Consider the following 144179-nt stretch of genomic DNA (forward strand, 5'->3'; position numbering starts at 1 on the left):
GGCTCCCTTCAAGCCCCCTCTTGGGTGCCTCCCAGTATCCCCAGGCCCCTCTCTCCCGAGCACCGCAGATGTAATGTCAGTTATTTTGGTTGGGCTTGGTGAAAGTTGAAAGCTGTTTCCCTGTGCCATAAACTCCCCAGAGGCATGGGGCACAGCTGCTTCCGTCCAGCCTTGTCTGAGGTCCACCTGCAGTGGCCGTTCCTGGAGGGCAGTGGGGTCACAGAGCCAGCACCAGTGTCTCTACCCTTCTTCAGAGCTCCACAGGTAGAAATTCCTTCTTCCTGTAGATTATCAACCTCCACAGACGACTTTTTTTCTTCTTCTTTTCCTTAAGTGGAGAACTTTCACCTCTTCACTTAAAGGAAACACTTTGCAGCCTCTCTTCGGCAAACGACACCTGCCCATCCCCATCGTCACTGGCTGTTAGACTTTGGGGCCATTAGTGAGTTTAATAAAGGTTGTTTGAACACAGGGCTTGTGATCCCATGACAGCCCATCTGATAGCAGAGACAGATATTCAGAAAGACAAACCACATTTATATAACTTTTATTATGGTATAATATTCTACTGTAATGTTATTATAAGATAAATTTCATAATATTAGAAATGGCTATACTACCATGCCATTATAAAGTTATAATATTATTTATTTTATTATTGTTATTAAGTTCTCTGTGCCTAATTTGGAAATTAAGCATCATGGGTATGTATGTAGTAGAAAAAAAATCACAGTGTGTATATAGGGCTTGGGAGTGTCTGTGGTTTTAGGTACCCACCGGGGGTCTTGGAATGGGTCCCCTGTGGGTAAAGGGGGGACTGGTGGATGGCTCTTGTACCTATCTAGTACCTGTCACAGTGCTCGGCAAATAACATGGGAGATCCAGGCAGTGCCTGGAGACATGCAATGAGAAGATAGGGCGTCTCCTCCCCCTTTCCGACGCTCCCTCACTGTAAGCCTGTGGTGTGTTTGCTGAGCCAAGAGCAGCGTGGTCCCTGCTGTGTACTCGATGACATTGTGCGTCTCACATTAGCAAGCTTTATGTCTTTACCCGCAGGAAGGGAAGGGCTCCGTGCACCAGACAGGGTCAGACTGCCTTATTCCAAAGATTTGTCTTAAGGGTAATAAAAGAATTTGTTTAGAAAAATGTCCTCAATTCATCTTGTCTTTAAAAAAAAAAAAAAAAAAGTAAGAAGAGAGTGAGAGAGAAAGCAGCACTGGGTCAGCCTCTGCATATGTGAACGTTGATGAGGACTTGAGCTCGCATCTCCGGCCCTGGGAAGGAACCAGAGCCGGGCCTGCAGGGGCTGGAAGACAGCTCGCAGAAGAATTGCATTCATTTCAGAAGCGGGAAAGCTGTGCGGAATCTAGTAAAAGCATATTTCACTCTATCTTCTCCGCCTCTGAAAACCTCGCGAATACAAGTGGGTGATCAAATGTGCAAATAAGTATTGGTGACTAATGATGTTCTCAGGGGACATTTAATTGAAAAAGGAGCGAGTCTGGGTCGCGTGGCCTCCATCGGATGTTTGCGGCGTCTGGACGAAGTAGCGTGAACGTTTCAAAGTCCTTTGACATAGCTGGTATTTAAAGAATAGCAATTGGCTAGCGTTTGTGGCTCTGTATGTGGACTATTTTGGCGCCCGTCCTCCGGTATCCATTCTGAAAGATTTATAATCCTTTTGGGAGTGTGGTCAGTGACAAGAGTAGAACTAAATCCTGAAATGTGGAAAAACTAACTTTCCCTAATATAAAACCATCCTGAAAAAAAAGAAAAATCCCTCAAGCCTGTGACTATGTTTCCAGATTTTCAGAAAAAGCTGGTGATATACAGAAAGTTTTCTTCTATGAGGGTCTAACGGATAATGACAGAAGTGAATTGTCAGACCCATGACCTCAAAGTTGACCTGGAGCATATAATTCAAAGACAGACTCTTACCTGTTGGGCATCTGCTGCAAATTAAGCAGTATTCAAAAGAAAAAAGTGTCATTGATTATAGTGTACATACATAGTGGAATGAAGCTCACAAGATAGAAATGTTCTAGAAGAGAAGAATGGAGATGACTTGAATAGGAAGCAAAGATTAGGTCGAATCTGCAAGCAGAGAAAATATTCCCATGCAAGAAGAGCAGGGAGAAGTTTCCTGACCCTGCACACCTGCAAACTCCAGGCAGCGGTGTTCCTGAGGAAACAGGGCTGGAGGGGAGGCCCCGGGCAGGCAGGCATGAGGAAGGACCACTCCTCCTCCAGCGGCCTGTGGCTTCTATTGCTTTCCTGCGCTTCCCCGTGAAGCTCTTGGTTTGAGGTCTCAGATCGCTAATGAAGGAACCCGGCTTCCTGGATCCTTTTAACCATTTAAGTTGAGAACAAAGAGCCCTGTTGAATGAGTTGTGTTTGCCTCCATTTTCCTTCTGTGTCTGATTTCACTTCCTTTCACTGATAACAGTCAGCATGGAGATGATCATTCGCAAAATAGCTGCCTTTCGTTTTTCTAAAACAGAAATGCAAAGTGCTGGTGTGTGGGAGCCTCCTGTCCCCAAAGAAGGGAGTTTATGTAATGAAGACAAAGGATTTGTTGCATTTCAAAACCAACTGGTGACATTTCTCTTGATAGCAAGGGAGAAGGAGCTGCTGGAAGCTGTCAGAAGGGGACTTGAGTATTTTAAACGCCAGCGAAGGCTGTTGCCACTCTAAACGTAATCTCAAATACGGAGGACAGGGGGCTGAGAGTGGCCCTCAGACAGATGGGAAGTGGACACTCACCAGCATCACCACAGGACGTTCAGAGCACTGCCAGGAATGGAGGAGGACTTCCTTAAAAGGGGGGGGGGGGGGCTGAGCTCTCCACCTCTCCGTCTTCACTTCTGGATGTGTTCCCTGTAGCAGTCTTGTTTTAGCTTCTGGTTTTCAAAGCAATAGAGTGTATGCAATTCACAAGAGGTCTCAGGCTCGTGTGTGTGCGTGTGTGTGTGTGTATGATAGGAGGAAGCGAAGGTTTGGCAGCTTGTGTAAAATTTTCCCTTTCCTGTGTTAAGGCTGTTACATACTACCTGGTTTATATGTAACAAAAGCCCATATATTTAAAATTCTGTATTTCTATACAAGCAAACTATGAAAGATATTTGTGTAAATATAAATTTCAGATACATAGTTTCATAAACCTAATAGATCATACACATACATTGCTGATTGCCTATAGAATATTTTTATATAAACTTTTTATAAGATATAAACTTATACCTAGCATGTTTTATACATTATATATGATTTATATAAAAATGGCCTGTGTGTATATTAATTTATATATTTGATCTTGTACGTATATAAAATAGATAATGGCAAATTGAAATGATTAGCAAATGAAAACAAGCATAATTTGAAGGTCTCTTCCCTTAAAAAAAGAGGGAACCATTTGGGCTCTCGGTGCTGTGATTTGACGCAGGAATCAGAGGGCGTCTTTCACGAGCACCTTTTACAGAAACCGTTTAGTCCTAGCTCCAATGGCCATGTTACTTTTGTGTCTTGTGAACTTGGTCCGTTCCGTGCTCGTGCCAGAACTCAGCTGCGGCAAGTGCCAGCGGCGGGAGCTGGACTGTGCTCTGAGCTCTCCCCTCTCTGCTCTCCGGAGGGTTTTCAGAACCCATCCGGACCCATGGATGGTGCTTGAGAGTTCCTGCGGTGAACTCTGAGTGTCACTTCCTGCCAGGTCTGGCTCACTGATCAATCATTCAGTGTGTCTCAACCTTTATTTATTTATTTATCTTTTCTTGCGTCTTGAAGGATGCTCCATGTTGGACCAGCATCTCGCTGTCAGCATCCAGCATCCCTTCCCTTCTGCGCCCCACTGTCCTGGCCATCTCCAGGTTGTACTGGACATGCCAGCTCCTCGCAGCCCTCACTCTAGGGTCTCACCTGGATTTCTATACCACATGGTTTCTTTTAATCCTGGTTCTTTCTCTGCTCCCACACCCTGACAATCAACACCTTAAAACTTGAGCGTCTTCATGGCCGGCGCCGTGGCTCAACAGGCTAATCCTCTGCCTAGCGGCGCCGGCACACTGGGTTCTAGTCCTGGTCGGTCGGGGCGCTGGTTCTGTCCCGGTTGCCCCTCTTCCAGGCCAGCTCTCTGCTGTGGCCAGGGAGTGCAGTGGAGGATGGCCCAAGTGCTTGGGCCCTGCACCCCATGGGAGACCAGGAAAAGCACCTGGCTCCTGCCTTCGGATCAGCGCAATGTGCCGGCCGTAGCGTGCTGGCCACGGCGGCCATTGGAGGGTGAACCAACAGCAAAAGGTAGACCTTTCTCTCTGTCTCTCTCTCTCTCTCACTGTCCACTCTGCCTGTCAAAAATTAAAAAACAAAAAACAAAACAAAACAAAAAAACTTGAGTGTCTTCAAAAGCCATCAGGATCTTAGGCAGGGCTGCAGCAGAGGCTCCAGCCCGTGTCCTTGCATCCAGCCCCGTGCTGCTGACCTCGAAGCAGCATCAGCTCCTGCAGGTGGAGGGCTCGGCTCCAAGACAGCCCTGCCCTCTGCCTGAGATGCCAGGCGCAAGCTCCAGGCCATTTCATCTGCGCTTCTGGTATCAACGTTCCGAATTTAATTTACTGGAGCGGCTGCCAGCCAGCAGCCAGCTCCTTAGTACACACAAGACATTATCCTTTGGAAGATGGTGAGGCTTTTAGGTTTTGTATGCCAGGAAACTGGGTGAAGATCCCATACATATTGCACCGTGTAAGAATAATTCCCAGGCATCCTCTACCTTACCAACACCCCCTCACCATAGAAACTTCCATTCCTCACCACCCTCCCGAGCCTCACCCCTTGCCTATCCTTAGTGTCCTGATCCTGTCTGACCTCCAGGCCCTTTAAGAGACCGCCTGGAAATGCCGACTCGTACCAGGAATGTTTTATGAAGGCTGCATGGCTTTCCCGTGCTTCAGCTCTGCACAATTCATTGAACAAGTTATAGCCCACTCAGAGAATTTAAAACGATGGAGCGTGCTGCGTACAGGGAGATGCGTTTCCTAGCGTCTCCTAGCTGGGCTTCCTAACCGTTTCATACATTTCTGCAGACATGTGGTCTTAATGTTACCTTCCCCCAGCCTTGCATCTTCACAGGGAGGAAATCAGACAACTACGATGATGGTGCTGTCGTCCATGCGAGATTTCAACCTATTCCAGGAGACCTGCCCGTTGGCCATCAGAGCTGTGGGAGGCCTCGAAGTGTTAATCAATTTACTCGACATGGATGAACCAAGTGTAAGGTGAGTGAGTGGCTGTGTCCCTGTGTTACAGCAATAGGTATCTTAGTTTCTATTCCAAGCTCTATTGGTCCCCCGGAGGTAAGAATTCAGAGAGGCATAAACACAGCACACAAGTGAGAGTAGGCGTCATTTCAAAACAAGAGCGTGTAATGTGTTTTACTATGAAACTTAAAAACACTAGTAGTCGAACAATACACTATACCTTGTGTGGTTGTGTGAATGCAGCCTGTTGAAATCCTTGCTTAGTATATAATTAGTTGATCTTCAGTATATGAAGGTAATTGAAAATGAAACTCGATAAAGGGCAGGATGGGAGAGGGAGAGGGGAGGGCCACGGGAGGGAGGGAGGTTGGGGGGGGGGGAAGCCACAACAATACAAAAGTTGCACTCTGTAAATTCACATTTATGAAATCAAAAGAAAAAAAAAAAACAAGAGAGTGAACGTACACACACAGAGAGATTCCTGTCCTGAGTGGGCCAGGGAGCTGCCCGTGAGGAGACAGCATGGGCAGAGGCCAGGGAAAGACCCTAAAGCAAGGGGCAGCTGCCCACAAGGCAGGAATAAGACACTCCCCCACGTAGCAGTCACCTCTGTGAGGTAGTGAGTAATTAAATATGCCAACGACGGGGAGTCCGGGTGGGATGGAGTGTGCACGAGTGTTTCTGGGAGTTTCATGCTGTCTCTGCATAGAGTTTAACTTGCACAGTGGCCTTAATGGCGACTTCTCCTTCCTGGTGTAGGAGAAACAGATGCCTCCTGGGAAAGTGGGTGTATGGATTGACAGGTAGGTGGCCTCACAATGTGGGCTCTCAGAAACTGTGAGAAAAAATCTTCCAGCTCAACTCTTCCTACCTAATCTCGCTGCCTGCCTTGCCCCTTACCCACCGAGGACGTGGAGTTTGTTTCCTGCCGTGTGGGGGCTCTCAGCTCTAGGAGTCAGTCCTTCCTGGCCGCCTGGGCCTTGCCTTTGTCCGCGGTGACTGCTGGGAGCCAGCCTGCTGCTTCTGTCTGCTGCACCGTCTGCTGGCTTCTCTCCTCCCATGTCCACGAAGGGGTTTCCTCCCTATTCCGGCAGTTTGTCGGGCTTCTTGAAGAGTGAACGTTCCTTTCCATGAATGAAGGAAAATAGGGAGGATGTGTGTAACCCCTCGGGATGGAAACTATTTCTTAACAAAACTTAATTGGGGAAGGATTTTAGGTAGACTTGGAATTTTTAAAAACATAGCACCGGTTATGTCTTAAGTACTCACTCATATATAACTTTTTTTTCCCCCTCGCGTAGATTGGCTCATTAAAAATCCTGAAGGAAATCAGTCATAATCCTCAAATCAGACGTAATATTGTTGACCTTGGGGGCTTACCAGTTATGGTTAATATTCTCGATTCTCCACACAAGATCCTGAGGTGTTTGGCAGCCAAGACCATTGCAAATATTGCCAAATTCAGGTGAGCCCGGCGGGTGGTGAGAGAACACGGAGGTATCACCAAGTTGGTGATGCCTCCTGCCCCTTCCCACCTCTCCAGACCCCTCTTTGGATCACGCGTCCCTAGAAATTACTTTTGTATGTTTCTGTTAACGAGTGGCCCCAAAGCACGTTCAACCTCATCTCTCAAAAACGATGGATAATGTTGACGGGACTGTGATTGCCACCTACGGCATTTGTGTGCAGGTGTGGTGGTGAAAAGCAGTCTGGTGGCCCATGGCCTCTTATGTGGACACTCAGCTGTGAGGACTCCCCCAGGAAGACTGAGCTGTGGGCACTGCCCTTGTTTTATTGTTGATGAGGAAGCAGAGAGCTGAACACAGCCCCGATGGTAGCAAACTGTGATCAGTGGTAGAGTTGCTGTCGATCCATAATTGACACCTAGAGTCAGCCGTCACTGCTGAGGGTTCCAGGTATATGAGGGTGCTTCCAAACCTTCATGGAAAAAAATGTAATTAAAAGATAATGGGAATTTCTTGTGAATTTCTGGGAAACCGTCTTTAATGGCAAGGAATGAAATGCATGATATTTGACATTACACAAAAACAGAACAGGACGGAAAACCATTGACATCTAGGAGCCTAACTTTGGAAGATCTACCTATCAGAATTGATTAAAAAATGCAAACAAGTACACAAAATAGTTCATAGGGGTTTTCTCTGAAGTGGCTACTGATTGTCCTTCTTTTCCCCACATTTGCCAGTTGGTCTTCTATGAGTACATCTCACATAGATACTCAGAAAAAAATGATTGTTTCATTCTATGACTGCCAGCCAAAGGAAAAAAACAGCATTCTGCTCTCCACCCTTGGCATGTCAGGAAAGACCTTAAAGAGCAAATGCAATGTAGAAATGTGTTTTCATCTTACCTAGTCACGATCAACGGACTCATGTCTCCTCATCTGCTTGTATCTCGCCAGATTGTCTCCTTCTGCACTCTACATTCCTGAACACAAGGGGCATATCTGTAGATTTGGTTTTTCAAATTGAAAGACAGAGAGATGCACACACACAGCTCCTTTCCACTGGTTCAATCCTCAAAGGCCCAGGAGCTGAGAATTCAATCCAAGTCTCCCATATGGTTGGCAAGGACTGAACCACTTGAGCCATCACCAGTTGCCTCCCAGGGCGTGCATTGGTAGGAAACTCTAATAGGGAGTGGAGCTGGAACTTGAACCCAGACACTCTTTTTTTTTCCGTTTTAATCTCTAATTTTGATTCTTTATTTTTTTTAACTTTTATTTAATGAATATAAATTTCCAATGTACAGCTTATGGATTACAATGGCTTCCCCCTCCTATAACTTCCCTCCCACCCGCAACCCTCCCCTCTCCTGCTCTCTCTCCCCTTCTATTCACATCAAGATTCATTTTCAATTCTCTTAATATATACTAAATTGATCTTCTGTATATAAAGTAAAGATTTCAACAGTTTGCACCCACATAGAAACACAAAGTGAAACATACTGTTTGAGTACTAGTTATAGCATTAAATCACAATGTACAGCACATTAAGGACAGAGATCCCACATGAGGAGCAAGTGCACAGTGACTCCTGTTGTTGACCCAACAAATTGGCACTCTAGTTTATGGTGCCAGTAACCACCATACGCTCTCGTCATGAGTTGCCAAGGTTATAGAAGCCTTCCAAGTTCGCCGACTCTGATCATATTTAGACAAGGTCATAAAAGACAGGGTGAGGATAGTAACCAATGTTCCTAAGAGTGGCGTTAACCAGGTCTGAACAATTATACAGCATTAAGTGGGGAAGAGGACCATCAGTACACACAGGTTAGGAGTAGAGCCATTGGTGGTAGAGTAGAGGTTATGATTATAAAGGAATGAGGCCCAAGTGAGCTAGACAGGGTCTAGAACAAAGGACAGAGTCATTACTAGAGGAGCTAAGAAAGGTGCTGTCTAAGCTACAATTAAGTTTTCTGATTGAGAGGCAAATAGAACCTGATAGAAGGGGCCTGGTAATAATCTGGTGGGCTTTAGGCCTTGTAGGTTAAGAGGCCCAGACCTATCTATCTCTTCACATGGGGTACATCCTAAGGGAGTTGTGAACCTCCTGGGGGAAGGCACTCTGTTGACTTTCATTACTTAGCTGGCCTGGGAGGAGAGCTGGCCAGGTAAAGGCAGGTGGCATCTCTAACAAGAAATTCACAGTTCTGCCTGCAATGTTGCTGACCCTGCTTGGCCGTCCCCTCAGCTGCAGTGGTCACTTTGGAAGCTGGGCTGAGTGAAGGGTTTTTCAGCTTAGAGCCAATAAGATCTGTGGCTCTGACCTGGGCATCCTTCGACTCCAGGGCAGGTCCATTTCCAGTGATCCAACTTTTGGCAGAGCTGCCAGGGCTCTTCACAAGCTGACTTCTGCTGAAGCCCAGGCTTACCACATTGAAAGCCACTGCAGTGGACTGGCCTGTTGGGTCTCCTTGAGGGCAGATCACTGCACAGAACAGCCATTAATAGGCCTGCCACCCATTGCTTCTGATGCCCAGGCACTCTTAACATGGGATACTGGCATCCGGCCAGGGTCTTAACCACTACAGCATTGCCTGCCCCAAGGCACGTTCTTAATTCATCATAGTCTTCCACAGCACCTGGCCCAGTACTTTATACATAAAGGGTTAATGACTGTTGGATTGACATGGATTTTAATGTGAATGTGTATCTGAGAAATGTGTAATTATTACTATTATCACCATTAATCAGCTAAAGTAATGAAACCACCATGTGGTAGCCTGATGTGACTTTCCACTGAAAATACACCCATTCAATTATAAGAATGAACCATGGCCAGCGCCGTGGCTCACTAGGCTAATCCTCCGCCTTGCGGCGCCGGCACACTGGGTTCTAGTCCCGGTCGGGGCGCTGGTTCTGTCCCGGTTGCCCCTCTTCCAGGCCAGCTCTCTGCTGTGGCCAGGGAGTGCAGTGGAGGATGGCCCAAGTGCTTGGGCCCTGCACCCCATGGGAGACCAGGAGAAGCACCTGGCTCCTGCCTTCGGATCAGTGCAATGTGCCGGCCGTAGCGTGCTGGCCACGGTGGCCATTGGAGGGTGAACCAACAGCAAAAGGAAGACCTTTCTCTCTGTCTCTCTCTCTCTCTCACTGTCCACTCTGCCTGTCAAAAAATTTAAAAAAAAAAATGAACCATGTCACCTAAAACTGAAATACGATTTTATGTTTGGGCACCTAGAATGAGTGGGTCTTCAGAGAGTTCATGGATAATGCATCTAATGAAAACTAGGCATGAATTTCAAGAAATTTTGGAACAAAATAAAGCATATCTAATTCCATTTCCAAAGAACTTTCTGACGTAGCCTCATCTGTAAGTTTTTGCACTTACCTAATTAAGCTAATGACCCACATTTTAATAGAATTTTCAATGATAGCCAAATTAGGGCCAAGGAAAGACCAACGTAGCAGACTTGTAATTGCTGGGTTGCGAACACGCTGGGGAGGGACCATGTCTAGCTTGAAAAGAATGAGACTCCTAACTTACGCAGATCTTTAAATCTCAACATCATAAGGTAATGGTACTTAGAGAGTGGAAACTTAATAGAGTTAACTTGTCTGGAAGGTGCGGCTCCGAGAGGTCCTTAGGCAGCTAGAGGTGTGCCCTCGGACAGCAGTTCTTACAAAGGGAGGTGCTTTTAAACTCCTGAGCTGGGCCCAGCAACTCCCTCTACTTCTGTCCCGCCCCGTGATCCTCTGCACATGCTCCTGCAGTGCCACCTTCCAGCCTCACCAGATGACTGAACCAACGGGGCCTGCCCAGTCTTGGACTATGAACCTCCTAGACTGAGAGCTGCAGTAAAACTCCTTCCTTCCTAAGGAACTTGTCTTAGGTATTTCATTGTAGTGATGGAGAGTGATGGAAACTAACTGACCACATCAAGATGGGAGATCCAGTTTCCCGTTACTAGGCACAGGTCAGGGAGTAGGTGACCTAAAGCAGAAATCTCCAGCTAAAATGAGAGTAAAGGAGAGGACTCAATCCAGAGGTGGCCAGGTGTACTCTGAGAGCGAGGGCAGTGAGGTCAGAGTCAGAGCAAGGCAGGAAGACACCGGGCACAGTGCACACCCATAGTGTCAGTACCATGGCCTGCTTCTGTGCTTCTCATAGGCATTCCAGTGGAGAACGTTCCAGATATTTCCCGAGTGGCTGTGTGTGTGTGTGCACACCAGATACAGAACTGAGGGATGGGAATAGAAATAAATGTATGCTCTTGCCACAGTGAGTTCACAGCCTACCGGTAGTGTGGAGGGCAGGGGCAGGGAGAGTCTGGTCAAAGCTCAGGAATTCGGCTGAAGCCATTCCTGGCATTGGTGGAGGAGCACGGCAGGGGAGGGGAGCAGGTTGATTCTCCCACGAGGAGGGAAAGGCTGGGGAGAGCAGACTTGCTTTGCTGAGTGTTGGAAGCTGAATGGGTTTTTGTTAGGCAGGGAAAAACATTGGAGGAAGATTAAGCTACATGTGTGTAGACTCAGAGCTGGGAAACAAGTTGAGGCTTTGTCGAGGCTTCCAGTGGCTCAGGGTGGCCGTGCCCAGAGAGAGGATGGAGGGCCACAGTGCTCTCACACAGGGCCCTATCCAGTGAGATCAAGGGAGCTCAAGAGTTTGCATTTTGTGTGGACAATGAGAGAGTAACTGTAGTACACAGGTACTTTACGTCTGTCTACCCTGTGCTCATCCCATTGTCTTAGACTTACTTTCCCACATTACATTCAGTACTTTTGTTCCAATCATCCCTTGGGCCATAACACATGAAGCCCATCCCACCCAACCCTTCTCCCAGGAATTCAGTGTTGAGATCCAAAGAATCTACTTAGTTTGGGCTGCTCCTTTCCATAGTTGGTATTTGTGAACACGACTATGTGTGTGGTCAGTATCCGCGGAATTTGGCCTGCAGAGAAGAGCAGAGTGGACATGCAAGGATGACAGCTTCTATGTCCCCAGATGAACACAGAGGATTCCCCCCAACACCTGACCCCCGATGACTGACAGCCTCCTCTTGGGGTTCCACTCGCACTCTGGGTAGGTGGCCTCACTTTCCTCATGGGGTAACCCGATGTAGCACTGTGTCTTTAGAGTAAAGTTTCCGTCCCTTTAGGTGTTTGGGGACTTGAGTTTTCACAAAGGAAGCAGCTAGAAGTTGTACCCTGCGGTTTGACTGATTTTGGTAGCTCATGTGGAAGGCTGTGTCCTCCAAAGAGGAGCTATGATTTTAAGGGAGGATGGGGCTCTCAGTTATCATTAGAAAGTTCTAATGTTTTTTTTTTTTTTTTGACAGGCAGAGTGGACAGTGAGAGAGAGAGAGAGAGAGAGAAAGGTCTTCCTTTGCTGTTGGTTCACCCTCCAATGGCCGCTGCGGCTGGCGCGCTGCGGCCGGCGCACCGCGCTGATCCGATGGCAGGAGCCAGGTGCCTATCCTGGTCTCCTATGGGGTGCAGGGCCCAAGCACTTGGGCCATCCTCCACTGCACTCCCGGGCCACAGCAGAGAGCTGGCCTGAAAGAGGGGCAACCGGACAGAATCCGGTTTTCCGACCGGGACTAGAACCCGGTGTGCCGGCACTGCAGGTGGAGGATTAGCCTATTGAGCTTCGGTGCCGGCCAAAAGTTCTAATGGTTTTAGGGAGCCTAATTTCCTGAGGCACTTGGGCCGAGGATACGGTTTACAAATATTATTACTGTAAATATTAGAGCCATATTTAAAAAATTACAGGTGCTATCTTGGTGGGAAGGAAATGGAAAAGCTCCCAAATCCAGAGGGAATGTGTTTTGAAGGGTTTTGTTTGTTTCTGTGTCTCTGTTGACTGCTAGGTAGTGTGGAAGAATCAACTTAAAGTATTAGCATTTAACAATTTTTTAAAGATTTATTTATTTATATGAAAGCAGAGTTACAGGGAGAGAGGGAGAGACAGACAGACACACACACACACACACACAGAAGGATCTTCCATCTGCTGGTTCACTCCCCAAATGGCCACAGTGGCCAGAAATGGGCCAGGCTGAAGCCAGCAGCGAGGAACTCCATTCACGTCTCTCATGTGGGTGGCAGGGGCCCAAGAACTTGGGCCATCTTCTGCTGCTGTCCCAGGCATGCTAGCAGGGAGCTGGATCGGAAGTGGAGCAACCGGGACACAAGCCAGCACCAGATGGGCTGCCGGTGTCTTGCACCACTGTGCCACAATGCCAGCCCCAAGTGTGACCATTTTTGATCGGGGTGAGCTCAGTAGCAATGCAGTGGCTATGAAGGATGCATTTGGTTTTGTTTGAGTAAGAGTTACGCCAATAAAGAAGCCATTCGGAAAGCAGGGGGCATTCCCCTGTTGGCTCAGCGGCTGAAGACATCACATGAAAGTGTGCTCATTCCACTGGAGGGAACGTTGCAGGAATGTGCATCAGAGGTACTCACATCACTTCTATGTCCCTTTGTTTACTTGCCTTGATGTTCCTTAGTCAAAAAAAACAAGAATTTTTAAGGTTATGGCAGGTGCTAACAATTTTGTCTTCAAGAAGTCAGTGTTGGGCCGGCGCCGCGGCTCACTAGGCTAATCCTCCGCCTTGCGGCGCCAGCACACCGGGTTCTAGTCCTGGTCCGGGTGCCGGATTCTGTCCCGGTTGCCTCTCTTCCAGGCCAGCTCTCTGCTGTGGCCAGGGAGTGCAGTGGAGGATGGCCCAAGTGTTTGGGCTCTGCACCCCATGGGAGACCAGGATAAGCACCTGGCTCCTGCCATCGGAACAGCGCGGTGTGCCGGCCACAGCGCGCTACCGCGGCGGCCATTGGAGGGTGAACCAACGGCAAAAGGAAGACCTTTCTCTCTGTCTCTCTCTCACTGTCCACTCTGCCTGTCAAAATAAAAAAAAAAAAAAAAAAAAAGAAATACAAACTTAACAGTAAAAAGTTGGCTACAGCACCTGGCTCCTGGCTTCGGATCAGCGCAGCGTGCCGGCCGTAGCGGCCATTTGGGGGATGAACCAACGGAAGGAAGACCTTTCTGTCTCTCTCACTGTCTAACTCTGCCTGTCCAAAAAAAAAAAAAAAAAGCGATCCTTATGAAATCAATGATTTTGTAAAACTCTCAGCTTTTTTTTTAGTAGTTTATGCTTCTGCTTTTGAAAAAGTGATAAATTGTGGAGCCAAGATGGCGGAAGAGTGAGAGCGCGCACCAGCAGTCCGGGACAAGATAGTTTAACAAAAGTGGAGTTACTGTACCCCCAGGAAGAGACTCAGAAAAAAAAAAAAAACTGCAGAGGAAACTCTTCCGGATCTCATGGATGTGACACAGAAAACCTACGGGGAGAGCAAGGTGGCCCACTGCTGCACCGAGCCGCGCCGCGGGACCGGAGCTGCGAGAGAGGAGCTGCAGGAGCGGGGAACCCAGCCAGCCCAGCCAAAGAAGCCCAGCCGCAGAATTTGAGCCCCGGCGCTGGAAGGAGAGGTAACCCCAGACATAGGCCGGGAAGGTTAGAGCATGGTCTGAAGTCACACGGGGGAGAAAGTGTACCAGGCTGATTGGAGGAGAGAAAAAAAAAAGCAAATAAATAGGTGGAACCGGCAGGCAGGGTCACTAGCCTCTCTCGACACTCACCTTACAAAGAGCAGGCACCATTTTACATATGTAAAACAAACTCCGTGACCTAGGCAACCCGGTGAGCTGTGTGGAATTTCTTCCCAACTGAGTCTTTAAAAAAAAAAAAAAGAGAGAGAGAGAGCAAGAGAGCAAGCCAGAGAACAATCTGGGTGAGTCACTTTGGGTGCACTCTTAACCCTGAAGAACCAAACAGAGCTCTTTGGCCACACAGCAAAGCCTCTAAGGATCCATCAAAAGCAGGCAGTCCACATACTATAGTGTCATAGTATAATGAGATAAAACACCACAGCGAAGGAAACAAAGAACACCTCCAAGATGCCAAACAAATGTAGAAACCAAGGTAACAAGAGCAAGGAAGACACTATGATGCCCCCAAATGAAAAACACACCCCAATTCAAGATTATGAAGATGATGAGATCGAAGAAATGCAAGAAGCGGATCTCAAAAAATTGGTAAGATCATTAAGAAGCTCTCAAAAACAAATTCTTGAACTACAGAAATCCTTGATGGACAAGACAGAAAATCTCTCTCACGAAAATGAAATATTAAGGAGGAATCAAAATGAAATGAAACAACTGGTAGAACAAGAAACTGTGATAGTGACGAGAAACCATAATGAAATGAAGAATTCAATAGATCAAATGACAAACACATTAGAGAGCCTTAAAAACAGAATGGATGAAGCAGAAGAAAAGAATATCGGACTTAGAAGACAGAGAATAGGAAAGGAAACAGGCAAACCAAAGAAAAGAAGAAGAAATCAGAAATCTAAAAAATACTGTCAGGAATCTACAGGATACTATTAAGAAACCTAACATTTGGGTCATAGGAGTTCCTGAAGGCATGGAGAGGGAGAAAGGATTAGAAGGCCTTTTTAGTGAGATACTAGCAGAAAATTTCCCAGGTTTGGAGAAGGACAGAGACATCTTAGTACAGGAAGCTCATAGAACCCCTAATAAACATGACCAAAAGAGATCATCACCACGACACATTGTTATTAAACTCACCACAGTGAAACATAAAGAAAAGATCTTAAAATGTGCAAGAGAGAAACGTCAGACCACTCTCAGGGGATCCCCAATTAGACTCACAGCAGACTTCTCATCAGAAACCCTGCAAGCGAGGAGGGAATGGCGAGATATAGCCCAGGTACTAAGAGAGAAAAACTGCCAGCCCAGAATATTATATCCTGCAAAGCTCTCATTTGTGAATGAAAGTGAAAGAGAGACCTTTCACAGCAAACAGAAACTGAAAGAATTTGTCACCACCCGTCCAGCCCTGCAAAAGATGCTTAAAGATGTGTTACACACAGAAACACGGTCATCAATATGAAAGAAGGTAAAGGAAGGAAACCTCACAGCAAAAGATCACAGGAAACCCAAAAATGGTAGGGCAAAGTTACTACTTATCGATAGTCACATTAAACGTTAAAGGCCTGAACAATCCAGTTAAAAGACACTGATTGGCTGATTGGGTTAAGGAACAAAACCCATCTATTTGCTGCTTACAAGAAACACATCTTTCTAACAAAGATACACACAGACTGAAAGTGAAAGGCTGGAAAAAGATATACCATGCCAACAGAAATGAAAAAAGAGCGGGCGTAGCTATCTTAATATCAGATAACATAAATTTTACCACAAAAACTATTAGGAGAGACAAAGAGGGGCACTATATAATGATTAAGGGATCCATTCAACAGGAAGATATAACGATTATCAATGTATATGCACCTAATTACAGGACACCGGTTTATTTAAAAGACTTGTTAAGGGAATTAAAGGGAGACTTAGACCCCAATACAGTAGTACTGGGGGACTTCAATACTCCACTCTCAGAGCTAGACAGATCAACAGGACAGAAGATCAACAAGGAGACAGTAGATTTAAATGACACTATAGCTCAAATGGATCTAACAGATATCTACAGAACTTTTCATCCTACACAGAAAGCTTTTACATTCTTCTCAGCAGTCCATGGAACCTTCTCTAGGATTGACCACATACTAGGCCATAAAGCAAGTCTCAGCAAATTCAAAAGAATTAGAATCATACCATGCAGCTTCTCAGACCACAAAGGAATGAAGTTGGAAATTAGCAACTCGGGAATCCCTAGATCACGTGCAAACACATGGAGACTGAATAACATGCTCCTGAATGAACAATGGGTCATAGAAGAAATTAAAAGAGAAATCAAAAATTTTCTGGAAGTAAATGAGGATAACAGCACATCATACCAAACCTATGGGATACAGCAAAAGCAGTGTTAAGAGGAAAGTTTATATCAATAGGTTCCTACATCAAGAAATTGGAAAGGCACCAAATAGATGAGCTTTCAGATCATCTCAAGGATCTAGAAAATCAGCAGCAAATCATACCCAAAGCTAGTAGGAGAAGAGAAATAATTAAAATTAGAGAAGAAATCAACAGGATTGAATAAAAAAAAATGACAAAAAATCAGCCAAACGAGGAGCTGGTTTTTTGAAAAAAATAAACAAAATTGACACCCCATTGGCCCAACTAACTAAAAAAAGAAGAGAAAAGACCCAAATCAATATAATCAGAGATGAAAAAGGAAACGTAACAACAGACACCACAGAAATAAAAAGAATCATCAGAAATTACTACAAGGGCTTATTTGCCAGCAAACAGGGAAATCTATCAGAAATGGATAGATTCCTGGACACATACAACCTACCTAAATTGAACCAGGAAGACATAGAAAACCTAAACAGACCCATAACTGAGACAGAAATTGAAACAGCAATAAAGGCCCTCCCAACAAAGAAAAGCCCAGGACCAGATGGATTCACTGCTGAATTCTATCAGACATTTAAAGAAGAATTAACTGCAATTCTCCTCAAACTATTCAGAGCAATTGAAAAAGAGGGAATCCTCCCAAATTCTTTCTATGAAGCCAGCATCACCTTAATTCCTAAGCCAGAAAAAGATGCAGCATTGAAAGAGAATTACAGACCAATATCCCTGATGAACATAGATGCAAAAATCCTCAATAAAATTCTGGCGAATAGAATGCAACATCAAATTAGAAAGATTACCCACCCAGACCAAGTGGGATTTATCCCTGGTATGCAGGGATGGTTCAGTGTTCGCAAAACAATCAACGTGATACACCACATTAACAGACTGCAGAAGAAAAACCATATGATTCTCTCAATGGACGCAGAGAAAGCATTTGATAAAATTCAACACCCTTTCATGATGAAAACCCTAAGCAAACTGGGTATAGAAGGAACATTCCTCAATACAATCAAAGCAATTTATGAAAAACCCACGGCCAGTATCCTATTGAATGGGGAAAAGTTAGAAGCATTTCCACTGAGATCTGGTACCAGACAGGGATGACCACTCTCACCACTGCTCTTCAATATAGTTCTGGAAGTCTTAGCCAGAGCTATTAGGCAAGAAAAAGAAATTAAAGGGATACAAATTGGGAAGGACGAACTCAAACTATCCCTCTTTGCAGATGATATGATTCTTTATTTAGGGGACCCAAAGAACTCTACTAAGAGACTATTGGAACTCATAGAAGAGTTTGGCAAAGTAGCAGGATATAAAATCAATGCACAAAAATCAACAGCCTTTGTATACACAGGCAATGCCACGGCTGAGGAAGAACTTCTAAGATCAATCCCATTCACAATAGCTACAAGAACAATCAAATACCTTGGAATAAACTTAACCAAGGACATTAAAAATCTGTACGATGAAAATTACAAAACCTTACAGAAAGAGATAGAAGAGGATACCAAAAAATGGAAAAATCTTCCATGCTCATGGATTGGAAGAATCACCATCATCAAAATGTCCATTCTCCCAAAAGCAATTTACAGATTAAATGCAATACCAATCAAAATACCAAAGGCATTCTTCTCAGATCTGGAAAAAATGATGCTGAAATTCATATGGAGACACAGGAGACCTCAAATAGCTAAAGCAATCTTGTACAACAAAAACAAAGCCGGAGGCATCACAATACCAGATCTCAGGACATACTACAGGGCAGTAGTTATCAAAACAGCATGGTACTGGTACAGAAACAGATGGATAGACCAATGGAACAGAATAGAAACACCAGAAATCAACCCAAATATCTACAGCCAACTCATATTTGATCAAAGATCCAAAACCAGTCCCTGGAGTAAAGACAGTCTATTCAATAAATGGTGCTGGGAAAACTGGATTTCCACGTGCAGAATCACGAAGCAAGATCCCTACCTTTCACCTTACACAAAAATTCATTCAACATGGATTAAAGACTTAAATCTACGACCCAACACCATCAAATTATTAGAGAGCATTGGAGAAACCCTGCAAGATATAGGTACTGGCAAAGACTTCTTGGAAAATACCCCAGGAGCACAGGCAGTCAAAGCCAAAATTAACTATTGGGATTGCATCAAATTGAGAAGTTTCTGTACTTCAAAAGGAACAATCAGGAAAGTGAATAGGAAACCGACAGAATGGGAAAAAATATTTGCAAACTATGCAACAGATAAAGGGTTGATAACCAGAATCTACAAAGAAATCAAGAAAATCCACAACATCAAAACAAACAACCCACTTAAGAGATGGGCCAAAGACCTCAACAGACATCTTTCCAAAGAGGAAATCCAAATGGCCAACAGACACATGAAAAAATGTTCAAGATCACTAGCAATCAGAGAAATGCAAATCAAAACCACAATGAGGTTTCACCTCACCCCGGTTAGAATGGCTCACATCCAGAAATCTACCAACAATAGATGCTGGAGAGGATGTGGGGAAAAAGGGACACTAACCCACTGTTGGTGGGAATGCAAACTGGTTAAGCCACTATGGAAGTCAGTCTGGAGATTCCTCAGAAACCTGAATATAACCCTACCATTCAACCCAGCCATCCCACTCCTTGGAATTTACCCAAAGGAAATTAAATTGGCAAACAAAAAAGCCATCTGCACATTAATGTTTATTACAGCTCTATTCACAGTAGCTAAGACCTGGAACAAACCCAAATGCCCATCAACAGTAGACTGGATAAAGAAATTATGGGACGTGTACTCCATAGAATACTATACAGCAGTAAGAAACAATGAAACCCGGTCATTTGCAACAAGATGGAGGAATCTGGAAAACATCATGCTAAGTGAATTAAGCCAGTCCCAAAGAGACAAATATTTGTTTTCCCTGATCGGTGACAACTAACTGAGCACCAAAGGGGAAACCTGTGGAAGTGAAATGGACACTATGAGAAACAGTGACTTGATCAGATCTTGTGCTGACTGTTGATGTACAATGTAATACTTTATATCCATCTTAGTATTTTTTTTTTGTTCTAGTACTGTTGCTTGAATTCTGTAATTAACACACAATTATTCTTAGGTGTTTAAATCTTAACTGAAAAGTGATCCTGGTTAAATATAAGAATGAGAAAAAGAGAGGGAGGAGATGTACAATTGGGGACATGCAAAATCGGACTTGCCCCAAATGATGGAGTTAGAATTGTGCCAGGGGATTCCAATACAATCCCATCAAGGTGGCATGTACCAATGCCATCTCACTAGTCCAAGTGATCAATTTCAGCTCACAATTGATGGCTCTGATAGATTTAAGAGTCAAAGGAATCACACAAACAAGACTAGTGTCTGCTAATACTAACTGATAAAACCAAAAAGGGAGAGAAGGATCCAACAGGGGAAGGGGGAGACACAGCAGACTCATAGAATGGCAGATGTCCTAAGTAGCACTCTGGCCTCAGAATCAGCCCTTAAGGCATTTGGATCTGACTGAAGAGCCTATGAGAGTATTTTAGGCATGGAAAGCCAAGACACTCTGGAAAAAAAAAAGAAGAAGAAGAAGACCTAAATGAAGGATCTCAGCGAGTGTGATCCCAGTGGAAAGAACAGGGCCATCAAGGTAGGAGGTACCTTTCTCTGAAGCGGGGAGAGAACTTCCACTTTGACTATGACCCTGTTGGAATAAGATCAAAGTTGGCGAACCCTAAAGGCTTCCATAGCCTCGGCAACCCATGACTAGAGCCTAGGGAGATTACTGACGCCATAAACAAGAGTGTTAAATTGTTAAATCAACATCAAGAGTCACTGTGTACTTACGTCCCATATGGGATCTGTCCTTAATGGGTTGTCCAATGTGAAGTAATGATACAGCTAGTACTGAAACAGTATTTTTACACTTTGTGTTTCTGTGTGGGTGCAAACTGATGAAATCTTTACTTAGTATATACTTAATTGATCTTCTGTATATAAAGTTAATTGAAAATGAAAAAAAAACTTGGTGTTAAATTGGAAATTACATAGAAAATCAATTTTTAAAAATAGTATCATGTAGGATCTCTGTCATTAATGTGCTGTACACTGTTATTTAATGCTATAACTAGTACTCAAACAGTATTTTTTCACTTTGTGTTGCTGTGTGAGGGCAAACTGTTGAAATCTTTATATATACTAAACTGATCTTCTGTATATAAAGAGAATTGAAAATGAATCTTGATGTGAATGGAAGGGGAGAGGGAGCGGGAAAGTGGAGGGTTGTGGGTGGAAGGGAAGTTATGGGGGGGAAGCCATTGTAATCCATAAGCTGTACTTTGGAAATTTATATTCATTAAATAAAAGATAAAAAAGTGTTAAATTATTATATATTATTTATATATTTATATATATTATAGTTATACCCCTCCCAAGTTTTTAAGACAATAGGTACCCTGATAAATAAGTTTATGAAAAAGTAAATTTATTCATGCTGAATTTTCCTTTGTTGACTTTTATTGTCTATTTGATACGTACAGAATTCATCTGGAGGTAATTTGGCCTTTAAGTATATAAAATCACACCAACATTGCAAAACAGCCATTAACACTTGTGTTCTGGGGAACATAATTTTCTAATAAAACACTATACAATTTCAAACATCTAAAAATATTCAAGGAAAAACCTCCAGAAGTATCTATGATGCATTTTCCATACCTCAGGATCTCTACTTTCCTTTTTTTTTCTTAAATTTCTTTTTAACTTTTACTTTGAAATAGCATTAGACTTACTGAAAATTTGCAAAAACAGAGAAATTACAGAGAACAGAGAGTTCCCACACACTCTTCACATCCTACACAGCTATAGTAAAATTATAGAAACCTTCCATTGTTCAAGTCCAAGTTTTTGACTTGGAATAGCGTTTTAAAGTTTTCTTCCTGTGGGTTTTGTTCATTTTTGTTCTGCTCATTCCTAAGTATTTAATCTTTGCTGATGGTGTCAGTGGGATTTTTATTTCCTGCAGTTACATCTTTCAACTGTTTGTCCTGTGAACATTATTGAATTTTTTATGTCAATTCTATTATCTTGCTAGCTTTTGGAATCTCAATTTTTATTAAATTTTTAAAACTTATATAAAGGGAGCAAATTTCGTGAATTCCATATATACAGTTCTTAAAACATGATACATCCCACCCTACCCTCCCTCTCTCCCTGGAGTCTCTTAGTGAGTTCGTTTTGGTTTGTTCTCCATGAGAAGACCATATAATGCCCACAAAATCCTTTGCCAAGGCAACAATAGGTGGGAGTCAAAATTCACTAGATCAATAGCAGGTTGATTTCTAAGCTGATGATTTTGTATGGCCTGTGAATGATGTTATCAATATCCAGATTGCCCTTGGCAGAAACAAGGTTCCCCACACCGGACTGGAAGTGGGTGCAAAACTATGTCCCACTGACCAAGTCTTGTTTCTGCAAATAAAGTTTTGTTGGAGCATAGTCGCATGCATGCATTTATTTATGTATGTAGCTTTTGTGCTACAGTGGCAGAATTGAGTGGCTATGAAAGGATGCACAAAAACAAATACTATCTCAGTCTTTATAGAAAAGTCGGCTGAAACTCTGCATGAGGGGCATTTTAGAGAGAGTTGCATCCCTGTATAAACCCGTATTCTTTGAGTGGATTTTTCTTGTCGGGTTTCATTAGGTCATTCCCCAGCCCTGCAGCGGTGAATAGCAGGGGAGATAGTGAGCCTCTTTGCCTTGCTCTGGATTTTGGCAGAAATACCTTGAGTATTTCCTAGTGCTGTAAAGTAAGCGCTTTAAGTCTTTCGTACATCTGCACTGTCCTACGTAGTGGGTCAAGCAGAACTTGGCTCTCCAAACTCACGCAAGATGTTTCAGCTCCCACATCTTGGTGTTAAAGGACGATGGAGTAAGGGTGGAGACAGCAGGTCTGGTGGGCATCTTCAGGGTGTAGGGTGCTTGACCTCAACAGGTAGTTCTCACAGGAAGACCGGTTATTTAGGCCACGTTTGACCCAGCATCTCTCTCTGTCTCTGCTTCCCTGTGCTCATTCCTCTGCCTGCTCCCTCACGGCCAGCCTCCTCCAGACACAGTCCCATCTAGAACCATAAATTTCCCAACTGTGAATCAGAAGGAGCATGCGAAGCTGACTAATCCATCTTATTAAAAAGAAAAAACTCCCAATTTTTATTTCCAAAAGTGTTTTTATTTTTAATCAGAAATATGTGTTGACTTTTTCTCAAAGGCTTTTTTTTTTTTTTTTTTTTTTTTTTTTTTTTTTTTTTTTTTAGCTTTTCTGGAAGTCATGCTCCATCTGGTATCTGTTCATATGGCAAATGAATGCATTTCTAGTAGCTGGCACCCCGGCTCACTAGGCTAATCTTCCACTTGTGGCGCCAGCACCCCGGGTTCTAGTCCCAGTCGGGGTACCGGATTCTGTCCTGGTTGCTCCTCTTCCAGGCCAGCTCTCTGCTGTGGCCCAAGAAGGCAGTGGAGGATGGCCCAAGTCCTTGGGCCCTGTACCCCATGGAAGACCAGGAGGAAGTACCTGGCCCCTGGCTTCGGATCAGCGCGGTGCGCCAGCCACAGTGGCCATTGGAGGGTGAACTAACGGAAAAGGAAGACCTTTCTCTCTGTCTCTCTCTCTCTCACTGTCTAACTCTGCCTGTCAAAAAAAAAAAAAAAGAATGCATTTTTAAACCTGTTTTTTCAACCCTGTTTTTTCTCATGCCATGGAAAACTATATTTACCACTGTGTTATTTAATGTTGTATAGCAATATGCATTAATGATACTGTTCTGCGTTTTTTAAATTGTCTATCAAATCTAGGCATCAGTGTTGTGCTTGATTCACAAAAGAATCAGACGTTTTCTTCCATGTTCAGTCGCCTGGACTGATTTGTTGAGCCCTGGGACAATCTGAGCTTTGAAGATGTGGTAGAAGTCTCGGCACTCACGCAGGCCCACTTGTCTGTGGTTAGCTCTTGAGCAGCTGTCTCTAGTTCTTCCTTGGAATGTGGTCTACCTATGCTTTCTGCCTGCATGTGGTCCGGATTTTCAACCTATGTTTCCTTAGTGAAGAAATTCTCAGTTTTGTTTAGGTTCTCAAATTTATTTGAACAGCAATAGGCAAAGTAGATTCCCACAATTTTTAAATTTTGCCTTTTTCAATGATTATCTTTCCCTTGTCATTCTGACCAAGTTAGCTAGTATAATTTATCTATTTTGATTTTTCCCCCTGGAAAATGTAATTTTAGTAATTAGGTGCAGTGTTGTTTACCTAGTAGATTTCTCTCTTTCTCCCCCCCCCAAAGATTTCTTTATTTATTTACTTGAAAAGCAGAGCATCAGAGAAAGAGAGAGATGCAGAGAGAAAGAGATTTTTCATACTGCTGATTCACTCCCCAAATACTTGGCTGCAACAGCCAGGGCTGGATCAGGCTAAAGCTAGGAGTCAGGAACTCCATCCAGGTCTCCCGTGTGTGTGGCAGGGGCCTTCTGTAGAATTCTCAGGCATATTAGCAGGAAGCCATATCTAAAGCTGAGCAGCTAGGAGTTGAATTGGCACTCTGATATGGGATGCTGGCACCCTAAGCTGTGGCTTAAATGGCTGTGCCACAATGCTGGTTTCAACCTTATAAACTTCTGCTTTTATCTTTATTACTTTCTTTTGTAACTATTTTTCCATTTTTTTCAGTGAGTTATTTAACTCCTTTTTAAAAAACCATCGAAGTAGTTTTTGCTATGATCTTCCTTTGACATGGACTTAAATGTACACTGTAGATTCTGATAGGCGACCTTTCATCATCAGATTTTAGAAGTTTCTTAATTTCATTTTACAGTTCCATTTCAGCTCAGGAGGGTTGTTGTTTTGTTTCATTCCATTTTAAAGACAGAGATAGAGAAATCTTGCAAAACTGTGTTTCACCCCCCTGCCCGTAAATGTCTACAACAGCTGGGGCTAGGCCAGGCTAGAGCCGGAAGCCTGATACTCCCACAACAGTAGCAAGGACTCAAGTATTTGAGCTGTCACCTGCTGTCTCCCAGGACACCCAGCAGGAAGCTTGGTCCAGAAGCCAAGGAGCCAAGAACGGGAACCCCAGTGTGGAATGCAGACTTTCTCAAACCATGGCTTAGGCATCTGGGCCAATTGCTTGCCCTTCCCACCCTGCCAAGGAGTTTTTTGATAGAGTTCCAAAAGGATTTTGTGTGTTTATTTTTTGTTAGCTATTTCCTTTATATCTGTTATACTGGGTTTCGGTCTGAGTGTGCTGATTATTTTATTGCTACTTTTGTAGCACTCCCTGATGTTTTCTCTCTGATCTACTAGAAGCTGAATGTTTGTGAATGTTCTGTAGGTGGTTGGGGTGAAGATACACTTCTTCCCTCGTAACAGAGTGTAGAGTGCATAGATACACATCTTCAGACTTACTGTGTTAGACCATCTCTCCCTACGTAATTTTGGGTGGTAGATCTGTCTTACACGAAAAATAGTATACTAAAATCTCTTAGTAGTGTTTCTGTCTGTGTCATCTTACATCTCTTGTGTGTTTTGTTTTGCTTTGCTTCTTAAACCAGGCGCTATATTATTGGATACCTAAATGTTTCTAATGGTTGTGAATTCTGGTTTTTAATAACCATTTACTTGACTTTGTCATGTTGAGTGCAGCCTGGCTTGCTTTCTGCTTGTGTGGTATCAGAATCTTTTCCCTGGCCTTCTTACTGCTTCTGTTGGCCGGGTTTATGGTGTTCTGCTTCTTTATTTTGTTTTTCTAAATCCCTTTGTTTAGGCATGAGCTTTTCCACAGTATATAGAGGGGCCCTACACTGTGTACCAAATTAAGCATAGTTTTTGCTTTAATAAGTGAGTTGAAACCATTCACATTTATTGATAAGACTAAAATACTTGTCCTGATGTTTAAAAATTGCTTCCATTTGTTATAATTGCTATAGATTTGTAGTCTTTGTTCTTTAAATATTTTATTGTTATTTAGAATGGTTTGTTTATTGTTCTAGTGGTTTTTCTCATATCTAAATTTTTCTAATGATCTCATTGTCATTTTTCTTATTTAATTATTCCCTATTCAGTTTCATTGTTTTTATTGACTTTTTTTTAAAAGACTCACTTATTTGAAAGGCAGAGTTACAGAGAGGCAGAGGCAGAGAGAGAGAGAGAAAGAGGGAGAGAGAGAGAGATCTTCCATCTGCTGGTTCACTCCCCAGATTGCTGCAATAGCTGGAACTGCGCTGATCCGAAGCCAGGAGCCAGGAGCTTCTTCCAAGTCTCTCACAAGGGTGCAGGGGCCCAAGGACTTAGGCAATCCTCTCTTGCTTTCCCGAGCCATAGCAGAGAGCTGGATCAGAAGTGGAGCAGCCAGGATTTGAACTGGTACCCATATAGGATGCTGGCACTGCAGGTGGCGGCTTTACCCGCTACACCACAGTGTCAGCTCCTTATTGACATCTTTTAACTTCCACCTGCCTGTACAGTAATCAGTGGATTTATTTCATTTTTCTTCTATTTTCTCATAATATTTAACACCCATGTATTGTTTTCTACCCTCAACTCTACCTTTGTTTTAATCTTAGATCAACAATTGGGTATATATACTCATTGTGAGTTTTCTGCTGAAGTTTCATTGCCTAGTTATCTCTTAGATATTTGGAGCTCATCCTCTAGTAGCATCAAGAATGGCCCATGAAGGGGTCAACCTTGTGGCACAGTGGGCTAAGCCGCCATGCTGGCATCCTTTATTGGAGTGCTGGTTTGAGCCCTGGCTGCTCCGCTTCCAATTCAGCTCCATGCTCATTTAGCTGGGAAGTCCCAAATGGAATGGAAGATCTCTCTCTCTCTCTCTCTCACACACACACACACACACACACACACACTTTAGGAAACAAAAGAAAGTGCTGTGGTGCTGTGGCGTAGCGGGTTAAGCCACCGTCTGCAGTGCCACCATCCCATATCAGCGTCAGTTCAAGTCCTGGCTGCTCTACTTCCACTTCTGATACAGATGCCTGCTAATGAGCATGGGAAAGCAGCAGAGTATGCTTGGGCGCCTGCACCCATGTGGGAGACCTGGAAGAAGCTCCTGGCTCCTGGCTTCAGCTTGGCCCAGCCCAAACTGTTTTGGCCATTTTGGTAGTAAACCAGTAGGTGGAAGATCACTCTCACTCTCTCTCTCTCTCTCTCTCTCTCTCTCTCTCTCCCTCCCTCCCTTTCAAATAAATAAATAAATAAATAAATAATATTTTTAAAAATAAAAATGAATGGCCCATGGTTTCCTTATGGGAACATAAGTTCTTACAGTTTGAAACTATTTTTCTATAACTACTCAGAGGGTTGCCTTTCTAGAAATTTCTTTGCTTCCTATTTGCTTTTAATAAATTCTTAAAAATGATACTCTATTGTTGCCTTGATTCATCAGTTTTTTTTTTTTATTTGACAGAGTTAGACAGTGAGAGAGAGAGAGAGAGAGAGAAAGGTCTTCCTTCCATTGGTTCACCCCCCAAATGGCCACTATGGCCAGAGCTACGCCGATCCGAAGCCAGGAGCCAGGTGCTTCCTTTTGGTCTCCCATGTAGGTGCAGGGCCCAAGCACTTGGGCCATCCCTCACTGCCTTCCCGGGCCACAGCAGAGTGCTGGACTGGAAGAGGAGCAACCGGGACTAGAACAGGTGCCTATATGGAATGCCGGTGCTGCAGGCGGAGAATTAACCTAGTGTGCCACGGCACCGGCCTCCATCACCAGTTGTTTTTGAGATGTCTGATGCTAGTTGAATTTACTTTTTCTCTGTAAGTTATTTGATCTTTTTGGTAAGAAGCCCTGAGGATTTGTTTAACTTTATAATTTTATGAGGTTGGTCTAAGACGATACTCATCAGTTGGTTAACCTGAAATGTAGATTATACAGGAAAGGCAGAATATATGGTTTATTCTGCATTTTTTCAAACAAACCAACAAAAAAATGGGCTGGTGTTGTGGTACAGCAGGTTAAGGTGCCACAATGCCAGCATCCTATATCAGAGTGCTGGTTCAAGTCCTAGCTACTCCACTTCCAGTGCAGCTCCCTGCTAATGGTCCTGGGCAAGCAGGAGAGGATGGCCCAAGTGCTTGGGCCCCTGCCAGTCACATGGGAGACCAGGATGGAGTTCTGGTTCCTGTCTTCAGCCTGGACCAGCACAGCGTGTTGTGGCCATTTGGGGAGTAAGCTGGCTGATGGAAGACCTCTCTGACTCCCCTTCGAATGAATCTTTAAAAGCAAAACAAAACAAAACAATCAGTTTTCAGATAGATGGGTTGTGAGAGACCATAGCAAACTCCAACTCCAGCAGTGATGAGATTTTTTGTTGTTGTCCAATAAGAACTCACGGGTATTCATGGTTGTCTCCACTGTTCTTTTACACAAAACATATGACATACACAATTTAAACCCTGAAATTCCAATGTGCTTAGTTTTCCATGACTTCAAAATAACCTTAAAATACAAAGGTCAGTTTTCAAATGCAAAGAGTTAGATATCATGTTCTTTAGAAGATAATCAAGAAAGAAGTGGTTCTGTTAGTATTTTGAAATGCCCGGGATGCTAAGAAATTGTGCCTAACAACACGCCTAAGTAATATACTCATTTCCTACAATTTCTCATGTAAAATATTTTCCTTCTGCACATTGCAAAATAAACATTTGTTGAACTGATTGTTACATGGTCCAGTGTTATGTGATCGTGTAATGAAAGACTCTTTCATAGAACATATACACAAGGATAGAATTAAAACTTCCCATGGCGTCTGTAACTCGAAATTTCCTGTCTTCTGTGGTTCAAACGTAATTACGTTGCATTTACATAGTTTTTCAAAAGTTTTGCATTGGTTTTATTTGTTCTTTTTAAAAAGGAAAAAATAAAATAAAACTTTGCTTGTTTGCATACAGAAGAGATTCAATCTCCTTGTGGCGGCTCAGCTATTTCTTTTGCCACAGAACCAATGTTTGTGACCTTTCAGGGTTTATACAAGACACAGAATATATGTTGGACGTGTTTGTATCAGTAAGAACATTCTTCCTTCCTTTCACATTTTCTTTTGTGTTTTCCATCTGGGTACTTTTAAAAGCATATAAATTTAACAAAGGTATAGAAATGCCAAATGAAAAATAATTGAACCATTTAATCTTCTGAATTTAAATGTTCCTCTTTGAAAAAAGATTTATTTAATTATTTGGAAGGTAGAGTTACAGAGGAAGAGAGAGACAGAGAGAGGTCTTCCATCTGCTGCTTTACCCCCTAGATGGCTACACCAGCCAGGGCTGGGCAGGCCAAAGCCAGGAGCCAGGAGCTCCATCCAGGTGTCCCAACATGGATAGTAGGACCCAAGCACTTGAGCCATCTTCTGCTGCTCTGCCAGGTGCATTAGTGTGGAACTAGATCGGGAGTGGAGCAGGCAGGACTTGAACCAGCACACATATGGGATGCCAGTGCCACAGGGAGAGGCTTAGCCTTCTACATACACCACAGCGGCAGCCCCTTTCTGTGAATTTTTGAAAATTGTTTATAGAGGTCCAAGACAGTAGTTTTTCATTTACTCCTTACAAGTCCCATTCTGTTTTCTTCTCGCCCCACTTTTTTTCTGTTCTCATGGTTCTCTAAATCTAATGTTCTAGGCATTGGAAGTTTCTGTTCTTCCAAAATGTTGAGACCTAACCCTCACCGTGGGGATTTTTGCAAGTGGGACCTGTCACAGGTGATTGGTTGCAAGGGTGAAGGTCTCGTGAGTGGAATTTGTGCCCTGTAATAGAGACCCTGAGATGACCTTTACCCTTCCACCCTGTGAGGTCATAGCGAGGAGACAGCCCTCACTGGAAGCCTGGAACCTGCCTGCGCCAGACTCCAGAACTCTGCAGAATGTACGTTTGCTGTTCCCAAGCCCCCCAGTCCTTGGCATCCTTTACTGCAGCCCAGACAGGCCGAGACTCAGTGTGTCTTTCCTCTGTGGCTGCTTTCAAGACCTGCTCTCTGTCTCTGGGTTTCAGCACTCAATTGTGAGTGCATTGGTGTGATTTCCTTTGCATTTATCTGATAATGTTTGGGTTCAGCTGTGCTTCTTGAACCTGTGTATTCTTGTTGTCCATCAGCTTTGGAAAGATCTCAGTTATCACCATCAGAAATATTCTTTGGTCCTCTTTTCTCTTCCAGTTACACATAGGTTCTTTCATCTGATAATCCACAGACATTGGACACCGTTTTGTCTTTCTTCTTTTTCAGTTGGGTACTTTTTATTGTCTTTAAGTTCATAGATACCTTTCTATGCCATGTCTAATTTGCTGTTAAGTTCAGCTAAATGAGTTCTTCATTTCTGATACTAAACACACACACACACACAATGTATATATGTGTATATAAAGACAAAATCTATACACATATGGCTATGCATGTGTATAGTTTTCATGTCTGGTTGTAGAACTTCCTTTCTGCTGAATCCAGTTATGACTACTTGTTTTTTAAAAGATTTATTTATTCATTTGAAATTCAGAATTACACAAAGAGAGAAGGAGAGGCAGAGAGAAAGAGAGAGGTCTTCCATCTGCTGGTTCACTCCCCAATTGGCCACAACAGCCAGAGCTACGCTGATCCGAAGCCAGGAGCCAGGAGCTTCTACTGGGTCTCCCACATGGGTGCAGGGGCCCAAGGACTTTGGCCATCTTCCACTGCTTTCCCAGGCCATAGCAGAGAGCTGGATCAGAAGTGGAGCAGCCCGGTCTCAAACCGGTGCCCATATGGGATGCCAGCACTGCAGGTGGCGGCTTTACCCAATACTCCAGTGTGCTGGCCCTGACCAGTTTTGAGAAGTGCATAATCATAGTCAACTTATATCACTGTGTCTTGGGGAAAAAGTTTTTAAAGATTTGTTTATTTAATTGAAAGTATTACAGAGGGAGAGATTGTGAAGGGAAAGAGATCTTCCATCCACTGGTTCACTCCCCTAAATGGCCACAGCTACCAGGGCTGGGCCAGGACGAGGTCAGGAGCCAGGAGCTTCACCCGCATCTCCCACATGGGTGCAAAGGCTTCAACACTTGGGCCATCCTCCACTGCTTTCCCAGGCACACTAGCAGGGAGCTGGGTTGGTAGCAGAGAAGCGGGTCTTAAACCAGTGCCCATATGTGATGCTAGTGCTGCAGCCGGTGGCTTAACCCACTGCGCCACAGTGCCAGCCCTGTAAAAAAGATTTTGTATGATCAAAGGATAGCTGTTTAGTGGGATGTCATTCAGGCATTCAAGCTCATACATAGACAACTAAAATCAAACCAGCAGTGGTACAAATACGGAAAAAATGAAAGAAAGATAATAGAGAAATCAGTATTATATTCAGAATCTGTGTCTAGAGCCATCTACGTAAGGACCTATTAAAATGTAGGATATAATCACAGAGCATCCATGAAGAACCCAATAAAACTGGACTTCCTACTTCCTTCTTTTAGAAAACCCAGGCAATTAAAAAATTAAGCACAAAGAAAGTAAAGTACCAGAAGCCAAGGGAAATAAAGAAATATTGCAGTTATATCATCTTGTTGTGGATGGCTATTCTAAGCATGAGACCAAAATCATAAAGGACACAATTTACAGGTGTTTTTAAAAGATTTACTTATTTGAAAGTGTTACAGAGTGAGCAAGAGTCAAAGCACACGCTCTGGAGAGAGAGATCTCCCATCTGCTGGTTCACTCCCCAAAGGGCCACAACAACTAGGGCTGGGCCAGGCCAAAGCCTGGAGCCAGGAGCTTCATCCAGGTCTCCCACATGGTGGCAGAGGCCCAAACACTTGAGCCATTCTCCACTGCTTTTCCCAGGCCATTAGCAGGAACGTGAACCAGCGTGCATACAGGATGCTGTCATCACAGGTGGTGGCATCACCCACCCTGGCAGTGCACTGGCCCCGCTCTGCAGAATTAATGTCTTGAAGTTCTACACGCCAAGGAATAATAAAAGGAGTAGGATAAAGGTAATCACAAGCTGGTTATGAACGGGAAAGTATTAAACCTTCGTCCCGCACTCCTGGAGGAACGCCACGAGCTCTAGTTAACACGAGGAAGCTCTTCATAGAATGACACCAGCTAGCAAGGTGAGAAGATAGGTTGAACTGAAGAAACCACTATTTTACAAATCCCCATAAAATAATTCTTTTAGGCCAAAATAATGAATGGGACGCTCAAGCTATGAGGCAGGGCAGAGTGTTCTCAGAGTGGCACCATGGGGCCCACAGATGCTTCTTCTCAGTGGACAGGGGAAACTGTCCCTTCACAGCGGGGAGATCTGGCAGTCCCCAGTGACTCCCATGACCCCACCTGGTGCTGCTAAGATTTGGACAGCTGGCCACTCTGTGCTCCTTGTCATGTTGCAAGCCTGGCATGAGACAGGCTCTCATTTAGTATTTACAATAGGAATGAATAATTCTTCTGGCGAGAAGTTGCTAGAGTCTTTGTAATCCTAGTACTCACACCAACCATGGTACTAGCTTCTTGCCTTACCACGGCCAAGAAATTCGTTTTTAAAGAAGCTTATTTTCATCTGCCTGAAAGAGAGTCAGACACACAGAAAGAGAGATGAAGATCTTCCATCCACTAGTTCACTTCCCAAGTACATACAGCAGCCAGAGCTGAGCCAGGCTGAAGCCAGGAGCCTGTCACTGCATCTGTTTCTCCTGTATGGGTGGCAGGGGCACAAGCACTTGAACCATCAACTCTGCCTCCCAGGATTCAGTAGCAGGAAGCTGGAGCGGAAGCAGAGAGGCCGGGATCAGAGTGGCGCTACGGCGTGGGATGCGGCCTGACCCGCTGAGCCACGGCACACCCCTCAGCCCGGAGACTGTTAGCGTGTGTTCCCAGATGCTGTCACAGGCACAGCTTTTCTCCAAATCTGGTCTCCCACGGCATCTTCAGAAAAATGCAGAGGGAAATAGGACAGAGTTGAGGATTTGGTTTTTCCCCAGAATTCTTTCCTAATCAATTTTTCACGGGGGTGATCACTTTTTTAAATAGAAAACTTTTATTTAATAAATATAAATTTCCAAAGTACAACTTTTGGATTATAGCGGCTTTCCCCCCCCCCCATAATCTCCCTCCCACCTGCAACCATCCCATCTCCCACTCCCTCTCCCATCTCATTCTTTATCAAGATGCATTTTCAATTATCTTTATATACAGAAGATCAGCTAGTCTATACTAAGTAAAGATTTCAACAGTTTGCACCCACACAGAAACACAAAGTATAAAGTACTGTTTGAGTTCTAGTTATAGCATTAATTCAATTGTACAACACAATAAGGACAGAGATCCTACATGGGGAGTAAGTGCACAGTGACCCCTGTTGTTGACTTAACAATTGACACTCTTATTTATGATGTCAGTAATCACCTGAGGCTCTTGTCATGGGCTGCCAAGGCTATGGAAGCCTCTTGAGTTCGCCGACTCCGATCTTATTTAGCCAAGGCCATAATCAAAGTGGAAGTTCTCTCCTCCCCTCAGAGGAAGGTACCTCCTTATTTGATGGCAGGGGTGATCACTTTAATTCTGACTTACATCTCTGTTTTCCTTCTTCCTGGCTGAGTTGCTGACTTAGTTTTAAAAAATTTGTAGATTTCAGTTGCTTCTTTTCATGTTGCGGTTTAAGAACATTATGTTCTTTTAAGCTAACCATATTTAGCTTGAGCCATCGTCCTACCATAGTATTTATCAGTATGATTTTAGCAAATACTGGGAAATCTTTAGAAAACTTGCAGCAGTATGGTTTCAGCAAGAAGCCCTACAACCTTAACCATGCCCACGATATTGGCACCAGCTGTTCACAGCTCTTGACATGTGTGGTCTCAGTAGGCAGACTAGCCAGCCAGACTTCAAAGAGTCTTGGCAAATGTTAATATAACAAAAGAGATCAAGAAACCTAACAAGGAATTGCATGTTTGGGGGTCACCTGCTATTTAACGGCCAGCGTATGAACACATATTCATCTTCATGGAGTTGTTCTGCTGCCAGCCAGGCAGACTTTACACAATACAGTCAGTTTGACAAATATTAATGCAGTTTTGTTTTATGTAAGATTCTATCGCCACAAAAATGGACAGAGCTAACATACTATTGGAAATGAGTCCAGGGCAAGATGCTAATCAGATTGGAGAGTTATAGAAAATGGGGCCAACCCACAGAAAATGGGTAGGGGGGTAAACTGGTGCCACCTGTGTGCTTATGGCTGACTGTTCAAGAAGCAGTAGTATTGGTGCCACCTGTGTGTTCATGCTGACTGTATAAGAAGCAGTAGAACTGGTGCCACCTGTGTGCTCATGCTGACTGTATAAGAAGCTGTAGTATTGGTGCCACCTGTGTGCTCATGCTGACTGTATAAGAAGCTGTAGTATTGGTGCCACCTGTGTGCTCATGCTGACTGTATAAGAAGCTGTAGTACTGGTGCCACCTGTGTGCTCATGCTGACTGTATAAGAAGCTGTAGTATTGGTGCCACCTGTGTGCTCATGCTGACTGTATAAGAAGCTGTAGTATTGGTGCCACCTGTGTGCTCATGCTGACTGTATAAGAAGCTGTAGTATTGGTGCCACCTGTGTGCTCATGCTGACTGTATAAGAAGCTGTAGTATTGGTGCCACCTGTGTGCTCATGCTGACTGTATAAGAAGCAGTAGAATTGGTGCCACCTGTGTGCTCATGCTGACTGTATAAGAAGCTGTAGTATTGGTGCCACCTGTGTGCTCATGCTGACTGTATAAGAAGCTGTAGTACTGGTGCCACCTGTGTGCTCATGCTGACTGTATAAGAAGCAGTAGTACTGGTGCCACCTGTGTGCTCATGCTGACTGTATAAGAAGCAGTAGTACTGGTGCCACCTGTGTGCTCATGCTGACTGTATAAGAAGCTGTAGTACTGGTGCCACCTGTGTGCTCATGCTGACTGTATAAGAAGCTGTAGTACTGGTGCCACCTGTGTGCTCATGCTGACTGTACAAGAAGCTGTAGTATTGGTGCCACCTGTGTGCTCATGCTGACTGTATAAGAAGCAGTAGTATTGGTGCCACCTGTGTGCTCATGCTGACTGTATAAGAAGCAGTAGTATTGGTGCCACCTGTGTGCTCATGCTGACTGTATAAGAAGCAGTAGAACTGGTGCCACCTGTGTGCTCATGGCTGACTGTATAAGAAGCCATAGCATTGTGATGAATTTCTGTGAAGTTACACTTTCCACTTGGAGATGACGCCCAGTGAAACTTTACTGCTTGGATTTAGAATCTGAACATGTATCTTTAAATTTTTTTTTAAATTTGTTTTCATTTTATGTGAATGTCAGAGAGACAGAGACAGAGGCAAACAGAGAGGAGGGCTCCTCCCTCCTCTGGTTCACTCCCCACAAGCCCACAACAGCCAGGGCTGGGCCAAGCTGAAGCCAGGAGCCCAGACCTCCATTTGGGTCTTCCACATGAGTGGCAGGGATCCGGATGCTTGAGTTGTCAGCCACTGTATCCCAGGTTGCGCATTAGCAGGAAGCTGGAATAATGAGCAGATCCGAGACTCCTACCCAGGCTCTCTGGGGTGGGATGCAAGTGTCCTAAGTGGTGTCTTACCCGCTGTGCCAATCACCTCCCCCAGATGATGGGTTCTTACCGCAGGAGGTGGAGCTGGCACTGGCGGAGGCTCATGGTCGGGAGCAGAGTTCATGTGGTCTTAGCGTAGATTCATGTCTCGTCTCTGTGTTCACATGGAAGCCAGCACACATCCACTGCAGCCTGCGTTATCCTAGATGACACCGATCTCCTTCACTCCCTCGTGGACCTGTGCAAAGTGGTGAAAAATGTGAGTGGGCCTGTGCATATGCTCCCAGTGGAGGTGAAAAGCACACTCGGTCTGCATGCTTCAGCTCTCAGAGTGTAAGCCAGTGTCTTCTGGGCAGGCCAGGGAGGATCCAGTTTCTTGCCTTCTTTTTGCTTTGGGTTGCTGCCGCTGCTGTGTCAACTGGCCCCTCGGCGTGGTGTTGAAGTACCTAGTGGCATTCCTAAACACAGGAAGCCGTGCTGGGCCTTGCAGAAAAAGTGTGTGTGCTATGCAGGCAGTGTTCGGGCATGAGTGTTATACAATGCTGGTCGCCACAAGTTCAGTGTCACTGGATCAACGGCGTGCTTGTTAAATACGGTAGCTTGAGACAGAAACCCGTGAGCCAAGGTTAGGTTATTGGTCAGCTGATGGAAATGCTCTGACCAGTCACAGGAATAAAACTGCACACAAGGGCACTTTAAAATGTCTGTGGAAAATGGAATTAAAAGAAATTTATTGGGGCCAGTGCTGTGGTGCAGTGGGTTAATGCCCTGGTCTGAAGTGCCAGCATCCCATATGGGCACCTGTTCTAGTCCTGGCTGCTCTTCTTCTTATCCAGCTCTCTGCTATGGTCTGAGAAAGCAGTAGAGGATGGCCCAAGTCCTTGGGCCCCTGCACCCACGTGGGAGACCTGGATGAAGCTCCTGGCTCCTGGCTTCGGATTGGCACAGCTCCGGCTGTTGTGGCCATCTGGGGAGTGAACCAGCAGATGGAAGACCTTTCTCTCTGTCTCTACCTCTCTCTGTAACTCTTTCAAATAAATAAATCTTTTAAAAAAAGTTAAATTTATTGGTTCAAAAACATTTTAAAGCCAATATATAGCTTTTTCATAATAGGCATTTTCTATGATCTTAAAAATTGTTTAAAGATTTTTTTTTTTTGACAGGCAGAGTGGACAGTGAGAGAGAGAGAGACAGAGAGAAAGGTCTTCCTTTTGCCGTTGGTTCACCCTCCAATGGCTGCCGCGGTAGCGCGCTGCGGCCGGCGCACTGCGCTGTTCCGATGGCAGGAGCCAGGTGCTTATCCTGGTCTCCCATGGGGTGCAGAGCCCAAGCACTTGGGCCATCCTCCACTGCACTCCCTGGCCACAGCAGAGAGCTGGCCTGGAAGAGGGGCAACCAGGACAGGATCGGTGCCCCGACCGGGACTAGAACCCGGTGTGCCGGCGCCGCAAGGCGGAGGATTAGCCTGTTGAGCCACAGCGCCGGCAAAATTGTTTAAAGATTTTAAAAATTTATTTGAAAGGCAGAGTTACAGAGAGAGAAAGAGACAGAGAGAGAGAGAGAGATGTTCCATCTCTTACTGGTTCATGCCCCTAATGGCTACAATGGCTGGGGCTGGACCAGGCCAAATCCAGATTTCCCACGTGGGTGGAAGGGACCCAAAGTACTTGAGTGTCTCCCACTGCTTTCCTGAGTGCATTAGCAGGGAGCTGGTTCAGAAGTAGAGCATCCTGGACTTGAACTGGTGTTTGAACTGGTGCAGGTGGCAGCTTACCCCACTGTGTCAACATTAACCTTTTGAGAAACTTCATATGCATAGACTTTCCCTAGGAACACCGGGGCAATGTTTTCTCCTCCAGGGTTTGCAGTGACTTCATAGAGTGTAATGAGAATTGACTATTGGTCATTTCTGTATGCCTGGGAGTTAATGCTTGGCACATAATCAACGTGTTCTATGAGAAAATTGCTTGAATATGGGGATTGGGGAAGAATGACCCAGCTCCCTTAACGTCTTAAATACTGGGCTTGGGGAACTGAGGTTTTAATATCATGCAAGCAATGGGAGGCTATGGGATACCACTTCCCCATCTCTGGAAGTAGTGATGGTTGGGCTGTGAATTTTTCTTTTTTCTTTCTTTCTTTCTTTCTTTCTTTATTTATTTTTATTTGACAGATAGAGTTAGACAATGAGAGAGACAGAGAGAAAGGTCTTCCTTCCATTGATTCACTCCCCTAATGGCCGCTACAGCTGGAGCTATGCCGATCCAAAGCCAGGAGCCAGGTGCTTCTTCCTGGTCTCCCATGCAGGTGCAGGGCCCAAGCACTTGGGCCATCCCTCACTGCCTTCCCAGGCCACAGCAGAGAGCTGGACTGGAAGAGAAGCAGCTGGGACTAGAACCTGGCACCCATATGGGGTGCCGGCGCTGTAGGCGGAGGATTAACCAAGTGAGACACGGCGCCAGCCCTGGGCTGTGAATTTTTCAACAAGTGTTATTTGCGGGTGCTACACAGTGCCATGGACAAAATCAGTGTTCCTGGGCCCTTGCTCTCAAGGAGCTGTTGCAGAAGCTATAAAGTGTCCTTGGGAAGATTAATTTCACAGAGATTTGAAGGATGCATTGAAACTGAGAGACACTGGAGATGGAGACAGAAAAAAACAAAAAAATTCTGCACCGCTGTTGCAATCCTGACAGGAGACAGTGGAGCATAGGATCCGGGTGCCGGCCCCGAGGACCCGGGAAGCAGGGGCCATTGCCTGAGTTGTGGTGAAGTAGGAAGAAGTCCATGATTTCATGCAGGGGGTGAGGGAGGTGGCAGCGATAAAGCGGAACTCCGAAGCTTGGCACCCATGACCTGTTAGCTTCTGTGTTGGCCAAGGTCTTTGAATAACGTTTCCCTTGTGCCAACTGCACTGAGCCTGCTTTTAAGTCGTCAGTAATGGGGCCATACTCCTCCTCCCTTTTAACTAAGCAGCTGATGGACTGTCTAGGGTTGGGGACAATACATCAAGTTTTGTATAGCTAATAGAGAACATTATGGTTCGTGGTGCAATTTTGCCCATGGTGGCCCTGGATTGAGCTGTCCTTCTCTCTTCTTGACCTGGAAATACGTGTCATCCAAACAACTCTGCTGGAATGGCAAGCTGTGACTGGCAGTGTAGAGTTAAGTATTATTGTTAAATCCACTGCTGCAAATGGGAGAGAGCTGGACACGTGCTCATTGTGCAGTTTTGTGTGAAAAAATACAGAGAAGCAAGGATTCATTGAAGCATTCATTGTCTTTTTTTTCTAATGTATGGATTTATTTATTTGAAAGGCAGAGTTACAGAGAGAGAGGGAGAGACAGATCTTCCACCTGCTGGTTCACTCCCCACATGGCCGCAGGGCTGGGACTGTGCCAGGCTGAAGCTAGGAACCAGGAACTTCTTAGGGGTCTCCCACTTGGATGCAGGGGCCCAAGTACTTGGGCCATCTTCTGCTGCTTTCCCAGGCATATTAGCAAGAAGCTGGATAGGAAGTGTGGCAGCTGGGACTTGAACCAGCGACCCTGTGGGATGCTGGTGTTGCAGGCGGTGGCTTTACCTGCTATGGCACAACACTGGCCCTGAGAAATAAAGCTTTTTTCCTTGCAGCGTGATACTAACAGAATGCTTGACATGTAAAGAATTATTTGGTTAAACTTTGATTTCAAATATTTTCTCAATGCACTTTTTCTTACTGAAGCCATTTTTCTAAAGAGACCGTTTACGTCTTATTCCAGGCCATTTGCATCACCAATTATATAAAGCCTTATATAAGGCCATACAGAGCTGAGCTGATGCCTTACTTGGAAACTTTGAAATAATGCTTTTTTTTTTGTTCCTGGTAAACTCATCTCAGATAATCAGGAAATGTAGACATTTCTCTGTCAATCTTCAAGGAAAAAATAATAAATTGAATGGCATTTCAAGCTAGTCATATTTCTTCCACCAGGGGCTAAATATTGCATGCGTTTAAATTCACGTTGAGATGAACAATCAAAGGAGTTTTGATGCTCTTTATCTGTTTTCATCTGTGTTGAGTTTAATGTATCTTTGTGAACAAAGCTGTGTTTGTGAAGGATATTAAGTTTGGCTTGGCCTTCTTGGCTGTGCGTTCTCGGTGGACCTTATGGTAAGGTTATGCCCCAGGGCTGATTGATGTATAAACAGAAGACAGATGGCACAGGGATGATGCTGATGATAATTTATTTTTCAGCTAGCCATGGAGATATTTTGATTACAGTGTGTTTAAGCAATTATAACAGTCTGCAGTGTGAGGCTTGCTGGGAAGAGAGCACATGGAAAACAAGTTAGGTGTTATTCGTGCCCAACAAAGGGTGCACTGTGGTGTAATGGTTTTCATTCCCAATGCGAGATTAGGACCGGAGGAGTCTAAAATATGTCATACAGTAAGGTAAGTCAATTAAACACAGACCAAATAAAAAAGGTAACTGCACAGTTTTGAGGGACAAATATTTGTTTTGGAAAGTATTTAGATGTGATTATAGGAAAGAAACCAGTATTTTTACATTTAGGTTACAGCCTGTGTACAGCCAATTAAAAAATGATGTGGTTTGATTTTTAAGTTTAATGATCATGCAGTTTGCTCTCTGTGTCGTGAATTTAAAACTGACAATTCAACAGCATCTTATAAGAAAAAAAACAAGCGAAATGTCCAAAAGAGACATGATTAGAAATAAAATTGTGTTGTGAAGAGGTGGGCTGTCTACGTTTTCATTTGCACTCACTGATTGCGCCTCTGCTTTTGGTTCCATGATAGAATAATCGATCGCTTGGATGGAGTCTGCTTGTTGTGGTCCCTGCTAAAAGATCCTCACCCAGACGTGAAGGCCAGTGCAGCCTGGATCCTGTGTCCCTGTGTCGAAAATGCCAAGGTAGGAACAGACTGCAAATCAGTCCGCCCCGAACCTCTGATGCTGTGTTGAGTAATGCCACCGAAGTCACTCATGGCTTTTGACTTACTGGCGGTCAGGTGTATCTGGTGGCAAAGAGTGATGGGCCATGTTCATGCTCAAATAGTTTTTGAACAGTGCCTTTTCCTAACGTGTCTTAAAACACCCAGTGAAGCTGGTCTCAGGGGGTGGCTGGTCTCAGGGGGTGGTGCTTATCGAGTTCCACCAGGTTGGTGCAATTGAAACACCTATCCCAGGTGAATCAGGGTGGAGAACAGTTGTGTGTTCTTATCTCTTGGGGGGACAAGAAAATTGTATGTGCATGCTTTTTACAGGGAGTGACTGTGTGTGGGAAGCTCCTTCTGTGTTAGCTGTAGGTAAAGGCCACTGACTTCTGCGTTACCTTGAAAGGCTGACAGGATTGCACTGAGTCTCGTTTTCAATGCATCAGTAAATACTGGACTCTAATGTCTCCGTCCCTTCTTTTAGCCCTCCATTTGTTAAATTCTAGTGTTTTCCTTAGAGATTTCAGACTCTTTCTTTAGACAGTGTACACTTGACATTTCACTGTAGGTTTGGAGGTTGCCCTTGGAGGTGCTTGTGACTGAAGTTGTTTCTCCCTCATGAATGTTTCTGTCTACAGGATTGTATTTCTGTATGAATTTAGCATGATGTGGATACTATCCTCGGTCGCGTTTTGTAAAAGGTGAATTGTGAAGTGTGGTAGGTGTAGAGGAGACATAGTGCAGACTTGTTAATTGAACCATCTCTTGTTATAGCAAAAAATATAAGGAGCTGAAGTGTTGACCTACCGGAAAATGGACAGTAGGATGATAATCTATACATATGCATGCAAGGTAGCAGTGAAAAATGAGTGCATTTCAGCAATGTATTCATCACTGTAGATGAGCATATTGAGCAAAATAAAAACAATTTGGGGAAATAGATATACAATATAATTCCTACTGAAGTTCAAAGGAATTTTTTATGTTTTATTTTTAAAAACATTTAATTAATTTATTTATATGAAAGGAACAGTGACAGAGAGAGAGATAGGGAGAGAGAAAGATATTGTCCATCCACTGGCTCACTCCCCAAATGACCGCAAAAGCCAGCACTGGACCAGGCTGAAACCAGGAGCCAGGAACTGCATCCTTGTCTCCCACATGGATGTCAGGGCCCAAGGACTTGGGCCATCCTGCTCTACCTTCTCAGGTGTATTAGGAGGGAGCTGGATTGGAAGAAGAGCAGCTAGGACTTGAACTGGTGCTCTGATAGAGGATGCTGGCATCACAAGTGATGACTTACCCTGCTATGCCATAACACCGGCCCCAAAGGAGTTTTTTTTTAAAAGGCAAAATTTAAATGATATTGTTTGGAGGCAATAAAGAAGCTTCTTGTGAAAGAATAATTCTTGTTGGTGACTTGCATGAAGCAGCCCAGTCCTTCCTTTGTAAATGTGAACAACCAAGATCACCAGATATTTAAGGAGGACTGATGGGATCAGAGGGACATGCTAAGGTCAGTAATAACTGGAACTGACCTCAAAGGAAATAGAAACAATGTGAGGAACAGAATCGAACAATAAATATTAAAAATATCCCCCGAGACCCGAGGGCAAATCCTATGTCCAGATAGGCTGTTACAAAAGAAAAGTGTTCACTGGTTATGCAAGGGTTTTTTTTTGAAATTAAAAATTATTTGGCAAAATAATAAATTTAGTGGAAGGGGCAGACACCAGGCTCCACATGGGTAAGTAATTAATGTGGAAGAAAAGGCTGGAAAACAAGAATGTAAAAAGAAAATAGGGCATGAAAACACAGAAAAAGGGAAAGGGCGATTGAGGGGGAAAAAAATCATGATTTTCTCTTAAAGGCACACTTGCCATAAGCTGAATTGCTAGAGAAAGAGGCTTGTCTTCAGATTTAAAAGAGCCCCTTGGGCCAAGCAGGAAAATAAACAGATAAAACATCGGTAGCAATGTACGGATTTTACCTTGGTGTTTCCAGAAATTAACGAAAAGAGAAAAGTCACAAGACAGCTTGAATCACACCAGCATTACACTCAACATCATCTGTAATAAATTCTAGAAGAAAAATGGAACACAATCTTTACCCTCTTGTCTGGGGGAAAACTTTTTTTTTTTTATTCTGGAATTTTATATTCTGCAATAGTAGCATTCAGATGTGAGTCTAGAGTGAAGACATTTTGCTTTTAGAAATGCCAGCACTTAAGAAGTTTATACCCCTTAAATCTTTTCTGGAAAAAAATGTACTTTAGAATATTTTCCAGCAAAACAAAAGATTCTAAGAAAGAAATAACATGGACTGTAAGACACAGTAACGGGCAAATACATCATTGGAATTTTCAAAGATGATTTTGTGTTAATAATAGGATTAAATTTTAAAGAATTCCTCTACAGGTAGTGGCATCAAATGAAATAAAAACAGTATTATTGCAGTAACAGTTTGATTCTAAAGTAACATTTGATTTACAAACATGTTAGGCAGGTGGGAGTTAATGTTATAGAAAGCAACTAATTCTCACTGGTCATTGAATATGTAAATTTCAGCACAAAATTTACCCATTACCATTGGTGAGATACCATTTTGTATAGAGTGCATTTCCACCTAGTGCTGCTATGTGTGAATTGTATCCTTATCTTCCTATGAACTTCATAGGAAGTGCCTGTGTGTGCATTGTGTGTTTGAGAGGCTTTGCACTGCTTCCATATTCATTCCTACCATGCGGGCTTCCTGTGTTCGGTCTTGGGCTGAGCCCCTTTGCTGTAGCCTCAACGTGATCCATCGTTCCTCACTTTTTGTCCCCGGCTGCAAAACCTGGACTAGATCCAAGGCTCCACGAAGAGCTCTTTTTTTTTTGTTCCCTTTCTCTTGAACTTCGCTTGCTGTCTGCACATGTCCCCTCTCCCCCCAACTTAGGGTCTTCTCAAAAGGAAAGACCCCTCGGCCCTTTCTTGTCTTGGGGGAAAGACAAGAAGAAGAGATCTCAGCCTGTTCACGTCTCTCTCCAGGAACCACACCCTCCTTCAGCTCGCATTTGTCTTTAGGTGACCTGAGCAGAGTGGCGCATTAGAGAATGGACGAGTTGGGCGACTAGCGAGGTTATTGCCATAGCTGATTTGATGATAGAATGTGACCCAACACAGCGGTAGTGTGGTAGTGCGAGAGGAGAGAAGGGTCCAGGTAAGAGATAAATGAGAAGTGGAGTCAGAAATCGGTGGTTGGCTGCGGTGCTGGCAGTGTAGAGGAAGCCAGGGAAGATTCTCGGATTTTTTTTTAACTCTGATGACTGGGGATCTGATGTCACCTGTTCCAAACATGCGAAAGACGTGCTTTTGGGCAAATGGTGGGGAATTTGTTTTCCTCTAAGCAATGATGTCTGGCCATTTGGATTTGTGAGTCTAGATGTCAGGAGAAAATTCTGGACTAGAGCCATCAGCACTTGGGTGGTAGCAGACGTCTTGAGGACAGATGAATGACAGGAGCCAAGTGACAGCGTGAAGCCAGAAAGGAGGATAGGAGTGAGGAACCAGGAGGGGGAGTTTGCAAGGAAGGCCAGGAAGCAGGGCCATCAAGAAGGTGCAGGTGCGTGAGGGAGCCCCACAGCATCATTGGTCTGTAAGAGGACGATTCCCTTTGAACTTGAGAGAGGGTACATCAGAAGTGGGAAGTCAGTGGTCACTGGTCCTAGCCATTTCCATGGAGAGTTGTGCATGTAATCCAGCTGTCACTGGGGTGAGACGTGATTTGGGAAGAGGAAGCAGAGAAAAAGATCAATAGTTCTTTCCAGTAGTTCAGCTGTTAAGAGAAGGAGAGACTATGAAATCCAGAAGATGCTCAGGTTTACGGAGTGAATAACATGGAGGAGGCCTGAATGTGTGTGTGCATCTGTATGTCTGTTTATACAGAGAGCAAAGAGAGAGAGAGAGAGAGTTGGCTCTCTCTGGAACACCATGCAAAAGGACAGGTCTAGAGTGGGTAATCCCCAAGTCCAGTGAGATTAAAGCCAAGAAACTTCTGGGAAGAAACACTGAAAGGGTCAGCTCTTCTTTAATCCAAGGGTGGACACATGTCCATCACCTGTCTGTCTATCCTCTGTCCATCTGTCTGTCTGTGTAATGTACCTGTCATCTATTACCTCTTAGATTACAAATTCAGAATAGTTTTCTAAGGGATCTGAATGACTAAGGTGAATTTTAAAAACTGAAGTCAGGGTTTTCCTAACAGCAGATGACAAATATAACTGATTATTTCAACAATGAGGACTGATTTTTCTAATTAATATGGAAGTGGTTTCCACAAATCAAATGAACTAAATGTGCTGAGTCAAGACTTGGATGATGTGTATAATATCACAAAATATATCTTGTGCACCTAAATTGATGCTGAATGTTTTTAGGTATCATTTCAAAATGGGTGAGGCGTACATGTAGCTTTTCAGATACGTGCTGGGGTATGTGAGCAGACATTGTGAAAACACCTGGTCTGGTACACCCAGTCTGGCCCTTGAAATGGAAAAGAGGAAAATGTTTAAAATGTAACCTTTCCTCAAGAACACAGCTTGATTTGCAAAGCTCTTGTCTTAATGTGAGACCTTGTTTTCCAGGGTGAGACGCTGAGTGCTATATGGATCTTCCCCTTTCTGTAGCCCTCTACAACAAAACTCATTGTCTCAAGGCAGAAGAGCATCCCCGGGGAAGCGTATGAAAGTGCTCTGGGGGAAAGAAAGAACATTTATGTGCTCAGGTAGCTGGATCCCTGCTACACACACCCCCAACACCTGGATTGAGTTCCCACATCCTCGCTCCAGCTGTTGAGGGCATTTGTGGGGAGTGAGCCAGCAGATTGGAACTCTTTTCTCTCTCTGTCTCTCAAATAAGTAAATTAATAAATGGAGAGCAACTCATTATTCACACAGATCCTAATCAAGTCGTGGTCTTCTAAGATGGCTCTATCTGATGAAAATTTCCGTGAGGATGAAAACATACCCAGCAGGTGCAACATCCGCTGCCATGGTGCCTGAGGAGAACTTGCAAGGTGATCGACACGACTGAGGAACTGAATCTTTAATCACATCACATTTTTGATTAGTTTAGATTTAAATAGCTGCATATGGCCAGTGGCTACTATTTTGGTTCCCAGATATAGGACAGCTGTAATAAAGAGTTTTGTTTGAGTGGTGATTGCTACAAGGAGTGCTAAAGCTCAAGGATTAAATAAATTTGTTTATGGTTGCATGTTAATTATGTAACTTTTAGAAACTAAAAAAGAGGAAAACATTATATTTTTAGCAATCAGAGACAACTACTACCAAGAGTTAACAGGCTTTTTTTCCCCCATAGCCAAGAATTGTGAATACATAATTGTTTATAAAGGATTTTCCATATCACTAATTTTCTTTGTATAGTATTTTATTGTATGGTTATATCATTATTTATAGAATCAAATTTCCAATGTTAAAAACAGTGAGGTTAAGTGAAATACAGATTTCTTTGGAGCCTTTCTGAAATATTCTTATCACACAGGGAAGGGAAAGGAAGTCACCGCTCACCCATGGGTAGAAATTTGAGCACAGCTCCCTCTGGCTGTGTTTTATAGTGGGCATTGTGTCATAGGTTAGTGGGCAGTGTTTTCTCATTTTCGGGAGCTCCTAAAATAATAGTACATTCTACAGGCAGCTGCCTCTTGGTGGAGATCATAGGGTCAAGGATACCTGAAACTGTGTACATTCACAGATGCTTGTGTACTTGGAACTCTTTCTGAGTGTCACAGGGTGTTTATAATCCCATCCAGAACTTTTCCACTTAATTATATTCAAGTTAGCACTTTCAGTTAATTTTTGCATGTTGTCTTAATGTTTTTACCCGAATTAAAATCATTCTCTAGTACGGTTGTATGTTTTGAGGGAGAGTAGGGGCAGGAAATGGGTGTTGAATGTGCCCTAGCACCCGGCCTGCATTCCAAAGAGATCCTGCCCATTCTCCCCACCCCTCCTCCCCTCCGCTCCCCTGTTCAGCTTTTGAGGAAAGATCACCTTTTATTTTGCATGGAAGCGTTCCCACATTTCCCCCACACTGGATGCTTTTGTGAGTCATTTTAGTCTCACTGTCCTATGATCTTAAGATCTGGCGTTATTTTGAAGCAGCCAACCTGTTTTTTGGGGTTGATGGCCTGCAGCCGAAGCAGCCGTTGTCAGAGCTCAGAGCAAGCAGAGAGGGAAGAAGGCATCGGCCCTGACTTCAGACAAGTAACTGCCCCTTCAGGGCGATACCACATCTGTCAGGCACGGGACTCTGTGTGTGTGTGTGTGTGTGCGCTCACACACGCACACGCACGCTGTGGACGTGGTGAATGCCAACTGTTCAAAACAGATGTCATGCATTTTTTATTGTTAACAGCCTATACTTTAGAGCACATTTTCAGATCTATCTGTTACGAAAATGAGATGTGAAAATCGCTACTAGTGAACGCACTGTGTCTCGTCGGGAAATACTTCCAGCCGCAGCGCCAGAATCAAGACTTCTGCAATGAATTATGGGCTAACTGAGACGAAGACAAGTTGGCATTGCATTTGCATTGTTCTTACTGTGTTATTAGGTTCATAAAGCAAATGTTATGTGGCAATTTTACCCCCCAAAAATTGACATTTTCACCAGCAGATCGGTATGGCTATTAGAAAGCTTAAGACTTCCCTTCATTTTGGGAAAGCAATTACGGTATATATAAAGATACTTCAAAAAGCTCCTGGAGAGGGACTGACGTTGTGGCATAGCACATTAACCTGCTGCCTGCAATGCCAGCATCCTATGTGGATGCCGGTTTGAGTTCTGGCTGCTCCGCTTTCAATCTAGCTCCCTGTTTATGTACCTGGGAAAGCAGTGGAAAGATGGCCCAAGTGCTTGGGCCCCTGCACCCACATGGGAGACCTGGAAGAAGCTTCTGGCTCCTGGCTTCAGCCTGACCCCTCCCTGATCATTGTGGGCATTTGGGCAGTGAAGCAGCGGATTTAAGATATCTTTCTCTCTTTGCCTCTCCCTCTTTTTTTTTTTTTTTTTTTTTTTTTGACAGGCAGAGTGGACACTGAGAGAGAGAGAGAGACAGAGAGAAATGTCTTCCTTTGCCGTTGGTTCTCCCTCTTTCTCTGTAACTCTTTCAAGTAAATTTAAAAAAATACTTTTTTTAAAAGTTTATGGAAAATTGAATAAAGAGTAAGCTTTTGTTGTTGCAAAAAAAAGTTTTTGAAATCCATGTGTACTTGTAGTAGTTTTTGATAGCTCACCAGTGATAAAGAAAATTAGGAGGTATAAACGATACTTCTTTCCAGCTTAGTAATCACCTGTCCATTCTTTAGGTGTTTGGAAAATAAGAGTGTAAAATGGGGTCTCTATTATCTGGGCTTTGTCAAACTTGAAAGAATCTTTAAGACAGGAAATAAGAATATTCAAGTACAAAGCTATGCAGGGCTGTTCCATCTATCAAAACCAAAGAACAGAAAGTCGAACTGAAGTGAATGCATCACAAAAAAACGCACTGTACATTTTCAAATGAGTTTTATTTACAAATTCTATTTAGAAGTTTACCACTTACATCTTTTCTGCATTAGGCTTAAGGACATTTTTATTTTCCTTCGGTTAAGATTTCTAAAAAGGATAGAGATCCTGAAATCTGACATCAGCGGTGAGGTTGTTCAGTCAATTTCATGAGCTGCAGGTCAGGGTTGCAGACTAATAACTGCTTTGTGAGAAAGGCGAGGGCTTTGTAAGTGGAAGTAAAAAGCTGTTCCTTTCAAGGGCAATGATCAAACACATATTTTTGGAGAAAAACAGTGGTTAAACAGGTGTTCAGTATTAGGAAGTTGTGATGTAAAGAATGCAACAACGGAATCTGGCAAAAATCCACGTATTAAATTCTTTGTTCTTAAGGAGCAAAACTAACTGCTGCAGTAAGCTCGAATTTAGGCTCCTTGAATAACAGGCTATTGAAAAGGAGCAGAATGTGTGACTGTGCCCCGTCGCTAGCACCCACGCTCATGCCTTTTGCAGACATGAGTAAGAATTGTGTTCCTTTCTTAAAATATCTTAGCACTTTTAATAGTTCTTTTTGTGAGTATTGCAAGGAAGTGTGTACAGTGGCCTCCTTAATTCTTTTTCTTTTCATTAATGAATTTTAAAGATTTTATTGAGAAAAATGGGAACGTTTGCATACATTTGCAAGAAGTGATTAGCATGATTCACATTTATAATCACCACCCCCTTATGCATTGGACAGGAGCCAAGTATTCTTATTTTAAAATAAATGCTCCGAACGCACAAGCAGTCAGTTGTGGAATTAGCAAACTCAAACAATCTGTCTTCCAAATCAGTAATCTATCCATGAGATCGTTTGGCCTTGTAACCTCCTTCGACTTAATTTTGCTACTTGTTTAGAAAATAATGTCTGGTTTCGAATTTTGATCTTGGAAGGGGGAAAAAAAAAAAACCTCCAGTAATTTCAAAACCAGTGACATAAGGATCTGCTCCAAACAGAAAAGCCAATCAGAGAAATCTGAGAATGATTTCCCCAGAAGAGAAGAGAAGTTAATTTCGGTGAGGGTGGAAGACATGCTCAGGCAATCAGAGCCAGGACTGTGGAGCAGGGAGTGTGGCTGGAGCCAGCTTCCTGACCACAGGTGTTGCACAACACAGCTGATCAAACAGGACAGAAACTTGACATCACTCTCTGCTTAACCTCAGTGCCTGATGAGCCATGCCCAATCAGAGAGCCAAGGAGAACCTGGAGAAGGGTGTGCAGGGGTTTGGTTTCACACTAAGAATCCTGCTGTAAACACAGTTTATGACCTTGGATTTGGCCATGTCGGGGCTGTAGAATGCGTAGCTGTCCAGCAGCATGCCAAAGGATCAAAACATAGTTTTAAAAGAAAAAAAAAAAAACCTAAAAACCCATTTAAAATATATAATCAGAGTTTGTATTCTGTCCAGCTGTTTGTGGTCTGCTATCATTTTTAGTTATCAAATAGTTTTAATATGCTCCTCATCCAGCCTCCAGTCCTAGAATCCAAAAAGATTAGGGGCCGGCACTGTGGTATAGTGGGTAAAGCTGCCACCTGCAGTGCTAGCGTCCCATATGGGTGCCAGTTCAAATCCGGACTGCTCTACTTCTGATCCAGCTCTCTGCTATGGCCTGGGAAAGCAGTGGAAGATGGCTCAAGTCCTTGGGCCCCTGCACCCATGTGGTAGACCCAGAAGAGACTCCTGGCTCCTGGCTTCAGATTGGCGCAGCTCTGGCCGTTGCGACCAACTGGAGAGTGAACCAGCAGATGGAAGACCTCTGTGTATCCCTGCCTCTCCTTCTCTCTCTGTGTAACTCTTTCAAATAAATAAATCTTAAAAAAAAAAAAAAGAGTTATGTGCAAAATGCACGCCAGCCATGAGCTGCTTGTGAATCCACTTAGCCATTCAGTTTTGAAAGTTAGAGAAGGTTAGCAGTGACCAGTGTATTTTCAGTCGCTGGTATTGTAGTCACTTCAGCTGAAAACCTGGGCTCACACACTGCTTCGCCGTCGTCAGAAACTCTGCCACCTGAAAAGTCATCAATTCAGACATCTGGCTGTGACGCCAGTTAGCCAGCCGGTTCTTTCCGGTCTCTTGCTGCAGCACTTCTGTTCCACTTTGACCCAACTGGACCCCCATCTGTCGACTCCACTGTTATCTCTATCCTTGGGCCTCTTCCCTTCTCATTTCCATCCTGGTACACCTTACATTCTGTGTTGTGTCATTACACACAGCCCATTTCAAAGGAGCTCAAGTCCACTGCCCTCTTTCAGTCCCTGGTGTCTGCCCTGTTTATGGACACTTCTATTTATCTTGACTGTAACTGTAGGCTGGGAGTTGAATTACTGGAGAAAATCACGTAACTGGGACAGTTACTTATCCTTAAAAACTCCTGATCAGCAACTTCAGACTGGTCCCTGTAACAGGGTTTCTGCCTTGAGCTTGCTGCAATCCACAATGAGAAAGAACCTCTCTGGTCTCAGGAAATGGATAGCTGCCCCTCCCCCACAGAGGGTTCCAGCCTAGAGTTTATTGAGAATATGGCACCCAGAATGTGGGCGGCACATGTATACAAACGTCTGTAAGATGGTGTACTTGGATTCATACCTGTTTTTTTTAATATATATTTATTTGAAAGTCACAGTTACAGAAAGAGAGGGAGAAAGAGAGAGAGAGAGAGAGAGAGAGAGAAAGAGAGAAAGAGAGATCTTCGATCCACTGGTTCAGTCCCCAGATGGCCACCACGGCCAAGGCTTCAGAAACCAGGAGCCAGGAGTGTCTTCCAGGTCTCCCACGTGGGTAGCAGTTGCCCAAGCACTTGGGCCATCTTTTGCTACTTTTTCCCAGGCCATTAACAGGGAGTTGGATGGGAAGTGGAGCAGCCAGAACTCGAACCACTGCCCACATCTGATGCCAGCTTTGCAGGCAGTGGCTTTACCGGCAACGCCACAATGCTGGCTCCTTGGATTTGTATCTGTATCTATCCTCTGTTTTACTACTTTAAGTATGTTGTTTTAATTGTTTTCTACCCTTCATCATTCCTGGTGGGAAATTATTGTCTTATCTTTCATAACTGTCTTTGTTCCCTTGGGTCCTTCATCTCTGGCTTCTTTCAGGATTTTCCTCTGTTTGTCTCCTTGACTAAGTTTTATCCTTTTTGACGCTATTATAAATGGAGTTGCTTTCTTGCTTCCCAGTTCAAATTGGAGTGTTCAGATGGTTTGTGTGTAGAAATGCACTTGCTGTTTGCATGATGATCTCGTATCATGCACCGTCGCCAAGTTCATTTGTTAGTTTTTCCAGTTCTTATATGACACCTTTAGGTTTCTCTGCATATAAGATCATGTCATTGTGAAAAGACAACTTTGTTTTATCCTTTCCAATTTGGATTTTAAAATTATTTTTCCTGGACTACTTTTTCTCTGATTAGGGCTTCCAGTACTAGGTTGAATAGAAATGGTAAAAAAAAATGGTATTAGACAAAAAGCTTTATGGCCTTTCACATTGAAAATGATGTACAGTGTGATATGCACTAAGGGGTATTCAAATTATTTTAATATAGCTTTCTTTTATTTCTAGTTTGTTGAGCTCCCCCCCCCCTTAATCATGAAAGGGCAATAAATCTTGCTACATGCTTTAACTGTATCAATTGAGAGATGCTGGTTTTATTTTTCTGTAGCCTTATGTTTGTGAACATGATGAATTATGCTCATTCGTTTTTGTATCTTGAACCATCCTTGTATTCCGGGAGTCAGTTTTACTTTGTTGTGGATATAACCATTTGATATTGTTGTTGAATTTGGTTCACTAGCATTTTGATGTGGATTTTTACATCAGTAATCACAAGGGATATTTGTAGTTTTCTCCTTGTTTCTGTAGTGTAGTAGTGCCTTTGGCTTTGTTACCAGGATAATGGTGGTCTTATACAGTGAATGAATTTGAGTGTTACCTCTTCTTCAATTCCTAGGAAGAATTTGAGGAACATCTATGTTCATTCTTCTTGGAATGCTTGGTAGCATTCACTGGTGAAGCCAGCTGGCCTGGGGCTTTTGTTTGTTTGGAAGATTTTGATTACTGTTTCAACCTGCATATTCATTTAGGTATGTTCAGATTTTCTGTTTCTCCATGACTCAGTCTTGGTAGGTTGTATGTGTCTAGGAATCTGCCCATTTCACCCAGGTTATCCAGTTTGTTAGTACACCATTGCTCATAATATTCTTCTACAATCCTTAATTTCTGTGAAATTGGTTGTAATGTCCCTTGCTTGACTTCTGATTTTAGTTATTTGAATCCCCCCATTTTCTTAGTCTAGCGAAAGGCCTGCCAGTTTTGTGGATCTTCTTAAATAACCAACTCCTTGGTTTTTTTGTAGCCTCCTATGTTGTTTTTCTGTTTTCATTGCAATTTCTTCTTTGACCCAGTAGTCGGTCATACTTGTAAGTGTCTTATTTGATTTCCACATATTTGTGCATTTTCCAGTTTTGCTTCTGGAGTAGATTCCTAGTTTCATTCTGTTGTCTTTGGAAAAGATACTTTGAATGACTTCATTCTTTTAAAAACAATTTTCAGACCTGTTTTTCGCCCTAATATATGTCTATCTTGGAGAATGTTGAATGGACTCTTGAGAATATTGTGTATCTTGCCGTTGCCAGGTGGAGGGTTTTGGATATGTCAGGTCCAGTTGGTCTACAGTGTTGTTCAAGTCCTCTGTTTCCTAAGTTGTCTTCTCATTGTTGCATTCATGTTTGAAAGTGGGATGTGGAAGACCCCTACAACTCTTACACGGGACTCCCTGTTTCTCCCTTCAGTTCTGTCAGTGTTTCTCCACTGCATGTACTTTGGAGCACTGGTACTTATGTGTGTGTGTGTGTGTGTATGTATGTATGTAATTATTATATCTATTTAACTCTATTAACAGTCTTTAATGTCTTTGTCTCTTGCAACTTTTTTTTTACTTGAAATTAATTTTGTCTGGTATTATTATGGCTATACCTGCTTTCTTTTATTACTAATTGCATGGGCTGTGTTTTTCCGTCCTCTCATTTAAAGCCTATGTATATCCTAGATCTATAATGGCATTCCTGTAGACAGCATGTTGTTGGATACCGATTTTTTTGTCCATTCTTCCAGTCTATGTCTTTTGATTAGGGAGTTTACTGCATTTATATTTAAAGTAGTCACTGATAATTACCACCTTTTACAACTTTGTCATTTTTATTTCTCTGTGTTTCACAATTGTCTTGTCTCTCAGTTCCTTCATTACTGCCTTTACATTTAGTTGATTTTTGATAGGGACTCATTTTTTATTTTCTTTTTTTAATAATTTTTATTTTATTTATTTATTTGATAGAGTTATAGACAGTGAGAGAGAGAGACAGAGAGAAAGGTCTTCCTTCCGTTGGTTCACCCCACAAATGGCCTCTACAGCCGACGCTGCAGGCCTGGTCTCCCACGCGGGTGCAAGGGCCCAAGCACTTGGGCCATCCTCCACTGCACTCCCAGGCCACAGCAGAGAGCTGGACTGGAAGAGGAGCAACTGAGACTAGAACCCGGCACCCATATGGGATGCCGGTGCCACATGCGGAGGATTAACCACAGCACTGGCCCCTCATTTTTTATTTTTTTCTCATTTCCTTTGGTGTCTATTTTATAGATTTCTTTTGGTGGTCACCGTGGGGATTATCTGTAATAACCTAAAGTTATAGCAGTCTGTCTTAAATTGGTAGTAACTTAATTTCAAATGCATGTAAATTCACGTCCCCCTTCCCTCACATAGCTTATGTTGTTGATGTCTCAAATTACATCTTTTTATATTGTACATGTATGAGGGACCTTTTGAGAGTTTATGAAAAATTCATATTACGGAAAATCTGCAGGGATTTCAAACTTTATTTTACCAAAATACACTACTAATCTTTTTTTTTTTTTTTTTTGACAGGCAGAGTGGATAGTGAGAGAGAGAGACAGAGAGAAAGGTCTTCCTTTGCCGTTGGTTCACCCTCCAATGGCCACTGCGGCTGGCGCGCTGCGGCCGGCACATCGCGCTGATCCGAAGGCAGGAGCCAGGTGCTTCTCCTGGTCTCCCATGGGGTGCAGGGCCCAAGCACTTGGGCCATCCTCACTGCACTCCCGGGCCATAGCAGAGAGCTGGCCTGGAAGAAGGGCAACCAGGACAGAATCTGGTGCCCCGACCAGGACTAGAACCCGGTGTGCCGGCGCCGCAGGCAGAGGGTTAGCCTATTGAGCTGCGGCGCCAGCCATAAACTACTAATCTTTAAAACAAACAGATTTAATTATTGGAAAGGCAGAGTGACAGTGAAGTTAAGAGAGAGAGAGAGAGAGAGAGAGAGAGAGAGAGAGAATGGTCTTCCATCTAATGGTTCGCTCTCCAGATGGCTGCCATGGCCAGAGCTGAGCTGATCTGAAGCCAGGAACCCGGACCTTCCTCTGCATCTCCCCTGTGGGTGCAAGGGCCCAAGCACTTGGGCCTATATCTGCTGTCTTCCCAGGCACATTAGCAGGGAGCTAGATCAGAAGTGGAGCAGCTGGGACTCATGAGATGCTGGTGTCTCATGAAGCAGCATTACTGGATATGCCACAATGCCAGCCCCTTAATTCCATTTTTCTATGAATTTTTGAAAGTACCCCTGTATTTATAATTATTTTGTGCATGTCTTTTAAATCCTGCAGAAAATAAAATGTAGAGTTTAAAAATTGCTCTAATGTGTGATTTGCATTTGTCCATCTAGTTATCTTTCCCAGAGAACTTTGTTTTCTTCTGTAACTTGGAGTCACTGCCCAAAACCCTTTCATTCAACCTGTAGGACTTCCTGTAGCATCTCCTGCATAGCAGGTGTAGTGGTAGTTTCCTCAGTTTGTTTTCCCTGGCATAATCTTAATTTCCCCCTCCCTCTTGGATTACACTTTTGCCAGAGAGAGCATTTTTAGTCGGCAGTTTAAATACATCCTCTTACCGTCTTCTGGCCTGCAAAGCTTCTGTAGAAAAACCGACTGATAATTGTGTTGGAGATGTGCTGTACATAAGACGTTGCTTTCCTGTTTGTCTGTGTCTTCCAGGAGTTTGCATGCAGTGTGCCTTGGTGTGGGTCTCTGTGCACACGTCCCACTTGGAGTTCGTCAGACCTCTTGGATTTGTATATCCATGTCTTTCCCTCAGTTTTGAACCGCTTCAGTAATTGTTTCTTCTAAGCTTTCTGTCCCTTTCTCACATTTTTTTTTTCCTCCTCTGGCTTGACAACTTCAAATTGCCTGTGTTCTTATTCACTGATTCTTTCCCCTCCCCACTCTGGCTGTCTGAGGCTGCTTTTATGTCCCTCCAGTAAACCTTTCAATTCAGTTCTTGTGCTTTTCACCTCCAGAATCTCTGGTTTCTATCTATAATGTCATCTTCTTGTTGATACCCTCATTTTGTCCATGTATTATTTTCCTGATTTTGGGGGGCTCTTTGCATTTTTCCTTTAGCTTTCTGAATATGCTTAGGACACTCATTTCAGAACCTTTGTCCAGTAAATCTGGTGCACATGTCTTTGTAAATATGGGTTATGAAGAATCATTTTGTTTCTTTAAATGAGCAGTACGTTCCCATTTCTTCATACGTCTTGAGATCTTCTGTTGAACTTGAAGCATTTGAAAGAACATTCACCTCTCCCAAATTTTTCAGATTGGCTTGCAAGACCTAGAATTGTTAACGGCTCCTGAGTCTCAGGATCAACCTGTGGTGAAAGCATAAGCTTTTCTCACATGGCTTTTTTTTTTTTTCCTGAACATGCATTCTATTTGTCTCTGTGCATGTCTGTGTGCATAGTGTTAAATTTTCTCCGTACACACGATTGTAAATATTTTCATTTCCAAAAGAGTCTCACCCTGTCTTCTTCTTGGGGTCTCGGATGCTGTGTTGTGTTTCTCTGCATGCCATCTCTGTAGCAGGTGTGTGTAATCGGCACGCTCATGTAGCTTTCACGTGCCACAGAGCTTGCCAGTGACTTCTGCAGCTTCTGCTGTCTGAGGCCCTGACTCGCCCGACGCGTCCTGTCTCGGCCCTGAGTCAAGTCAGACGGAAGCCGGCAAGCAGCTCAGAACAGTGCAGAAACAATCTCTGCTCTGCCCCTTCGACTGGAGGTGAGTTACAGTTGAAGTTACGCTTTTTGAATGTACCCTGCTGTGCTAGAATAGAGGTGGAACAAATATAAGGAACTTTCCCGATGTCCTCAATGTGGCTTTTTCTCGGTTTGGCACTTGCTCTTTTGCTGTCGATCTCTGGAGTGGCTTTCCAGAGCTCCTATGAAATCATTTGAACCAGTCTGTGGCTGTTTAATGTTTCTGTGGGAAGGCATGGGTCTAAAGCTTCCAAATCTACCATCACCATATTTTCTGATAAGAAATCAGTTGATCTTAGAGAGGTTCCTTATATAAATAAGTTCATCTTGCAACTTTTAAAATCCTTTCTTTCTCTTTCAACAGTTTGACTATGGTATGTCTAAGTGTGGGTCTCTTCGACTTTATCCTACCTGAAATTTGCTAAGATAATTGGATAGACAGATTAAAATTTTACATCACATGTGGGAAGCTTTTCACCATTATTTCTTCAAGTATTCATTCTGTTTCTATCTCTTTTTTCCATAACTCTGGTATGTGTATATTGGTGTACTTGATAGTGTCCCACAGGTCTTTTTTTTTTTTTCCCAAAGAAAACTTTTATTTAATGAGTACAAATTTCCTAAGTACAACTTTAGGAATATTGTGATTCTTCCTACTATACCCGCCCTCCCACGTCTACTCCCACTCCACCCCCTCCTCCTTCTCTCATTTCCAGTCCCATTCTCCATTAAGGGGAAAAAAAAGAACTGTTCCTCAATAGTCAGCACAAGCACTGTTCAAGTCATTGCTTCTCAAAGTGTCAGTTTCATTTCTACAGATTTCCTTTTAGGTGCTCTATTAGTTAGCACAGCTAAGGAAGAACATATGGTATTTGTCCTTTTGGGACAGGCTTATTTCTCTAAGTATGATATTTTCCAGATTGATCCATTTTGTTGCAAATGACCGGATTTCATTTTTTTTTCTTTTTTTTCTTTTTTCTTTTTTTTTTTTTTGACAGGCAGAGTGGACAGTGAGAGAGAGAGACAGAGAGAAAGGTCTTCCTTTTGCCGTTGGTTCACCCTCCAATATTATTCCATAGAGTACATATCCCATAATTTCTTTATCCAGTCTTCAGTTGATGGGAATTTAAGTTGATTCCCTGTCTTAGCCATTGTGAATTAAGCTGCAATAAACATAGGTGTTGCCGTTGATTTCTCAACAATGTTGCAATGGGTTCGTTTCTGAGAGGAGCAACATGGTGGGGGCAAGAGGCACCGAGTCACCACACAGACTCCGGGAGTCGGGTGAAAGCAGGCTAGAGGCGAGCAGCCCGCAGACTCGTTTATTACAGTTGGTACAACAGCTTATATAGCCAAGACCAGCCAATCCGATCAAGGGGCTGTCTATGCCCCAACCAATCACAGCCTGTTGCCAGGCAGTTTCCAAAGCCATCCAATCACAGCCTGTTGCCAGTCAGGCTCTTGTTGCCAGGCAGTTTCTGAAACCATCCAATCCCGGCCTGCCGTCAGTCAGGCTCTGTTGTCATGTGGTTTCCTCTGTTGTCATGTGGTTTCCGAAGCCATCCAATCACGGCCTGTTGCCAGGCAGTTTCTGCTGTCAGTGGCCATCTTAGCATGACCTTTTCACCTCAGTGGCCATCTTGGCATGAACTTTTCACCTCAGCAGCCATCTTGATATGACCTTTTCACCTCATTCCACCACAATACTGGTGCAGACAACTCTTTTATTTGCAGATTTCATCTCCCTTGGGTAAATTCCCAGGAGTGGGATGGCTGGTCATATGGTGGGTCTGTATTCAGATTTGTGAGGAATCTCCAAACTGACTTCCGTAGTGGTTCTATTGGTTTACATTCCCACCAGCAGTGGATTAGGGGGCCTTTTTTTCTCGCCAGTATTTGTCATTTGTTGATTTCTATATGAAAGCCATTCTAACTGGGGTGAGGTGGAACCTCATTGTCCCCCAGGTCCTTGAGGCTATGTTTATTTATTCATTTTGTGGGTCCTCAGACAGAATAACCTGGATGGACCCAGTTGCATGTTCACTGAGTCTCCTGCTTATTCACACGTGCTGTGGAGGCCATCGATGGAATTTTCCATGTCAGTTATTGTACGTTCTACTGAACTGAAACTTTCAACCTCAGGATTCCCAGTGCATTCTCTCTTTAAACACAATTCAAATCTCTACTGATGGTCGCTATTTCCCAAGACATTGTAAATGAACCTTGATTGTGTGGGCAATCACATGTTTGTAAAAACCAATATTTAAAATAATAAAATATGAAAACTTTAGAAACCAGACTTCTCCCTTCCCAGGGCTTGTGTTAACTGCTGTTTGTCTTACTTTGCTTTTGATGGTTTCTTACTAACCTGCGTGGAACAGTTCTATGAGTTACATGTTCTTTGTCATGTGGCCCCTGGGGTCTCTGCTTAGTTAGATTATTGGTCAGCTCATGTGTTGACATTAAACGCCTAGCACCCTGAAGTCCCCCACCCTCGGCCAAGGGGCTCTGCACACGTGGCCCCCACTCAACACTGTAGCACTTTGCAGCTCCTAGACTTCACTGCTGCCGCAACATAGCCTCAAGGTTAGCAGCAGGTGAGAAATCAGGGCCTTCTCAGTTGGGTGTTTGCTGGGCATGCCCCCAACCCTGCACATGTCTGTGGCATTTCAGATCTTCAGGAACTTGTTGAGGTTTTGCAAAGCTCTCCATAAACAGCTCATTGCCAGTATTTTCTTTATAATTTTTTTGGCCCACCTCTTGTTTGTCTCAGCAGGCATGAACCACCTCAGGTCACATTAGCGTTAGATAATTGCCACTGATTTATTATTTTATTTTATTTTAATGAAAGGGCTGTAAGGATGGGGCTTTCCTCATTGAGCAAGCTCTGAGTTTAACCAAAAGCAAGCTTTGTAAATGGTGCTTTTCCCAGGAGTTGCCATATAGATCAGATAGTCTCTTGGAAAATGAGGCTTTTGGGGAAGGGCCATATCCATTCTGTCATTCCTGTGGTCACGATGCTGGAGATTTCCCCAGATACTGTGGACGCAAGGACTCTGGGTTTCAAGGCTGCTATGGAGCTGGGAAGAGGCAATTGGGAACAGGAAAAATGAGAATGCCACAAACTCACTGTTCTTACTGAGATCCAGCCAGTTCTCTTACACAGAAGCGAGCCTTTCATTAAATTTGAGAGTTCTGATAAGAGGTTATTTTGCCAAATTTTATGCATTCTTGTTGCTATGGAGATCAGATTTTTTTGAAGTCCTTACCCCATCATTCCAGATGTGTTTTTCTGTCTAAAACCGAACATAGGCACATAGGCACTTTGACACAGATGCTATAATTTGGAAGTAATAGTATCATGCTTTGATAATTATCCAGATGAGTGATTCTCCACACTAGCTGCACGTTCTAGCCCTGTTCAAATAAATCTATGGCATTGGGATTCACACCTGGGCATGCAGATTTCTTTTTTTTTTAAATTGATTTGACAGGTGGAGTTAGATAGTGAGAGAGAGAGACAGAGAGAAAGGTCTTTCTTCCGTTGGTTCACTCCCCAAAGGGCCGTTACGGCTGGACCCACACCGATCCGAAGCCCGGAGCCAGGTGCTTCCTCCTAGTCTCCCATGCAGGTGCAGGGGCCCAATCACTTGGGCCATCTTCCACTGCCTTCCTGGGCCACAGCAGAGAGCTGGACTGGAAGAGGAGCAGCCGGGACCAGAACCCAGTGCCCATATGGGATGCTGGCTCCACAGGCAGAGGATTAGCCAAGTGAGCCATGGTACCGGCCCCAGATTTCTAAACTATCAACCCAGGTGATTATGGTGGGAAACCAGGGCTGAAAAACACTGACTCCTGTCTCAATTGCTTTCAGATCCCACAACATAAAACAGAAACAGAACACCTTATATTTGGGAGGCTTCTAATTTTCCAAATGAAGGAAAACAGTCAAAAATGTATTTTTGCCAACTCGTTCTTCTTTAGATTTTAAAACAGCTTTAAATCTAGAATGCTTGTTGCTACCCAAGTTATGTATTCTGAACACATTCTTAAGAGTGAATGAGATGTGCAATTAATTTCAAGGGGATAATCCATGAGATTGATAGTTTGATTATGCAAACTATTAATAAAAATATATTCTCAAAGTAATTTTTTTAAAAGATTTATTTTATTTATTTGAAAGAGAGTTACAGAGAAGGGTAGAGACATAGAGAGGTCTTCCATCTACTGGTTCACTCCCCAAATGCCATAATGGCCAGAGCTGAGCCAATCCGAAGTCAGGAGCTGGAGCTTCTTCCAGGTCTCACACACGGGTGCAGGGTCCCAAGGACTTGAGCCATCTTCTACTGCTTTCCCAGGCCATAGCAGAGAGCTGGATTGGAAGAGGAGCAGCCGGGACTAGAACCGGCGCCCATATGGGATGCCAGCACTTCAGGCCAGGGCTTTAACCTGCTGTGCCAGCACTTCTGGCCCCAAAGTAGTTTTTAAAAACACTGAAAATAGGTATAATATCATATGGCAGGCACCTTAATATAGGCTTTATATGTGTCATTTTTTTGAAGATTTATTTATTTACTTAAAAGGTAGAATTACAGACAGAGGAAGAGAGAGAAAGGTTTTCCATCTGCAAGTTCACTCTCCAAATGGCTGCAACAGCCAGAGCTGAGCCAAGCCAGAAGCCAGGAGCTTCTTCCGGGTCTCCCACGTGGGTGCAGAGGCCCAAGCACTTGAGCCATATTCTGCTACTTTCCCAGGCCATAGCAGAGAGCTGCATCAGATGTGGAGCAGCTGGGACTAGAACTAACACCCAAATAGGATGCCAGTGCCACAGGTGGGTGCATAACCCACTATGCCAGAGCACCACCCCCTATATGTGTCATTTTTAAGAAACATGTGTGTGTGTGTCTATATATATAATTGTCATCTCTAGCTACCCTACTATGCAATAGAACACCAGAAATTCTATTTTTAATGACCTCAAGAAGTATATATTCTTATCAGCTGCATTTTACAGATGTTGGAGTTGAAGTTTAGAGAAGTTCCTTGTTGAAAGCCACACTGATAATGGTGGAGCCCAGGTGTTCTCACTCACTCAAGGTGGGACTTAAACTCTTAGCACAGTGGTTCCCAAAGGGTGGAAGCAGCCGGAAATCTTCATGACGCTGGCTTTCACCACCATACATTTTTACTTAGTTGGTATTGGATGCAACTTAGGTGTCTTAGTCCATCTGTGCGATTATAAAAAAAATAGCACAGACTGGGTATTTAATACAACTATGAAGAACAGAAATTAATCTCGTTCACTGGATATCTGCTCTCATGATTTGATTGCCTGGAGAAGACCCCATGTGTTACAGAACCACATTGGTGATTAGCTTTCCACACGTGACTTTCGGTGGGACGTAAACATCTACACCATACACTTGAGCTGGAGAAGTTTGAAAATGCCCCAGGTCATTGCAGTGTGCAATATATTTTCTGCCTCCTTAAGGAATTAAAGGAACCAAAAGACTTGGATAAGTGATGTACTTCAAAAATAAATAGATAGCTCACTTGGTTTCTGTATTACATAGAAATAAGTACATCTTGGGCCAGCTCTATGGTATAGAGGGTAAAGCCACCACCTGCAGTGCCAGCATCCCATATGGGCGCCAGTTCAAGTCCTGGCTACTCCACTTCCAATGCAGCTCTCTGCTATGGCCTGGGAAAGCAGTAGAAGATGGTCCAAGTCCTTGGGCCCTGCACCCACATAGGAAACCTGGAAGAAATTCCTTGCTCCTGGCTTCGGATCGGCGCAGCTCCGGCCATTACAGCCAATTGGGGAGTAAACCAGCAGGTGGGAGACCTTTCTCTTTCTGTCTCTGCCTCTCCTTCTCTCTCTGTGTAGCTCTTTCAAATAATAAATAAAAAATATTAAAAAAAGAAATAAGTATATCTATTACATCTAAAAGCTTATGTCTATAGGAAAATTGTTGCATCCAATTAATGCACCAAGGGATAGCTAGACATCCATTAGTGCAGGACAGGGGAGTTCCGGCTGCATAGCAGCTCACTTGTGAAAGGTACACGGATTTCAGCTGACTTCAAAGCTCACTGTGGGGGGCTGGCACCGTGGCTCACTTCATTAATTCTCTGCCTTTGGCGCTGGCATTCCATATGGGCACCGGGTTCTAGTCCCAGCTGCTCCTCTTCCAGTCCAGCTCTCTGCTATGGCCCGGGAGTGCAGTGGAGGATGGCCCAAGTGCTTGGGCCCTGCACCCGCATGGGAGACCAGGAGGAAGCACCTGGCTCCTGGCTTCGGATTGGCATAGCTCTCGCCGTAGTGGGCATTTGGGGGGGTGAACCAACGGAAGAAAGACCTTTCTCTCTGTCTCTCTCAATCACTGTCTAACTCTATCTGTCAAACAAATAATAATAATAATAATAATAATAATAAAGCTCGCTGTGAACACACAGAGCTAGGTGACTGCTGTAACGGCACACACAGTTAGCTGTGCTAAAAGTACGGTGTCCAGATCCTGGAGCGAAAGATCCCTCTGCACCCCGCTGTCAGCAGGTTGTGGGGGAAACTTGGATGAATAGGATCTGAGATCTATGAAGACCATTTACTGTGAGAGTTGGTTAAAGGTACACAGCAGAGGGAGATCAGACAGCTGCCTTCAAATATCAGGAAAGCATATTTCACATGAATTGGGATGCTAACCATATGGGAAGGTGGGGAGTGACAGGCTTAACAAGTAAACTGTGGGGAAGGGGTCTCTTTACAGACTGGAGAACTGCACTTGTTAGATCTGTTTCTCTAGCATGATCCTGGTTTCAGGTGTTCTTAGGGTCATCCACACAGCTCACTGTTGAGAAGCACCTGCCTACCTCTGAACAGAACACTGTTTTACTGCCCTTCATCAATGGGTTACTCAATCCAAACCTGCAAAATACAAGCGTATAGTATATGCATTAGATTATATAAATGTATATCCATGAATGCATTACATAGATTTATAACTACTAGCTGTTTCATGTAAATACTGCTCACTTTGTTTAGCACCTTGTACTTGTTACAAACTTCTTTCCATACGTCATTGGTTGAGAATGTCATGTAAATAACTCAGCAAGCCTCTGGACACACAAGTGTGCCTCACCATCCGGGCATCCTCATTAATGGAATACTACATTTCACACAGGATTCACACGGGCACGGTCAAATGGAAAAACCACAGTTGTCTGTGATGTTTAAGCAAAACGTCTTGAGTTAGGCTCAGGGAAGTAGAGAAATCAGAACCATGGAATTTGCTTTCTTTTTCGGGCAATCCAGTTGAATAAATCTACCCTCAAAGTGTAATGCCTTTTTTTTTTTTTCTTTTTGCTATGCAACTCTAAGCTCATTTCTGTTATCCAAAAACTACTGTATTTTTCTTTGCCTTCGTAAGCAAAGGGGGGAAGTCATTGATATTGTGATTTTGATTTTTAGAGAGCTTATACTTTGAGAGTGTGAGGTCATTCTAACTCAGCAGTGATTTTTGCGAAGCTGTGGGATTCCTAGGAGCAGCATGGGATCTTACTGTGAAACAGCAGCACAAACAAACTCTCTGTTCTCCTTGCATCTGTAGAAGTGCTACTGAGGCTTTTAAAAGGATTTGATCTCACTGAGTACACTTTTAGGACACAATTTGCCTGTTCAGTTTTGGTTTCCTCTGACATGCTATTCTAATGTGACTATAGGATTTTTGAAAAATTTTAAGTGCAACGTGCTATTTTAAAAGTGTTTGCAAGCACCGTCTTTTGTATCATCTGCTCCATGTACGACACAGAGCAGTTTTGCCCAGTTCCTCAGGTTATATTTTTTCTCTTAACTCCTGCGCTGCTTGCCTTGCGCCTTAAAGTCGCCTGATGTAGGTTTCACCTCATGAGAAGACTGCCAGTTCTTTCTGCTGGAGGCAAGAGAAAGAATTTCATACCCGTTAATTTAATTGCTGTATGCCAAAACACCCAGCTTTCTGTTTTATTCATTCATCTGTAAATAATGTCTTAATATTTTCCTCTTAGTTAAGCTTTAACCCAATGCCATTTCTTTTCTCATTTTGTATTTTTTTCATCTTATTTGTGTATTCTACTCGATTTTAATTTGTGCTTGACATCTTTTCCTCCTGCTTCAAGCTTCCCTTTAATAGCAAGATGAAGGTGTTTCATGGCCTCTTTCTCGGTGTGACTCTATTTGTTTGTCTCAGGAAGTGGCACTGGCAGAGCAACTTCCTCTCTTTGGGGATTTTTAATCCCCTCCATCATGAAGATTCTTTGGGTTATCATAAATACAATGGTGGGTGCTTGAGAGCACGCGATGGATAGTGAAGCCATACTAGACGAGAGATCGGGCAGTCAGGCCAAGGTTAGCTTTTCGTTTTGTCACTGCCCGTTCATGAACTTTGAGCTGTTGTGACTGTAAAATGAGGATGCCATTCCTCCTTAAGGCAGCGCTGTCGGGGTCATGTGAGATAACATTCAGGGGAGTCCTTTAGAAATTGCAAAAAAAAAAAGTTCGGTGCTCGTTACCCACTACAGATACACATTTGAATTGTGCAGAACCAATATCGTACCAGTGGTGACATTGGCCCCGGCTCGTTTTTGAGATATGTGAGAAGGTGGAAAATGTGGTGAATTTGCCCAGTCGTTTAGCATTAGTGAAAGACAGTTTTGGCAGAATAATTACTTTTTCCATCCTCAAATATACTGTCTCCCTTTCCATGTGAGGCAAGACGTCATATGTTTAAAATCTTTACGCCTGAAAAAGAACAAAAAAAAAAAAGAAAGAAAGAAAGAAAGAAAGAAATGTCACCTTCACAACACATCAGCCAGCTTTGGAGAGTCCTGTAGGCGCCGAGTCTACCATTTTGCCCTCCCATAGACTGTAAACCTCACAAGACCTTGGTGAGCCGGGCCCAGGATCTCACTGAGCCCTTGGCTCCCAGCGTCTCATGCGAGGCACCTTAGGAAGTCCTTGGACCGGAAGCAAATATGTGCACTTTTGTCCCTTTTCCCAGTGTGGCCCCACTGCTGTGTCTCCACGGATGGGGCAGTGAGAGAACCTGGAGTCTCAGCGGGGTTGACTCTTAAAGAGCAACACTGGTTTGACACTTGGCTTGTTAAAACAAGCCTACTCACCGTATTCCGTCCTACAGAGCTAATGTGTTTCTTCTTTTTGGTGTTGGTGTCTGGGGCTAAGTATCTTAAATATTTTTCTTTTTTTGTTTTTAATAACTCCGCAGACATTTGGTAAAAATCCAATGAGTGCTCCATGCAGCCTGTCCTCCAAGTGAGAATTAAAGAACAAGACTGGGTGTCTCTGTTCTTGAAAAAGCCACAAATTAATGGAGGAAGGAAGATCCCTGGGAGGCATCATCTCAGACCCCACTGGCCTAAGGGGACCCCCTCAGTAAGGAACTGGGGTACGGCTTATACAAAAGAGACTACTGGGAAATAAGACGAGAGGGAGGTTGAGCCAGATTGGGCCAATACTTGGCTGTCATGTGAATGATTTAGACATTGTCCCAAAGGGAATGAAGCCAGTGGGGACTTTAAGAAACGAGTGGTCCTTTTGTGGAGGTCTGACCTTCACTCTCAAAGCCGTCCCCCAGGAATGGCCTTCTGAGCTTCATTCCCCAAGAATGGCTGACAGAGTCTGACACTTGGAAGGTCATTTTGGCTTAAAATTAGAGGCTTGATTGGCATTTTCTCTCCTTGAGTAGATCATAAAACATAGCTGTTGAACGGTCTGGCGATAATTCTTTCCCTTACAAATGAATTGGTCTTTTTGCTTGGATGACCAAAACGCGCTCTTTTTTTTTTTTTTTTTTTTTTTTTTTTTTTTTTTTTATTAAATAGGCCAACAGTTATACCAGAATGCTTAGTTTTGTTTCTATGTTCTCAGTTTTTCCAGGTATATATTATATCTGCTCAGGCTTTATTTCAGTAGAGAATTTTCTTGAATTATCTTCTTCTTTTTTGTTTTTTTAATTTGCTCTCTTGTACTTGTTTTTCTTCTCAGAGACTCCTCTCGATGTGTTCGGTCTTCCATGCCCTTTTAAACCCTTGAGTTTTTTCATGAACTCTTTGTCCATCTTTTTTTTTTTTTTAAGATTTATTTAATTTATTTGAAAGACAGAATTACAGAGAGAGGTAGCGACAGAGAGAGGTCTTCTATCCACTGGTTCACTCCCCAATTAGCCACAATGGCCGGAGCTGCACCAGTCTGAAGCCAGAAGCCAGGAGCTTCTTCTGGGTCTCCCATGTGGGTGCGGAGGCCCAAGGACTTGGGCCATCTTCTACTGCTTTCCCAAGCCATAGCAGAGAGCTGGATTGGAAGTGGAGCAGCCGGGTCTTGAACTGGCGCCCATATGGGATATCGGCGCCTCAGGCCAGGGCATTAACCTGCTGCGCCACAGCACTGGCCCCAGTCTATCATTTTACAGTGTTCAAATCTTTATTTACAGAGATCGCCCCCTATCTCTTTATTCTTGCATTCCTTCTAGCTTTCTCATTTCCAAAAAAAAAAAAAAAATTTTTTTTTCCACCTCTAATTCTTGGTGTATGTCTTTGTGTTTTTTTCTTAACAGATCACCCAATTTATAAACTTTAACCCCACTGAGCGGTGCGTTCCTTTCCTTACTCTCAGGATTTCTCTCTCCTTTTGCTGCTATTGTCTGTTTTGCAGCCAGGCAGGTCTGTCTCCCCCACAGGCGTTGTCTGTGAGGGTGTTCTGCCCTGTCTGCTCCGTAGTTCTAGTTCTGATCATTCATCGGCCCTTACAGAAGTCGCCTGTAGTCTTCATTCTGCTTGGAGTGTTCCTGGCCTCTTAGAAGGGAGGCGTGGCCAGGACCCTTAGCCTGGGTTCACCACGGTGGCCTCTCTGCTTCCCTCTCTGTTTACCCGGCCCCTCTCATTCCTTCATCCCAGCGGCTCCGCCCTGCTCCATTTGGAAGCAATTTCCAGTAGTTTTCTCTTCCAACCAGGCCTTTGTGCTAGAAGGGGGCTTTGTTTTGTAAAAGCTGTCGGGACTCATACCTATAGAATGTCCCAACACCATTAGGACCTGTGCATTGGCTGTGACCATGAACCCCAGCCAGAGAAACAGGTGTTGTGGCGCAGCGGGCTAAGTCACCAGTTGTCCTGCTCCCATGCCAGCTCCCTGCTAATGCACCCGGAAGGCAGTGGAGGATGGCCCAAGTGCTTGGGCCCCTGCCACTCACATGGGAGACCAGGATGGTGTTCCGGGCTGCTGACTTGGATCTGGCCCAGGCTGACCTATTGCAGCCATTGGGGAGTGAACCAGTGGATGGAAGATCTCTCTGTCTCTCCCTCTCTCTAAGTCACTCTATCTTTAAAGTAAATAAATACATATTAAAAAAAAAAAACAAAAAAACAAAAAACCAGTAGCTGAAAAGTCTGCTCTCAGTTCTGCTGCTGTGGCTGGGTCTTTAGGGCCTTCCCAGGCGCCTCTGCCCTCCCTCTGGGGTTGGCACTTTGTGCCAGCCTGTTTGTGCGTGGGCACCATTGTGGATACCTTGTTGCTTTGTTGTGTATGTTGGCCCTCATGTTTTCTGTTTTGCTGTCCTAGTTGTTCCGTAACTAAGGAGATTTGAAAACTTTGCTGCTATCATCTTTCCATAATCCCTCCAGTTTTTCTTGAGAAAAAAAAACTGTTCTGCAATTTTAAAATTGAAAAATGCATTAGGTCATTGACACCAATAAAATCACCTCGAAAAATTGGGGCGAGGCTTTCGGCATGGCAGTTAAGACACCGCTTAAGATGCTGGTATCCCGTACCCGAGTGCCTGGGTTCAAGCCTCCACTCTGCTTCTGATTCCAGCTTCCTGCTGATGCGCACCCTGGATGACCCCGGGTGATGGCCTAAGTACTTGAGTCCCTGCCACACACCTGGGAGACTCAGGTGGAGCTCTGGGCTTCTGGCTTTGGCCTGCTCTAGCCCCTACTGTGGGCATTTTGGCCGTGAACCAGCAGATAGGCGATCTCTCTGTCTCTCTGCCATTCGAATGAACAAAAAAGTGAATAGTAAAATAAAATAATCTTTTTAACTGGAGAAGTTGAGCTTTGGGGCCCTCTTCCGAAGTGTCCTGACGTTCTGAGAAAGAGCCATGGTGTTTGCTTTTGAATGTACACGGCTCACATGATCGGAGTGTTGTAGAGGAGCCTGGAGAGCAGACCGATCTGGATTCAAGTCCCACTTCTGCCACTTGTCAAATTGCCTCCTGCCTGTTCATTCCTTTCTCTTCATTTCCCTGGGGTTTCTGCTCACCCACAATGTGGAAATCTTACTGCGATTGCAGCCGCCCCTACTAACTGCCTCAGGGTAATTAACTTTGAAGGCTGTTGGCTGTTGGAGGTTAATAAATGCACACTTGCAGTCTTCTGCTCTGGTCACATGCTAATGCATGGAAGGTATGATAAAGTGACAACAGAGTATACGATTACACATATAATAATTTTTATAAATTATTTTGCATGAAGAGCCTTATTGTAGAATAATAGAACAGCCATTAAATATTCTCAAACTAAGTTTATGACTTCATCGGGACTTGTGATGCAGTGTCTGAAGTCGTATTTAAGTGTCTGAAGTCGTATTTAAATTTGCTTTGAGAACGAGACTCTGCAACCATGTTGAAGAGCTGGCCTTGACCTTGCTGCTGGGCAGCCGTGACCTGAACCCTGCCTGCACCGTTTACTAGAACCTTTTGGTTTGTTGATGCCTGCAGTGCGAAGTTCCTTTTATAGCTTCCGGCCTGCAAACATCACACTCAGTGAGGGTGCATTGAGCCACTACAAACTGCTAGAAACCAGCATAGGCAAATACCTTCCGGAAATTTCCAGTTCAAGGAAAAGGGAAAACACATGAGCCACTGCCAGACAGAGGGAGGTGCCCTGGTACAGAAGGAGACGTTGTCTGAGCTGCACTTGATGTTCAGGAGGGGATTCCTGATGAGAATGGGGCCTCACCTGGCAGCCAAGGGTGTGTGGGTGTTTCCAAGCAGAGAGGAAGGCAGCCAACCAGGCACATGCAAAGGATGGGATGTGGGCACACAGCACACGCAAGGTGTGACACCTGAGAGACAGGTGCGTAAGGCAGCACTCCCCATGCCGGCTGAGGTCCAGACTCAACAGGAGAGCATTGAAAAAAAAAAATCATGCATCTTTACAGGTCCCACCCGGACTCAGGAATCACACTCCCAGATAGTTAGCGCCAGGAGTCGGATTATTGGCTCACGTGGGGTTAGAGAGAAGGCAGGGCAGGTGAGGCTGCAGAGGAAACCCACGTGTGTGCCGTGAGGGGCTTGTGCACCACGTTGTGGAGCTTGTTTCTTAGTCGAAGGGCAGAGGCTGCAAGGGGAGAATTTGGGGGATTGGAGGTCAGTGGATCAGATTTGTGATCTATAAAGATCGCCAGGTTAAGACACAACCCTGCCCTTGTGAAGGATACAGTCTCTTACAAGGTCGAACATCTCCCAGTTTCAGTTGTCACGACTAAAACGGAAGTCATAGCCCACTTTGCATGGTTATTGTGAGGTTTAACTGAGACCTTTGGTATGAAGCATGTGCTACAGGGTGCGATCCACAGTGTGAATTCAGAAGGTGTTGATCTGTTACTGGAGAAAGCCACGGAGCCAGGTACTCGGTGGGCATTACCACCCAGCCCAGGCACCGGAGAGGTGTCAGCGTTTCTGTTCCAGCACCCCTGGAAAGTCTTTTCTTTGCTTCCCACTTTTCACACCCTTTGCCTCTGCGACAGCCTTCATGCTGGCAACGTGCAGATCCACACTCCCGACCTGCTTTCCTCTCCTGAGTTCCAAACCCACTTACCCAACAGACCCCCAGGTATCTGCACTTACACATCTCTAGGAACTTTATCCAACTTAGGTCTTCTCAGGGCAGGCATCTAGCACAGTGGCTAAGAAGCTGCTTGGGACATCTGTATCCCAAGTCGGAGAGCCTGGGTTCATGGCTCTGTTCCACCTCTGAGCCAGCGTCCTGCTACTGTGCACTCTGGGAGGCAGCCAGTGATGCTCAAATGCTTGGGTCCCTGCCACCCACACGGGAGACCTGGATGGAGGTCTAGGATCCTGGCTTTGGCCTGGCCCAAATCTGGCTGTTGCAGGCATTTGGGGAGTGGACCAGTGGACAAGAAGTCTCTCTCCATGTTTCTATGTCTCTGTCGCTCTTTCAAATAAATAGAATATATCAAACTTTAAAAATAGATATAAGTTAGGGCCTCTAACCAAATACCACCCATCCCCCGCCCAAGAGACGCAAGTGCAGGAGTTGTCATGGACGCACCTGTAACTGAGGTACTCCCATCAGTGCTCCCAACGCCACGATCTCCAAACAGTCACCGCCTCCATGCTGGACCAGTAAATCACCTCTGAATTCCCCACACCAATTTGTGCTTCCCCTAGGACTCTGCACCTTCTAGTCCTAAGAGATTTTTCCAAGAAACAAAATTGGTAAAAATCCTACCCCTCCAATCCCACTGCCAAAACCCCTTCAGTGGCTTTCAAATGCCCTTAAAATGAACCGCACACTCCTCACTAAGCTGGATCAGACCCTTCAGGGCTCCCCTGCCCCCTTCCCTGTTGTAATACTCTGTGTGGTGACCTAGACGGCAGGCGGCCTCCCCGCTCACGCTCAGATCCATCTCACGCAATGCCTCGCCCTCCCAGAATCCCCGAGGCCTTTTCCCCTCCTTGCCTGGTGCCGGTCATTGTACTTGTGAGTCTTTCACGCCCATCTTGCCCCCAGCTGTAAAAAGCATGACGGCAGAAAGAGTGGCTACAGTTCGCGCTGTGTTCACGGAGTCGGTCTGGGGATTTGCCTACTTGCTGAAATGCGTTTGTCACCGCCCAATCAATACTCACCTTGCTTTGGTCATGCTTGGGTGCACGAAGAGAGGTGAACAGTTTAAGCTGCCCGGCACACGCCTTCTCAGCCGAGGCTGAACAAGGCGCTGCTTTGGGCTGCCACCCTGAAAACAAGCGTCCATTTTCTGGTCTCTGCAGCACTGCTCCCCTCCCCCCCCCCTTTTTTTTTTTACATTTTTGTGCTTTTTATTGGTTATGTCACTGCTTGAAATGGTCGTAGGCATGGAGCTGAAGTGTTGCCTGGCAGTCCTAAGAGTGAAAAAGCTTGATGTGCCCATGGAGAAAATACTTTGTGGCGTATAACATTCCCGTTGGCCATGAGTTCAATGTCTCTGAATTAACAGCATCTAGGAAATAAGGTGTCCTCTAAGAGGAGCATACACGTGCAGGGTTGTGCACCGATCAGGTGACAGAAATGTGCCCAGAGGCCTGCAAGAACTTAACCCTGGCTTCTGCTAGGGGCAGTGGGATGGTATTGGCCCATTCGCTGTCTGTGGTGACTACAGAACAAAACTGGGTACAGTGGTGGGGCACAGCAGGTTCAGCCACCGTTTGCAATATCAGCATCTCATACCAGAGTGCCAGTTCAAGTCCCAGCTGCTCTGCTTCCAATCTAGCTCCCTGCTAATGCACCTCAGAAACAGCAGGTGATGGCCCAGGTCCTTAGGCCCCTGCCACCCATGCAGGAGACCTGGAAGAATCTCCTGGCTCCTGCATTTTATTAACTTCTGTGTCCTCAGTAGCCAACACAATGACTTTCACATAACAAATATTTGTTGAAATGGAATTTTGTAAGCATATGTGTTTTATGTGTAAATATATTCACTTACATATACATTCACACAGAGAAATTATATATATGTGTATTATATATAACACAGATCCAAACTAAACTGAATGTTTCTTTGCTGCCATATGTGTATCTCACAGCCTTATTATTTCTTTCTGCTTTTCTAAGAAAACCTAAGTAGAAGTTTCTTTTTGTTACTATCTTTATCTCAACCTAGGATGCTGGAGAAATGGTTTGTTCCTTTGTGGGTGGTTTGGAACTTATCGTCAGCTTACTGAAATCAGATAACAAAGAAGTTCTGGCGAGTGTGTGTGCTGCTATTACCAATATAGCCAAGGATCAAGAAAATCATTACAGACCATGGAGTTGTCCCTTTATCGTCCAAACTGACAAATACAGTAAGTGACACGGGTTTTCTTAAATGCATTCTGTCTTCCGGTATTGTGGGGTAGTGGCATCAACAAGGAGCTTAAAGTCCAGAGATCTGCATGCAAGTTTAATATCCACCTGTCCTGGAGAGTCTGGGTCACCTCACTTACTTTCTCTGAGACTAATATATGCAAAAGCGCATTTTAAACTGCAAAACATTCATAGGCGAGAGCCTTGTAAGAGAGAGGCTGCTTTTCATTTGCCCCTGGCACATAGAAGTGCTGTTATGTAAGCGTTAGCTATCATCTTCCTCACCACCAGCCAGCACCATTGCCATTCTGAAGATGCTTGTGCTAGCTGGTGTGTCGATGGCATTCTTGAGCTGGAAGACTTCGGCCATCCCTGTACTGTTTACCTAGAGCCGGGCCAGATTGAATAAGCGGCCTTGAGAGACAATGACTTCACTGTGACCAGAGGTATTGGAGCAGAGCGTGGACTGCCACTTGGCAGAAGAGCCGTAGAGCAGAAATGCAAACGCTGGCAGGATGCTGGGTCTAGAAGATGTTTCATTTCTCAGAGCATCTGCAAGTTCAGGACAGCCAAGCTGTTGCCCAAAACAAGAGAATAGGACCATGAATATACACAAAGCAGTGCGCTGCTCGCTCGATCACCTTATGACCGTGTGAGGTGATCACATACGAAAAGGAGGATCTGGTTTGCACAAAGAAGACAGGAAAGCGAAAAGACCCAAATCGCGTCATTGCGTTTGCTGTTCTGTCTTCTCCCTCACGGGAAACAAGGCGTATTACTGATGTAGAAATATTCCCACGGTGAAGGGGTAGCGTGAGTGCACTTATTCCCGTTCAGTGAAGTGTTCCTTTAAGACTGTATAATGGGGCGGCGGGGGGGGGGGGGGGGGGGCACTGTTAACTGCTTCTTGGGACATTTGCATCCCACCTCAGAGTGCCTGGGTTCAAGTCCAAGATCCACTCCCAGTTCCAGCTTCCTGCTGTTGAGCACCGTTGGAGGTAGCAGGTAGCTCAAGTACTTGGGACTCCGCCACCCACATGGAGACCCGGATTAAGTTCTGGCTCCCAGCTTCAGCCTCAACCAGCCCTGGCTATTGTAAGCATTTGGAGAACAAATCCAAGGATGGGAGACCTTTAGCTCTCTTTGTCTGTCTCTCTGCCTTTCAAATAAATAAATTCTTCTCAACCCCATCTCTCTCTCTCTCTCTATCTCTCTATCTCTTTCCCAAATAAATGAATTTTTAAAATTAAGAAGAATATACAGTCTTCTTTAAGTATTTTTATTATTAAACAACTTGTTGGTTTGTGATTTGGGGTTGTCCTTGAGCGTGTGATGGATGTCAGACACCTGGTCAGCCTTCAGAAACTGGGCACAAGCAGGTCATGAAACGATAACTCGGGATTGAGCTGTGGTCTGCCGCTGGCCGACCGACACACCAGTCCCTTTGAGTCACAACCTCAGGGGCCAGCCGGCTCTTCTCTCCAGGCTCACTGGAATCTCAGTGCGTGATAAACCTGAAGGGACCTCACAGGGTTCTCACCATGCACACACACACACACTCACCACAAACAACCCCCCATTGTTTTCCTTTGTGCAGAACAACGACAAATTGAGGCGGCACCTGGCAGAAGCGACTGTGCGCTGCTGCTTGTGGGGCAGGAAGAGTGGCTTTTGGTGAATACAGAGCGGTGGCCCCACAGGTGCGCTTCCTGAAGTCCACCGACACCAAAGTGCACCGGGCAACCGCGCAGGCCTTGTACCAGCTCTCAGAAGACATCAACAACTGTATCACGATGCATGAGAACGCCGCCGTGAAGGTACCGATGCGCGGCCCTCTGCTTTAGTCCTCGTTCAAGGTACCTATGCTTTAGTCCTGGTTCGGTCGGCAGAGTCTGGGAAGGAGCTTCGGTAAAGCAAAGGCGGTTCAGTCGTGGCTGCATTGGAGCTGTGTGCTGCTGTGGCCTGCGCCGTCTAAAGGTTGGGTGGAAAGGATGTAAGTGCACTTTAATAAAACAAGTCATAATTTCAGAAATTGAACTTGATGGTGCCGACTGAACAGCAGAGGGACTGATGGAATTTGACTAAAGCTCAGCGGTCTTGTTCACTTTTTTTTTCAGGAATTTTTCATTTTGCATTGGCTTACAGTAGCTGTGGGTGTTTGTGGGGTACGGTCTAGCATGTCAGTGCCTGTGTACAGCATGCAGTGTGATCAGAGTGGGGCGGTCAGCGTGTCTGTCACCTTAGGCATGCATCGCTTCTCTGCACTGGGAACATCACAAATCCTCTCCCCACTGTCTTGAAATAATCAGTTCATTGTTGTCAACCAGTCATCCACTGTGTTATACACAATCAGAAGTTATTCCTCCTACACACCTGTGCCCCCGTACCTGTTCACTGTCCTCTCAGGGCCCTGTCCCTTGCTCCCTTCCCTGGCTCTGGGAACCACTTTTCTAGTCTCTGCTTTTATGAGAGCCCCTTTGTAGCTTCTGCATATACATGAGAACGTACAGTATTTGCCTTTAACGTAGTCTCCTGAAGTTCCACCTTTGTTCCTGCAGAGGGCGTAATTTCAGTCTCTTTGTTTCATAGCTGAATATATACCACATTTTCTTTATTCTCCACCCATTTATCAACAGACACTCAGGTTCGTATCTTGGCTGCTATGCGCAGCGCTGCAATAAACATGAGTATGCAGATGTTTTTCAGTGCACTGAGTTCATTTCCTTTGGTCGTATACCCAGTAGTGGGATTGCTGGATCTCCTGATAATTATAGGTCTGATTTTTTTGAGCTGCTCCTCTAGTGTTTTCCATGGGATTTGTACTAATTTACATTATCACCAACAGTGTGTGAGAGTTTGCCTTTTTCCACATCCTCACCAGAACTTAGTTTTTGTCTATTTTAAATTTTTTTTAAAAAGATTTATTTATTTCTTTGAAAGGTAGAGTTACAGAAAGAGAGAGAGAGAGAGAGAGAGAGAGAGAGAGAGAGAGAGAGATCTTTCATCTGCTGGTTCACTTCCCCAGATAGCCACAATAGCCAGGGCTGGGCCAAGCCAAAGCCAAAAGCCTGGACCTTCATCCAGGTCTCCCACGTGGGTGCAGGGGCCCAAGTCTTTGGGTCACCTTCTGCTGCTCTCCCAGGAGCATCAGCAGGGAGCAGCCCGGTTAGGAACTCCTGCCCATGTGGAATGGCAGCCCTGCAGGTGACAGCTTAATCCGCTCTGCCACAATGTCAGCCCCCCACCCCCCTTTTGTCTTTTTGATAATAGCCATTCTAGGTGAAATGAGATGATATCTCATTTTGGTTTTGATTTGCATTTCCTTGGTGATGGGGGATATGGACTTTTTTTTTTTTCCATGTATCTGTTAGCCCTTTTAATATCTTTTGAGAAATGTCTGCACAGGTCATTTGCCTACTTTGATTGGGTTGTTCGGGTTTACGCTGTTGAGCTGCTGGGGGTCCTCATGTCTTCTGGATTTTAGTCCCCGGCTGGGTGAGTGGTTCACAGACATTTCTCCCCATTCTGTTGGTTGTTTCTTCACTCTGTTCATAGTTTTCTATGCTGAGCAGAAGCTTTTTCGTTTGGCTTTTGTTGTCTTTGCTTTGCAGGTCGTACCCACAAAGTCTGCCCAGACTAATGTCCTGAAGTGTTTCCTCTATTTTTTGTAGTTTTGGGTCTTACATTTAAGTTTTTGATCTATTGTGGTTGATTTTTTTTCTTTTTTAAAGATTTATTTTATTTATTTGAAAGACAGAGTTACAGAGAGAGGGAGAGAGAGGTCTTCCATCTGCTGGTTCACTCCCCAGATGGCCACAATGGCCGGAGCTGCACAGGAGCCAGGGGCCAGGAACCTCTGGGTTTCTCACGCAGGTGCAGGGGCCCAAGGACTTGGGTCATCTTCTATTGCTTTCCCAGGCCACAGCAGAGAGCTAGATTGGAAGAGGAGCATCTGAGACTAGAAATGGCACCCATATAGGATGCCGGCTCCTCAGGCCACCGCTTTAACCCGGTATGCCACAGCACTGGCCCTGTTTGGTTGATTTTTATACATGATGAGAGATAGGAGTCTAATTTATTTCTTCTGTATCCAGCGTTCCCTGCACTTTTTGTGAGACTAGTATAGAGAGACTATCCTTTCTGCACTGTGTACTCTTGCCACCTTTGTTGAAAATCAACTGACTTTACATATGTGAGTTTATTTCTAGGTTGTCCCATCTGTCTGTGTGTTTGTTTTTGTGCCAGTGCCTTGTTGTTTTGGTTACTATAGCTTTGTAGTACATTTTTATTTTAAATGTTATTTATTTGAGAGGTAAGGGGAGAGAGAGAGAGAGAGAGTGAGCTCCCATCTACAGGTCCACTTCCTCAGATGCCTACCAAGGCCCCGACATGGGGCTGACTCTGGGGCCAGGAACTCAATCCCGATCTCCAATGTGGGTGACAGAGAGCCATCACCTCCTGCCTCCTAGAGTGTATAGCAGGAAGCTGGAGTTGGGAGTGGCTACAGGACTTGAACTCAGGCACTCTGATACTGGGTGCAGGTGTCCCAGTCAGCAGCTCAGCTGCTGGGCCAGATGCCTGCCCTGCAGCGTGTTTTGGAACCAGGTATTAGAACACCTCCTGCTTTGTTCTTTTGGCTTAGGAATGCTTTGGCTCTGGAGGGTCTTTTGTGACTCCAGTTTTTGGGATAGGTTTTTTTCTAGCTCTTTGAAGACTGTCATGGGTAATCTGATAGGAATTACACTGAGTCTGTAAATGGCTTTGGGCAGTATGGACATTTTAATAATAGTAGTTTTTCCAACCTGTAATATGGGGTGGCTTTCCAGTTTTCTCGTCCTCTTTAGTTTCTTTAATCAGTGTTTTCTAATATTCTTTATAGAGATCATTTACTTCTTTGGTTAGGTTTATTCCTAGATATTTTAATTTTTTGTAGCTCTTGTAATTGGCATGGCTTTTTTCTTTCTTGGCAATTTCTTCATTAGTATATAAAAAAGCTGCTGATACTTATATGTTGATTTTGGATCCTGAAACCTTGCTGAATTTGTAAGTTCCATCAGGTTTTTGGTGGAGTCTGTGTGGTTTTTTTTCTAAATAGCAAATAATTTTTAAAAAATATGTATTAATTTTTTTGAAAGTCATAGTTACACAGAGAGAGGAGAGGCAGAGAGACACAGAGAGAGGTCTTCCATCTGCGGGTTCACTTCCCAATTGGCTGCAATGGCCGGAGCTGTGCTGATCTGAAGCCAGGAGCCAGGAGCTTCTTCCTGGTCTCCCACATGGGTGCAGGGGCCCAAGGACTTGGGCCATCTTCTACTGCTTTCCCAGGCCATAGCAGAGAGTTGGATTGAAAGCGGAGCAGCCAGGTCTCAAACCGGCGTCCATGTGGGATACTAGCGCTTCAGGCCAGGGTGTTAACCCGCTGTGCCACAGCGCCAGCCCCTAGATATAAAGTGATTTTGCCTGCAAGCAGGTATAACTTTATTTTCCTGTTTTTTTGGTTGCCGTTTACTTCCTTCCTGTTGACTTCCTGCCCTGAGGAAGGCTTGCAGGGCCGTAGTAAGCGGGGAGAAAAGTGGACGACATCCTTACATTGTTCCTGATCTTTGAGGAAGAGATTTGAGCATTTCCCCGTTCAATATGGCCTTCGCTGTGGCTTTGTCATAGATGGCCGCTTTTGTATTGAGCCATGTTCCTAATTTTTGGGGATTTTTATAACAAAGAGACTTTTTAATTTTATTGAATTCCTTTTCATCATCTATTGAAATGATCCTATGGTCTTCTTTTTTAAAATACGTATTTGGTTTTTTTGAGTCAGAAAGGTTCACTCCCCAAATGCCTGCAGTGGCTCCCAGCTGGGACCAAAGCTAGGAGCCAGGAATTTGATCCAGATGTTCTATGTGGTTGGCAAGGACCCAACTCCTTGAGCCATTACCACTACCTCCCCAGGTCTACATTAGCAGGAAGTTCAAGTCAAGAGTGGGGCCAGGACCCAACCACTAGGACAAAGAGCTGCCACAATATGTGATTTTTGTCCGTCATTCTGTTGATGTGACCCAGTACATTTATGTTTGTGTATGTTGAGCCATTCTTGCATCCTTGACATAAATCCCATTTGATCACGATGGATTATCTGTTTGATGTGCTTAGATTCTATTTGCTAGTATTGTGTTGACAGTTTTTACACCTACATTCATCAGAGACTGGTCTATATAGTTTTCTCTTTGTGTGTGTGATGTCTTTGTTCGGTTTTGGAATCCAGGTAGTTCTGGATTTGTAGAACAAGTCTTGAAGGCTGTCTTCCCTTTCAGATTTTCAAGACAATTTGAGAAGAATTGACGTCAGTTCTTCCTGAAAGGTTTAATCAAACATAGCAGGGAAGGTCTCTCTGGTCCCGGGCTCTTCTTTGTTGGGAAACTTTTCCGAACAACTTAAGATGCCTGTGTCCCCTATCAAGTGCAGCTCCAGCAGCCATTGCTCATGGCTGGTGCAGACAGGTGATGACCTAAGTACTTGAATCCCTGCCACCCACTTAGGAGACCTGAGTTGAGTTTCCAGCTATTGGCTTTGGCATGGTCCACTCGTGGATGTTGAGGGCTACCTGGGGAGTGACCCAGCAAATGGAAGCCCTCTGCTTCTTGAATTGTTTAAAAAAGCAAACTTAAAAAAAACTAAAATATTACTTCTTTTATGTAGCTTGTTTCCTTGTACAATATAATTTCACTGTTTATTACCTTAATTTGGAGCCTATCTCAACCAGATATATTTACATCTTACACTTCCATACAAAATGGGCTTGATCTTTTAGACAGGAGTTAAAATCCCAGTTAATCATATCCAGTCGAGCCTAGATATGCCAAATATGAAACATCTGAAGAAGAATAATACTCTGAAAATGCCAACTAGTCATTTTTTGAGGCAATTATTTTAATTTATCCTTCAAATCTATATTATGGTTGAAGATGATGATGTTAATTTTTCTGAAATTAAGCCCAATTTACATTTAAATGTGTCAACCTTTTCATTATAAATCTGTTTTTATGGCACATAAGTTAAACCAAATTAGTTTCTTCAAGAAAAAATCTGGCATGAAAAGTACCTTTTAAACTAAGTAACAGTTTTTAAAAGTGAATTATAAAAATATATTGGAATGTTAACTTCAAATTGCTAAAGACTGATAAAAATGCTGTCACTTCTGTGTGACTGTGTTCACACATCAAAAAAGAAGGCCCATCTGTCTCTCTCTCTCTCCTCTCTCTCTCACTCACTCCACTCCACACCCCCAAATAAATAAATAATTTTCTTTTTTTTTTTCCAGGCAGAGTTAGACAGTGAGAGAGAGAGAGAGAGACAGAGAGACAGAGAGAGAGTTACAGACAGTGAGAGAGAGACAGAGAGAAAGGTCTTCCTTCCATTGGTTCACTTCTCTAATGGCCGCTACGGCTGGTACTGCACCTATCCAAAGCCAGGAGCTGGGTACTTCCTCCCGGTCTCCCATGCGGGTGCAGGGCCCAAGCACTTGGGCCATCCTCCGCTGCCCTCCCGGGCCACAGCAGAGAGCTGGACTGGAAGAAGAGCAACCGGGACTAATACCCAGCGCCCCAACTGGGACTAGAACCCAGGGTGCGGGCGCCACAGGTGGAGGATTAGCCAAGTGAGCCACGGTGCCAGCCCTAAATAATTTTCTAAGAGTTGGGTGTGAATATTTGGCAAAGCATTTAAGATTCCAGTAAGAACGCCAGCATCCCCTATCAAGGTCCCTGAGTTCAAGTCCAGACTGCTTCTGATTCCAGCTTCCTACTAATGCACACCCTGGGAGGCAGCAGGTGCTGGCTCAAGGGGTCGAGTCACTGCCACTTGGATTGAATTCTGGATTTTGACTGCTGACTTTGGCTGGGCCCAGTCTTGGCGGTTGTGGCCACTTGGGGAGTAGACCAGCAGACAGAAGCTCTCTGTCTGTCTCTCCTCTGTGTCTGTCTCTGTCGCTGTCTCTGCCCCTTAAATAAATGAACACATAAGTAAAAATTTTAAAAGACAGCATTTCTAATTTAAAATAATATAATATGTTATTAAACCAGGGTTTCTACTACTGAGGATGCCATAAGTGTTCAGTCATTAACAAAGTAGGCTGGTGAACTGTTTGCCATGTAACATCTAGTTAGATAATTGCCAGTTCCTTTAATAACAGCATCGTGGCCAGCCTTATGGCATAGCAGGCTAAGCTTCTGCCTGGGGCACTGGCATCCCATATGGGCGCTGGTTAGAGAGCTGACTGCTCCACTTCCAATCCAGCTCCCTGCTGATGACTTGGGAAAGCAGTGGAAGATGACCCAAATGCTTGGGCCCCTGCACCCACTTGGGAGACCCTGAAGTAGCTCCTGGCTTCAGATCAGCCCAGCCCCAGCCATTGCAGCCATTTGGGAAGTGAACCAGAAGATGGAAGGCCTCTCCACCCCCTCCTGTAGGGAGTGGAGGAGGCAGGAACAGAGCGGGGTCTGTGGGGCCCCAGAGCCTTTCCTGGGTCATCTCTAGGTCTCTCAGGGGGCCTTGCCGGCTCATCTACAAGGCCGCTTCAAAAAAAATTCTCAAACAATTAAATCAGAAGAAAAGTTTATTTGAATGAAGAAAAGATTTTTTTAATTAATGCATAGTTTTTTCATAATAGCTGTTTTCCATGAAATTTTTTGAAGATCCCTGGTATTTGCCTTCCTAACTACCTGTTGTTGCTCCTGGAGGAAAACTAGCAAACAGGACCTTTTTTCTTTTCTTCTTCTTCTTCTTCTTCTTCTTCTTCTTCTTCTTCTTCTTCTTCTTCTTCTTCTTCTTCCTCCTCCCTCCTCCCTCGTTCCTCCTCCCTCCTCCTTCCTCCCTCCTCCTCCTTCCTCCTCCCTCCTCCCTCCTCCTCCTCCTCCCTCCTCCCTCCTCCCTCCTCCTCCTCCCTCCTCCCTCCTCCTCCCTCCTCCCTCCTCCCTCCTCCCTCCTCCTCCTTCCTCCTCCCTCCTTCCTCCTCCTCCCTCCTCCTCCCTCCTCCCTCCTCCCTCCTCCCTCCTCCTCCTTCCTCCTCCCTCCTTCCTCCTCCTCCCTCCTCCTCCCTCCTCCCTCCTCCCTCCTCCCTCCTCCTCCTCCCTCCTCCCTCCTTCCTCCTCCCTCCTCCCTCCTCCTCCTCCCTCCTCCTCCCTCCTCCTTCCTCCTCCTTCCTCCTCTTCTTCTTCTTCTTTTTTTTTTTTTCATAAAATCAGTCTGCAGGGAATCCAGAGGCAGGACATGCAGTCGGGGTGAGGAGCAGAGACGCACAAAGTGGAAGTGGGTTCTCTTCCCACTTGCCTGCTCCCCTCTGCGTCCCAGGCATCGTGGGACCAGCAGTAGGGAGCTTCCGTGGCTTTCTGTAAGCAAGGAGAAAGCCTGGGTGTGATTGGCTGGGTGTTTCTGGAACAAATGGGGTTAGATAAAGAGGGAGATTCCATTAGCTGTGAAAACGCTTGGTGTATCAGGCAGTTCAGATTCCCGCTGTGAGTGTGTTGTAGTTAAATTTTATGAACTGAGTTGAGACACAGAGAGAGAGAGATGTTTCACCTGCTGATCCACTCCCTAAGTGGCCACCACAGCAGGGGCTGGGCCAGGCCAATGCCTGGAACCAGGAACTCCACGCTGTCACCCGCGTGGCTTAGCGGGAAGCTGGAATCAGAGGAGAAGCCGGGACTCAGAACCTAGGTGCTCGGATACGGGAGGCGGCTTCCCCAGCAGCATCGTAACCGCTGTGTCAAATGCCCGCCCCAGATGCCTTATAATTAGATGTGTAGCTGCCAGCATTTCTGGAAACTTCGAATGCATAGAAGCTTTATCAATTACTTTAGCAAATTCTTCCCCTTCCTAGTCAAACCTTTGCCATTGCTGCAAACATTCCAGCGGCAGCTGCCCACGAGCCAGCCTTGCCAGCTCTTGGGCAACCGGCAGAGATACCCTGTCCCCCTCTTTGTTAGTATTTCGCTGTAGAATCTCACAGTTTCCCCAACAGCAGGCCCGTTGTGCCTTGTGTCTTCCTCAGGCCCTTAATTTTAAAACAACGGCGAGGAAGCAGGCTTCAGGGTGGAAAACAGTGCATCTGAGTGGTCAGCTGGCCCTTGGCAGGTGTAAACCCGTGGTCTACAGTAGAAACGGCATGTAAGCCACGAGTGCAATACTGAGTTTCCTAAAAAAGATACAGTTTTAGAAAAGACAAAAAGAAGGAGAGGAAATCAATTTTAGTAACGTATTTATATTTAAGCTGAAATACCAAAAATATAATTTCCACATAGATAGGGTCTGTAAATTTGTCAGAAGACATTTTGCATTATCTTTCTTTTTCTGCACAGTCTTCAAAGTGCTGGACGTAGGCAGAGCAGGTACTTAGTTAAGCCTAGCAGCTGACACCCATGTCAGCTGTGCCTGGGTTCAAGTTCTGGCTCCAGCTGCCGACTCCAGCTTCCTGCTAATCCAGACGCTGAGTGGCAGAGGTGATGGCCCAAGGCATCGAGTTCCTGGCTTCCAGCTTTATTCTGTCCCAATCCCAACCATCAGCAGGCATTAAGGAAGGGAGCGAACAGTGGAGCTCTCTCTGTCTGTCAAACTGAAAAATGAAAGCATGCCTTAAAATAAAAGACCTAAAAACTCCAGGCATGTTTTACAGCGTATCTCAGCGCTCACTACGGGCCAGCAGTTTGCTTAGCAGACAGAGCAGACAGCACAAGACCAGGTGCAAACTGAGGGGGCCGTTGGCAGGAGGCATCGCTGGAGAGGCGAGACACCACCACGAGGGTGAGTAAGATGCTTTTGGCAGAGTTTAGAGAAGCCTGGAAATGCTCACATGTCTACTTTGGGCCCACGGAAAGGAGGAGGAAGAGCTGTCAAACTTGAGATGCTAACAGATTAACCAGGAGTTCTGGAAGCCAAAGGAAGGGTGCATTTCAAAAGGTTTTGTGGGTTAAACAGCGCTAACAGGTCAACAGGGGTTTCCTGACTCATTCAATCATGTGCAAAGCGATCCCACATCAGACCCTTCCCAGGGAAGAATCCCTCCAGCCCCTGAGCCTGCTTGGGATAATTCAATCCTGTCCTCTCCATGACTGTACAGACTTCCTTATCAAAAAGAACACGCCCAGGGACCTGCGGAGTTACAAGATCGTGTGAATGTGATGCAGAGTTACTGGGAAGGCCATTGAGAACGCGAGACATCTGAGAGATTTGTACCAAAGCTCTTCGCTACTTAGAATATAAAAATAATAGCAGAGGGCAGTATGGGGAGGGGAAGAAATCAGAGGAGAAACTGCAAGACAAGCCCTTTCCTAAGACAGAAAAAGTGATCAAATCGAAAGATGGCGAACACTTTTAAAAGGCACTTATTTCCCCATGGTGACGTTGGATTTGTTTTTGCAAATGTGTGTAGCAGGCAAGTGGAAGCCCCATCATGGCTTATAACTTACAATGAGGCAGGAAATTGAAGGGAGTGCAGAAAATACACCCAGAAGTGTGCCCAGTGTTGGCAGAAGGAGGGAAGAGCAATCAACTGTGGGAAGAGCCAAAGGGTTGTCTTGTTGCCCGCTGGCCTCAGGAAGTGACATGGTACCCAGAGAGCAGGGAGATGCACCCTGAAGCCAGCAGAGGAAAAGAAGTACGTCCCTAATGTCGGGGAGTCTAGCCAGTGGGTTTTAGATCCTGTGCTCACCCAGGCACTCTCACTGAAATGTACTTAACGTGCTGTCTGAGGGGCTGGTGCTGTGGCGTATCAAGTTAAGCTGCCACGGGTGATGCTGGCATCCCACATAGGGGCCAGTTCGAGTCTCGGCTGCTGCACTTCCGATCCAGCTCCCTGCTGATATGCCTGGGAAAGCAGTGGAGGATGGCCCAAGTGCTTGGCACCTGCAAGGGAGACCCAGAAGAAGCTCCTGGCTCCTGGCTGTTGCAGCCATGTGGGGCGTGAACCAGTGGATGGAAGATCTCTCTCTCTCAACTCTGACTTTCAAATAAATAAATAAATTTTAAGAAAAAATGTTGTGGCACAATGGGTTAATGCCCTGGCCTGAAGCGCCGGCATCCCATATGGGTGCTGGTTCTAGTCCCGGCTGCTCCTCTTCTGATCCAGTTCTCTGCTATGGCGTGGGAAAGCAGTGGAAGATGGCCCAAGCCCTTGGACCTCAGCACCCACGTGGGAGACCTGGAAGAGGTTCCTGGCTCCTGGCTTCGGATTGGCGCAGCTCCGGCTGTTGTGGCCATCTGGGGAGTGAACCAGCAGATGGAAGACCTTTCTCTCTGTCTCTACCTCTCTCTCAAATAAAATAAAATAAATCTAAAAAAAAATAATAAAGGTATCATGAGCATTCAGGTAGCAAGTCTTTGTAAGGACATATGCTTTCCCTTTCTTTTAGGTAAGTATCTAGAAGTATATGTCTGACCTTTTTTTAGGAATCACCAAACCATTTCCCAGTGTCGTGCCATTCCCCATTCCTACCAGAGCTATACGGGGACACCGACACCTGCACTGGGTGTGTGTGGCTTGACTTTTTTGATTTTAGACATTCTAATAGGCATGCAAGGGGATCGCATGCTTTCGATTCCTCTTTTCCTGATGGTTAATACGTAGAGCATCTTTTCATACCTGTCCATGCCAGCTGTGTAACTCCTTGGGTAAGGTTCACATTTTTCGACCAGGTTTTAGTTGGTTGGTTTGTTTTCCTATTAATGAGTTTTGAGAGTTCTGTGTATATTCTGGATACAAGTTCTTTACCAGATGTGTAATTTGCAAATATTTTCTCCCAGTCTGTAGTTACTCTTCATTCTTTTAACCGTACCTTTTGAAGATCAGAAGTTCTTGATGTTGATGAGGTGCAATTTATCTTTTTTTTTTATGGATCATGCTTTTGGTTTCACATCCAAGAAATATTTGCCTAACACATGGTCACAGGATTCTGCGTATTTTCTTCGGAAAGTTTTATAACTTTTGGTTTTACATTTAGGTCTGTGATCCAATTGAGTAAACTGTCGTTTATGATCCAGGTATGAATTGAAGTGACTTTGGGGCGGATTTCAGCATCATTTATTGAAAAGACAGCTCTTTCTCCATTGAGTTTATTTTCTTTAAAAAATATTTATTTATTTGAAAGTCAGAGTTACACAGAGAGAAGGAGAAGCAGAGGCAGAGAGAGAGAGAGAGAGAGAGAGAGAGGTCTTCCATCTGCTGGTTCACTCACCAGATAGCCACAATAGCTGGAGCTGTGCAGATCTGAAGTCAGGAGCCAAGAGTTTCTTCTGGGTCTCCCACGCGGGTGCAAGAGCCCAAGGCCTTGGGTCATCTTCTACTGCTTTCCTAGGCCACAGCAGAGAGCTGGATCGGAAGTGGAGCAGCCAGGACTCGAACCGGCACCCATATGGGATGCCGGCACTGCAGGTGGTGGCTTTACTCACTATGTATGCCACAGCACCGGCCCCTTTCCGTTGAGTTTTCTTTTGTCATTGAAAAAAATCTTTTGTATATTTTGTTCTATTATTATATTTTCTGTATTTATGTCAATACTCCACTGTCTTAATTACTATAGTTTCGTAATATAATAATAAGACTTAAAGTTAGGTAGTGTTAAGTCTTCCTATCTTTTTTTTCTTTTTTTAAGGCTTATTTATCTTTTTTTTTTTTCACATTCTCTAGGCTATTGTAATTCCTTTACAGTTCTATAGGAATTTTTAAATTAGTTTACTAATTTCTATAGGAAATGGTTTGTGGGATTTGGTATTGAATCTATACATCTTTTGGGGGAAAATGACAACTTTTGGGGGAAAATTAACAGTCTTGAGTCTCCTGAACCATAAACGGGGTATCTGCTAGTTCAAGTCTTCTTTCATGCCCACCAGCCAAGTTTCATAGTTGTGTATAGGCCTTTCAGATACATTGTAAGACTTGTCTTTATATCTTTAACATTTGTGATGCCACTATAAATGGTATTTTAAAAATTTCAATTTCTGATCATTTACTATTATGACATAGAAATATAATTGAGTGTGTATGTTAATTTTGAATCTTTCAACTTTATTTAACTCACTTATTTGTTCTGTTAGGTTTTGGAAGGTTCCATTGTATTTTTCACATAGACCAAGGATTGGCAAACATTTTCTCTCGAAGGCCAAATAATAAATATTTTAGGTTTTATGGGCCACATACAGTCTTTCTTGCAGATTTTTTATTGCATCATTATTATTATTTACAACCATACAAAGATGTAAAAATCATTCTCCATTCTGGGAGCTGTAGAAAAATGTTGTGATTTGCCAATGTTTCACATAAACATCATGTCACCTGTGAATGGTTTTTCTTCTTCTTTTCCAACCTGGATGCTTTTTGCTTATTTTTCTTGCCTGATTGCACTGGCTGGAAACCCCTGAACTGTGTTGAAAAGAAGTGGTCAGAACAAATACTTTACTCTTATTTCTTATCTTGGGGGAATGCACTCACTCACCTTTAGTTTGACATTAGCCATAAGCTTTTCTCATTGATGACTTCTAACAAGCTGGGAAGTTCTCTTCCATCACTACTTTAGTGAAAAAAAAATTTTTTTTAAGTCAGGAATAAATGTTAGATTTTTGTCAAATGCTTTTTCTACATCTATTGAGATTATATATATATATATATACATATATATATTATTTTTTAGTTCATTATTGTAAAGCACATTGTTTCAGTGTTAAACTAACCCAGCATTTTTGGAATAAACACATCAGGCCATGATGTATTTTTCTTTTTATACAACTCTGGCTTTAGTTTGCTAAAATGATCAGAGTTTTGCATCCATGTCCATGAAGAATATTTTCTTGTAATGTTTTTTGTTTTCCTAGTAGGGTGAGGCCAGTTTTAGTGGATGAGTTGGGAAGAGTTCCTTCACCTTCAATTTTCAGGGAGAATTTTATTTTATTGCTGTTATTTCCTCCTTAAGTACTTGGTAGAATTTATATGTGAAGCTATCTGGACATGAAGTTTTCATTTCCGGCAAGTTTTAAATCACAAAGGCAGCTTCTTTCATCAGTCGAGGGCTGTTCAGTTCATTTTGTTTCTTCTTGAATGAGCCTTGGTAGCCTGTGTCTTTCAAGGACACATCTCATCTAGGCTGTCAGAGGTTTTGGCATAAAGCTCTCCATATGTACGCTTTCCTTACAGGTGGAAACTGTTGTTACAACGGCTCTTCCAGTCCTCAAGTTAGTGAATTTTGTCTTTTTTTTTCTCCTCATCCTAAGAGAACACAAAAATTCTGGCTGTTGCTTTATCAATTTTGTTGATCTTCTAGAAGAACCAGCTTTTGGTTTCGTTGATTTTTCTTTATTGGCTTTCTGTTTTCTAAGTTCATTGATTTCCAAGATCTTTATTATGTTCTTACTTCTGATTACTTAAAGGTTTCATTTGTTCTTGCCTAGTTTCTTAAGGTGGAAACTAAGATAATGGCTTGATACCTTTATTCTTTTCTAACATAGGTACTTAGTGTTAGAAGTTTCCCTCTAGTACTGCTTTTTTGATATGTGGTGTTTCACTTTTATTCATTTAAAAATACTTTCTGATTTCCCATTTAATTTCTTCTTTGACCCATGGATTATGTCAAAGTGTATCGTTCCATTCCTAAATATCTGGGCTTTTTTCCAGTGACTTTTGTGTTATTTACATATGGTTTAATTCCACTGTTGTCTGAGAACATACATTTTGTCATCTGAATATTTTTTAAAATGTTGAATCTTAGTCTGTGGCCCAGAATAAGGTTTGTCTCTTATTGTTCCAGATGCCTTAGAAAAGGCTGTCTCTTCTCATGTGGCTGGGTAAAGAATTCTGTGACGGTTCGGAGGGTTCAGATGGCTACCTTGATGCTCAGTTAGCCTACATCTTCATTAATTTTCTGAGCATTTATTCTGTTAATTATTGTGAATGTGTCAACTTCTCCTTGCAGCTCGTCAGCCTTTTTCCTTCATGTATTTTGAGACTCTTCGTATCAAGTGTATAAAATCTGGGGACGGCAACCTGCACAGGAGGCTAAGCCTCCACCTGCGGTGCTGGCATCTCATACAGGCGCCAGTTCATGTCCAGGCAACTCCTGTTCTGATCCAGCCCTCTGCTATGGCCTGGGAAAGCAGTAGAAGATGGCCCAAGTCCTTGGGCCCCTGCACCCACGTGGGAGACCGGGGAGAAGCTACTGGCTCCTGGCCAACTCTGACTGTTGTGGCCATTTGGGGAGTGAACCTATGAATGGAAGATCTTTCTGTTTCTCTCTCTCTCTGTCTGTAACTAACTCTACCTCTCAAATAAAGGAAAAAATTTTTAAATGTGTATAAATTTTTAGGAATATGTATTTCGTTCTCTCAATGATCCCTTTATCATGAAATGATCTCTCTGTTTTGGAATCTTTTTCTGCTACTACTAATATAGACACTCCTGTTCTCTTTTGAATAGTATTAGCATGCCAGAGTTTATAGCTTTTCTATTCTTTTACCCTATGTGTGTCTTTTTTAGGGAAAGTGGACATTTCTTTTCTTTTTTAATTTGAAAGGCAGAGACAGAGAAACACCTTCAGCCTGTTGGATCACTCCCTAAATGCCCACATTGCTGGGGCTGAGTGAGGTCAAAGCCAGGAACCCAGAACTTACTCCTAATCTCCAACAAGGGTGGCAGGGACCCAAGGCCCTGAGCCATCATCTGCCACGCACTGAGTGTGCATTAGCAGGAAGCTGGCTCTGAAGCCGAGCAGCTGGACACAGGGTGTGGGGGTCCCACGCAGCAGCCTCACTGCAGTGCCGCACGCCGACCCTGCAGTGAATATTTGTTGGCAGCATGTAGTTGGGGGTTCGTTTTATTCAGATCACAACCTCCGCTGGTCCTGGAGGGGGGATGTGGAGGCCTCTCGTATCCTCTCATTTGTTTTCTACTTTTCCCGCCTGTTCTTTCTCTTCCCGTTTTCCTGTCTTCTCTTGGGCTAACTGGACATATTTTGCGATTCCATTTTGTTGCCTTATTAATCAGGACACTTTGTTGCTGTTCTGGAGGTTGTGTTAGAATTTATAGGTATCTACTGGACTGGGGACCATGCCCTTCGGGTTCTATTATACATGTAAACACAGTCTCAGATTCACACACTAGGCGTCTACTTGTGCCTTCTACTTCTGTGCCATTGCTGTCACACACATGATGACTCTGGGTGCTGCAAACCAAACGTTGCATTGTTCTTGGTGCAGGCCGTCAGCGGCCAGTTATGTTTTACGGAGATTTAAATAAACAGGAGCGAGATGGTTATGTTTGCTGGCACCGTTATTTCCAGCATTTTTTTTTTTTTTTGACAGGCAGAGTGAACAGTGAGAGAGAGAGAGCCACAGAGAGAAAGATCTTCCTTTTCCGTTGGTTCACCCCCCAAATGGCTGCTGATCCAAAGCCAGGAGCCAGGTGCTTCTCCTGGGCTCCCATGCAGGTGCAGGGCCCAAGCACTTGGGCCATCCTCCACTGCCTTCCCGGGCCACAGAAGAGAGCTGGCTGGAAGAGGAGCAACCAGGACAGAATCTGGTGCCCCGACTGGGACTAGAACCCGGGGTGCCGGCGCCGCAGGTGGAGGATTAGCCTAGTGAGCCGCGGCGCCGGCCTCCAGCATTTATTTATTTATTTATTCCTTTCTGTAAGTGCAGAGGGCATCTTGTATCATTTTCCTTGTCAAGGACTTCTAGCATTTCTTGTAGTGCAGGCCTGTGGGTGATGAATTCTTTCAGCCTTTATATGTCTGAAAACTACTTTCACTTCATCTTTGTTTATGAAAAACATTTCGACCAGCTGTAGGTGTTTATGTTGCTTTTTATTCCCCTTCAGAACTTTAAACAGAATGCCCTATTTTATTCTCACTTGCATTGTTTTTGAGAAGAAATCTTTAATCATCCTCATGTTTGTTTACATGTGTCATCTTTTTTCTTTGGGTACTTTTGAGATTTTATCATGTTCACTGTTTTATTTTAAAGATTTATTTATTTGAAAGTCAGAGCTACACAGAGAGAAAAGAGGCAGAGAGAGAGAGAGAGAGAAAGAGAGAGAGAGAGAGAGGTCTTCCATCCGCTGGTTCACTCCCCAGATGGCTGCAATGGCCCGAGCTGCGCCAACCCAAAGCCAGGAGCCAGGAGCTTACGTCAGGTCTCCCACGAGGGTGCAGGGGCCGAAGGACTTGGGCCATCTTCTACTGCTATCCCAGGCCACAGCAGAGTGCTGGATTGGAAGTGGAGCAGCCAGGGCTCAAACCAGCGCCCATATGGGATGCCGGCACTTCAGGCCAGGGCATTAACCCACTGCGCCACAGTGCCGGCCCCTTCACTGGTTTTGAGCAGTTTGATTTATAATGGATCGAGGTGTCATTTTCTTCATTTTTTTTTTAAGTTTATCCAATTATTTGAGCAGCACACACACACACACACACAAAGAGAAAGAGAGAGAGAAGAGAGATCTGCTGATTTGTATCCAAATGCCTGCAACAGCCAGTAGCCAGGAGCTTAATGGGAGTCTCCCACATAGGAGACTGACAAGTCCTTGAGCCAACATCTGTTTCTTCCCAGTGCGTGGATTAGCAGGAAGCTGGAATTGGGAGTGAAGCTCCCACCGGCTGTCATAGGCCTGCCTACCTTTCCTTCAGTTCTGCCGAGCTTCTGAGATCTGTGGGCTTGCTGTTTTCAGAACACTCTGCCTACAAATACTTGCCCATTGCCCCCTCTTTCTGCCACCCTTAGAAACTCCATTTCTACCTGTATTTGCCGCCTTGAACGCTCTGGGAGATCCTTGAAACTCTGTTCACGTTCCCAACCTTTTTTTTTTTTTTTTTGAGTCTCTTTTTTTAAAGGTTTAATTATTTGAAAGTCAGAGTTAACAGAGACAGAGGTAGAGAGACCCTGCATCTGCTGGTTCACTCCTCAGATGGCCGCAGGGATGAGCCTGGACAAAACCAGGAGCCAGGAGCTTCATCTGGGAGTCCCATGTGGGTGCAGGGGGTCCAAGCACTTGGGCCATCTTCTACTGCTTTCTCAGGCCATCAGCAGAGAGCTGGATTAGGAGTATAGCGGCTAGGACTCAAGCCAATGCCCGCATGGGATGCCAGCATCGCATACAGGGCTTTACCTGCTATGCCGCAACACCCAGCCCCATTCCTCTGTGTTTTAATTTGGGTTTTATTTTTAAAGCTAAAACTGCCCTCTGCTAGCAATAGGTTGTTTCTATTTCTCTGCCTTCAAGCTCACTCATATTTTTCTGCCATTTTTAAGTTGCCTTTATTTGTAGTTCCTGTGTTTTGCGTCTGCAACATTGTAGCTCGCTTCTCCAAGTCTGAGTTGTGCTTCTAGGTCTTGCCTCTGCTTAAGAGAGTGAGTCTCTCTCCTAGCTTCTCGCACATATGTGTGTGAGATCCAATTCTGAGTTTCTGGGGGGCTCACCGTCCTTGGCTTTTCCTCTCATGATGATGCCAGATGTAGAGAACTGTAACGGGTTGAGTGCTGGATTAGATCTTGTTTTGGTGGTGATGTATCTATAAATGCTCTTCAGCTTGTTCTAGGAAACAGCGATGTTACTCGGAAACAACTGGACCCTTTCCTTTCTTCCATGCTTTCTTTCTTAACTGGTCTTGGGTGGGCTGAGCCAGGACTCTGGGGTTTCCCACGTGGAGGGTATGTTTTGAAGTCTTTTGCTCTGAGTGGTGGAGCCACTTGTTCCACATCTTGTATGAGTTTCAGAGAAGAGATTGTCCCATCCACCCTATCCCGGCGCTCCATTCTCTGCCCTCAAGTCGTCTGTGCTCACACAGGTGCTAATGCCAGAGGCACCTGCTATACATCCCCGGGCTCTGCTTAGTCTGCCCTGAAGCGGGGAGGGTCACTTAGTTTCAAAAGACCGGCCGCTTTCCTCATTGCGTGTATTAGAATTATGCATGAGATCTGTTTCCGAACAGCTTTTTGCTACTTTTAAAGGAATTGAAGAATTATCTTCCTTGAGCCATGCTATCCTTTAGTGGTTCTATTTACTAAACCCATTTAGAGCCACCTTTTTTGTCTTTATTCAGCACTTCTCTATGCTAGGAAGGTTTACACCATTAAGAATCTCTTGAAAGAAAAAAAAAGCGAAATCACCTTCGAGAAGCAATAACAATAAACAGTTCTTCTTTGAATTGTTGAGGAAAAGTTTCTTAGTTTTTTTCTTTCTTCCTTCCTTCCTTCCCTCCTTGCTTTCTCTCCCTTTCTTTCTCTCTCCCTTCCTTCCTTCCTTCCTTCCTTCCTTCCTTCCTTCCTTCCTTCCTTCCTTCCTTCCTTCCTTCCTTCCTTTCTCTCTCTCTCTCTTCACTTCTCTCTTCTTTCCTCTCTCTCTCTCCCTCCCTCACTTTCTCTCTCTGTCTCCCTCCCTCACTTTCTCTCTCTCTCTCTCTCTCTCTCTCTCTCTCTCGGACCAAACAGGAGAGGGAGGAGAAAGGTGGGGAGAAATGGGTGGGAGGGCAGGTGTGGTGGGAAGGATTACTGTGTTCCTAATGTTGTATTTATGAGATACATACAAATAAAAAAGCAAGGAAGGGGACCTTTATAACCCAACATATCTGAGATAGACCCTTGAAAACAAAGCCATACTAAACAAAGCAGGAAAAAATCAGTCCCACCACCTGCAAGGACTTTCTGTTCACTATCAGAGCAGACTTCCCTCCTTCAGATAGCTGAATATCGTTGGAGCCCTTGGAGCGCTCCTCAAGCCTGGCTGTAGAGACGGTGGTGTCCTGCATCTGAGCTCCTGGGTGCAACCTTGGCTCTGCTCCTGATTCCAGGTTCTCGTACCTCCAGCTTTTTATCCATGCAGATCCAGAAAAACAGCAGCCATGACTCAAGTGACTGCGTTCCCCTCCCCAAGGGTGGGGTGGCTTCTGGACTGGCACAGTCTTGGCTGTTGGCATTTGGAGAGTAAACTGGTAAGGGTGGGAGCTCTTTCTCTCCTTGTGAAAAAAAATCTCGAGTAGACTGTAAAAACCCTAATCTTAATCCTTTATGTTCTTACAGATTTGGTGTATTTAAAATTCTGATGCAAGAGAATGGCTTCCCCACACCACTTTTCTTCTTGTTAAAGAGTCCTTTGCAAAAGGCTATGCCTTTGCCCTTAAGGAGATTCCATGGTCTTCTAGAAATGTCCAGGAAGCACCTGGAGAGAACCAGATGTGCCTGGGAGGGGTGGAGCTCATGGGCTTCTCACCCCCTCCCGTGCCAGCTCTGTTCACTGTGGGAAAATTCCACGTTGCTTCTGCCAGGTCGTTGTCATCCCGTGTCACAGGTGAGGAAACCGAGGCTGTAGGGTTTCAGTAACTTGCCCCTCCCCCATCACGCAGGAGGAAAGGACTCGGCACACCGAGTGCCGTGGGGGTAGCAGTAGGGGTGGGGTACTGGTGCTGAAGACCTGAGCCTGGCTGAGAAACTCCCCCGAGTCCCAGCGCAGAGGAGCAGGGGGGCTGGTGGGAGAGGCCGCTGTGTTCATGGAGGACAGGGTCTCCCCTCCTGTTACAACCCTTGCATCCTCTCCTGGAAATCGGTCCCAAGAGCTCTGCTTCTCTCCTCAGCCTTAATGATATTCTGGCCTCTCTTGAAGTTTTTTGTAGATTCCTAATTTTTGCCAGTTAGACATTATTACCAATAAAAATGATAGACTATGAAGTTAAAACCAGATGGCTTTGTGATATCTGACGAGTTCCTTATATAGGCATCTGTTACATAGTCTTTAAGAAGAGCAGCCTTTTCCCCACCCCAAAGGTAATGATCTCTTAGTTAACATTCATTAATTCAGTGAATAATATTTCACACTGTGTGTACCTGCATGTAAGTATATATACATGCTCAACATTTTTAGTATTCAGAAAATTGAAACCACAGAACCTGAACGCATGAGCTTTGGGCTCAATGTAAACCTTTTTTTGCCATTACACATCAAGTTCATAAACCTACCCCTTACATAAACTCTATTTCAAAAGTCCAACATCTTGGCAACTAACTACTCACCCTATGGTGTGTGTGGGTATTTTTTTTCTTTTTTTGCTCCTAAAAAAATCTCATGGTGTCACGGGGCACACATTTAGGTACTATAAATAGCATTCACTATATACTATAAAGAGGAAAATCGCCAATCAAAGAAATCATACTGAAGCTCTCAAGTTCATCTCCATGAGCAAGCCCAGGAACCTGTTTTAATCCATCTCTCATGGTGACTGGGAAGCTCTGACCCACAGGAGTTTCAGTGGCCAGAGAACCAGACCATCAGCAATGACGCTGACCCCAGGGGTACAGAAAATGATCTTTCCAAGGAAAAGGTCAGAAAGCCCCGGATGGAAAACATAGTTCACTCGACAGATATTTTGCACTGAGAGTGCTCTGCTGTGTGACGTCACACTGAACGGGTGAGCACGGCCGTGCTCCACGTGGAGCCAGCATAGGTCGATAGTTGTCAAACCTAGCTTTACAGAACCCCAGTATGTGCAAGACAGTCTATCTAGAACATTTGATAGTTTCTCCTACAAATGAGGCAGCAATGGGGAATATCTGCTAATACTATGAAAATGTGTTACAGTAGCTGAGAGGAGACCGGCTTGGCCTGTTACCTCGTCTAAAATACCATCTTCAAACTACATGCTCTGAAGATAGGAATCTAAGTTCTGACACTGGGTGACAGATCTGGGGCCAACCCAACTCCAGTTTCTGAAATGGTGTCAAAAGGGATATGCACAGGAACATCTGACTGTCTTCTAGAACAGGGCATCTTGACCTTTGTTGCTATCTGCAGAAAATAGGTGACATTTATAGCGCACACCACGGTAAAGGGTCAAGGCAGCTTGTGGCCTGCAGGCAGCAGGCCTGGGGCGTTCCGTGTTCCCAGGCCTCTCCCTGCTGCATGGAGCCACAGACTTGCCACTCAGAGCAGCAGCCTCCTGGAGGAGCTTGTTGGAGTCACAGAATCCCAGACCTGCTAATCAGATCCTGCACTTTGACAAGATCCCCATGGGAGTCAGGCGCAAGAAGTACATTCTATTTGAACATGAACTTAGGGAACTTGGGGCAGGCATTTGAACTAGTGGTTGAGCTGCTAGTTGGGTTGGCCACATTCCACACGGGAGTCCCTGGGCTCGAATCTCAACTCTGCTCCCAATCCAGCTTCTTGCTCATGTGCACGCAAGTACTTGGGTCCCTGCTACCGTGTGGGAGACCTGGATGAGTTCCAGGCTTCTGGCTTGGACCTGGCCAGCTCCTGACTGTTGCGGATAGGAGCTCTGGCTCTCTCTCAAATAAATGAAACTTTTAAAACATTTAGAAGAACATACAGGCAAAAGACTCAAACTAGAGTATACCAAGATACACACACCTATGATGGCTGCTTTTATTAGCCAATCAGATATGATGCAACTTTAACTTTTTCTACAAAGTTGACTTAGATGTCCATTAAATGTAATTTCCCCTTGTACTCTTATACAACTTTTTATATAAGTTGCTGAAAAATCCCGATTTGGGGTAAGAACATGTGTTTACTATGACTTTTCTAAGCTCTTCTTAAATATTTTGTGTTATTAACCCAAACCATCATTCCGGCTGGAAGATTCCACCTCTCAGTATTAGCCATAATACTAAGGACTTTAAATTTCAAGAGGGCACTATTTTTTATATTTTATTCATTTATTTGAGAGGTAGAGTTACAGAGAGAAAGGTCTTGCATCCGCTGGTTCACTCCCTAAATGGCCACAACAGCTGGAGCCAGGCTGATTCGAAGCCAGGAGCCAGGAGCTTCTTCTGGGTTTCCCCTGTGGGTGCAGGGGCCCAAGCACTTGGGCCATCCTCAGCTGGTTTTGCATGCCATAGCAGAGAGCTGGATGGGAAGAGGAGCAGCCAGGACACGAACTGGCACCCATATGGGGTGCCGGTGCTGCAGATGGAGGCTTAGCCCACTACACTGCAGTGCCAGCCCCGCCATTTTGTTTTATGGCCTGGGATCTGCTGAACACATGCGGTGGCTGTTAGTATTCCTGACTGATTTGTTACTTCTCGATGCTAGATTGCCAAGTGACCTTCCCAGTGTTGACGAGCACGTGGAGCTGCTTGCCACAGTAGCTGCTTGCCCACCCAGTAACGGTGAGCCACACGCTGTAACATCCACTACCATTGTGTTCAGCACCGCATGTTCACAGGCATCACTGGATTCCTGGAATGCTTTGTGCTTTGCCATCGATTCAAAGAGATCCTTTCCTCACTCTCAGGATTTTCCTAGACAGATTTGCCCATACACAGCTTGTTTCTGTTTTGTTTTAAGATGGTATTACACAATAAGTGGCTTCCACCTATTTTTTTTTTAATAAAATAGCAGCTTTATTTACAATAGCCCCCAGGCTGTAAACAACCCAATTGTCCACAAACTGGAGGATGGATCAGTGTGATACATCCATTACGTAAGCGCCACACAGCAGTCAAAGGAGCAGATGAGGTGTGGAGCAATCTCCAGGTCCCCCACATGAGCGCAAGAGCAGAGCAGTGGTCGCTTGCTACTAGGGACATCAGAGGGGAGGGGTCACAGAGGGGTTGGTGTTGTGACCCAGTGGGTTAAGCCACATCTCCTGCTGGAGTATTGCTGCTGCTGACCCAGCTTCCTGCTACTGTGCCAGGGAGACCCGGATGATGGTCTAAGTACTTGGGTTCTTGCCACCCATGTGGGAGATGGCAGATGGAGTTTCTGGATCCTGGCTTTTGACATGGCCCAGCCCCAGGTATTGTTGATATCTGGGGAGTGAACCAAAAAATGGAACGTGTTTCTCTCTCTCTCTCTCTCCTGCTCCCTCCCTCCCTCCCTCCCTCTCCCCTCCCGCCCACTCTCTCTTTCTCTTTGTCATTCTGCCTTTCAAATAAATAAAGAAAATAAAGAAATCTTCTAAAATTGAGGGGGGAACTAGATAATTTTTAGGGAATGACACAAATGTGCTATATATACTGATGGTGGTGCAATGTATGTTTTTTTAAAAAAAGGGGCAGCAGTTTCTAAATGTATTCCAGATACGGTTTTTCAGGTTATTTTAGATCCAGTTTCTAGTTTATTCCAGAGAATTATAATATGTTATCATATAAATACATATGTGTATATATATAATCACAGACATTGTTTACAAGTTACACAGTGTTTATCCAGCATTCTCAGAAATTTGTGAATGGATCATTTGAACATGAAACTTTTGTTTTAGAGTCCTCCCTATGTTAAAAAGAGTGGGAGTGAGTTTAACCTATTAAAAACAGTGCTGCAGGGAACATTCTTTTTAAAAATACCTATTTGAGAGGCAGAGAGACAGAGAGACACACGGACAGAGAGCTCCTATCTGCCGGCTCCCTCTGCAGATGGCCGCAGCATCTGGGGTTGGGTCAGGCCAAACCTGGAAGCTGGAAACTCGATCTGGGTCTCCCTCCTGGGTGGCAGGAGCCAATGACTTGGAACTGGAAACTCAAAATCCAAACAAATGAGTGAGCAGAATAATTCCCAAGTGTGCAGACAGACTGGAGAGGACTGGAGAGACCTGTGCTTTGTGCAGGGAGTCAGAGCAGGCACCTCTGAGCAGATGTGGAGGGGGGAAGCAGGCAGGGAAAGGGGACATGCGTGGAGTTTCTGAGTCCTCCAGGAAGATCGGGGTAGTTGAGGTAGAGGGGGTGGGGAGGGGGAACGGGGAAGACACCAGATGTGCTTGGGGCTGGATTCCATGGGGACTTTGCCAGTTGTGGTAAGGAATTGGGAATTTATTCTAAAATACAGAGAAGCCATCGAAAAATCCTAATTACAGCAGTGACACGATCTGACTTGTGTTTTTAAAAGCTCATCCTTAGGCCAGAGCCGCGGCTCAATAGGCTAATCCTCCACCTGTGGTGCCGGCACACTGGGTTCTAGTCCTGGTTGGGGCACCGGATTCTATCCCGGTTGCCCCTATTCCAGGCCAGCTCTCTGCTATGGCCCGGGAAGGCAGTGGAGGATGGCCCAAGTGCTTGGGCCCTGCACCCCATGGGAGACCAGGAGAAGCACCTGGCTCCTGCCTTCGGATCAGCACGGTGCGCCGGCTGTAGTGTGCTGGCTGCGGTGGCCATTGGAGGGTGAACCAATGGCAAAGGAAGACCTTTCTCTCTGTCTCTCTCACTGTCCACTCTGCCTGTCCAAAAAAAAAAAAAAAAAGATTAAAAAAAAAAAAAAAAAAACTCATCCTTGGAGGTGGGGAGGAGGGAGGGGAAGTGGACCTGGACAGCTGATAACTTGTCAGTGCATGAGAACATGGCGGCTGGGTGGGCCTGTGGCTCACGGTGAGACCTCCTATACAGCGAGTGCCTGGCTTCAAGTCAGGGCTGTACTCCCAATTCCAGCTTCCCCTTAATGTGCACCCTGGGGTGCAGCAGATGACGGCTCAAGTCCTTGGGTCCCTGATATCCACGTGGGAAACCCAGGTTGGGTTCCTAGTTCCTGACTTGGGCCTGGTTTGGCATGGCTGTTACAGGAACTTGGGGAGTGAACCAGCAGATGGGGGACTGATTCTCTCTCTCTCTCTCTTTTTGACTTTCAAATAAATGAAATAAAATTCTTAATTAAAAAAAAATAAATAACATGGTGGCCCAAAAGGGACTTCAATGTGGATTGGACAAGAGATTGAGGGAATAGATAGCATTGAAGATGCAGCCACAAGCCTGATTTTTTTTCTTTTCTTTTTTTTTTTTTAAGAGTTATTTATTTTTTTGAAAGTCAGAGTTACACAGAGAGAGAAGCAGAGGCAGAGAGAGGAGAGGTCTTCCATCCACTGGTTCACTCCCCAATTGACTGCAATGGCCAGAGCTACGCTGAGCCAAAGCCAGGAGCCAGGAGCTTCCTCCGGGTCTCCCATGTGGGTGCACAAGCCCAAGGACTTGGACCATCTTCCACTGCTTTCCCAGGCCACAGCAGAGAGCTGGGTTGGAAGAGGAGCAGCTGGGACTCGAACCGGTGCCTATACGGGATGTGGGCGCTGCAGGTGGTGGGTCGCAGGCTACGTGGATAACCAATCTGTGTGGGCAACCAAGGAGAATGCTCACGGGCCGGGCTGCAGTGGAGCCCTCTGATGGGGCTGGGACAAGGGACTGAAAGGCCTTCAGCATCCCGCTGTCCGTATTTCTTCTCACGATGACTTTCTCTGTTTCCCCAGTTCCTCCACGCTGCTTGTGGGTTTGCATACCCAGGCCCCCCTGGAGGCCCCTTTCAATTAAAATTAAAAAATAGATCTCAGGCAAGGGAATCAAATTGGCTCAATTTAGGAAAAGTACCCAGCACCTCCGGTCTAATCACCTGAGGACCTTATGAAAAGTGGCTTCAAGGCTTGCCCCGGGTGTGAGGTGCAAGGGCAGGCCAAGGGTGTTGCTGGCCAGCTGAGTGGACACTTAACTAGTAGGGCAAGCTGAGATGGGAGATTCTAGACTGAATGACCCGAGAAATTCTTAGCTCAGTAGACACCCACCGCCTTCTGTTGTGGGGTTATTTAGGATGTTTGAGAGTTACAAAGATATTTTTTCCCCCAAAGTTATTATTGCAAGTCTTTTGAAGATGTACAGAGGGCGTTTTACCCAATATTTAACGTCTAGAATGTTCCGCCTTATTTGTCAAAATGACAAATTCTCGCTGACAGCTTTGGCTAGTTTTATTTATTATTATTGTTTTATTTTTATTAAAGAACTCTTTCATAAGGCAGGCTTTGTGAGTTAAATTGATGTAAATTATAAAATGTGAAAGGTAATTATTTGTAATTTTTATTGAAAATATTCCAGACTTAGCTGTTGCCAACTGCTAGTATAGATTTAGCATGCTGAAATTTAAACAGAATAACATTTGGCTCTTTTTTTCTTTCCAAATACTTTGTGATTATATGCGGCGCACTATTATACTGTCAACCTGCGTTTAAGAAAAAGACATTCCTTCTCCATTTTGAACCTATGTAAAACAGTCTTCATTTCATTCACACACAAACCTGTGAAGCATTTACATGTTGGTTTGGGGATTTTAAACTTGGCAAATTGCAGATTCTCATTTTCATATCTGTCACTGTGGGCTCCAGACTTTTAAGTTGAAACCACAAGGCTTATCTGGCACTCATGCCAAGCTAATGCATTTTGCCTTGCTTTAAATTAGTTGCTACTTAGTGATTAAGCAAGACTGCACTAGAAGGGAGATAACACCGATGACAATAACAGTTCCAAGTCACTGTCAGCCATACAAGGGGTCTTCAAAAGGCTCGTGAAAAATGCACATTATGAAAACGCTATGCATGGATTTCAAAAGTTTTCGCACCAAAATGAACTTTTTAATTCTGCTTTTTTTTTTTTTTCCCACAAACTTTCTGAAGGACAACTTGTACTACAAAGTCGGCCTGAATTTGTGGGGCTACTTGATAACCAAACACCAGCCCAAAATGTGTTAGCGTTCTGACACTTCATCGTAACACATGTCCTTCTTTTATTTTTGGTTTGGTTTAGAGGAAACGATGAAGGATAAAGACCAAAGGGCAGCTGGCGCCATGGCTCAACAGGCTAATCCTCTGCCTTGCGGTGCCAGCATCCTGGGTTCTAGTCCCGGTCGGGGTGCCGGATTCTGTCCCGGTTGCCCCTCTTCCAGGCCAGCTCTTTGCTATGGCCCGGGAGTGCAAGTGGAGGATGGCCCAAATGCTTGGGCCCTGTACCCCATGGGAGACCAGGAGAAGCACCTGGCTCCTACCTTGGGATCAGCGTGGTACGCCGGCCGCAGGGCAGTGGCCATTGGAGGGTGAACCAATGGCAAAGGAAGACCTTCCTCTCTGTCTCTCTCTCTCTCACTGTCCACTCTGCCTGTCAAAAAAAAAAAAAAAAAAAAAAGACCAAAGGGCATTTCCCTATAAGCCCACTGCAGGATCACCGCCAACTAAGAAACAAACAAAAACAAAACACCAGCGTTGAGAAAGTATTGGGTTCCATGAAAATATGATTTGAGGCTACAGAGTTATTCCTTTTCTTAACATCATCATGTTAGGAAAGTTAGGACTGCCGGGCTACAATACGGAAATGGCAGTGCTGGGTAGCTTATCGCATCCACGTGGGACAGTCCAGGAGTCTTAGGTTTAAGTAGGTTTGCATATGCAGGCGTTGGGTTGGCGCCAGACAATGTTGATGCACATGAAAGAAGCCGCTGTGCTGCCGGGACGTGGATCTGTTGTGGTTGTGCATCAGGAGCTGTACCCTGTTACTTTTTTTTTTTTTTTGGTGGGGGTGAGGGGAGGTGATAAATAATCCAGTTCAAATAAATGAAACCCTGCAGCCAGCCCTGCACCTAGGATCACTTTCTGAAAAAGAGAGACAGCTGGGGAGAGTCCAAAAACTGCACCCACAGTAGGGGCACGATGAAGCGTGTGCTGCTCCTCCTAATGGAAAAGACGGCTCCTGGCTGCGTGTGCCAGGTCTAGTCCGCACGCCAGCGAGTCGAGGAATCTGGCAGAAGCTACAGAGAGAGCCATTCCATCTTTCATCTAGATTTCGTTCCTGTATTTATCTAGCATTCGAAAATTCCGGGAATGTCTTTTCCTTCCGACTCAAACCACAGAACCTCACCACCGGCTTCTCGTCATTGTTGGGTGACTTACGGAGCAGTCAGTCTTTTAAGCCTGCAAGGATTATCTTCTTTCCATTGGAAATTTATGAAATACACCAGCAACTGTTTATTTGCATTTTTCTGAAATTTATCCCAGGGACACCCCCTCCAAAAAAAAGGGTCCATTTTATTAATTGGCAGCCCTCCTGCTCTATACACAAAGGCAAGGGGCCAGCTCATTATTTTTGGCCTGCAGTTGACCCAAAATAGTTTCCTCGTATAAGAAGCTATTCACAGACGCTAAACGTAGGAATTACTACATTTCAGACTTCATGAGTAAGTCGTTTTTGGCACTCGGAAAATCTCCTGTTTTTCCCCGTGAAAACAGCAATCCCGTTATATACAGAAAGTAAACAGTGCTTGAATTAGCACATTGGTCTCTTTAATGTACCCCAAATATGCATGCATTAACACTCCCTTCTAAGACTCCTTTTTGTCCCTCCCCCCCCCCCCACCGTCTTCAGGATCAATCAGTTTTTGTTATTTAAAAAAAAAAAAAAACTAGGAAACTCTCAAATGCTCCCAGCACTCTGTTAGTATTTTTCAACCTACCATGCCCAGGCTGTAAGATGCCTTTCTCTTTGCATGTCCTTGGGCACAACTCAGGAGTGCAGGTGCTAAGCGAAGCTCTCCTCTCATTCTAAAAATCGGCCTAAGGCTGACTCCAGCAAATTGAAATCAGAGCAGCTCCGGCTGAGGCTGCGGCTGAGGGGGAAAGCAGACGTAGTGGCTCGTGCAACAAGGCAGGGTCTGTCTGTGCTGGCGCTGGCTTACATGACACTCGTGGGAAGAGCGCCGCATTTTCTGTCTACCAGCGGGCAGGAGCAAGACGAGTATTCTAAAGTGTGTGTTGTCATTCTTCCTAACCCGAGTTTAAATGTTGCATCCCTGACGGGAAAACCACCCCAGCAGCACCCACCCCGATGCTCTGCTTGAGGCACTGAGAACCGACGTTCAGTTCCGTGGCTTCAATCTGTCCGTGTACCTCCGCTTGTGCTAGGAAACAGCTTACAAGGGCGCCTGCTAACTACTGCAAATGCTGCTGTTTTCACTAGACCGTGAGTTCTCTGATTGTGGGAAATCTGATCAAATTGCCGTGAAGACAAATTTCTAAAGCATTTTTTTCCTTTGGTGTCTGCTCGCCAATGGGACGACCTGTCGGAACAGGTCAACCCAGTCTTTCTCCTTCCATTTTGCAAACAAAAGCGTCCTTGAAAAGAACCGTCCTTGCCAAACGCATGTGGCCAGATTGCCTTGCCATGGGAACCAGGCTTGAGTGTCGCCATGGTGATGCGGTGCGGTGGGTGGGAATCCAGGCAGCCTCACCTTGACTGAGACAGGCAGCAAAGATGCTGGTTGACGTTAAAACGAAATTGCATTGACAACACATTATCCCTTTGGCTGAGCACACATTTCTGGCAGCAAAATCTGCCCTCTGTTACGCTCTTACGAGTCCCAGAAGCCACACCACGGGCCATCGGGGATCTGGAAGGGGCCATTAGCACTCGGTCCAGCTGTCCTCTGCAAAACCAGAGCAATTCTCCATTGATGCGGACTTTTTAAAGTGTTTATTTACTCGTGTCACATTTGTCTGGAATGCAGAGTGACACAGAGAAGAGACAGAGCTGTTCCACCTGCTGGTTCACTCCCCAGATGCCCAAGACAACCAGGGCTGGGCCAAACCGAAGTCAGGAGCCCAGAACTCCATCTGAGTCTCCGACAGGGGTGTCAGGGGCCCAAGCACTGGAGCAGTGGAGCACTGGAGCCATCATCGCCTGCTGCTTCCAGGAGCATTAGCAGGAAGCTGGATCAGAAGCAGAGGAGCTGGAATTTGATCCCAGGCACTGCAGTATGGGACATGGCTGTCCCAAGCAGAGGCTAAGCCTGCTGTGCCACAACCCTCCCCTCCATGGATACTCTTGAGGCTTTGTCTTGATTCACTCAGGATCGTCTTTGGGTTGGATATTTATCAAATCCGTGCCCCACCTGTCAGCACCATTTCAAGTATTTAACTTTGATAACCAGTCGGTCAAATTCGTAATTATTAACCAATGCCTTAAGGAGACTACTCAGTTGATAACAGTTACCACTGTTAGTCAAATGGAAACCACAACAGAGCTTAACTGTATCTTTCGTATTCCTTGACATCCTAAAAGCAGCAAGGCCCTATTGTGAAAAGAGTGATTTGATAGTTGCTGTGGTTTGTCCCAAGGGTTTGTGCACTGGCAGGGTGGCCCCCTGTGTGGTGAAGCCTTTCAGAGGTGCGAGGCGCTTCGGTGTCCAACAGAGCCTCCAGCCACCACAGTCATCGGCCCAGTGAACCTCTTTGCTTTATAAGTTATCCATCCTCAGGTGCTTTGTTCTAGTAACATATAAGGGACCAAAAGATCCTGTAGCTTATGGGAGCTACAGCTGCCGCAGGCCATTTCCCTGGAAGAAAAACATCAAAATTTTCGGATGCATGTTTTTGTCAGCTGCCACAGTGGTGTGCATGCAAATTGGGATGGGTTTCATTTTAGATGGCCGAGATATGTATCTCCACCTACGTATCATGGAGGCAGCTGTCCATTAACAATCTCACTGACCAGATTTAGAACACTGATAACGTGAGGGATGAAATGAAGAAAAGAAGTCCCGGGGAAATGAGCTTGTGTTTGGTGTCAGAGAGACCTGGGTTTGAATCCTTGCTGTGAGTGCTGGTGCCAGGCCACCCAGTGTCCCCAGGCCCTGTGTCCCCCTCAGTTCTGTAAGGACGGCAGTGTTTCACTCAGAGTTACAGGGAGAGAAAGAGAGATGGAGCCTGCCTCCGTGTGGCTGCATGGGAATCTGCCTGTCATCAGGGGCAGATTCTGTCGAGCCGAGAATATGGATTGAGACAGGTGACTTTATAAACCGCTCCTGCTTGCACCTGACCCTAGACCCTGATCCTGAGTCCTGTACCACGCCAGGGGGCAGATGTTGAGTCCGTAGCCTCGAGGCTTTCAGCTGTGGACAGAATTTTCAATACTGGCTGACCACAGCAGGTCTCCTCAGAGCCTGGAAGCCATGTGGATGGGCCCTGTGTCTGTGATGGCGTGGAGGCACCTGATTCTCTCTCCAGAGCCTGCCGGTCAGACTCTGCCACCTGCGAGAGTGGTTTTGTCTGCTCCAGGTTGGCCAGGATGCAGGGACCATGCACGTTTTTACAAACCAGGGTGCCGGCAGGCAGCCCTGCCCCTGAGATTGTGCGTTTGGGCGCAATCTGGGTGATTGTGTGAAAACCCTAAGCACGTCCTGCAGTTGCCAACAGTGCAGAGCCCGACAGCTCAGGGGATTTCAGGCTTCCCCCCACAGCTCAGACACTTGCTGCAGAAATGCAGGCTCTCAGAGATCATGTGACTCAGATACGGGCTTTCTGCCTGCAGAGTTTGGGTTGTCGGTAAGGAAGGCCACGCCATTGTTATTTTAAAGTTGTATTTATTTTGAGAGGCAGGTAAGATGAGAGGGAGGTGTAGAGATAGAACTCTCCAAGCCACTGGCTACCTCCCCGAATGTCTGAACCATCCCGGGGCTGGGCCAGGTCAGAGGCAGACGCTGGCAAATCCATCTGGGTCTCCCAGGTGGGCAGCAGGGACCCAGCCACTTGAGTCAGCACCTGCTGCCTCGCACGTCCACAGTCGGCAGGAAACCGGAATCGAGAGCAGAGCTGGAACTGCAGCCTGGGCCCTCTGAATACGGGGTGTGGGTGTCCCAAGCGGGAGCTTATCCACTGAGCCAAAAGCCCACCCTGACATACAATTATTAAATGGGAGAATCACCCAGAAGCCTTGGCTTCCGTCTGCCCCATCAAACCTTCTCTGTAAATGACTGAATAAATTCTCATAGATCTGCCAGTGTCCTGGTTCCCCTTAGCTTTGAACAAGGCCTTGCATGGTCCCTGCCTGCCTCTCTGTCATAATTCCACTCCTTCCCGTCCTCCCTTGCGGCACGGGCTGCTCCATGTCCACCCACCGGCAGCGTTCCTCTCCTGGCTCAAGACGGCACTTGGCTGGCAGCCAGAGACTGTCTTTCTGCCTGTCTTGAATGTGGGCGAGGCCAGAGGACAGGGTTCCCCAGCGGGAAGTGAGAAGTGATGCGTGTCCCTGGTGTCTTGTCATGCCTTGGGTGCCTGGGGACTCGTGGGTCCCTCCCCTGGTCCTGGCAGCTAATGGATGCCGTTCCTGGGAGCCACACACTGATGCTGGCACAGTGATACTGCCAGCCCCGGACCACATGCACAGCAGGTTGAATCCCCGTTGTCTGAAATGCTTGGGCCCAGAAGTCTTTGGGATAGTGGATTATTTTTTTAGATTTTGGGATAGTGTATACAATAATGAGATGTCGGGGCCGGCGCTGTGGCGCAGCAGGTTAAAGCCCTGGCCTGAAGCGCTGGCATCCCATATGGGTGCCAGTTCGAGACCCAGCTGCTCCACTTCCAATCCAACTCTCTGCTATGGCCTGGGAAAGCAGTAGAAGATGGCCCAAGTCCTTGGTCCCCTGCCCCCATGTGGGAGACCCAGAAGAAGCTCTTGGCTCCTGGCTTCGGATCAGTGCAGCTCCAGCTGTTGAGACCATCTGGGGAGTGAACCATCGGATGGAAGACCTTTCTCTCTCTGTCGCTACCTCTCTCTGTAACTCTTTCAAATAAATAAAATAAATCTTTAAAAAAAATAATGAGATGTCTTGGGGATGAGAAGCAAGTCTGTCCGTCAGATCGATTTAGGTTCCATGCACACCCTACACGCACGGCCGGAAGGTGATTGTATATAGTGTTGTTCAGCGAACCTGCGCTTCTGTCTGTAGCCCTCACGCGAGTCCGGGCATGGTGCTCGCATCCTACTTTCCTGTCGGCACCCCAAGTGGTTCCAATTTCAGAACATCTCTGGTCTCAGATCTTTGGGTGTGGGATGGTTGGTGTGCGTGAGGGAAAAGAAACTTTATCCTGCACTGAAACCAATGTGCTCGTGGGCCAGGTCTTGGCAGTCGTTTGCTGCTTTTGGGTGGGGGAGCAGCCGCAGGCTGGGTGTCCGGGCTGCAGCAGAGGGGACCTGGGTGTCACCTCACCTCCTTGGCTGGCACCTTTGCGTGCTGCCCACCCTGCAGGGGACCCCACTCGGGGCCTTGGCCACCACTCCCCCTCCCCCTGAAGGGTCTTCCAGGTCCCTACCTTGTTCAGGGCCATCTATCAGGTGTCAGGTTGGTTCTTGCTCCTCAGAGAATTCACATTCACACACACACACACACACCCTGCCCCTGCCTGTGGTCTTCTAGGACTTGCCCAGCCCTTCCCTACTTCTGTAATAAAACAATTGTGCAGTGACCAGCGAGATCCTTGGGAACAAAGCTGCACCCTCCCCAGAACAGAACTTGGTGAATGAGGCAGGAAACTGTGTTGCCCAGTTTTTTCTTCCTGCCACATAACCATAATATCCTGATATCAAACCACTCTGCAGAAGCAAAGACAAAAAGTATTTGAGCAGCGATAGATGTTTAGAGTATCTCTCTTCTACACAGCCACATAAACCACAGAGCTTAAATTGTTTATTTTAATCTCAAACAATACCGAGAGGGGCTGAGCTACTACAGTGCATTTTCTTTTCAACCTTGATATTTTCTCTGCTGAGGATTTCCTTTCTTTCCCTGTTTTTTTTTTCTTTCCCCCCACCAGTTTATACCCTGGAAAAGTAATGTGATAAAAATGAGCAATTATTGCAAAGCATGAGTATGGCCGGGTGTTAATGTTTTCAAATTGCTGATGATTTTTAGGGACACCACAAACTGGCCACACTGTCAGGAGAACTTGGAAGTCGTAGCTGGCAGCAAGGAATAGGTCTGTAAGTTTAGAAAGTGTTGCACCATCCTTGGGACCGCACCTCAGAGTCACCTCCAAATATGTCATGGTTGTGTCGCTGGGGTCCAGAGCAGATGGAACTGCCCGTGACTACGTGTCGTGTGGTGTGTGAGACACTTCAAACAGCCTGGCGGGCCCAGAGAGGAGGCGCACCTGCTCGGTCAAGGTGGAAACTTCCTTGCAGATTCTACCTGCCACTGCCAAGCTGGAAAAGCCTTATTTGCACCGCGACCCACTTCTTATTTTTTTTTTATTTATTTTTTTGACAGGCAGAGTGGACAGTGAGAGAGACAGAAAGGTCTTCCTTTTCCTTTGGTTAACCCTTCAATGGCTGCTGCGGCTGGCGCACCACGCTGATCCCAAGGCAGGAGCCAGGTGCTTCTCCTGGTCTCCCATGGGGTGCAGGGCCCAAGCACTTGTGCCATCCTCCACTGCCTTTCCAGGCCACAGCAGAGAGCTGGACAGGAAGAGGGGCAACAGGGACAGAATCTGGCACCCCAACTGGGACTAGAACCCGGGGTGCCGGTGCCGCAGGTGGAGGATTAGCCTATTGAGCCACGGCGCCAGCCAGACCCACTTCTTATAATAGAGAATAATGTTTAAAATTATTTCCATTCCTTATCCCTTCAGTGATCATGAGGATAACAGTCTGAGCAAGTTCATGTGTCAGAGCAAAGCGATACAGTGGAAAAGAGATGCTTCGTTCTGAGGCGTGAGGGCTTGGAATACGGTGGGTCAGGAGGAATGAGAAAGACTTGCATCGTGAATGACTGCTGTCAAAATGTGGCCTCGGGCCCTTTTGTCTTAAGTGTTAAGCAGTAAAACTTGGGGGAAAACGGCACGAGTGTTCACGAACTGAGCTAACAGGTAATGGTGCCATTACCTGCCGTATCCCACGACGGGCAAGCTCGGTCTGTAGGTAGAGTCCTAGGATAAGTGTGAGAAAGTTCTGTGCCCAAGCAATTCAGAGGAAATGAGTGTGTGTGTGTGTGTGTGTGTGTTCAGGGCAGGTGCACATCTAGCACACGGATGTGTACCGTGGCAGCATTTGCCAGGGTCGGCACCAGGAGCAGTCTATCTGGCCGATAAGGAGATCTGAAAGAGAACATCCATGCTGAAATCCAGTCTGCATGTGCAGGTGAGCTATGAGAAAGAGCCAGGCACAGAGATTCAGACTCCTGGTGCCCAGGCAGAAAGAGACAAGTTTCATGGTGCCCCAGCAGAAACAAGCAAGAGCAATTTAAAAAAAAAAAAAAAAGCCACCCAAGTATATTTGAGGATTGTGATGGAAACGAGTGAAGGGTTCTGAGGACTGGTTCCTAACCCATCTCAGCCTCCTTGGCTGCTGCAGTTGAAATAGACCGAGCACCTGAACCTCCACACTTGCAGGGGGAGCCCTGTGTTAGCCCGCAGGGATGCAAATGGGAAAGCCAGGGTCCAGCCTGCAGCAGAAGCCCTGAACATGGTGGACCACAAGTCCAGTACGGTGCAGGGGAACAGGTGCTCCAAGCCTTGGAGACAGGCACCGAGGAGGCTGAGCCACTGGAGTTCCCCCAATGCCTGCAGGTGGCAGGCAGGGGCGCTGCAGGGTCCCAGGGAGTGGATCCCCTGGGAAACGGGGGCAGTGGGCTAGGACGATGGAGCGCAGCATTGAGTAAAGGTGTCATTTGAGGGCAGGGTGGCCCAAGGGCCAGGGATGACCACTCACACATCAGGGAATACCAGCATCAGGCATCCTAGGACCAGGCCAGAACAGCTTCTTCCTGGTCTCCCATGTGGGTAGCAGGGGGCCAAGCACTTGGGCCATCCTCTGCTGCTTTTCCCAGGCCATTAACTGGAAGCTGCATTGGAAGTGGAGCAGCTGGGACACAAAGCGGTGCTCCTGTGGGGTGCTGGCATCGCAGGCTATGCCACAACTCTGACCTGGTAGCCATCATCACCCTTGGTCCCGTTGCTTTCCGAGGGCCATGTCCTCCCCTTCTCCCACGCCCACAGTAGGGGGAACCCAGGGAAAATGTCATGTCTGGTGGGGGTTGTGATCAGGATGCAGAAATGTACAGGTTTCACATTTCCTAACTGGGGTTGCTAACACACAGCGGTGTTTGCATTGGCATCAAAACAGGGCAGGCGGCCGTTGAGAGAGAGCAGGGCCATCGGTGCTGCAGGCTGACGTAGCAGTCCCTGCAAAGGTGAGAAGGCATCCCAGAAAGAGGCAGGCAGACTTCGGTTCAGAAGTGGCGTGGCTCACAAGCCACAAGCCGCCCAGCCCTGCCCCTCCTCCCAGGGCAAATCCATCCGTTCACAGGTTGACATCCTAAACCCTAAGGTGATGGAGCCTCCGGGAGGGGATTAGGGCATGAGGATGGTGCTCCCAAGAATGGGATTAGCACCCTTGGAGGACATGGTGAGAAGGTGCCAGATGCTGTCTCCAAGAAGACAGCCCCTACCCCCACCCCAGATGCCACATGGGCCAGCGCCCTCACCTGCAGAACTGTGAGAAACACGTGTCCGCTGTTGATCAGTCGCCTGGTGTGTGGCGATTTGTTGTAGCCCCTCCAATGGACCACGACAGTCCCCAACAACACAGGAGACCAGGGCAGGATTGTAATCAAATGGCAGCAGCCCCGGGAAGCGTCTGCTCCATAGGAGACAGACAGAGCTGAGCCGATGTCATGCCCAGGCTGAGTCCGGGGACTTTGGGCAGGTACGTTCAGACAGCTGGAGAAAGCCGTCTGTCTGTACTCATGTGAGGCTGGGGAACACAGTCCCCAGAGCCACTGGCCTCCTCGGACCTTGGCTTCTACACTCCTGGAGGGCTGGGCTGTGTCTTCGCGGTGGTGCCTTTAGCACTGCACCCCTAGAGGCCAGCAGCACCTCTGCCTGAGTGTGCAGAGGCAACATGCGCCTGCCCACCTGCTCATCCTGTCCAGAAAGACCTGATGGTGGTGAGGGGGCAGGGTCCGAAGAACAGCCTTGCCAGAGTAGAAGACGTACTGAAGTCAGATATGCCAAGGCGAATAAGCTACTTGAAAGTCTCAGCTCCAAGCTGATTTCAAAGATCAGTATTGCAGGGCGGACTTTATGAGCTCCTCCATCAGGAAGAACCATTCTGGCTCTCGCAGGAGATCCTGAGACAATGTACAAACCCTCTTCCACAGGTGCTCTTCGAAGGGGGTCCCCAAAGAGCCCCCTAGGCAGAACTATATCCCCATGCTGCCTGAAGTGCACAGATCCAATTGACACATAGTCTGAAATTTCATAAATTACACATTTGGATTTTAGGAAATCTCTCTCCTAAAATCGGTAAACACACATTTTCAAATCTGGGAACTCAATGAGGCCAGGAGGTCATCTGAATCTCTGTGGGGGTGTGTTTCCTGAGTGGCCCTTCCCCGTGCACGGCTAAGACCTCACATGGGCTGGTGGGGAGTGACAGCATTTAGGCCACCATGCAGGTAGTGGCCGGGGCAACGGTTGGAAGAGAGTGGCCATGTGGACTGAGTGGATCCGAGTGGCATGAGCGAGCCACCGGCAGATTGCCATTCGCAAGCAGGAAGGAGAGGTGTTTGTAGTGGGAAAAAAATTCCAGAAAAGGAAGAAGATAGGAGGCCAAAGATCAGACCCCAGCTCCCAGCACCCTCTACATACACACACACACACACACACCAGCTATGAAGATGAATGGATTTTTGTGTATCGTGGAATTGGAGAGGCTACTTTGGGGTCTGTATGGAGAACACGAGGGGACAAGCACAGCTCCAGAGCCCTGAGCCCTGGTTTCCATTCGTCTATTTCATTTTATCATACATAACGTTTGCCCATACTATGTGCATTTCGTGGAAGACCTGAAGGTTATTTGGGGGAAAAAATGAAAAGGATTCCACTGGTTTTAAAAAAAAAAGAACATTGTTTTTTGCTTTTTTAAAAAATTGCTGGCCTAGATACTTGCAGTTCTGAAAAGCTAGCTTGGCGCCGGTCACATAGGTGGGGTCTGAAAAGATGCTGGTCTCTGCCAGGGTGGGAAGCTCATGGTGTCACTCGGCGTCTCTCGCTGCAGTCAGAAGCCCTGGGGGAGGTGAAACTGAGAAGCCTTATTTTCTCTAAGTTCAGTCCAAAGAAGACTGAAATTAATATTTTGTGACATATTAATAGCATTTAGGTGGTTATCAGGATTTTTTTTTTTTTTTTTGCAAGTTGTTTGGCTTCTATTTTCTGGAAGTCATAGACAAGTACTATTAGAAGTAAGTTTCCAAAAAGAAGTGACAAGAGCACGTGACGTACTCCTTCCAGCAAACTGGCCAAGAGAAGGAAACCATTCCCCAGATGGGCAGCAAATGTCGGCCCTCTGAGGTCCCCTGGAGACCTGCAGGGCACCATGGAGGGAGGGGCAGGGAGAGGCCCTGAGATGGAGGCAGAGTCCGCCGCCGGGGCTTAAGAAAAGCCATCACTGGACCAAAAGACACTTTCACTTACGGTCATTTCCCAAGAAATTAGTCATTTATTTTCAGCCTTCTGAGCTTGGTTCCAATTGAGTAGGAGCAGGGAAAGCTATTTCTTTGACATCGAAGAAGAAAAATTGTGGCCCTTCGCTCCAGCTGTGTGCCTTATTTTTTCCATATTAATCTGCTCTTGAAAGCTGAAACGAAATCAAAATAAAATTGGGAAAGTGGCTGAACTAAAGAATTTCTTTTCCCCTTTTTCATTTCTTTGGCTTCATTGCTTCTGGATAATATCTTTTCTATTTTTATCCCCATAGAGGATGAATTCCATCTCCAACAACGTATTTTAAATATTGCCGTGTCTTTGGTTGTCAATTCCTTCTACTGTGTCAACTTTTGGAGACAAATGTAAGAGCAAATGTGAAATTAGAAATTTAGACTGGTTCTAACAGTAAGGCACATTGTGGATATTATTGTTTATTTTAATATATGTGTATTTAAGTTATCCTTAGCCTGGCCTTACATTAAACAATTGATTTTTTTCTTAGTTTGATAAGGTTTAATTCAACAGTTTTATATCAGTTTCTAGAAATTCTTAGCATTTCATAGAGCAAAGTTCAAAAGCAAATTCCTTCCAAGAAAAAGTTTTTAACATAATTAAATTGTTTCCTAGTAAACAGTACAAACCTTTCATTGTTAAAAAAAAAAATTTCTGTGTTAAATTACCCATCGTAAATGCATGAGTGCATTGATGTAGGGATGTGACAAGAACTTGCCTTCAATATGTGCTGAAAACCTGAATCTACAGGCAGAAAAAGACCTCAGCCCCCCTCTCCCCCGACACACACACAGTACTTCTATCCAGTCTGCCTCCACCTGGTCCAGAATGCCGCCTCCCCTGGCCCTGCCCATCTTCTGTGACCTGTTGGGGTCTCCTCCCGCTGATTCACTCCTCCAGACTCCCCACATCCGTAGATATTGGCATCGCTGGTACGGGCCAAGCTTTGTCTCTCTCTGCCTAATGCCCATTTCCCACCACCTTATTGACCGCACCCGTCCACAGGGGAGCCCACCGGCTGGGAGGAGCAACACTCTCTGAAGACTCTCGTTGGCACAGCTCTCCCCAGCCCCTCTGGCCCACTGCCATCTGGCGTTTAACTTCAAAACTTCAGAGATTGCTCTATCAGTAATCTCTGGGGTTTCCAAGCAGCCAAGTCCAAGGGACACTTTAGCTCTCAAGTTATTTCTCTAATATGAATCTGCTGGCTTCTGTCCCCCTCTTTGATTCCTGTGACTACACAATGTCCTGGTCAGGTGACTTCTTATCTTTGAGGTCTTCATTTCTCTCTCGCCAATCCACTTGTCGTAGCTTTTTAAAATTCATTATTTTATGTATTTGAGCGGCAGAGAGAGACGGAGACAGGCAGACAGAGGTCCCATCTGCTGGTTCACTCCCCAGATGTCCCTAGTATCCAGGGCTGGGCCAGGCTGAAGCCAAGAGCCAGGACCTCCATCCACATCTCCCACATGGCTGGCAGGGATCCTAGCACACGAACATCACCTGCTGTCTCCCAAAGATGTGCCTTAGCAGGAAGCAGGAATCTGGAGGGAAGCTGGGACTTGAAGCCAGCTACTCAAATATGGGATTCAGGCATCTTAAGTGGCATCTTAACAGATCGGCCAGGTGCCTGCCGCTAAAATATTTTCAGTTGACTGGTGATCATTATGTATTTATGAAATATAAAGTGATCTTCTGATAAGTGTATCTTATAAAAGATGACCTCAAGCTAATTAATACATCCATCACATCAACTACCAATCGTTATTTTATGGTGAGAACGTTTAAAATCTACTTTTTAAAGCAATTTTGAAATATGCAATACATGATTATTAACTACAGTCACCGGGCTGTCCAGGAGTTCTCTAAAGGTCATCATTGTATGTAACTGGAACCCTGTAGCCTTTGACCAACATCTCTCCTTTTCCTGTCCCAACCTGCAGCATCTGGTGACCACCACTCTCTGCTTTCATGGGTTCATTTTTTTTTAATACCAAAAAAGTGAGAGCGTGTGGTGCTTTGCCATTCTGTGCCTCAACATCCTCCAGGTTCGTCCATGGGGTCCCAAGTAACAGGATTTTCTTCTTGTTAAGGGGTGAATTTTTTTTTTTTTATTATTTGAAAGTCAGAATTACAGAGAGAGGGTGAGAAAGTCAGGGAGAGAGAGAGAGAAAAAAGAAGAGACAGAGATCTTCCATCTGCTGGTTTACTCCCTAAATGGCCTCAATAGCCAGGGCTGGGCCAGGCCAAAGCCAGGAGCCAAGGAGCTTCTTCCGAATCTCCCACATGGGTGGCAGGGACCCAAGCAGTTGGACCATCTTTTGCTGCTTTCCCAGGCACGTTAGCTGGAAGCTGGATCGGAAGTGGAGCAGCCGAGACTCAAACCTGAGCGCACATGGGATGCCGGCACTATGGACAGCAGCTTTATCCGCTATGCCACAACACTGGCCCCTCCACTATGTATTTTGACACATTTTCTGTTCATCTGCTGATGCAAGTTTTAGTTTTATTCCATAGCTTGGCTACTGTGAATAATGCTACAATATAGCTAAGAGTACAGACATCTCTCCAACATTCTGATTTCATGGTCTTTGGATACACACCTGGTATGAAACTGCCAGATCATAGGGTAGTTCTAGTTTTTACCATTTTTTTAAGGTGAACAAAATGTCATGTATTTCATATATACAGAGTTAGGAACGTAGTGATACGTCTCACCCTACCCTCCCTGCTACCCATACTCCCAAACTCCCTCCTCCTTCCTTTTTCTTTTAATTTTTATGATGATCTACTTTCAGTTTATTTATATATTAATAAGATTAACCATACACTAAGTAAAGAATTCAACAAATAGGGGCTGATGTTGTGGTGCAATGGGTTAAGCCACTGTCTACAATGCTGGCATCTCCTATAGGCACCGATTTGAGTCCAGGCTGCTCCGCTTCCAGTCCAGTTCCCTGCTAATGCCCCTGGGAAAGCAGTGGAAGATGGTCCAGGTTTCTGGGCTCCTACACCCATGTAGGGGACCAGGATGAAGTTCCTGGCTCTTGGCTTTGGATCAGCCCAGCCCTGGCCATTGCAGCCATTTGGGGCGTGAACCAACGGATGGAAGACCTCTCTCTTTCTCTCTGTAATTCTGACTTGCAAACAAAATAAATAGATCTTTTTTAAATTCAATAAATAGAAGAAAAAAACACTGTTCCTCAAGAGAAGAGACAAGGGCTGTAAACAATCATCACATTTCGAAATGTCAATTTTGCTCATATGCATTACATTTTTTTTTGTACCACAGAACAGGGAAAACATATGGTATTTGTCTTTCAGGGACTGGCTTATGTCATTATGTATAATGATTTCTAGTTGCATCCATGTTGCTGTAAAAGGCAGGATTTCATTCTCTTTTATGTCTGAGTAGTATTATGTAGTGTATATATATATATATATATATATAAAATATATACCACATTTTCTTTATTCAACTAGTTATAACTTCGGAGGAGCCTCTGCAATATTATTTTCCCGAATAATTGTATTAAATAACCTTTGCACCAGTAGCGTACAAGAATTCCCTCGTCTCCACGTCCTCTTCAACAGTTACTTAACTTTTATCTTCTTAGTGAGGGCCGTCCTAACAGGTGCAAGGGGGTTTCACTACCGTAGTTGTCATTGGCATCCTTCTGATGGTAGTGAACACTTTCTCATTTACCTCTTGGCCATTGTATGTCTTTTTTTTTTTTTTTTTTTTGACAGGTAGAGTTATAGACAGTGAGAGAGAGAGACAGAGAGAAAGGTCTTCCTTTTCCATTGGTTCACCTCCCAAATGGCCGCTACAGCCTGAGCAGCACTGATCCGAAGCCAGGAGCCAGGTGCTTCCTCCTGGTCCCCCATGCAGATGCAGGGCCCAAGCTCTTGGGCCATCCTCCACTGCCTTCCTGGGCCACAGCAGAGAGCTGGACTGGAAGAGGAGCAACTGGAACTAGAACCCAGCGCCCATATGGGATGCCGGTGCCACAAGGTGGAGGACTAACCAAGTGAGCCACGGCGCCGGCCCGTAGGTCTTCTTTGAAAAAATCCTTTGCCTGTTTTTAAACCAGGTTATTTGTTTTCTTGCTGCTGCATTGTCTGCGTTCCATGTGCTTGCTGGGTATTAACTCTTTGTCAGATGTGTGGTTTCTTTACAAACACAGGATTGTCTCCCATCCTGCAGGTTGTCTCCTTGATCTGTGGATTATTCCCAGGGCCATGCAGAAGCTTTTTAGTCAGATGATGCTGCTCGCTACAGGGCAGCAGGTCCGATAGAGCTCCTCAGGGCCAGCCTGGGGAGCTCGGGGCCGAGCGGGATGCTGAGTGTCGGCGGCAGAGGAATCACACCGGAGCCGGGAGACCAGTCAACGCCCAGGGCGCAGCCGGGTTCTCGACTTTATTGGGAGGGGAAGAGCTTTTATAGACACAGAAAGGGGGCTGTTCAGGGCACAGGGGAACCGAGCCAACCAGCTGAAAGGTAAGGCAGGACACGAGCCAGGAACGCCCTCAAGGGCCTATCACAGCCGAGGACACGTATTGTTCATGAATACAGAAGTCTCCTGTTAGGCTAGGTACCTCCCCCGGGGGCCATCTTGGATTGTTGGAAACGCTGAGTCACTGAAATGCGGAAGTGCAGCAAACTCCAGCAAAGGCTCAGCGGCCTTGTGGAGCGAAGGCTTAGCAACTTTGTTTCCTCTTCGATTGGAGACCCCCCCCCCCAAGATGAAATCTTGCTTGTCAGTTTTGGCTTTCATTATCCATGCCTTTGGGATCATATTAAAAAAAATAATAATAACAGCATTGCTCCAACCTGTGGTACAGAGGTTTCCCCCTATGTTTTCTTCTAGTTGTTGTACATTTTCGGTCTCACAGTTAAGACTTTTTTTTTTAATTTGACAGGTAGAGTTGTAGACAGTGAGAGAGAAAGAGACAGAGAGAAAGGTCTTCCTTCCTTGGTTCACCCCCCAAATGGCCGCTATGGCCAGCGCTGCGCTAATCCGAAGCCAGGAGCCAGGTACTTCCTCCTGGTCTCCCATGTGGGTGCAGGGCCCAAGCACTTGGGCCATCCTCCACTGCACTCCCGGGCCACAGCAGAGAGCTGGACTGGAAGAGGAGCAACCAGCACTAGAACCGTGCACCCATATGGGATGCCGGTGCTGCAGGCAGAGAATTAACCAAGTAAGCCACGGTGCCCCACAGTTAAGACTTTAAGCCATTTTGAGTAGACTTTTGAAGATGACCAGAAAAGGGTCTAATTTTATTTTTCTGTATGTGGCTATCTGGTTGTCTGAATGCTGTTTATTGAAGAAACTGTCTTTTCCCCATTGTGTGTTCTTGGCACCTTTGTCAAAAACCAGGTCACTATAAATGCATGGACTTGTTTCTGGGCTTTCTGTTATATTCCATCATTCTATATGTCTGCTTTTAGTCTGGGCCGTGCTGTTTTGACTACTGTAGCTTCGCAGTGGAAACTGATACTTTAGGAACTGGCCTGTCATGGCAGTGAACCCAAAGCTTGGTCCTGCTGAGGCAAGCCCAAAGCCCAGGCCACTGAGGCCGGCCTGAGACTGACTGCACAGGTGCCTTGGCGGTTCAGGCTGGGTGCAGGCTGTGCTGCCAGGGGCAGGTGAAGCAGATAATGTGAACACATCCTTCCCGCCTTGTCAGTGTGTCTTGTCTTATTTCTGTGCGACAACCAGGTGCTGTGACCTCTCAGCTGTCTCCTTAGCTCTGGTGAGGGCATTTTCACGTTCGAGAGTTGGTGGGAATGAAGGGCGAAGACTCCTGTTGTCCACCTTGCTCCGCCTCTCCTGAACGTCCATCCACTTGGTATACTTTTTAGAGAACACAAAATGTGTGATCCCTGGAGAGGTGTGGGGGGACAACTAGAGGCTAACAAACAGATGGGAAGAATGGTAGCTGGGGCCGGCGCGGGGGCTCAATAGGCTAATCCTCTGCCTGCGGTGCCAGCACCCCGGGTTCTAGTCCCGGTTGGGGTGCCAGATTCTGTCCTGGTTACTCCTCTTCCAGTCCAGCTCTCTGCTGTGGCCCAGGAAGGCAGTGGAGGATGGCCCAAGTGCTTGGGCCCTGCACCCGCATGGGAGACCAGGAGGAAGCACCTGGCTCTTGGCTTCGGATCGGCACAGCGCGCTGGCCATACCGGCCATTTGGGGGGGGGGGGTGAACCAATGGAAGGAAGACCTTTCTCTCTGTCTCTCTCTGTCTCACCATCTAACTCTGCCTGTCAAAAAAAAAAAAAAAAAAAAGATGTCCTTGGGAGGGAGTGGCCTTTTGGGGTGTGGAGGCAGAAAGAGGAGCCCAACATCTGGCTGCGAGAACATTGACGAACCAGAGAAGCCGCCTGTTTGTGGAGGGAAACGAGAGTTCCTTTGGCCACGACAACGTTGAATGAACCTCTCGGATGACGTGAGGCAGAGATGGGGCGATTGTGATCAGTAGATGTAGCTTTGAGAACTTCATAAGATAACGAGAGCAGGTGGCACTGGAGAGAGGATAAGGGAAAAATAAAAGTGAACATGAACCTTCAATGTGCAAAGCAGGAGGCTTCCACAAAAGCTAGCAGTTAGAATATGAAAGGGGAAGAAATCCCAACAGTCAAATCGGGACAGTGTCATTTTCGGGAAGTTAAAGAGAAGGCAATATTGTAAGGCCAAGGGCATGACCAATGGGACAACTATGATTCACACGTAAAGTAAGACAGGAGCCAAACATGCCCACTGGTGCAGCGCAAAGTGATTACTGATGACCTTGAACATGGAGTGATGAAGGAGGCAGGGGGTGGAGGCCACTCTTTGAAACATCTGGCAGTGGAGGGGAGGGAGCTCAAGGAAGCGCTACTGGTTTTTCCTTTCTTTCCTTGGTTTTGTTCCTATACAGAGACAGTCAAGACTCTAGTATTGAAATATTGGCAAGAGCAGGAGGCACTGAGAGGGGGCCCGCGAAGCCCCTGGAGAGAATGTGGGTGAAGGCAGAGTGAGCTTCAGAGGAGGTGGAGAGGGAGGTGGGGGGTGCAGAGCGGGAAGGCAAGGTGATCAGCCAGAAGGGAGACCCCTCTCCCCTGTGACGGTGAGGAGGACTGGGTGCACTTGCAGTGGAAATCCGTGAGTGCGCTGGGCAGAGAGCCTGTAGGAAAATCTCAAGTCCTCCTGTGTTTTCCATGCCCTAAACAACGTCTAATTTGGGGAGGAGTCTAAATATTGTCACAGGTGTCATCAGTTTTCCTGATAACCTATTCAGTGACGAATTGCCTTGCTCTCCTGAGCCTGTTGGCCCAGCTCCTATGGGGCTGGTCTAGATAAAACAAACAAGAAAAAAACATTCTGGTTTGTTTTGTTTCTAAAGATTTGTTTATTTATATATTTGAAAGGCAGAGCAACAGACAGAGGGAGAGAGAGAGAGAGAGACGTATCTTCCATCCACTGGTTCACTCCCCAAATGGCCACAACAGCCATGGCTGGGCCAGGCTGAAGCCAGGAGCCAGGCTCTCCCTCTGCCTTGAACCATCAGTCTCCTAGGGGCATTAGCAGGCAGCTAGATCATAAGCTGAGATACAGGCACTCAAATTGGCACTTTGGTCTAGTTAAAGGATGCCAGCATTGCAAGTGGCAGCTTAAATTGCTGTGCCATAACACCAGCACTCCCCAAATCTTATAATGTCACCGTGTGTAAAACCAGAGGTTTGGAGTGATGGAAGGGAGTGCACTTTGCAGCTTCAGAATTGTTTCTCAGACTTGGCGGGACTTACTAAGTCCCAGCACGAGTTCTGAACCAGGCTCCCGTTTCCCTGAGGATAACTCGGCTGGCCTTTCTCTGCCTTCTTTCCTTAAAAAGAAGAGAACTTCTCGTGCTTCCTCACGAGAGTGTTCGTCTTCTCCAGGCTGCCCCTTCTAAGTCAGCTCCAGAGCCTACTGGATGGAAAGCTTAGCCTATCCGTTCAGTTCCAGCAGGAGAGGAGAGCGGCCCTGCCCACGGCAGGAGGGCTCGCAGGAAGAGGTCAGATGCTGGGTACCGGAAGCAAGCAGAGCCAGCAGTTCTGTCCATGGCTTGGATGAGGGCTAAGGAGAGGCAGAGAGGCGTCCTAGGGTTGGGTTCACGGGTGGAGACTTCTATTTTGGAGGAGTCACCGTTCAGTTAGCTTTATCCCTCTCCGTTGGATCACTCTATGTATACAACCTTCCCCCCAGGAAGTTTATTTCTAAATGTCCTTTCACACAAAATCGATGTAACAGTAGGAAACAGACACCACATGGAGTTTTAATCTCTCACCAGTGCCCAACAGCCCAAGATAAATGCAGGAATTAGAAGGGTACCTCAGAAAGGAAATGGAAGTAAAAGGAAAGTTTATTTTAGTGTAAAAACATTTTGAAATCCCTCACATAGGTTTTTGCATAATACACATTTCCATGAACTTTTTGAAGACTCCTCATATATCCAGAGTTGATGTCAAGAGAGCATTCTTCTCAAGAGTCTGGAGGAAACCTGTAGATTGTTCCAGATAGAGCAGCAAGTTTACTTCCCTGCATCCAAAGGACATAAAATGAATAAGTAAATAACAAAGGCAGAAGGAGACAAAAGCAGTAACATTTTGCAAGTAGAAACTCAAATGGTAGAGTGGTGGTGGCCTAGCAGACATGAAGAATCAAAACACAAATTGACAGGGGCTGGCATTGTGGTGTAGTACATCAAGCTGCCACCTGGCACACCAGCATCCCGTGTGGGCACTGGTTCCTGTCCTGGCTGCTCCACTTCCAATCCAGCTCCCTGCCAATGCACCTGAGAAAGCAATGGAAGATGGCCCAAGTTGTTGGACTGTTGCCGCCCACATGAGAGGCCCAGATGAAGCTCCTGGCTCCTGACTTCGGGCTGGCCCAGACCTGGCCATTGCAGCCATTTGGGGAGTGAACCAGTGAATGGAAGATCTCTTTCTCTGTCTCTCCTTTCCTCTCTCCCTCTCTTCTCTCCTCTCTCTCATTTATCCTCTCTCTCTCTCTTCTTCTCTAACTGTGCTTTTCAAGCAAATAAATAAATTTGTTTTTAAAAACACAAATTGACAGTGGGAAAAGCTTAGAACAAACTTGCTTTATAATGTGAAAGTCTCAACATTCATAGGAACTAGCAGCACTAGTGCCACCGGAGCTGGTTGGTAAGGTAGGAGAGCTGAGTGGAAGCTGGAGCCCCACGGCCAAGCCATGCCCATCCCAACCCGGCAGCTGTCTGGAGAGGGTGAGCAGGATCTCTGGGCTGAACCTGCTGCCTGGGAGTGTGAGAGCTCTACTGGAAAGAGAGTTAAGAGATTATACTTCGGCGGGGGGGGGGGGGGGCGGGGCCAAGGGCACCCCTTCTTCCAGGAAGACACAGCCCCAACCAGAGTTCATGTTGATGAGCAAGTGCGAGCTACCTTGAACTTGTTCTCTTCATGGCAGCACAACCAGATTACCCAGATCACTGGCTTTAAGTATAGCTCAGCGTTTCCATTCATCCAACAAGTAACTGACATCTTGAACATGGGAGACAGAGACCAAACCAAATAGAAACAATCAAATCCTCAGAAGAAAGGGTGTATCCGAGAAGATAATAATTCTTATGATGAATGTCCTCCGTGTGGAAGAGATAATATTGAATCCGTGAATCCAGAACAGGAGTCTACCAAAAAAAAAAAAAAAAAAAAGTCAAGGAACCTCAACCTCAATAGAAGAGCTGGAAGTGTAGAGAATCTACCAAAAGTGGGACAAAAAAAGACAAAGATGCAAATAGGAAAGAAAAAATAAGGAAATTAGAAAATCAGAACAGAAGATGTGACATCCAAATGCAGGAAATAAAAAGAAATAAAATCTCCCAGATCCAAGGCACCAAAGTTCCCAGACTGAATGGACCCTCAGGCATCCTGCAGACCGTGGACGAAAAGATACCGCATCATGGAATTCCAGGTACAGTGAAATAGCCTAGAATCCTCAGAAGACGCGGAGATGGAGCGGGGATCGCTGAGGCCGACATGAAGGAAAACAGTTCCCTTGCACTTCCCAGCAGCCACACTGGCAACAGAAAGACAGCGGAGCAGTGCCTTCCACACTAAAAGAAAAATGACTTCTAACCGAGGATTCTGTACCAGGCAAACTGTTACGGCTGAGAGTCCACATGTGAGTCTCGGCAGTTTACCTGTCTTGCACATTCTTCTAGAAGCAAGTAGAGGACACGGTTCTGCCAGTGTTGTCCTTTAGAAGAAACATCAGTGCCCAGGTCATGTTCTGGCCCATGTTTAGTCTTGTCTTGACCACATACTGATAGACTTCCTGCCTGGATCATTTTGCCCTGTGACTAAGAGCCATAGTGACATCAAAGCAGAAAATGCAAACAATTCTTTTGTTCTTCATACTGTATTTACTGATTTGCATTTATTTGAAAAGCAGAGACAGAGACAGAGAAACAGAGCGAGCTTCCAACTGCTGGTTCTCTCCCCAAATGCCTGCAAGGGCTAGGGCTGGACCAGGCCCAGGCCAGGAGCCAGGAACTCAGCCCAGGCCTCCCATGGGGGTTGCAGTGATACAAGCCACTGGGCCATCCCCCGCTGCCTCCCAGGGTGTGCACTGTCAAGCGGCTGGAGTCAGGGGAGGAGTTGGAAACCCAGGTGGCAAGTATTCCAAGTGGCATCTTGACCACCAGGCCAAATGCCCACCTGTAGGGCCTGCAGTACCCAGTTGACATGACAGCCTGCCAAGGGCTCCGAAAGCTGGGGGCTCTGACTCCTGGGGCTCCTTCCTTTCTCCAGAAGGGATTCTTGGAGCTGATCAAAGCAGCAGAACCCGGCAGGGACCCAGAGGCTCCTCCGGGCCTGTTGCCGCTCCTTGCACAGTGGTGCCTGCACACAGTTTGCACCAGGGAGCAGCGGCCTCGCTTCATGAACACTCAGCACCTGTCGTTGTGTCACCGATCACTCGTTCCTAGCATCAGGGCCAACCTGTATAGCTGCTGTGTATTTTCTGCTGAAACGGCAATGGCGAACAGCCACAGAGCAGCCACCGTGGCCAGGCCGTGTACTGACAGCTCTACAAATACAACTGTCCCTGCTTTTTGGAGGTGTCATAGATAAGTAACAAGCAGATGGTCACCAGTGGTGACTTCCCAAGGCCCATTCCCCTCTGCTTCGTCCCCATACATCGACCTTTTGCCACCTCTGTTGCCTGCCTTTGAGAGGAGCTGCAGGCTGGGGGCAGATCTCTCCCTTGGGGGAGGGGATTAACACTGATTGAAAATGCTGTCATTGGGCTAGCACTGTGGTGCTGTGGGTTAAGCCGTCTTCTGCAGGACCAGCATCCCATATGGGTGCCAGTAAGTCCCAGTTGCTCTGCTTATGATCCAGCTCCCTGCTAATGCACCTGGGAAGGCAGTGGAAGATGGCCCAAGTTGTTTGGGCCCCTATGCACGCATGGGAGACCCAGATGAAGCTCCTGGCTCCTGGGTTTGACCTGGCCTTGCCCTGGCCATTGCAGCCATTTAGAAAATGAACCAGTGAATGGAAGATCTCTCTAACTCTGATCTTCAAATAAATAAATCTTCTTACAAAATGCTATTATCGGCCGGTGCTACAGCTCAATAGGCTAATCCTACGCCTGCGGCGCTGGCACACCAGATTCTAGTCCCCTTGGGGCACTGGATTCTGTCCCGGTTGCACCTCTTCCAGGCCAGCTCTCTGCTATGGCCCGGGAGTACAGTGGAGGATGGCCCAAGTCCTTGGGCCCTGCACCCGCATGGGAGACCAGGAAAAGCACCTGGCTCCTGGCTTTGGATCAGCGCAGCGCACCGGCCGTGGTGGCCATTGGAGGGTGAACCAATGGCAAAAGGAAGACCTTTCTCTCTGTCTCTCTCTCACTGTCCACTCTGCCTGTCAAAAAAAAATGCTATCATCAGTAAATTTTGCTTCTCTAGTTTTCTCCACATTCCTTTGCTTAGATTCAGTTTTCTCACTTCAACATTTCCCAACCCAGTAGGAAGATGGTAAAATCCATGAATTGCAAAAAGCACCTGAGTTCTGATTAATCTTGCAAACTTGAGACCATGGATTACTCTTCTGCTAGAGGACATTTCAGTTGTTTTATTCCAGTACTGCAAGAGGTGTGGCTAATTTCTCTTCCTTTAAATAACATTCATTCATAAATAGTAGCTGGCTTTACCCTTCTGTGAGTGTCTAAAATTCCAACCACTTACCTGTCCTTCCAACTTCTCCCACTTCCCATTTCAAAGATATTTCAGTTCTGATACATTTATCTTATCTTATTCATCTTGATTGGGTGCCTTTGTTCACCTGTGGGCCAGAGACTAACTCAGAGAAAGCCTTACTGTGAATAAGAACTGATCTGCTATCACCCGTGCAGAAACGCATCAGTTCAAGTGCCTCTTGTTTTTCCAATGGACAGGACGCCACAGGCCCTCTGTTGTATAGCTAGACTAAATTTAGACCAATTCTAGCAGAGAGAAAGAGCGGACAGCAAGTTTTAATCTTTCTACTCAGCAGTAACTTCCAACTCAAGGACAAAATGGTAACAATAATAACAACCATCATGTATAAGGACCTGGTACACACAGTGTACATTCGGGATCTCATTTAATCCCCAGGTCGGTGCCATTAGGTAAGCACTATTAAAAATCCTCATTCTACTCATAAAAATACTGAGGCTGTGCCATTAGGTAAGCACTATTAAAAATCCTCATTCTACTCATAAAAATACTGAGGCTAAGAAAGAGTTACCCCAGGACACATACAATTAGGAAGAGCTAAAGTCAGGATTCAAACCCAGGCTTTCCAAACCCAAAGTGTGACCTCATGGAGCGCCTATGCTCTGGAAACATTTTTCCCTAGGAAATTTTCTTTTGTACTTTTTAAAATCTATCCAGTAACAAAATGCAATTTGAACCAATCTTGTCCACTTAGATCTTTTTATCCATCGCTTGCTCTTTTCCTTAGCATTCTTACCCAGGAAACACAGATTTTTTTGTATCGAGGAGCAATTTGAATCCATTCCCAGTGGCAGTAGGAGCCTGGGCACAGGGCATGGGGAGACTGGCCACATCCTTTCCTGTAACATGGAGTGCCGGGCAGAGCACCCCAATCTCCTGACCCAGCCGACAATCAAGACACCCAATGAGGGGCCAGCACCAAGGCTCACTTGGTTAATCCTCCGCCTGCGATGCCCGCATCCCATTGGGTGCCAGGTTCTAGTCCCATTTGTTCCTTCCAGTCCAGCTCTCTGCTGTGGCCCGGCAAGGCAGTGGAGGATGGCCCAGGTACTTGGGCCCCTGCACCCACATGGGAGACCAGGAAGAAGCACCTGGCTCCTGGCTTCGGATTGGCGTTACTCTGGCCATAGCGGCCACTTGGGGGACAGGGGTGAACCAACGGAAGGAAGACCTTTCTCTCTGTCTCTCTCTCTCACTAACTCTATCTGTCAAAAAAAAAAAAAAAAAAAAAAGAGACACCCAATGGTTCTGGCAAGTTTAGTAGGTGGTGAGGGCTCTCTCTCTCTCTCTCTCTCTCTCTCTCTCTCTCTCTCTCTCTCACGCTCCGTGTCTGCTCTCAATACTGTAAACCCAATGCTTTGATCTCATGTCTGTGTGTCCAGACACGAAAGCTCACACCAGCGGAAGGCTAATGAAGAAAACACCATGGGAGGAGAAACCGACCCAGGTGTGAGCAGAAGCCTGCGCAGAAGGGGTGCCGGCTCCAATAAGTAGCAGGTACTTTCAAGCCTTGGAGAGCTGGATCTCAGCTCACAGCAGCACTGTGTCTTAGAGACCATTCGCTGTCGCTATAACTGAATACTGTAGACAGGCTGCTACCTACAGAACGAAGGGTGGTTTGGTTGTGAAGGCTGGGACGGTCAAGATCAGATGGCCACATCCAGTGGGGGCTCTGTCAGACCTCACTCAGGTCTCGCCTCCTCACCTTATGAAGCCACAGTTGCACTGGATTCAGTCCCCACCCTTATGGCCTCCTTTAACCTCACTCACCTCCCAGGGCCCTATCTCCCAACACCACAGTGGATTCAGTTCCCAGGATCCCTCATTCCTCACAGTGGAGGCCACATTCCAACCGGAGCCTGCATGAGGACCTTGAAACCACAGCAGATGGTGGCAACGCGCTTCTGCCCCCTGGAGGAAGACAGCCACCACGCACCACGCCGACCAGCAAGCGTCCAGTGTGCCCTGAGGCCCTGGGCCCTGGCGAGCTGTCATATGAAACGAATTACCAAGGCTCAGAGTCTGGACGTGAAAAGAAACCGCGGTGGAGTCTCCGTCGGACTTGCCACGGAAAGCCAGCCAAACCGAATAGCTGGGAAGGCATAGTGCTGCAGCCACACCACCATGCTAAACAATAAGACGGCAAAAGGATTCACAGTCTGAACCAGCTGTGGGAACGCAAGATCTTTCCGGAAAACTCCCCACCCTCGGCACACAGGCAGGTGTTTCAGTGCCCAACCGGCCCTAATGAACACTCCTGTTTCCAGTCCGTGTTCACCCAAACGATGTGGAGTCAAACCACAGGAAAATGTGTTGTCACTCAGATGGGTACATACTTTTCATGCAACTGAAACGCTCTGTAAATATCAAAGTGAAAAAGGAACGCGGAACTCTGGGTCTCATGTTGCCTTTGTCCTGCAGGAGCGAGCTGTGAGCTACGGGTCATGGCTGCACGCTGAGGGCTTCAGACCAGAGCCTCTCCCCGTGGAGCCGGCGCTCGTGCGAGCCCAGTGCACGCACTGCCTGTCGTGCTTGTCCCCACGTCCTCCTGTAAAAAGTGACTCGTTTGAATGACGTTTTAAAGCGCTGTGTGCAATTAAGTTTTAAAGCGAAAGGGCTAATTTTCCTCCAGGGCATCTTATGAAACGCCCAATAAATTCAAAGTCCTCGGGTGTGTTTTGGAGAAGGGGGGAGGATTAAAAAGAGGAAAGGTTTTGAAAGGAACGAACACTTCAAAAAGGTAAACCTGCGGTGTTTTTCCCCTCTTCGCAATATTAAAAGTCTTTATAGTTGGAAAAGGCCTGTGGATGTAAAAAAAAAAAAAAAAAAAGTGTGCCCATGCCATATGCACTTGTGCCAGTTTGCACCTCCCTTTGCTAAGCAAGGGATTCTTTTTAAGTGTCATTGTCACAGAAGACTGCAAAGCGCCCTCCAGGGCTCCGTGTGTTAGTGGTTTGGAAGCGCGTTCTGCCCTTTTCCTGCCGTGAGCTGCCACTCGATCCAGGGTTCGGTCCCGGGCTTCTGCTACGGGGATGCCTATGGGAGTTGTGAAGCGTTCCTCTGAATGTCCCCAGTTTGCTCATGAAGTTGTCAGAAACAGCACACACATCCCGGAGCCTGATTCCAGAGCTACACACGGAGGTGGATGCGAATGCGTGGTGTTCCCACGGAGGCTGGGGAAAGTCGCGTACCCCCGATTCGGTCCGGAAAACAGCAGTGGGTGCATCCTTTGCCCCTGGGCACCTCCACTGACAATCACGTGAAATTCAGGAAACACAGCCAACTCCGGGTCAGCAGCAACACCAAAAGGGTTCTGAGTATGCTTCGCAATGATCCAGCCGTTCATTCCCTGAGCCCACAGAGAGTTCTCAGCTTCCTGCTCCCGCGCACTTGACTGAGGACGTTCCTGGCTACGTCCAAGGGGCAGAGCGGCGGAATTCTCCAGCAAAGACTGAATCACAGCACCTGGCACAGAGCAAGCCTGGTAGCTCTGAGGACCCTCTCCCGTGATGCCAGCAGCGGGGAGCCCGTGGGGGTGCCAGCAGGTGGCTCAGGGTAAACCACAGGAAGCAGCCTGCTGCCCGCAACGTGGACCGTCCTAAACCACATGTTTCCTCTTTTTATCTCTTCTTTTACACCACTCAATCCTTGCTTCTACCATAGGGTTTGAAACTGTGGCCTCCTGGGCTCTGTCGGTTTCGTTTTCAGGATAGAAATTCACTAACCACCAGATGACATATGGCAGGAAGCCCCCTGGCCAGGGCGAGGAACTCTAGCAGAATGGATTCCCCAAAGAGGACTAGCGCCCTTGGTGCATTGAGGGCTAGAACAGGGGCTAGGCAGCCTGAGAGCAGCTGCGAGCCACTTAACCCCAAATTCACACTCCCTGGAAACCAGAGCTCGTGGTCACGCACTGAGAAAAACGCATTCAGATCCTTGCTCTTCTCAACACACAGCCTTCGTGTCTCAGCCCAGACTTGCTCCTCAGATAACCTCCGCACCCCAAGCCCCTCACCCCTTTCTCCAAAACAGGACTCCAGCTCCGCCTGACACATCCTTTCTTCCTTCCTAACTCTTCTCATGGTCCCTTCCTGTCCCACGAGGAATCCTCTGCCCTTCCCAGTGCGAATTCTGCCAGCTCGTGCTTCTCCACCCTCGCCTCTCACACACTGCTGCTCAGATCTGGACACGGCTCGGGCACTCGTCAGGCAAAGCATGAAGGGAAGAAGCTCCAGGGACACCCCCCCACACACACACACACACAGGAAGAGGCTGTCAATACAGGTTTCCAAAGAGTGGCCGAAGGTGTGTGCCACCTCGGTCATCTTCCCCATGACCTTGGCGGTGGGTGGGCCTGTCAGACGTGTGCAGAGGTTGGGTCAGGAGGACCAGGAACCTGCCCAGTAAGTGGAAGAGTCGGGATGGAAACCCAAGGTGCTGGGACTCCAAAGCCCACGCCATCGCCGACGACTGTTTGACCTTGGCTTCTAGATAGGAAAGAACTCACTGACGGAAGGCTCAGATAGAGTTCACAACTAGGCTTCTATTTCACCTCTTCTCAGATTTAAGGAATAACAAAGGAGCAAAACCCTCAGAGGACCAGGGTGAGGTGGGCGTCAGGTGCAAGTGCTGTGTCTACACTCTGCTGTGCTCCGCTTACCCAAACGACCAACACAGGGCAAAGGGGGATGCCACGATTTCCACATCTCCACATCTCATTTCCTACGCAGATCAAGGTTTTCATGTAGCAGAGAGCCCTGGAATCCCAAGCAGAGCAGGGCCTGCAGGGAACTGACATTATTCATTGTGGCGACTTGGCTGTATCAACTGTTACTACAGTCAGAATTATTGTCTATGAACCTGACTGAGGCTGTGTTTTTATAAAACCATGCACTCAGGAGGGGCACCTGCGGCCCCTTAGGGATTGTCTACTGGGGAAAACAGGTGGGGTGAGGGGGTAAGTCCTGGGAAAGGAAGTTATTAGAAGCTTTTGCAAAATCATCCGGGGACTGTATAATTTACCAAGACATTGGTTGGAGTGTTTTGTTTCAGTATAAGAAATGAAGATTGGAAAGCAGCAATGAGTTCAAAAAAGAAAAAAAATAGGCCCTTCTGGGAGCAGAGGCTCTTTGGCATCAGGCTGCCTTAGCAGGCTGGCCTGATCCCCCCGATGTTTCAGTAAAGATGCAGAGGAGCGAACCTGCAGCGCTGCCGCCAGCTCTGAGGACCAGGGTCGTGCAGGTGGCACTGGCGGGTGGGCGGCGAGGTGGTCGGAGCTGTGCCGAGGATGGGGAGTGGGGGAAGGACTGGCAGGGTGTATGCACTCCTTGACCTGACCTCAGGGTTCCTCTCATGGTCAAGGCTGACAGGGAGCTGTGCCCACTGCCCACTGCCCAGCGCCACAGAGAGAATCAGACCGCACCCCTACTAGTCGGGGACAACAAGATCCAAATTCAGAATTCCAAGTGCGGTTACTTACTTCTGGGAGTGCCTGTCACTCCTGCACAGTCCCAAAGCCGAAAAATCACGTTGAACTGTTACAAGAAATGGTCTAAACTTCATAAAGTGATAACCTGCTTTCAGGATGTTCTATATGATAAGGCGAGGTAGAAACAAATGAATGGGTTGAGTGAAACACTGAACTATCCTAAGTGAAAAGTTGCAAGCTAGGAAAATGATTGAGTGTGACTCCACATAGAACACAGAAGCCGTGGGTTTGGGTCGCCAAGAAGAATGGCTGCTCCGTTCCTCCTGCTCTGATGTGCCCCTTATTTCCTCTTCCTGCAGAAAGACAGGATGTGTGAGTGTGTGTGTGTGTGTACAGTTACATAACAGTTGCATACTGACCGACATTCCAATGACCACACCCTGGAACTTGTCAGTCCTCAAAGCAACTTCAGGAAACCTTAAACTCCAAGCACTCTGCTCTCCAGCTGCCCTAGTTTCCACCTTCTTGCCGTACTCCCATCCCACTGCAATGCTTTTCCTGCCTCACCGACTCTCCTTCAAGTTCTTCCAGATCTTCAGTAGCCTCCTCCCATTTTCCTCATTCTTCTGGGCTGTAGTCAGTTTCCTCTGTCCCATACCAGGGCCATAATGACGCTGGAAAAAAAAAACACTCCATAGCACAAAACTCGCAAGGTGTGAGCTCCACTAAACTTCCCTGTTTCCCTCACTCAGAACAGAGTGCAGTCATCTCTCTGTGTCTCTGGGGGATTCATTTTAGGACCTCCCCATGGTACTAAAACCCACGGACACTCGAGTCTGCAGAGCTGCACACGCCCTCCCGTATTCTTTAAGCCGTGTCTGGATTACTTATGATACCTTCTAAAACAGGTGTTGCACTGCATTGTTGAGGGCATCATCATAAGAATTGCAGTCTGTCCCTGTGCTGTACGGATACAGATTTCCCCAGGATTTCCCACCTGCAACTGGGGAGCCCACAGATACCGAGAACCGACCGTATCGCTCGCCTTGAATCCCGGAAGACTGATACTGACTTTTGTTTCTCTAGAATTCGGCCTCTCCTGGGTGGATCTCACAAGTTAGGAAATTAAAGGAGATAGCAAGGACAGGGACGCTGGTGCAGGCTTTGCAGGGCTAGAGACAGTGGCAGTCTTTGAGAGGACCCCACAGGAATCTCCCAGCTGTGATGGCCAGTGGGAGGAGCGGGGGAGGGGAATGTGGGAGTGAGTGACAGGCAAGGATTCTTCATGATCACGTCTTTCAGTGGCGCAGGACAGTCCTGGGGAGGAACCCACCTTTAGACAGAACCGTGTTGAGTTGGAGTTGGCTGTGAGGTTCCCAAGCTGAGATGTCTCTTTCTGGGAGGTGAGGAGCATCTGATTGGGTTTGAACTGAGAATGGATTCAGTTGCTTTTTTTTTTTTTTTTTTTTTGCTTCATGTGCTATTATGCCGCCCAGTAGAGCTCAGGTACTGGTGAAGGCGTGGAGGAGATAGGGTTGGGGTTTGGGGGCTGTGAACGGTTCTCCTGGGTGCATGTCAGAAGGAGGCCCAAGAAGCTCGCAAGAGAATGATTGAGAGGATGGGTGATGGGCTGCAGATGGGCTGTGGAGCAAGTGAAAGCAGAAAATGCCTGTGAAGTGCTGTTGACTTTGCAGATGGCAGGGAGGACGCTGTGGGCCGAGAGGTCGCTGGGGGTGGGGGGTGAGGGGGGTAGGGGTGGGGGGGGTGGAGGGGTGGGGGGTGGGGGGTGGGGGGGTGAGGAAGCATTAGAAGACAAAGCCACCGAATTGTGCGACAGGCGACAGGCAGGACGTGTGGCTCCTGTGGCCCGGGGAAGCGCACGGATGGCAACAGATAAAGGACACCTTTGGAGCAGGGATTTTCATCCTGGTTGATGCTAAGGGCTGCAGGACGAAGTGTACTGCCAAAGCTTTTGTGATGGGTTTCCAGGGGGTGGGGGTAGGGGTGGGGACCCTGTGTTCAGTGACGCTTCTGCATTTGTGGAGTGGTTAACAAAAGAGGTAGAGTGAGCTCCCAGCAGCTCTTGACTGTCTGTGCCCCTTCTGCGGAAGTGCTCTGAGATGTGCGAGCTCACAGGCTGCAGTCAAATGCAGCGCGGAGCGCAGCTGGCCTTTAAGTGACCATCCTGCAGTCATCCCAGGTGCGACGGAACACCTGTCACCAGCCCAGACAAGAGCATGAGCGGTGAGGGGGGTTCTCCCCATTGGTCTCAGTGAACACAAACAGTTGCATGGTTTATGTCTCTCCCAGGGACTCACCAACACTTTTATTGAGAGAAAGGAATCTAGGCAGATGCAAGGATACTGTTACTTCCCATGCAATGGTCCTGGGTTTCTGAACTTGTTTTCAGCACACGAAGTACTTTTTTTTTTAAAGTGGCTGCATTTTATCAGATTAAGAAACGTTAAAAGTCGCTTAAAGGAATCGAAAGTGAAATGTTTGGGAACTGACTGTCCCCAGCGTGGAGATTGTAAGCCAGAGAGACAGCTCTGCAGGCATCGGCTGTGGGTGCTGACCTCTCCGTTATGGATGCCTTAAAGAGCAGGCAAGGAGGTTTCGCTGGAAACCATCGGAGACTGTGTACGTTTGTCCTGATCCGGAGATTGTAGCCCTAACTGAACTGAATGTAAATGACTTGTGTGAAATGAACAGCATATACAGGATGAAGATCATACCAGTGGCAGATGCTCCGATTAAAAAAAAAGGAGGCATTTCTGAGAATTTTAAGGTTTTGTAAAACACCAACTCAACTTCCCTGTCAAAGGGGTTTATAAAATATGATACCGTGAACAAGGAAATGGTGTTAATACTAACTTAGAGTAGATCCCTTAACTTTCAACGATAGATATTTCTTTTTAAAAAGATATTTGGAGGCCGACGCTGTGGTGTAGAGGGTAAGACCACCGCCTGCAGTGCCGGCATCCCATATGGGCACTGGTTCGAGTCCCAGATGCTCCACTTCTGATCCAGCTCTCTGCTATGACCTGAGAAAGCAATAGAAGATGGGCCAAGTCCTTGGGCCTCTGCACCCATGTGGGATACCTGGAAGAAGCTCCTGGCTCTGGATCGGCACAGCTCCAGCCATTGACGCCATTTGGGGAGTGAACCAGCGGATGAAAGACTTTCTCTCTCTCTCTCTCTCTCTCTCTCTCTCTGCCTCTATGTCACTCTGTCTTTCAAATAAATAAATAAATAAATCTTTTAAAAAAATTTGTTTGTTTGTTTGAAAAGCACAGTGACAGAGAGAGAGAAAGAGAGGGCGAGAGACAGAGATCTTCCGTCCACTGGTCCACTCCCCCAATGCCCACAGCAGCCAGAGCTAAGCCAGGCCAGAGCCAGGATTCAGGAGCTCCATCTAGATTTCCCACATGGGTGGCGAGGACCCAAGCCTGATCTATCCTCTACTGCCTTTCCCAGGCTCATTAGCAGGGAGCTGGATCAGAAGCAGAGCAGCCGGGACTTGAACTTGGCAATCTGACGTGGGTTGCTGGCATCACAAGCAGTGGCTTAGCCTGCTGCGCCACGATGCCTGTCCCTAGCAGGAGACATTCGAATGCTGAAGTCACTGTTTGTGCTTCATAGCATTAAACACACAACAAGAGGACATGGCCACAGGAAGTGAGCAAAGATGTAACTGTTACGTGGTTATCCAGGGGAAGCCTCTACCATCAGTCTCAAGTCACAGCTACAGAAAGAGCGGCGTGAATGATGAAGGGCAGCATGCTTGCTGGCAAGAGACTTGGGGCTTCTGTTGTGATGGTTAATAATAAACCCATCGGGGCTAGCACTGTGGTGCAGTGGGTTAACACCCTGGCCTGAAGCGCTGGCATCCCATATGGGCGCAGGTTTGAGACCCAGCTGCTCCACTTCCTGTCCATCTCTCTGCTGTGGCCTGGAAAAGCAGTAGAAGATGGCCCAAGTCCTTGGGCCCCTGTACCTATGTGGGAGACCCGGAGGAAGCTCCTGGCTGCTGACTTCAGATCAGTGCAGCTCCGGCCGTTGCAGCCATCTTGGGAGTAAACCATGAGATGGAAGACCTCTCTCTCTCTTCCAAATGTTTCTGATTCCAGCTCCCTGCTAGTGCAGACCCTGGGATTCAGCAGATAATGGCTCAAGTGCTTGAGTTCCTGGCACCCTCGTGGGAGCTCCGGTTGGGATTCCTGGCTCGTAGCTTCCACCTGGCCCAGCCTTCACTGTAGCTTGCATCTGAGAAGCAAACCAGCAGGTGAATAGAGCTCTGTGTCTATGTCTCTGCCTTTCAAATTAATACATTAATGTAAAGAAAAAGAAACTAAACTCTTGGCAACAAAAATTAAATGAGGAATGTATTGTATATTTCTGTGTAAGAATATTTTTTTAAAAATTCTTAGATCAATCCCTTTGGATTAAACATAAGAAACTGAACTGAAATGGCTATTTGGGGTCTACGTTTGTGAACACTCCAATCTTCTAGAAAAATGCCTAAGCTGGTGCATGTACCCACAGCTCCCAGCGCTGTACCCGGGATCACACACCAGTGATCCCTTAGCTCATGCTGTGAGAGCACTCTTTGCTTTTCATTAGTTTTTGGGTGAAGTTTTTGATTGCCTTTGTTTATTTTCTGTTGTGTGATGCCGACGATCTTAATTTTCATTGTTAAGTCTTTGGTGATCAGCTTCTTTTCCTGGGTGCAGCCTCTTGTTAACGAACAGCTGTTTCAGTTTGGAAGGGAGTTGAGGTGGGTGGACTCTTACATAGGTGTGTAAGACCCCTTAAGCAGGCGTCCCACAAATTGACCGGACCCCAGAAACACAGACTCCACTCCAACCGATGCAATAGCAAGAGGAAGTTTATTTCATTTGCAAATGGACCGTCTCTGTAGCACCCTCTAGTGAGGCACAAAGAGAGCGGCCCCGAACATCAGCTTTACAGGGTATTTAAAGCTTAAAACCACAGCATTAGCATATTTGATTGTGTTACAATTCTATTGGGTATGTTAATGGTTACTATGGTTACTGGGCAGAAGTTCGGGATAGGGGTAGCGCGGGCAGTTTCTTCTTATCAGCTTAAGCAAGCAGGGAGGGGGTGGCAGTGAGCATAACAAGATATGGGTTGGGGAAATTCCGTCAGGGCGGGGGTGGCAGCAAGACCTTGGTATGTCACAACAGGATAAGGGTTGGAGACTTTCCGTTCTTCTTTGTTCTCTAAAGATAACACATGTTTTGCAAGCTTAGCCATTATACAGAAGCAAAAAATGCGGTTAGCGTTAGCCTTAGTTCCTCCATTTTGACTCAACTTAGTCCTTTTAGATGCTCTTCCATCTGCCAGTCTCTTTACTCCGCAAGGTTTTAAAAACCGTCCCCTGGTCTTCCTGCTACCAGCGGTTAATATTCTTCTGCTACCGTCAAAATGATTTGTACTAAAAATAACTTGTTTCTTTAAAAAGCATTTGTAGCCATGGAAGCAAGTGAAAAGTTAGTTTGCTTCGGGCCTGGCTTTGTGCATCCTGTTATTCTTGGTGTTCCCATTACACCTCTCTATGGCGTCCTGCGCAGTGCTGAGAGATGACCATTCAAAGTAGCTGGAGATGTCTTTCCACTAAGGAAAATGAGAATCCTGCTACTAGACAACCAAGCATGGCAAGTAAACCCTTACTTTTTCTTTCACCCAGTGGGGTCTCGTTTGACAGTAACATCTCCCAGTTCAAATAATGCAAGTTGTCTCATCGTATCCTATTAAGGTGCAGCCACGGAATAATCCACGTTCCTCTCCGTGGTTGAATGAAAACAAACAGAAAATCCATTACCGCAAGTACATTAAATGCCAACAAGCCAATGGCCCACATGTTCCTAAGTGTACAAAGTGGATCTCTCTAGCTAATGAGAACAGAGAAGAAAGGGCACAAGTATATGTGGTGATAGCTAGAATGATATTACTGTATGCAGGCGTGATCCTAACATCCTTTGTACTTGTGATCCCATTGAAAGCACAGCAGCTGATGAAACGGATACTTCCATAGCTCACTGGGACCCGTCTACCTGAACATAACCGTGCACAAGAGCAGTCTGGAAATCCACATCAAAAGCTGTGTACTGCTATGTGCTTTTTGAATTACATCCGCTGGCTTATCTACTGGCCTTCACCGCACCGTGCTTCGCATGGTAAAAATGCAAGGAGACCTCGGGTTAATGCAGTTAGGGTTCCACCACACCGCACCGTGAAAACACGCTGCAGAGCAGCGGTTTGTGACACAGGGAGTTTTTCAGAGCACACTGCGAGTTGCAAAGCAGATCCTGAAGCAGTGTAGACCCTGTGTGAACACGTAGTAAAAATTCTGGATGTGTAGCCAGACAGTCACAAGGACAGAAGACCCTGGTTTTTGTCAAGCTATCAACAGGTGAATTTTTTTTTTTTTTTTTTTTTTCTGAATGGTGGGTGAAGAATGGTTGTTGTCCATTCTTTTTGCTCATTGGTGTTTTCCACTCTCCTTTGCAGGGAACGTGAGTTACTTTAAAAAGAGAGAGAGAATAGGTGGCGAGGCGGCCGGCGCCCTGGTCGCGTGCGGGTCTCGAGCCTGTGGTCGGCTATGTAACGGCCTCTCCCTGGGCCTCCCTCCCCGCGGCGGGGCCCCCACCCTCAGACCGGCTCCAGGCAGCGCCCGGGGCGGCGGCGGCGGCAGCGGGGCGCGGGTCGAGGGAGCCGGGCCTCGACGCCCCCCCTCAGCTCCCTACCCCAGGAGCTGCACCTCGTCCAGGAGGGGCTGGGGAGCCCCATGGAGCCCAACGTGGCGTTCCGGGGAGGTGCGAGTTGCTGCTGGAACCTGAGCGCCGATGGCAGCAGCCGGCTAACCGACGTCTTCAACAGCAACAGCGTGCTGCTCACGGACTCCGCCTCCTTCTACGACTGCTACAAACCGCAGAGTGAAGACAATGTAGACCTAAGGCAGACCTACACTCCACTTTCCTCAACAGAATATTCAAATTCTGTAGATTCTTCACTTTTCTATGCACCGTGGTCTACTTATGGAGATGATATTAAGCAATCTTCTAATTCTCAGATCAATGTAAAGAACAGGATTCAAACTGAAAGAAATGACTATGGCAGTGAAACAGACTTATATGGACTTGTGTCCAACATTTTGGAAGAACAAGATAAATCACAGCCATATTTTGCTGAAGGGACCTGCTCCTCCAACTTAAAGTCAGTTTGGCCAATGAACACAAGCAGATTTGCAGATCACCATGACCTCTTAACAGAAACCAAAAGGCCAATAGATACAGCCATCTCTCAGCAAGCTTTTTATAGTGGTGAATCTGTGTCAGCAGTGGAGAAGCAGTATCTGCATAATAGCAATCTCACACCACAACAAAAAATAGATGAACTTTATCATGGATTTACTGGTTTAGACCTTGAAGAACAATGGATGTACCCATCGCGAAGTGATCATTCTAACTGTTACAATATCCAGACAAATGATACAGCTAAGACAACATTCCAGGAATATCCATTTATCAAAAACTGTTTTACACCACAGACTGGTCTGTCTGATATCATGAAAGAATCAGTTGTTGATACTTACCCTTATGGAAGAGAAAAAATATGTGCTAAAGGTCTTGAAGCACCATTACAGCAAAAAAGAGCAGAGATGTTTCTTTCCCAATTTAACAGATATAATGAAAATGCAGATTATTGTAGATACCCAGAATATGCTCATCCTAATAAGGCTAAACTTAATAAGTGTTCAAATTTTAGTGTCCAAGATAGTAAAAAGTTAGCCAATAGCAATACACCTGAAACACCAAATGTAGAAGCAGACACGTACACAAAGTTATTTCAGGTTAAACCAGCAAATCAGAAAAAAATGGAGGAGACAATACCTGACCAACAGAATTTCACATTTCCAAAAACTACACCACACCTGACAGAAAGACAGTTTGCAAAAGAAGCAGCATTTGCTGCCGATTTTGGCTTAAAACCAGAATATGTACTAAAACCTCACACAGCTTGTCCAACTAATGATTTTGCAAATGTCACAGAAAAGCAACAGTTTGCTAAACCTGATCCCCCAAATTCTGAGTATTTTAAATCAGTGAATTTATTATCAAACTCAGCAGCATCTTCAGGAGGTATCAACTTAAACAGACTAACATGGATGAATGTTCAAACAAAAAACAACACTCCTATTCCTTATCGAAATCAAGGTAACTTGATGAAATTAAATAGTCATTTAAATGCAGCTTCAAAGGGTTCTTCAGATTTCCCCCAACTATCATCCACAAATTTAACCCCAAATAGCAATTTATTTCAGAAATATTGCCAAGAAAATCCCTCAGCATTTTCCAGTTTTGATCTCAGTTAAAATGGTGCAGAAAGAATCCAATCTGTCAATCATATGGAAGGACTGACAAAAACTGGAGAAGAAAATCTCTTTGAATCAGTTACTGATAAAAAAATAAAGCAGCCAAATGGATTTTGTGATAGCTATTCAGCTCAGCAGTATGGGATCATTGAAAATGTAAACAAACATAATTTTCAAGCCAAGCCCCAGAGTGGACATTATGATCCTGAGGAAGGTCCAAAGCATTTAGATGGCTTATCTCAAAACACGTATCAAGATCTGCTGGAGTCACAGGGTCATTTTAATAGCCACAGACAAGGAAGTGGAGATAGCAATATTAGTAGCCGTGTGGGTCGCACACAGGCATCATGCTTTTCTAATAATTATATGATGGGAGACTTAAGGCATAATCAGGGTTTTCAACAACTTGGTTCCAATGGGTTTCCCCTAAGAGCTACTCACCCATTTGGCCATTCAGTTGTTCCACTGTTGGATTCCTATGATTTGTTTTCTTATGATGACTTAAGCCATTTATACCCTTATTTTAATGATATGATGTATGGTGATAATTCCTTTTCTGGTTTCGTACCAACTTTTGGATTTCAAAGACCAATTAAAACCCATAGTGGACCAGCCAGTGAACTTCATGTTCGTCTAGAAGAATGCTATGAACAATGGAGAGCATTAGAAAAGGAGAGGAAAAAGACTGAATTAGCCCTTGCCAAGAATTATCCAGGAAAAAAAGTATCCAGCACTAACAATACTCCAATTCCAAGGCTGACCTCTAACCCATCTAGAGTTGATCACTTAATTGTGGATGAACTTCGAGAACAAGCCAGAGTTGTGACTTTGCTAGGCAAAATGGAACGTCTCCGAAGCTCTCCTCTTCATGCTAATATCTCTACTGCTCTTGATAGACACTTGGAATCCATTCACATTGTACAGTCACATCGAAAGGATGAAATTGTCAATGCATCAAATCGGCAAAGGCACGGAGTTCCTAGATGCCAAGATGACAGAGATGTTTTTGCCCTTGCTTCAGCAATTAAAGAGATGTGTGTGGCAACGAGGAAAGCACGCACTACTCTGTGGTGTGCACTGCAAATGACTTTGCCCAAAACAGCCAGTACAGCTGGTCAAGCAGACATGGAAAAGGCTTTTGCAAGATATCATAAACTGCGAAGATAAAATCCATGAAAGTATAAGTAGTAGCAATCCAATGAGCCAGAAACCCAGATGAATTACATTGAGGGTAATCAATAAAGTAGATCACCCCACCACAGTCCCTGCATAGAGAGTGGTTAAGTTTGACATAAGACATGTTGGATGTTATGAAAACAAATATTGTACTGAATTTATTCTCTCAGGAAAAAATAAATTACTTTGTTGAAAAAAAAAAAGAGAGAGAATAAAAACAACCCCAATTAATTTTGTGGTTTTGTCATTGGGAACTTTTTTTCAAAGATTTTATTTATTTATTTGAAAGGCAGAGTTACAGGCAGGCAGAGAGAGGCAGAGAGAGAGAGAGAGAGAGAGAGAGAGAAAGAAAGAGGTCTTCCATCTGCTGGTTCACTCCCCAATTGGCCGCAACAGCCGGAGCTGCGCTGATCTGTAGCCAGGAGCCAGGAGCCTCCTCCAGGTCTCCCACGCAGGTGCAGGGGCCCAAGGACTTGGGCCATCCTCCACTGCCTTCCCAGGTGCATTAACAGGGAGGTGGTTCAAAAGCAAACAATCGAGACTCAAACTGGCGCTCTTGGGATGCTGGCATCACAGGCCGTGGCTTAACCTACTGTACCATGGTGCAGGCCCCCGTGCTATTTCTTTATGCTCTAATTCTTACGTTCATTTCCCCTTATTCCAATATTATGTTTTCCCTTTTATTTTTTTCCTCCACTCTAATCTCTCTGCGTCTCTTCTACTCCCATTTTCTCTGACAAATGATTATTGCTTTTTCTGACTCTTAAAGTATTTTATGCTTCAATTTCTGTGAACGCAGATGGTAAGTGGAAGTGTCAGTGGCTAACTCGAAGTCATGCAACAGACGGAGTCCCTGTCCTCTACACAGTTTCAACTCAAAGTGACGTATTCTTTATTTGCATCTGTCAAGACAAAAGGCAGCTTTTCTCTTTGCCAGTCCATGCCACCTTGATTTATTAGTTGATAAAAGACATCCCCCATGAATTACATAATTGACCCCTGGTGTTCCCAGTTAAGATTGGTCATTACACTTTGGCTTTATGTCCTCACTCATTTTCATGATGGCAAGCTTTGCTCGTGCATATCCATATGGTTCATACAGACTTGAGGAATCCTTAGCCGGTTGGCTGGCTCATAAAAGAAGACTTTATACCAAAAAGGAGTTGAGACAAAAAGAGTACGGATAGATTAAATGCAAATTGTGTCTCACTGTTGGGGGGAAACTAAAAACAAATGCTGACTGCTGCCAGTAGATTGGAAGCATTAGCAATTATGAACCTAATAGCCACAAGGACCTGGCAAGTAATCTAAGTGAGAGAAAAAAAATATACATAGACTTTTGTTTAAAAAAATGATGCTGGGAAGAGTTGCCAGTTGAGTTTTGGGCTCCATGTCTGGGAGCAAGGAGACTGTGGAGACTGGAAGTGCACACCTGTTACTACTGCCGCCAGCAAGCTGTTGCCATGCCTGACAACTCTTCAGGAGAAAGTCATGCTTCCTTTTTTTTAAGATTTCTTTATTTATTTGAAAGCCAGAGTTACACAGAGAGAGAAGGAGAGGCAGAGAAAGAGAGAGAGAGGTCTTCCATCTGATGGTTCATTTCCCAATTGACCCCAATGGCTGGAGCTGTGCCTATCCGAAGCCAGGAGCCAAGAGCTTCTTCTGGGTTTCCCACGTGAGTGCAGGGGCCCAAGCACTCGGGCCATCTTCTGCTGCTTTCTCAGGTCATAGCAGAGAGCTGGATTGGAAGTAGAGCAACTGGGACTCGAACTGGTGCCCATATAGGATGCTGGCACTGCAGGCAGTGGCTTTACCTGCCACGCCACAGCGCCTGCTACATACAGTCATGCTTTCTTACAGCCAATCTCCCACACTTAAATACTGTGACTTCTGTGGTCTGGAGGGCTGCCATAACAGGACACTGGGAACTGAACGATGAGGTTCAAGGTCAAGGTTGGTGTCAGGTGCAGCCTGTCTGCCAGCCTCCTCACCAAGTCCTCACGTGGCCTTTCGTCTGCATGCCCCCAAGAGAGAGACATCTCTGCTGTCTCTGCTTCCTATAGCGACACCAGTCCTATTGGATCAGCATATGATTTACCCTTAATTACCCCCTTAAGGGTCCTGTCTCCAGGGAATTAGGGCTTCAACAAGGAGGTTTAGGGGACATAATTCAGTCCATCTCAGCTACCAAGCAGAAAAATTGGAATGATTCTATTTCCTGGATGTGACTCTGGGTTCACCAGAATTCATCTTGATCCATGAGAATGAGAGTTGAAGTCCTGACATCAGCATTCCTGAAGAAAGAAGCCCAGAACTGGTCAACAGGAAATTACACAAATAATAATACTAATTTGTGAAACAGGTAGTCCAAATTATCCCGGTCCTTACAGATTCATACTCTGATGTCAGCACCATCCGATGCAGCACTGAACAGGCTGGCTGCCCTGAATTCAAAGCAGAAGGGTGAAAACATTCTCTGCAGGAAGTGGACAATCATAATGGTAGTGTTAGGATCACAGACCAGCTTAGGGTCAACGTGCTTAGGGTCAACTCCTTGTGCCCAATTATGCAAGTGCCAGAACTGCTTAGGGCAAAGGCCCTTTTCCTTCCAGAAGTTTCTAGGTATGATGTCCCCATCCTCCCCATCCCCAGACAGATTATTTTATTATTAAAGCCAAATTATGAAGGCAAAAAGAGCCTTGAAAATTGCTTTGGGGGATCTGAGCCTAGACCCCCTGGCCAGTGTTCCTCAGATCTCCTGCAGAAGGTCAGGCTGTGCACTTGTGAAAGTCCAGGCTGCACCCCAATCTTTTTTTTTTTTTTTTTTTGACAGGCAGAGTTAGACAGTGAAAGAGAGAGACAGAGAGAAAGGTCTTCCTTCCGTTGATTCACTCCCCAAATGGCTGCTACGGCTGGCGCACTGTGCTGATCCGAAGCCACGAGCCAGGTGCTTCCTCATGGTCTCCCATGGGGTGTAGGGCCCAGCACTTGGGCCATTCTCCACTGCCCCCCCCCCCCCGGCCACAGCAGAGAGCTGGCCTGGAAGAGGAGCAACCGGGACAGAATCTGGCACCCCAACCAGGACTAGAACCCGGTGTGCGGGCGCCGCAGGTGGAGGATTAGCCTAGTGAGCCGTGGCACCGGCCGACCCCAATCTTAAGTTGTAACTGCTGGGAAGTCCAGGACATGCAAGTTCCCTAGAGTGCAGGCACTGGATTTGGACCATGGCAGGGGACATCTAAAATGTTCATCCGGTAGGGGTACACTGAACAGATAATGGAAGAAGAAATTGGACCCATAAATATTTTGTCATATTAGACCTAGAATGAAGTTGTAGTGGAACACTTTGCACAGCAGCTAAGATCCCCTTTGTGGCAAACATCCCATAGAGGAATGCCTGAGTTCCATCAGTCTTGCCTCTGCTCCTGGTTCCAGCTCCATGATAATGCACACCCCAGAGGGCAACAGGTAATGGACCAAGTACTTGGGTCGCTGGCATCCATGTGGAAGACCAGATGGAGCTCCAGGATCCTGGCTCCAGCCTGGCTCAGCCTCAGCTGTTGCAGCCCTTTGGGGAGTGAACCAGCAGGTGGAAGATCCATCCCTCTTTTTCTCTCGGTATCCCCCATGCCAAAGAAAAAAGCTGTAGAAGGCCAAGTCTAGAGAATAAGAATAAAAAGAAGCGAGTATGAGGGGGGAAATGCTAAGGATAAATTAGCATACCCGACAAAGTCTAAAAAGTGACTGACAGTGCTGGCCTCTTATGCCTTAGAGAATGTGTCCGGAACCATGAAATGAATTCTACCCTCATTCTGCAGAACTATATAACACCCTGGTATGCCTCCAGAGCAGTGCTGTCCAACAGAAATCGAATATAAGCTACTGTGTAGCTTAAAATTTTCTAGTAGCCATGTTTAAAAAGCAAAAAGGAAACAGGTGTTAATCAATTTTAATGCATTTCATTTAACCCAGTGCATCTAAAAAAATGCATCATTTCAACACTTAGTCAATGAGGTATCTTACATTTTCTTGTTGCCCTGCCTTGGAACATGGTGTTTACATTACGCTTACAGCACTGTCCAATTCAAACTAGCCACAAGGAAAGTACTTAGTGGGCACATGTGGGCTGTGGCTGCCAGATCGGACAAGTCTTGGTCTGTCCACTTGGCTGAATGAAGGGCTTGGTTTGATTTTGTTCAACACAGTGGCTTCCATGTACTGAGTGTTTCGTATTCCATGAGGTTATGCCAAGTTCTCAATCATCGGCTCCCGCTCAACAGATCTCCCCCAGGCTTCGGCCCCAAGGCGCCGGTGGTGTTAAATCTGACTGCTCGCCCATCTCCCACTCCCAGCTTCTCTACCCTTCTCTGTGCACAGAGATCAGAGCCCTCACCAGCTTTGTCTCGCTTGCATGTTGTGCACACCTGGAGGGGAGAGGACTCATGGGGGAGACCTGGGTTTGCTCCAAAGGAGATGTGTTCCTGTTCCCGGCTTTGACACCACCGCAAGGTGTGAAGGATCCTGGGACCCCTTGCATTCTCTTGTCCCGTTTGCAGCAGTAAACAGCTGCTGACACTGATTTAAAACAGGAAACAAGCCAACACATCCTGATGGCTGAGGTCAATTCATTTGGATCACTTTCTTAAACAACTAATTAGGAGCTGCAACATGACGCTGGATGGTTTCGAAGGGAGCGGGTGGGGATCATGAATGTGGGAGGCAGATGTTGGAGACAGATGTGTGTGGTCACTCCACTCCAAGTTCTAAGGCTGATCCTAGCCCATACCGGCCTGCACAAGGGGGTTTCCCTTGTGTGTGTGTGTGTGTGTGTGACGGGGCAGGGAGGGGCAATGATATTGCTAACAGGAGGAAATTTCCTATTTATTCCCTTTAGGCAGAGGGCATACCTTTC

At 45.7% G+C, this 144179-nt stretch overlaps 1 protein-coding gene and 1 pseudogene across 1 annotated transcript; both read left to right on the forward strand.

Annotated features, from left to right (window-relative positions):
* The first annotated feature begins 5139 nt into the window (after positions 1-5139).
* On the forward strand, positions 5140-74252 carry ODAD2 (outer dynein arm docking complex subunit 2). The gene is given in 8 exon segments (XM_062210820.1): positions 5140-5259; positions 6548-6711; positions 40020-40134; positions 71771-71901; positions 71903-71951; positions 73550-73611; positions 73613-73769; positions 74070-74252. Coding segments are annotated over 8 exon segments (981 nt in total).
* Positions 74253-129617: 55365 nt separating this feature from the next.
* Positions 129618-139310, forward strand: LOC133773508 (meiosis-specific coiled-coil domain-containing protein MEIOC-like; annotated as a pseudogene).
* The last annotated feature ends 4869 nt before the right edge of the window (positions 139311-144179 follow it).

The sequence above is a fragment of the Lepus europaeus genome, chromosome 14 (assembly GCF_033115175.1).
Source record: "Lepus europaeus isolate LE1 chromosome 14, mLepTim1.pri, whole genome shotgun sequence".
NCBI classification, from domain to species: domain Eukaryota; kingdom Metazoa; phylum Chordata; class Mammalia; order Lagomorpha; family Leporidae; genus Lepus; species Lepus europaeus.